Source organism: Strix aluco, chromosome 5 (genome assembly GCF_031877795.1).
Source record: "Strix aluco isolate bStrAlu1 chromosome 5, bStrAlu1.hap1, whole genome shotgun sequence".
In the NCBI taxonomy this organism is placed as follows: Eukaryota; Metazoa; Chordata; class Aves; order Strigiformes; family Strigidae; genus Strix; species Strix aluco.
Window position 1 is genome coordinate 3,360,355 of NC_133935.1, and position 129,010 is coordinate 3,489,364.

At 42.2% G+C, this 129,010-nt stretch overlaps 5 protein-coding genes across 12 annotated transcripts; 2 read left to right on the top strand and 3 right to left on the bottom strand.

The window, feature by feature from the left end:
- The first annotated feature begins 6,811 nt into the window (after nucleotides 1-6,811).
- PPARA (peroxisome proliferator activated receptor alpha) lies at nucleotides 6,812-50,477 on the top strand. Of its 5 annotated transcripts, none has more exons than XM_074825634.1 (9): nucleotides 6,812-6,943; nucleotides 7,171-7,367; nucleotides 9,784-9,910; nucleotides 30,522-30,766; nucleotides 33,377-33,537; nucleotides 34,818-34,956; nucleotides 37,488-37,690; nucleotides 40,584-41,031; nucleotides 42,422-50,477. In XM_074825634.1, exons 4-9 carry the CDS (start codon nucleotides 30,559-30,561, stop codon nucleotides 42,667-42,669), a joined length of 1,407 nt encoding a protein of 468 aa, XP_074681735.1. In that variant the 5' UTR covers nucleotides 6,812-6,943; nucleotides 7,171-7,367; nucleotides 9,784-9,910; nucleotides 30,522-30,558; the 3' UTR covers nucleotides 42,670-50,477. The 5 variants fall into 5 exon arrangements, with proteins under 5 accessions (XP_074681735.1, XP_074681737.1, XP_074681734.1 ...); XM_074825636.1 differs by having other exon boundaries at nucleotides 9,788-9,910; XM_074825633.1 differs by having other exon boundaries at nucleotides 6,866-7,367.
- CDPF1 (cysteine rich DPF motif domain containing 1) lies at nucleotides 49,928-74,661 on the bottom strand. Of its 2 annotated transcripts, none has more exons than XM_074825638.1 (5): nucleotides 74,553-74,661; nucleotides 74,126-74,266; nucleotides 62,405-62,528; nucleotides 60,082-60,193; nucleotides 49,928-54,275 (listed from the first exon to the last, which is right to left on the bottom strand). In XM_074825638.1, exons 3-5 carry the CDS (start codon nucleotides 62,515-62,517, stop codon nucleotides 54,126-54,128), a joined length of 375 nt encoding a protein of 124 aa, XP_074681739.1. In that variant the 5' UTR covers nucleotides 62,518-62,528; nucleotides 74,126-74,266; nucleotides 74,553-74,661; the 3' UTR covers nucleotides 49,928-54,125. The 2 variants fall into 2 exon arrangements, with proteins under 2 accessions (XP_074681739.1, XP_074681740.1); XM_074825639.1 differs by having other exon boundaries at nucleotides 74,533-74,570.
- Nucleotides 74,662-76,417: 1,756 nt separating this feature from the next.
- LOC141923928 (polycystin family receptor for egg jelly-like) lies at nucleotides 76,418-84,374 on the bottom strand. The gene is given in 2 exon segments (XM_074825642.1): nucleotides 76,418-76,479; nucleotides 76,482-84,374. Coding segments are annotated over 2 exon segments (7,938 nt in total). The 5' UTR covers nucleotides 84,358-84,374.
- A 5,374-nt stretch (nucleotides 84,375-89,748) lies between these two features.
- On the top strand, nucleotides 89,749-125,387 carry TTC38 (tetratricopeptide repeat domain 38). Of its 3 annotated transcripts, none has more exons than XM_074825644.1 (14): nucleotides 91,708-91,827; nucleotides 107,091-107,168; nucleotides 107,622-107,703; nucleotides 108,026-108,197; nucleotides 110,011-110,184; nucleotides 112,101-112,176; nucleotides 113,327-113,446; nucleotides 116,367-116,426; nucleotides 117,505-117,543; nucleotides 118,350-118,431; nucleotides 119,329-119,494; nucleotides 122,196-122,355; nucleotides 122,647-122,720; nucleotides 123,519-125,387. In XM_074825644.1, the coding sequence occupies exons 4-14, from the start codon at nucleotides 108,028-108,030 to the stop codon at nucleotides 123,610-123,612; spliced, it is 1,215 nt and encodes a 404-aa protein (XP_074681745.1). In that variant the 5' UTR covers nucleotides 91,708-91,827; nucleotides 107,091-107,168; nucleotides 107,622-107,703; nucleotides 108,026-108,027; the 3' UTR covers nucleotides 123,613-125,387. The 3 variants fall into 3 exon arrangements, with proteins under 3 accessions (XP_074681746.1, XP_074681745.1, XP_074681744.1); XM_074825643.1 differs by lacking the exon at nucleotides 91,708-91,827 and adding an exon at nucleotides 102,143-102,247; XM_074825645.1 differs by lacking the exons at nucleotides 91,708-91,827; nucleotides 107,091-107,168; nucleotides 107,622-107,703; nucleotides 108,026-108,197 and adding exons at nucleotides 89,749-89,826; nucleotides 90,168-90,249; nucleotides 90,576-90,747.
- On the bottom strand, nucleotides 91,460-99,416 carry LOC141923927 (polycystin family receptor for egg jelly-like). Its single transcript, XM_074825641.1, is given in 2 exon segments — nucleotides 91,460-91,530; nucleotides 91,533-99,416. Coding segments are annotated over 2 exon segments (7,938 nt in total). The 5' UTR covers nucleotides 99,400-99,416.
- Nucleotides 125,388-129,010: the final 3,623 nt, after the last annotated feature.

Here is a 129,010-nt window from a genome sequence, read left to right on the forward strand (position 1 = left end):
CTTCTTAATATGTCTTATAGCACAGTAAATCTGCATGTGTTTTCAGCTCTCGTCTGTCCTCCCTCTTCTGTTTACTTTCTTATTTAATGTCTCATTTGCAAATTATTTTATCAAACACTTTAAACAATTTTAGAAGTACAGTCTTGCTTTTAAAAAGTCTTATCTAGGACTTAGTTATGAGCAGTTCCTATTCACACAGCAAAGCTGACCCGTGCAAAGAATAGTGAGAAATACTTGAACGAGAACATGGACAGTTGAAGTGTGAAGGAAAAACTGGTACCTGCAAAGCATCAGCCCAACTACATGTGTGTTGCTTTTGTTTAAAAATCTGACTTGTAGATATGCAATGATTGAGCAAAGAGCCCAGAAATGAAATACATGATTGTTCTACATACAAGGCAGTTCTAGCATATGCTCAGTGTATCAGTTGTGAATGCTGGAAAGGACTGGGTGTAGCACAGTGAGTGTTAGTCATGGCCTGGAAACCAAGTAGGAAAACAATTTAAGCTGAATAGTGACTCAGCTAATTGTTTTGACTAAGTCTCAGATTTACACACCCTAGAACCCAAACTCAGAGTTTTTACTTGACGGTGTAAGACAAATACTTGCCCTTATCCAGGGGAGGTGGAAATCTTAGGGGCTTTGAGAACTGCATTTGCAGTAGTACAAGCAAACAGGAAAAGAAACTGCTTGCATGAAGGATCTTGGAGGACTGCAAAACTGTGATTAGAGGAGCTCTGGAAAACGAGCTGGAGTGGATACAGAGTACCAGTGGCGCCCGGTGCGTATCCTACCTGCTCGCCACGTGCTACCACTCTGAAAGCAGCACGCAACCTGTACTTTCCCTTTAATTGCCTCAGTAAAATAAAACAAAACAGCTTAACTTTACACTCACCTTCAAAAGCCACTGGACTTTGCACCAAAACAAATACATACACACATGATTCACACTGACTCTCCTTGAGTGCTCTGGCAATAACACAACTTTGAAAATCACTGCATCTGCTGGCTAAATAAATGGGTTTACACCTTTGGTGCATGAAGAACTTGGTCTGGAGTGTACATACTTAGTATGGAGCCAAACCTAAGTTCCAACGTCCGTTTTACTTTCTGCACTTGGACTGAATTATTTACAAATAGATGAAATCATGGCAAGCTGACATTTACATGGTAATGCCTTCTTGAAATCTGCATAAAACATGAGCAAAGGCGCAAAAACTACTGAAGGTTAGATTAAGGCTACAACTAAAGCCGGAGAAGGATAAGTATTGATGAAAGTATGCTGGGAGAATTTACCAGTTACAGTGTAAGCTAATCTAGGCATGCAAAGGAATATATACATGCATATAGGAGGACACGTTTAAAAGAAAAGCAAGCAGAAGTTGCTAATAATTACATTAAGAAACACGATCCACCATACGTTCTTTCTTGCCTCTCTGCGTCAGAGCGGGGTACAGAGTTGACGTAAATAGTAAAGAGACTTGAGAGGGACAGTAAAAGATAGCTTTAACTGGAGAGGGGGAAGAATGAAGGCCAAAAGAGATGTTGCAATAGTCAGCTAATGAGTAAGATATGAATCACAGTTATGGCGGTGATGACAGGGAGAGGTTTTAAAGATGTCGCCCAAGAAGAGAATCTCAGTGAAACAGAGAAAACACCAAATGTGAAACTGAGATTGGGGAAAAACGGGCAACAAAGACTTCATTGAGACAGCAGAGCAAAAGTAGGAAGAAGTGAGAAGCCTGGATAAGATAAGAAACTCTTTCTTTGAAATAGGAAACTTTCAAACGGCATTCAGTTCAAAGGACTGGAAATACACGGATCAATAAATTAAAATGCGTTAAGCAATTAAATTAAGAATTGATTAAGTTAAGAGTACATGTATTTCCAAGGATAATAGGGAAAAACTTCCATACTGGAGGAAACTGTTATCCCTTCAGTCACCTGTCATGGCAAGTACCATGTGCATCAAAGGAAGGAAGGAGCAAAAGGCCCCAGTAACAGAATAACAAAACTCCTCCCTAGTTCAAGATACCAAGCAGTGATTTGTTTTCTAAAACCATGTAATTTTATTATACTAAGTCTAACTGATTTTTTAGCAGTTCTCAGAGACCAAAACCCCATAAATAAATCTGCTAAATCCTGCTGAATCTAGTAACGCAGTGTCCAGTACAAAAAGAAGTGTATAGAAAAGGAATCTTACGCTAGAGGAAGAAACAATTCAGATAAGAAGGTAAGGGGTATTTGGGAAAGAAAAGCACAGTTGAGTTTTAAGAGTAATTGCTTGTTCCCATAAACTGTTTTCAAGTTGATAGTTTCCCCTATGGTTCCTCCACATCCCGCGGAAGGCTCAGCTGTGGGCTCCCCCCAGAAAAAACCTGTTTTCTCCCTCACCTTCAGTTCAGCCTTAATGTGTGCATCCTGCATTATCATAAGAAAGGTGCTTTCTCACTGCTAATAGTTTTTCTTTAAAGAGTTTTTTTTATTAGAATGGAGAAGTGAAACAGACTGACAGTAATAATGATGGGGCAGGGCGAGAGAACTGTCACATTAAAAAAAGGTTAGTTCAACAATTCTCAACATTGCTGCCAATCATATAGCTACCCATAGTGATGATGAGGGCACCAGCATAAAAAGAGTATTGGTTATTAGAGAAATTCTAAACATTTTGGGTTAAGAAGGGTTAATTGATAACTTTAAAGCACCATCATCTTACATGCAACTGTTCTTAGTCTTTTTGACACAGGAGGAGACATATGGACATCTGGAATGCTTGATCTTGACACTCTGACAAATAATGAATTATTTCACCTGTAAGTAAAAAGTAATGAGCAAAGTAACTTTCAAATATGGATAGAAATTACCTGAATGACTGAGTCCATACCTTCCATTGATGGAATGGCATGGTAAGTATCTCTAATGAAAATTTAAATATAAGTAACAACTTTAATTGCTTTTTTTGTTGGGGAATGTAATCTCATCTTGATTTTTTTTAAAAAAATACCCAATGTCTAAATAGTTTGTGGAACATTAGACTTGTGAAAACCTGTAACTTGCATCCTGGTTCCATCCAAAACCGGTCATATTAAAATGAGGCAGATGAGCCTCACATGATTTATCTTAATATGTTTTCATTTATTACCTTTAGTCTTAGACCTTTGTTCTAATCCAGGAGAGAGACCTGCATCTAAAAACAACCAACCCTCAAAACCAACCTGCCCTAAACCCAACAACAAAGCAAAGTAGCGCAGACGTTTCCATAACAAAACTGCTCTGCTGGGACAGAGCTTTGTAATGAAAGGTCAGGACAGAGAAATCTCACAGGTCTCCTCTGTTTCACCAGTTTGCTTGGTTGTTGTTGTTTTAAGGGGGTTGATTTGGTGCGATAGAACTACTCTTTTAACGATAATTTGCATACTGTATATGCACATAACCCACATATTAACTTCAGTAAATCAGATGGAACCATCTCCTGTTCATTATCACATGGGACTTTTGGCTTCAACTTCTTTTGACCAGGCACAAATGGGCAGGATTCAGCACGCACAAAATTATACACAATGAGCCTTAAATTACACTCAAATAGTTTTCTATACTTCTGTTAGTGACCTCTGTTCATAAAACTTGCTGTCTTGTGTTGGTCCAGCCACTTCTTTTAAGACGACTTAATTCGGTAATATTAAAATAATTTTCATTTAGTACATGTTAGTTCAGTAAAACTTCAGTAGTCACACAGAGAGAAACAGAACCATACATATGCTATTTCAGCTTATAAAAAGCTGGCTACAATGCTTGAGCTCTGCTGTTCCTATTCAAATAAATACCTAAATGGGAATTTAGGTATTTTACTTATATCAACTTTGTCAGGAAAGTCTTTCATGATGACCCAGCAAAACCGAGGCACGTTGTCTGTTAAAATCTCTATCATCAGATCAGCAAGAGAAACCACAGCAAATATTTGAGCACGGGGTCAGCCCACTTCCTGCATTTCACCCGTAGTTGGAGGAGGTGGCGAAGGCGCTGCCAATTTTTGCCAGTGTAGTCCGTTTCCCAGACTTCTGAATGAGTCTGTGATGACTTGGATCTGCTCGTGTACTTCCACAGAATTGTTACGAGAGACTCCGTATCTGGCCTTTAAATAACTGGAAAGGCATTTTTGTTTTGCAAATGAAAACATTTTGTGACAGAAATACTGCGCATGACCGTAGAGACCTCTGACAAAGCCAGCTGGCTACTGGAAAGATGGAAAATCAACAACTGCACTAGTCTGGCAGCTTGTTTCACAACTGTCGAGCTGTTAGGCAATAGTAATATGGTTATTGCATATTAATAGAATATAACACTAATTAAAGCCTATTCCACCTAAAAGCCTAGTAAATAATCTAATTTCTGATTTCTAAAAGCCTGCACATTTAAATACTAATGGCTGTTTATGATATTTCCTATGTTATTAAGATTTGAACTGCGACACAAATTTACGCAATCCAAGTCAGTAATCTACACTTTAAAAGTGCTTTCAGTACAAAAGGAATCAGTACGATCTCTTGGGTAAATATTTTAAATGCAGGATACATTCTCCTCCCTCACTACAGATGCCTTCTGCAACACCAGCCATTTTTACGGATAAAATGAATGCAACTTCTTTAGAGGAAAATACTTCCAAAATAGCGATTAAGAGAGCTCTTCTCCATGTCTGGGATAAGACAGTGCTTTTTGCTGACCACGCTGGAGGCAGAGGTTGCTACGAGTTTGGTTATCAGCGAGTGTGGGATGGGGAGCCCGCAACTCATTTTAAATTCCAGTAAATATTTTGCTTTTTTACTGCCTTTGGGACAGCGTTAGTGTGTGAGCCAGGTCAAGATGTGTGAAACCTCTATTTGTCCCTCAGAAAAGCTAGCTGAGCTCCACAGTAGGATAGAGCCTATGCAGCCTGGCATGCCTCTCACTGGCAACAGCGAAGCCCTGATGTGGTGAATCCCTCAAAACATGTGAATTCCCAGGGAAAAAGCCTGGAACCATACCAAGATCTTACTTTTGAGAATTGTACTGCAGCGCTTGTACAATGTCACCTCAGGGACCAGCGATACAAGTACGCACGCAAACAGACTTCCTCAATCCAGTCTGGAAGTTCAATATGGAAACTCAAACACAAGAGTCCTCGCTCTCCACAGCTTCCTTGACCAGCAGGAGGGAAACCAGTTTTAAGAGCTGGTCACACACCCAAAGAAAAGCAATATATCTTTGTAGCGGCAGAAAAGCTTGTGCTGTTTGGGTATATTTCAGGGGAAAAAGAAAAGAAAACCAAACTGAATGAAAATCTCGTCTGCTCAGATAACATCTTGTATGGAAATAGTCCCCGATCCTTGTTATCAGCTGAGCTCTGTGGGGAAATATGTAGATGTTAATATTGGGAATTAACTTTCTAAATCAGCTGATTCTTGCAGCACTGGATGTTGGCCTGGCTTGGGACGGACCTCAGAGCTGCACTACGGATTGAGAAGTCGGGCTGCGACCGGAACCGGCTTCAAATAGTCTGAAAAAGCCTTAAATTACGTGAATGTGAGGACTTTTGCTAGCTTGTTTTCTGCTGTTAATACTGCCTTTTATTGGTTCACACTGAGGCATGCTTTCTGGTGTTTTTTCAGCGTCTTCTGTTACTGTTGTTCCTGCGTGGAGTGCGCCGGTGTCCAGGTCCACGCACTTAACCCAAAGGCTGAGAAATACAAAAGGAGTTAAATACAGCGCTCGCTGCCGTAGGGCCCGAGCCTCCAGGCCAGCGCTCTCCTTCCCTCCCTTCTGGGCCTGTGTTTCTGTTTTCTGAACTGCCACAAACTCTGTTTCCATCGAGTAAAAATAAGCAGAAGCTGCACATGTGTTTGTGCTTGGTCCGTGTAAAATAACATCTGAAATAGGTCGTGGTGGTTTCTCTTCCTGGCACCCGTGTTATTGACTACTCAGGTCAGTAATAAAGTGCTTTTTTATGTGTGTGTTTTTTTCTTCCCAAGCTGAATGAGGACATGAAAGTGAAAATGCAATTATATTATTAAAAAAAAGACAGGGTTTTTGTTTTTTTTTTTGTTTTTTTTGTTTTTTTTGTACAGTGATGACCACAATCATGAGGATCATCTAATATACGTGAAGCGGTCAAAGAGCAGAAATCAAGGCGGGGGGGTGGAAGCCGATCCCCTTTTAAAACCACTGTATTTATGCTTCTGGTTACCTTTTTCAAGATTTAAGTGCCTCCGGAAGCCAAAGTCCGTTACAAAGCCCCGTTCCGCGGTTTGCCAGCTTTTTACTCAGGATTTCGAGTTTTGCTTTGGAGACGTGACCCGCAGTAACATTCTGAACACGAGAAAGCCTTCCCTCAGCCGGCCGCACTCAAGCAGACGTCCCTGCCCCACAGCCCTCCTCCTCCTCCTCCTCCACCGCGCCTCCCCTCAGGGCCGCTCGTCCCCCAACACTCGCCGCAGCCCCGTCCGGGCCGGGGGGGAGGCGAACGCAGACTTTGCCCCCCCGCCAGCAGCCCGGCGGAGCTGTGTTCGCCCTTGACGGAAAATCTCGGCGCCTCAGTCTTTCCTCCCCCCCCGCCCCCGCGCCAGGGCTCCCTCCGCGGACTAGGAGACGGGGAGGGGATGGAGGGGGGGGTGATGAGGCCGGGCGCGCGCGCGCCCCCGCACTGCGCCCGGCCCGCGGAGGACTCTCCCCGCCCAGCCAATCACGCGCGGCCGTGGCGGGAGGTGTGTGCCACGACCTCACTTCCGGTACCTGTCACCCTGCCGCCCCGCGTCAGTCAGGCGCAGGACCGGGGTATTTCAACCCTCCTACCTACACCCGCCCTTCCCTCCTCCTCCTCCCCGCTACACCCCGCCGGGCTGACAGCGGCTGTTGCCCGTGGCCGAGGCTGGCGGCGAGAGGGTTGCGAGCGGGCCGGCAGTAATGCACGGTATTGCCTGAGGGGCGCCCCCCCCCCCCCCGCCCCCTGCGCTGCCTGTACCCCGGCTGAGGGGGGGCACGGCGGGGTGACGCCCCGCCTTGCTAACACGGGAGCGGTTTTGCTAATGACCTGTCCTTTTTTTAACCCTCCTTCCCCTCTCTTTTCGTTGTTGTGGTTGTTTTGGGGTTTTTTTTCCTCATTTAATTATTTATTTATCTCGTCGCCGCCTTTTGAAGCCCTCCGCGGAACTCCGGCGGTGGTAAAGGCGAAGAGAAGGAGTTAGCGGGCCCGGGGAGATGCTTTAGCTGTTCCTTCTCCTCCTGCTGCTGCTCTGGGGCTTCTCGCCAGCTGCCCGCCGTGCGGGGACCCGCCCCGGGTCCGAGGGGCTAAAGGACGAGCGAGAGCCGGCTCCGGTGGAGGCCGGTGTTTGTAGGTAAAGAGCGGCCTTGGGAACTTTGTGGGGAGACTTCAGGGTGCTGGGGAGGGGGGTGGTGGGTGGGGAACAGAGGAAAAGACAATATCCTGTCATATAAGGTGGTGGTTTGCAGCTGTCATGCATCTTACTTGCAGCACGTTTGAGTTGTCTGTAACCTGGTTTGAGAAATTAATTCGGGTGCTTGGCAGAAAATATGTGCTTGGAGGTTACCTTTACTGGTTTGGCTCGGGCAGGCAGGTTGTGCTTTTACCAGTCGGTTGGTCAGAGAAGAGTCCTGTATCCTTGGAGTGAGGAGTTGGGTCAGTGAAACACACACACACCCCCGCCCTGTATTTGTGGTTGTGATTTCATGAGAAAAACATGGTCTTGATTATCCCCATGGGGCTGTCCATTTGCTTTCTGAAAAGTGAGTGAAGAAGATAGCATTCAAAAAGTAATGGAAAGGAGCACTAAAAGGTATTGCCTTGTATTCATATTAAGATTAGCCCAGCCTCACTGACATGAGTAGCTGTTCTTAAGCTCTCTTGATAGAAGGAGTATGAGTACAGGATTCGTCAGACAGGATTATCTGGAATAATGATGTTTGGCACTTTGGTGGCATTTGGATGGCTTAGTAGTGCTGCACAAGTAAAGTCACGTAAGTTTTGTTGAGAAGGAAGGTTTTACTCAGACTGTGTGTGTATTATGAAACGTGCAGACTTACTGGCATCTAATACTGATTATGGGGTTGAAAATTAACGCCGTCTTTGCAGGTAGCAAAACTGATAAGCTAATAAAAGTGTTTCCTATATAAATTCTGAATCACTGACTTGATGTTGAGTATACCTGGTCTCATGCTGAAACTGATGGCAGTTGTGGTTCATGTGATGTGGTCACAAGTCTGCTCCAGGCTAAACCACTATCATAACCTTTGTTATTTGGCAAGAGCTAAGCAGACATGGGGTCTTAGTTACTTTTAGTGGCAACTTTGGGGATTCAAGTAGTGCAATGTCGCGCTTCAGAAGGATGAGAGCGTGCGCAGACCTTATCAGAGGATTGTAGAACTGTGTAGCCAGCATGCTCCCTTTCTTTTCCCATGTTTGGAAGGAATACTTGCCATAGTCCAAAAAAGAGTTCTTATCAGTCTGCTGATGCCTTGTATTGACTGTCATCCTCTACGGTCAGGTGGCATAGGGAGTTTTGACTACCTATTACAAACTCGTATGTCCTGAAAACCTTGTGGTTTTCTCACTTGCTCTTCAGTGGTTCTTTAATGTCTTCATTTTCTATCCATATCCCTCAATAATGTAGTTTTCTTAAAGGGCATTATGAATTTTAGACCATGGAGAAGGGGTTGTGATTTTGTATCATTATGCTTTTAATATTTTATGTGTTGAGTGTTATAAAAATAGTAGAGAAGATAATGTCCTACAGGAGAGTGGGATACATGGCCTAGGTTATTCATCTTGTTCTAGAAAATAGATTACAGTGCTCACTGTTGACCCAAAGTGCTCAAAGAAGGCAATGTAAAATTTCTTAGTGTTTTTTCAGAAGAAGCTCTTACTTCAAAATTGCAAATAGTGCCATTTTTCTCTTTGCTTTAGCTTACCTACTGAGATTTGAATTCTGAGTTCTGTTTCTCTTGCACATGGCATATTTGTTGCAAGGGGAAAAAAGAACACCATGCTTGTCTCGGAAAATAAATGAAGTTGAATTCATATTTAATAAAAGTACAAACATATTTTCTTACAGCATTTTGGAATTTTAACATTTTTAATTTAATCTGACTGTTTTTGCAAAATCTCTCTGAATCTTTGTTTGGTTTTTAGTTGAGTGGACGGAGGAGTCAATCAAACCATTGTTTATTTTCATAGCTATGTAGGCTTTTTTTTTTTAACAGGGCTTATAAAGTATATGAAAGTAAAATCTCTACCTTTGGGGCGTGCGTGGTACTTAAAAGGCCAATTGCAAAGACATCGTGCAGGGGGTGTGTGTGTGTGCACCTTGGAACCCATAACTACTCTAACAGTTTGTCCACATAAAGACCTGAATGTCTGTGAGAATGCTCTTTATGATTAAGAGTATTTTGCTTTATAACAGATAATTAAAATAGCACAAGGCTTTCACCGTAGTGGTCTTAGTTGAGTGCTTTAGAATTTTTCTAGTACAAAGAAGAAAAAGCAGAATGATACTGGGATATGCTGGTCATATACCTTAGTTAACTAGATGTCAGTGTAGTCCTGCTGTAAAAATAGGTGTTGTATTAAAAGCCTCAGTCATTTAAAAAACAATTTTAGCCCAAGCGAAATGGTAGTATTTTTCTTCTGAAGAAGCGTAAAGAAGTGTAAAACTCCATTATATTACATGCTATCAATATAAAGCTAGAATAGTAAGCTTTGGGAATTTTTGTTGACTTTTTTTTCCTTTTTTTAAGAAAGAATGTCAGCAGCTTTTTATTAATGGAGAGCCACTTGTTACCACCAAGGTGCACATGAAATGGAAAGGAAACAGATTCCAGAAAACAAGTTCTGTTTCAGCCTTGCAAGATGCTGCATGAAGTGGTGAGTACATAACGTGGACTGGGAGCTCTCTTGGCATTGTTTTTGAACAGCTAGAAAAGAAAAAATATTTGAGGTAGAATTTCTGTAAAGAGTGATTAATGTATAGTCAGCTGACAAGGAAAGAAATCTGAGCAAGCGATGCCAACAAATAGTTGATAAATGGAAAGTAGTAGAACAATCAGGAGAACAGAGTAAGTAAAATTTCCTCATGTTGTGGTATCTATTGCTGTGTTAGACTTCTGTGTAAAAGTTGTATAAAGGTATTATTCAGCAGAATTCTGAATTCTTAATATTTTAGAAGCGGAGCACTCAGTATCTCTAAATATTGAACAACTTTTTAGGAAGTAGAATGTTGAATATTCACTGAATGAAAAAGTACTTAACCAGTAAGGTTAGGCTCTAAATCATCACTGTCCTCAAAATAAAACTAAAATCTCTCAATCTTAAAGAGTGTGATATTTGGCATGTTTTACAAACATTAAGTTGATATGAGGAGATTGTTGTATGACCAGATTGCATGTGGCATTGAGATGCTGCCAAATCTGATTCCACTTCCTCATACCAGTTGTCGTAGTTTCTGCTTATGAAACAATATTTATTTATAAGTACATTGCATGTGTCTTTATCTAGGAAGTACAGTTTCTGTGTCCACTGAAGGGCTTCTCGTGCACAGATTAATACAAATTATAAAATAGAATCCATTGGTATTCTAATCCTGATTGAGCCTTGAGTTGTTACATGACTGGTTTGCGTGGTTGTTTGCTGTGTTTTAAAGTACTGTGTAAGCATAAACTGTAGAATTTTTTTTTTTACTTTGGAGATTGAAAGATGAGAACTACTAAACAGCATAGTTTGTTCTGTGGTACTATATTTATCTAAATGTATTGTTTTAAATTCAAGTTGTCTCATAGCTGTGGAAATGCTAATAGTATGAGATAGGTAATTTGCCAAATGCTTGCAAATCTACCCATTTCTAGAAATGCTGATATACTATCATTTTTTTAAAATGTATAAACTAAGAAATTATTCACTTAATCTTTCTAAATAGTAAAATAAACTTGTTCAGAGATGTGTCTGCCTTGAGGAACTCAGAGTAGTTAGCAGCTACTGAAGTTGTAAGATTCTTTGGCATTAGTTTCCAGGCAGCTGAAATACATGTGAAAGTGAGTTAGTCCAATATTTTTGTATTTCATATTTTCGTATCTCATTAGTCTGTTTTCAGTTTGTTGATAAGTATGTAAAAGGAAACCAGAGCTGCTGTTTGGTGTGCAAATTAACTGCTGGTTGAGTAACCTCTTACTCATAGATGAGTGTATAATATCCTGGAGCTGAGAGCATTTATTGTTGTGAATAGTTTAGAGTTTGTATTTTGCATGGAAAAATGATACCGCAATCTGTCCTAGTGTTATTTAGATTGAACAAAAGAATGGATCATTTGAAACTATTTTACAGCCTATGATGAAGGTTTGGAGGCAGGGCTTAGTGTCTTCTTGTGTGTATCCATGCATCCAGCACAGTGATGCTGAGTAAATTCTATTATCTGCGTATAGGCTTGTATTGCCATTAATTTTTGTTACACAAATACGAGTGCTATGTGCCTGTTTTGTTTTTAAATAATTATTTACTGGAAATGGTTAATACAACAATTCACAGAAGAAAACACTGAATTCAAACCAGAATGTGAATGTTCAGATGGTAAGAAGAACTTCTGTGTATTTGCAAAAATCTACTTGAAAGTGAAGACTTGAATTACTGTTGACGTTTCCGAGCGTCCTGTTAGTGTTACTGCTTCAGCAGGAATGTTATAAAGTACATGGCACTGGAGTCATGGTGCAGGCTCAGATTAAACAAAACAAAACCTTCAAGCGTCTTTATCCAACTTGGATGGAAAATGTTCCCCGGAGTAGTAAGGCTGAAAAGTAGAATATGGAACAATTTGGATTTGAGGGGGAGGAAGAGGGAGGTGGTGGGTGTTGTGTCAAGAGACTCCTGGATTTATTAGCAGGCAGTGCTTCATGGCATTCTTTACAATAGGGCTGATGAATGCTCCATTACAATGGCTGATGAATTCACTCACTCTAATGTTAAAATAAAACAAAATTAATTTCAGCTCCCAGGTCGTAGTGAGTATTGTTGGCCTGTAGACAATTTTCGGGGGAAGATTACAAGAACTATGCATTGCTAGCATAAAAATTATGTTTCTGTTGGAGGCTAGAACTAGATTCTAGATGAAGGTTAGGAGTCCTAAGAATAATTTTAAAAACTAGCCAATGCAGGTACGCATGGAATATTGGACACTGAAGTGTACTCAGTGAAGCTGAAAATGGTTAAGTGTGGTTTTTCAAATCTTTTTTTCTTAGTCTGTAGGTAAACATTCAGTTTGGAGTGATTTTGAGTGTTTTTTTTGTCAGTGTAAGATGCTAGATGGATGCAGTTTCACTGTAAGAGAGCTGTGTAAACAGGAGGATGTTCTATCTGTGGTCATTTATGACCATTTGGTTGTTGGAAATTTTGCTCTGTGAGCATAAGTTAGACTTACGTTGTTACGCTGTATATATGTGGAATTTAAAAATGATGTAATGTGTTTATTCGTATCCCACAGGGCTCCCCACAGAGAAGAGCACATAAGAAATTTCAACTGTTTTTTTAACTCTGAATTTAATTCTTTATATATATATATTTATATAAATTTTATTTATTCTTATCCACCTCAGGACAAAAGACTGTTGTGTGCAGTTAAGTAGGCCAGTCTGATTAGAAGCAAATCAGGTAGCAGCTTTAGTATATGTGTAACAGGCAAGCAGCACAGGATATGGCTTTTGTAAAAAGCAGCAGCTGTACATCTTGTGTACTGTGTTTCCATAGAGATGTAACTGTACATAAATAGGCTAATATTTTCAAACAGCTGTCAAACGTTCAACTTAAATGTATGTTTTGGGCACCTGATTTTCAGCGTATTGAGATGCCATAATTCTAACCAAATTTACAAGGAGTTGCATTTTCTCAAGATTATAAATCCCGTGGAAGTGTAATAGTGATTATCCTTTAAGAATATAGAATTTTTCAGTTTGCAGCTGTCATTTGTTTTATTCCTCTTCTATGTGTGTGGGGGGTGTGTATACGAATGAACATGTAAATATGAAAAAAAAAATAGAATTGGACATCCCCTCTCTCTGTTGTTCCTGACAGCTCTGCAAATATGAGGCTTACAGTGGTTTACACAGCATGGCCTGAGTTAGCAACTGTCGTTAAAGATCAGTCAGGCTTCCCCTTCATGCTTTTTTCTTTTGCTACCACCCATGTGTTTCTGTCCTTCCTTTTTGCTGCCCCTTAGTGAGTCTGTTCAGCTATCTCTAGCTCTTTTTCCTGTGTTACATTTCTCCCGGCTACATGAGCTGAATCGTTTGTCTATACTAGGGAATAAAACACACCAGGGACTGCTTTCTGGACCCAGAACAAAGTGGCAAGCTTGCACACACCTAACAGTCTTCCTCCTGAAACAGCGTGGTTGCATCCAGCCTGCTGGCGGAGAGCAGTTAGCTCTGCATTTGCTGTCCCCTTAACCCTGCCTGCGCGTTTGTCTGGGAGAGTGCCAAGTTGGTACCGGCCAAAATGGTGTCAGAGAGGAGGCTAACAGCATGGCTTCAGCCTGTGCTCTGGCCCTGGTTTATTTACTATCACAGATGTGGCCAGAGAGGTCAGGCAAGGGCGAGAGCACAGGCAGGATGGAGCTGTGTGGCTGGAAATGAAGAAGAGAGAGAGAGAAGGTGCAGGGCTGACAATGTCAGGGAGCTACGGAAGGGATACCCTTTTGATGTCAGGGAGCTATTCCATTACTTAAGCTGGCTTGTCTAACTGTACCGTTAACGTAACTTTATTTTGCAACCAGCAACTTCAGTTTGGCTCTGCAAGGGGCTGTGAGGGCTGTGTCCTCGTAACTGCTTTTTCAAAGGCTGATTCAGTCAGCTGAAATGCCTTCCAAAGTAAATTAAAACTAGTAGATGAAATTACCTATATGATTTTTTTAACCAGGTTTTCTTATCCTGGCTCTTTCATTGAACTGTCACTTTTCTTCTACCTTTCTGTCATTGAGGTGCTTCTTTAGTTAAAAGAAGTGAGGAAGAGGAACGGGGTGGCAGGCAGGCAGCAACGGTGATACTGCTGTTAACATAGGGCTGTTAAACTGCTAAGTAGCCACCCTTCATGTCATAAGAAGGATGAGCAGAGAGCTTAGATGCCAGGAAAATAATTGGTTCTATTTTGACATTTTTGGATCGTGCAGGACTGTGAGGCTTGTGATCTCTATAGTGCAGCAAGTGACCTGATTTAGAACTGTGAAGTCATGTGTCCCAAGTATATCCTCTATCTGACGTGTCAGTAGCTTGGAAGTACAAGTACTTGATGTCCGTTTGCCAAAAAATGTAGATTCATGGCATTCATACCTGTTGCCAGGACTCCTGTCAGCAATGCTAATTCAGTGTAAACTTTGTTTTTGTGTGATACGTTGATCACAAAGAAAAGCTTTTTAAGGTAGGAATTCCTAAATTACCAGGGCAAAACTGCAAGCCTTTTTCTTAACAAAAAGCCCAACAACAGCAAAAAGGGAAAGAATTCTGTTTCACATTCCACTCTGGGTACACTGAGTTGTGGCATGTCATTAAATCAAAGTTAGTTTATTTTTAGATTTATTTATTTAAATGTAATAGCTGAGTGTCCTGGTTTCAGCTGGGATAGAGCTAATTGTTGGGGTTTTTTTTCCTTCCTTCTTAGTAGCTACAATAGTGCTGTGTTTTGGATTCAGGATGGGATTTGATACGAGAAGAATGTTGATAACGTACCGATGTTTGCAGTGGTTGCTAAGAAAGACTTTTCAGCTTCTCGTGCCCTGCTAGCGCGCAGGTATGCAAGAAGCTGGGGGGGAGCAGAGCCAAAACAACGGACCCAAGTTGGCCAATGGAATATTCCATATCATCTAACGTCACACTCAGTATATAGATAAAGGTTGTTCAGGAAGTTCCGTTCGGGTTTTTGGGATGGTGGTTTCAGGATTCTCTCTTTGGGATCACTAGCTGGGAATGGGCTGGGCATCGCTCAGCGGGTGGTGAGCAATCACACTGTGCATTACCTGTTTGTATTTTCTATTGTTACTATTATTATTATTATTTTAATTTTATTTTATTTCCACTATTAAATTTTTTATCTCAACCTACGACTCTCCTTATCCCTCCAATGCTCTCCCTATTCCCCAGGGGTGGGAGAGGCTGGGCGAGCGGCTGCGTGGTGTTTGGCTGCTGGCCAGGTTTAAACCACAACGCTGAGCAACAAGAGCCTGTAAAAGTACTTTGAAGTAATGAGTAAAATTGTAGTACACTGAAGAATAAGTAAATTATGCAACTCCATGTGCTGTTTATAGAAGACATTAGATTTTTGTCTCCTGGTAGAAGAGTATGAAAATTAGCCCATTGGGATTACTCAACTGATTTTCAAAAAGACACTTGCAAGCAGAAGGGGCCTAAATCTGTAACACCTTGTCTGAGGGTCATTCTCTTTTATAGGATATAAATCCTGTTAAGCTGAATTTAGGTTATCAAATATGTCTTGTTATTATGTCTGCACAGGGGAATAAAGTTTATCAGTGAAATAAACCCACCGAAAATACACAGTGGTGGTGTTCTCTGCAAAGAAGGCGAATTCAGGCTTCTTGAATCTCTTCCAGAAACAGATGTAAATTCCACTGTAGCTTTTCAAATAGTGAATAATCATGGTCTGTTATGTTTGGTGATGAATCATGTGAGGGGTTGCAGATGGTGAGAAGAGTGCAGCTGTGCAGATACTAGAGGAGCGGAGATAGAAGACTAGAGGACCCGAGGGGATGAAGGAGGTGATTTGAGGGTGGGTTGACATGGCTTATGAAAGAGGGGGGTAAGACAGCTGAAAGAGTATTGAAGCTGAGTGTGCCAGGGTAAAGCCAAAGCTGAAACCTGAGATTTAGGGATGGGGAGAATGCTGGAGACTGAAAAGGAGGTATACGTGAAGCAGAAAGATGTTTTTTGTTGTTGATCTTCGAAGCAAAAGTTGCAGCATCAGATAGCAAAGTAACTGGACTTTTGTCCCAAGCCAAAACAAGGAGACCAAACTTAAATGTGGAAGTTTAAGCTGTAAAGGAAAAGAGAAAACTAAGAAGCTTCATGTTCCTTTTAAAGGAATGCTGAGCATAAGGAGGGGAGCTATTGTAGTAACAGATCCAGATGAAAATTTGTGGGGTTTTTTAATTCTGATTGTTTTGAGAAGGGCCTGTGTAATGAGATCGGGGTGGCAAAATCTGGGAGTTTGCCAGGTGGGGAAGTTGTGTCTGACTAGGCGTTCTAACAAAGGGGGATTGCAAGGCCGAGGTTATGGTTGCAGGGCAGGTAAGATTCAAGTGAAGCTTTTCCCAATCTTAAATCAATATGCTAAAAAGTCCAAACCATCCTTCAACTTCTTGCATTAAGTCATTTTAATTTAAGACTTCTTTTCTTTTGTCTCTTTTTAGATTAAAAGTATTGTTCCAAAACAATAGCTCTTTATTCAGGAAGACTGTTGCCATTAAGATGTCTGTAAGAACTAGTATTTTTTTGCCCACAGGTCAGAAATCCTCAGCCAAAGTGAATATTTAACCATTATTTCAAGGACAGCCAATTATCTTTTTCTTAATAAAGTATGCAATTAGGAGGCAAAGTGAGGGACCCTGGAAAATTGTGGAATACTCAAAGTGCTGACATAACTTCGGGTACCCATTGTACTGTTTGTGTGTTCTACAAACCTTAGTAAATACAAAGCAAATCCTGAAACGGGGGCAAAAGTCCAGATCTATCTTGGAAGAGAGTTATACTCCAAAACTGCTATACTGAAAACTGTTTTCAAGATTGTTTTCTCATCTCTTTTTTTTTTTTTTTTTTAGTCTAGTTACCTAAGAAAGTCAGGTATATGCAGTGTGGTCTGCTGTTCTCTCTCCACCCAATAACTTGGAACCTGCAAGTCTTGTCAAATTTGACAGAGGAGTAGTGGTTGCAAAGTCATTAAAGTTCTGTAATTTTTATGAAAGTTGGTAACTGGAAAGAAGAAAGGAAAACACACTATTGACCGTACTGAGGGAGTGATGCAATATGAATTCAACAATTATCTGTTCTGTTTGGCCTGTTGATTGCCAATCAGCAGAGGAGCACTAGCAAGCCGGTTGCAACATGTAGCTCTGAACCAGCTACAGCATGTTTGCTGTTTGCATAGTCAGTAGTTCAGGGACGCTGTGTGGGGAGGGGGAACTGTAGTGAGAAGGGGAAAGAGCAGGGAGACGTGGTAGGGTAATGTGGGGTGACAACAGTACGGAAAATTTACGTCTTTGGGAGCAAATCAATAGAAGTTAAAGCTTTTTTATTTCTTCTCCCCAAAGTTGCCCTTTTCCCAGTGTTTTAATGCTGATAATAGTAAAAACCAATACGGATTCTACGTTTCAAATTTGTGTAGTGCCACAACTTGATGCTCTCAAGTTTGTATCACGTTGTTTAAACTCACAAAATTATGTACAACTTCAAAAATTTCATTACCAGTCAACAAACTCAAAACTACTTGGTATCCATAAAATATTAGATTATATAGCAGAGTAATAATATATTATTATATATAACATGTGGCTTTGAATTAGGTTGTATTCAGTTGAAGTATTTATGTCACAGGAACATTCCTTTCCCCTTCTGTCAAAGAGTAAGCAAGGCTGAAATCATACAGCAATAATAAATACAGAACAAAAGATTAGTAGTTAACTATTTCTTATCCTTCATTTTACTATAAATGTAAACTTATGGCAGGTATTTTTATTTATAACACAGCAAGGATTGTAAGTTCTAAAGAGTATGTTACTACCAGTCCTGCCAATAAGGAATTACTGATAATATATAGCAATTGCTATCACACATAAATGTCTGTGGATATAAAACAAAAGGGATTTTTATATTCTAGTTTATAAGAACACATTTTAAGGTATCCATGCACATGCATGATCCCTAAAGATATATTGGAATATTATCAGAGTTTTAGAAAGTACAGCACCAAAGTCTTTGCTTGAGTCTGTAAGTTACTGGCAATAGGGTTTGGGGTTTTTTTCATAAATACAGTATGTTTAAAATCTCACATTTGTTAGTAAGAGTTACTAGACAGCTTTGCTTGTAAAAGTTATAATGTCTCTCTGGATAAAACAGTCATGTATATTGTGCTGGGGTCATTTTTGGGGTTTTTTTGTTTTTAACAAGCACGTGAGCAGGTAAAACTTCTGAGTTATAGAGGCTTATGTAATAGCACAGTCAATATGTTTAATGGAAAATGGCCAAAAATTTTGCCTGGCACTCCCTCTGTATATATTAGATTATAATTTTAATTGACAATATTAGTTGCACAGATGTCTCTAATTGTTACCCTCTGAAACTTAGTTTTACCACGTGTAGTGAAAATGTACTCTGCAGGAGACTTAGCAAGGGGTTTACATTTTATTTACTTCAAGAATTGATTATATTGGAGATAATCACTTAGTCATCACACTAAAATGCAATTTGTATTTGCCTTTTACCCTCAGATACCTTTATCCTTCAACAAATGAAGTCCCTGGAGAATATCAGGGTCTAGTTGGAAAATTGTTGAGAAGTCACTTTGCATAATCTGAGATGCTGTGGTCACATGTGTAAGGAAACAATTGCAACATTCCAATTTAGTCTTGAGGATCTAGTTTCCAGTGAGTAGCATGTTAGGACAGATGTGTAGGCTGTTTGTAAATGCTGTACACATTGGAATCAACTTTGACTTCACCACTCAAACTTATTGTTACATATTATATTTTGGGGAAAAAAAAAAAGAATAATGGTTTAGGACATCTCATATGTGCATGCAGTTCATAAAACATAGTTTTTGTGGGATTTTTGGTTTGTTCCTTTTTTGAAATGCTCTTAATTCTGGGCATACCATGCAACCAGATTTAGCCTTAATCTGAGCACCAATTTCTGAAGTCAAGATATCCCTAAACTATCTGTTAATCAATTCAAAATCTTGGCTTATGTAATTAACTTGTCAGACATTTGTAGAGTGTTGCAGAACTTTAAAAAAAATTAAAAAAAAAAAAAACACAACAAAAAACCCCCCCAAAAACAACTTCTAAATAACTGGGTAAGGAGTTTTGGGACACATGGGGAAAGTAAGAGAGCTTTGAGTTCATTAACATGGTAATAAAAATATAGCAAATACTCAGATGACACATTTGTGTGAACGTGACCTTGGGTCTTGGATCAAATAGCAAATACATAAATGTCATGTTTGTCCGAATGTGACCTTGCATTGGTTCAAATGTCAATCATAAATCAACTCCTAGCTTTTAATGTACATGCAAAGACAACAGCCTCTTAACTGATGCATCAAAGCTTTGTTTCTCAGTAGTTGAGGTCTTCACATGTAAAGGTTTGGCAAACACACAAAGCATCTGTGTGCTAAACACTATATTCTTTTAGCTTCATTACCTACAAGGTGTTGTTATGACGTAGAATCTGTGAAGTTTGAAGCACAAATTTCTATGCCATGATTAACATGTGTAGTCATTTGAATCCTGCTCAAGTATGGAATAATTTGAGTGGAATAACAGTGACTTGAAGAGATATTGACATTGAGACGCATTGGGTAAAGAGTAAAACCTGGAGTTTTTTTGGAGAGAGGGAAAGAAAAAGGGAGAGGGTGTTGCAAACATAAAGGTATATATAACAGTGAAGTGGGGTTATTGGAAACTGTGGTGAGCTGTAAGTAGTGCTTGTGGAACTGTATTTGAACTTGAAAGAGAGCACATACCAGAGAACACAGAGTACTCTATAACATAGTGGTTACTAAGATGTTGCCATGGCGTAGTTTCTTGCAGGAAAAGAAAATTCCTATTATTCTTTTGAATCTCTTGTTAATAAAACATACTTGCTTCATTGGTCATGCCTCAAAAATACTGGATATTATTAACTCCAGTCTGAATATTTGCTTTACATGCATTAATAACTAATGTAATAAATTGAATAAACCTTACTCATACTGTTGTTGAGGCTGACTTTTTGATTGTCATGTTAATAAAAGTATGCTTATTCTATAGATTAAGCTTGTAGTCAATTCTGAACCATGTGTCAGAGCTCATTATTCACTATAAAAGTGGAAGCAGAGTCAGGATAAATAGAGAAAGAAAAAAAAATGACAAGTTGCCAGTTTTGGGGGATTTCTAGGCATCTTGACAAATAAAAGTTGAAGCAAGACTAAAGACTTTAACACAAAGTTTTCCATTTAAGTCTTTGAGAGTGCTTGCTTGGTTTAGAGTCAGGAATCATCTAGACATCAGACTGGATTATAGTGTAGTTTAAAAAAAAACCAAACAAAACCCAAACCAAACAACCCAAAACCTCCAAAAAAACCCAACAGAGAAAAGAACCCACCCAAAAAAGAAAATAGTAAAGTGAAAGAGAACATTATAGGTTACCAATAATCCTATTTTGTAGTTTGTTAACTAATATTACTATTGACTGATACTGAAGTCCTGATTGGTCAACTCTTACAAGAATTTAAAGGATTCAGCAGACATAGATTTAAAAGAGAGATCGGAAAGCTTTACTTTGACACATAGGTACTTCTGACTTCAGCTTCAGTTCAGCTTGCACTAGAAAGAAATGCAGGTCTTGCTATTCCCAATTACAGAAACCACAGAAGTGTTCACTTTTTGGATAGGAAAACTCACATTTAGAGGAGAAAAAAGCAAACCAAAAAATCCCAATGTCATATTGGTATTCTGTGCACACTTGAATCTATTTGAGCTTGACGTTAGTTCAAGCAACAACCCAATCTCCACTCTTTACAGAAGTGAGGTAGGAAAAATAGATTTTTGTTTTATCATCAGGATGTTGCTGCGCATTTGAGTAATGTCACATTTGATGCTTCTGATGTCCATTTCTGAGGAAGAAAACAAGCATTCTTCAGATAGATGTAAACTTGAGGTGATAGACCTGTGAGTCTTGTCTCTGGAGCCTGAAGGCAAAGGTTGCAAAACCTTTATGTCCCATTGCTGATGAAGTCAATTCTGGCTCCTGTTGTTAGAGGGGTTAGTGGTGGCTAATTTAAAGATGGGCTTCAGATCTCATTGCACTGATAACCTAAACCGTGGTAATTCTTTACATCTTAAGTTGAGCTTTGTCTGCTAGAGGTTAACTAGCCTAATGTTGTGGATCAAATATCATGAAATATATTTTCTGGTCTAATGTAAAGTCAGTGTAAAAGTCATGTGTGTAAATGTAAAGTGTTCTCAACGGAGTTCCTAGTTACCAAGTTCTTGAGAAGCTTGTTGAATTTCACATTTCCCATTAGAAAGCCATTTGATGTTAGGATTCTTTCCAAGCAGCTGAAGTCTTTCTTTGAGCTAGATTCTACGCTCAATTTGAGTTTCCAGCACTGGAATGATTATTTTATTTATTGGAGTATATTGTTTCAACTCAGAGTGAATGTCTGTATCTTCCATTTACTGGATTTCTGTGGGAGTTTTACTGCTGGAAGAATGATGAATAACAGTGGGATGTGCATGATCTCCCAGGCCTATATGACAGTTCCATGGCCCTGTCAAAAGATGATACCACTTAATTTAAGAGAGATGCTGTCTGATCTGTAGAGCGGTTTTCAGCTCTCATCAGAGATTTAGGAGACGTGGCTGCTTTACTTCAGGCAATGCAAGGGCCTGGTTTACAGGTCCAGCCTGTAAAATCATTGGATTTTTCAGAGGGGATTCAGGCTGCACATACACATGTATTTGTTGGTCCTGTCCTACATGTATCCCTCTCCTCAATCGCTTATTTCTGCTCCCTCCATTGAACCAGCACAAATATTTGTAAAACTTTCCAGTGAACTGGATCAGGGAAGTGATCTGATCAAAAACTACTGCTTTTTAATTTGTAATCATGGCCTCAAAGATCAGTCATGGCTCTGGAAAGTCTGCTGAGTCCTGCTCAACCCAGACATATAAGCTTGACATTAGGTGAGATGAATACCCCTGTTATGTCTGCTTGCTGAAAATTAATTTCTGCTTTGTAACTTATTTCTCCATTAGTAATAGCATCTGTTGTGTGAGAGGGTATGATATTTGGAATAAATAGTTTAATTACCTCCTGAATAGTTTTGTTGCTGTCTTGAACAGCAATCTTGGCAAAACAAACAGTTTTTTTAGAACTAGTTAAGAGTCTAATAAATGTGTTACACAATTGAAAGCAAACATTGGAGGAAATAGTGGATATATAATCACGAAGGTATAGAAAGCAGCTGAATGGTTTTAAAGCAGAAATGTTGCATTTAAAAGGGGGATGAGTGGCCCTGCTCAGAGACATTTATCTTTCTTCTATATATTCTAGGCAATGAGACTCCAGAGAGGCAGGACCCATGAAGTAGCTTCTACCCTGTGCCACTAAATCTTGGAAAGAAGCTACAGGGAGATGCCAACAGGGATTGAAGCTGGCTTAGTAACTGCAAAGTAGTTGAATAGTGACTGTTAGTGATTATGTCATTGTTCTCTGTATTTTTTCAGTCTGTGCTTCCCCCCCCCCCCTTTCCTTGGCTGATTAGTTGCTTTTTTTTGCTGTCTTTTTCTGTGTAGGGTTTGCCCAAACTTTCATAGCTGAGCAGCCATTTCAATAAGTATTTTGTGCTTTTTGGTCTCTGTAGGTGGTGATATTGGTGCAAATGCTCAATTTTTAACTGTGGTTTTGTATATACTGCAGTTATAAGCAAGTCAAAGTTCCCTTTCATAAGGAGATATGGTAGCATTTTGTCTAGCAATCCAAGATGACTTTGTATGTCTTGCCTTTAACTGAGTGTTTTTACAGATTGAGGTTTTAGATTTTTGCTTGGGAGGGACATAAATGTTAAACCTAGAGCCTTAAATTTCTATTAATGCAGATTCTGCATTATGGCTGTTTTGCACTTTAGCAATATGTAAGGAATCTTTCATGTTTAGTATGGCTACCTCCTCTTGACAACCCATGTTTTCTCTTCAGAATTTGTACCCTGATGTTATGTTTTACTGTTGGTAAATACTCTTCTTGCCACATGACAGGTGTTGCTTATGTTAGTATCTCCTCACATATGTTCTTACTTTGAAAGTGGTTTGCACCAGGAGAAGTGTGGATTTGTAACACTGGCTTGTAAGTGATATTTTATAACTTTATTAAGTACTGTCCTTATTTTTTTCAAAGTAAAAATAACAACTAACAAAACAGTGACATTCTAAGAACTGAGATTTTTGTTGAACTAGTGGGAACCTGCATGCCAAATTCTATATATATTGCATGATACAAGAGTTTCTGACAACATCATTATACCTTTCTACGTAGCTGGAAAACATCTGTTTTGCATCCGCCACAAAATAAGCTTAACTTTAAAATCTCAACACTTTGCCTAAATAAGCGACGTTGGCCTTATCGTTACATTTTCTTTGACTCGTGGTGGGCTAATAGGAGCTGGTGCTGCAGGACAGAGGAATCATATGTGCTCCTGATGGTCTGACAAGAGTACATCTAGTTGAGGAATATGTCTGCTTGGTGTAACGTACATAGTTGCTCACACGGTTCTGTTTGTGCCTGACCTGCTCTTGTGCACATCATCTGACTTCTGACTTCTGTGTACAGCATGGTATTCATCTGGTTTAGTCCCATCTTTAAAAGTACTTGCTTATGGTGTTGGTTAATTACTTGTATGGAAAAGTTGATAAAAATTGTTTCTTTTCCATAAGAAAATCTTGGCTTTCCTCTCTCTTTTTGGATCATGTCTTTTAAAATCCAATGGGACGGAAAATCCTGGGACCAAAGGAATGCTGCTGCCTGGCTCAGTAAGTTCTGCTTGGGTTTGGCTGAATAATAAAAAAAAAAATCCCATATTGTTTTTGCCACTTTTAATATCTATCAGCAAAATATTTGCAGGGTTTCAGAGCTTTATCAACGCTTTTCTTGTGAGATGTAGAAGTGTGTTATCACTGCATCTTCTGATGCAATTAGAGAAGCGTGTTCAGGTGAGGAAAGCTAAAACCATCATGGTCCCCACTTTCTGAAGCCAACAGACTTGCCTCTGTGGCTGTATTCTTTCTTTAAGAAACTCTGTAGTGTTCCTCCAGCTCTGCAAGTACTTACAGCTCAGAGAATGAGGATTGTCTTTTCTCTCTTTTTGCTTAGGCAAAGAATGTTCTTCCTTTTTGGTCAACCAATAAATTAACAGCTCTTTTCCTGCTGCAGACTAATACAGACCAGGTTGTTTTACAGGCTGTGTAGTTCCACTTCGGTTTAATGCACTGCCCAATTATAAAGGGAGTGATCTGGGGAAAGAAGAACATTGTGCAGTATATATGTAAATTCTACCATAGTGGATAAAAAAATAAGATAGCATAATCAAGGTTGCATAGAATTTTTCATTATCTAACTTTTAAGAGCTTAACTTTGCAATTTTCATATCATTTTTCAAAATTAGGGTATGTGAATTTTGATTTGTTTTAAAGGCAAGGATGCTTATAAGTTGCATAAGGTCTTGGAGTATAACTGTGTAGATGGAGAAAAATACAAAGTTTTTCTGGGTTTTTTTTTGTGGGGGTGTAGCTGGCAATCTTGGTGAAGAGATGGCTCATGAAAATTTTTCATCTCATGCATAGCAAATTCTTTGCCTTAAATTCTTAATACTTTGTAAAATATAAAATAAGATTACAAAGTATGAAAACTGAATCAAATGTGACAGGATGCATCCTTTCCCAGATAAGAAACTGGATTTCATATTTTAGGTGCCAAATCTTATTTTCGATTATTTTTATTCTCAGTTGGTTTTTGTGTGTTGAACTGGGATATTGGAAATATCCTGTAGATTAAATATTTCAGGCTTTTCCTGTTCACCTAACTTTTAGAAAAGTATCTGCACTCAGTAGTTTTAAATGTGCTGTGTTCAGCCACAACATTCTCAGAGTGACCTGGAGGTAATGATTGTTTCAACTTTAACCTTGGTATTTGCAAGCAAGCCCTTTACACGATCAATTTGTTTATACAGTAAATCCAGACTTTGGTACTGCTTCTCAGAGACCTTTGTATCTCACAGACCTGTTTCCTTACAGGGATTATCCCTACTGTGGCAAGTATTAAGTGTGGAAGGGCCAGGGGTTTAGTCTCCCACCATCCCTTTTCAAAAATGAAGCAAATAACTGACTGCTGCATGATTAGGTTTTTTTCTTTGATATTCTGACTGCGATTTCTTTAGAACTTGTTTCAGGTTTGTAGGTAAGTTACTCATTGGGTATTTGCAGTGTGGTGGTGGGAAAAGAGGACTAATTTCAGAGATAACAGGCTGTGAGAGAGCACGAGTAAAACCTGTTTATCCTTAAAACTATAATTACATGAAACTGTGTTTTATTTTTCTATGTCATACTCTCGTGTTTTCAGTGTACTTTGTGTGTGTTTGTGAGTGTAGGAAAGGGGGTACGGAGACTAAAATATCGTACAGGAAACTGTGAAAATCCTCTGCCAATGTCTTTGTGGCACAAAATTTTTCTGAAGTCTTAAGAGTAAGAAGAAATGTTGACATACGCAGCTGCTTGAGTGGAATCATCATGCTGCAGCTACCACATCTACTGTTGTAACATGCACAGCTTTTTTGTAAAGCAAAATACTCTCTGTGAATATTACTTAAATGAACTTCATACTCATTACCCTTTTTATTTTAGAAGCTTTATTTTCATACAAGCAAGGATCAATGCATATTAAGTAAAACCTGCCAATGAAAGCATATGCATGTGTAAACATGCACAAAAGGCAGAGAAGACAGAAGGCAAACAGTTTATTACATGAATACTAGACGTTTTTCTGTGCTTATAAAAAATTAATTATAACTTTTTCAGTAATGAAAATATTAGTATATTTTGACAGCATGCAGAAAGGGTTATGTAATGGCTATGCTCGTTAAGGTAGCTAGTTAATCAATGACAAGAGCCATAATGATTAAGCAGCTGTAATTTGCTAGGAGCGTTTGAAAGTACAAAAGGGTATGTAATTTAATAGTTAAAACAATAAGCACTTCATTTATGTTTCACTAGCTGTTAGGTTGTTCTCAAATAAATTCAGCTAAAAAGACTGATGAATTTTAAATACTGTAAATGTGGAAAAGCGTGGTGCAATTCGGGCAGTAGCAGGCACGCTGCCGAAAGAGCTGTTGCCACGTTCAGAGTTCAGCTATCAAGCCTTTCCTTTGCTTTCCTGTCGAATGATGCCTATTTTATTTCAAGGTAGACTTCAGTGTTCACTTAATCTTTTAAAGATACTTGTGCTGGATGAAGAAGTTGTACTTGGAGAGTTGTACGTGATTCAGTAGGGAACTTGAAGTAACGTTGGGTACAAGGAGTCTAGTACCTCCTGGGACCTCCCCGGCTATCCTGGGGCAGAGTGCTCGTGCAACATATCTGCAGGGGAATATAATGTTTCTGTGCCATGAACAACTCTTTTACCTTGGGACAACTTCATGAAGAGCACGCTGGAGGAGCAGTGCCAATCATAGGCTCTGCCTTTGCTTTCCTTTTTTTTTTTTTGTTGATGGCTCCTTAGGGAGGCAAATTTGGAAGTCTCCTTTGGATTGCTGGAGAACAGTTGTTGTTATTGTCAAATATCATTACAAAAGCAATGTACGTCAAGATTTCTTTACTCTTTTTCCCTCACCACAAAATAGCCATGTCACAGGGATATTTCAGAAATAAAATACATAAAAGGGATTTCTCATTTCTCAACTGGAGCATATTATCTTCCAGTTGTATCAGGGATATCAGGTGCACAATGTAACATTTTGGACTCTCTTAGATAACTGACAGCAAATAGCAGTGAGTTCCAAGTGTTACTGAGCTGCTTCATGCTGCCTCAACAGAGAAATTGTACAAAGGTGTTCAAGATTGAAAGTATTGGCAGAGAATAACAGATGATGTTAACCAGAAATGTTTGCAGTTGATTCTTTGTCTTTCCTACTTTGTGAAAGTACTGTTTTGTAAGGCACTCTGCATCTGCAAAATTCCTCTGCATCCTGAGTCTTCATGGTATTGGAAGCGTTCTCCTGAATACATGCAGATGGTTTAGCAACAAAATCTTTGTCAGATGATCTACAATAATCTGTTCTGTTTTCCTTTGGTGTGTGACCATACATTCCTAAAGCATTGGGGTAATTATTTTTTTTAGTAGTCTTTTATTTAGGGTATTCATTCATATAATTTCTGATTATTTCTTTTCTTCAGTAACTATGGTCATGTATGTTACAATCTTTTTAATTTCTATTTTGTGTCTGCTGACAGGCTTCTGAGTATCAAATGTAGATATATCTTAATATTTTGTCAGAATCCAAGCAGGTAGGATTTATAAGAGAAATGAAGGTGGTTCTTGGAGACAGGACAACTGTTGAGCTTTAAAAGGAAGTGACAACTGGAATTTATTTTACTAAATAGTGTCAGATTATGGAACTTTTGTAGGGACTATAATTGATAGCAATTATGCTTCAATCCTCTATGGGAAAGAAGTTACTCAGTTTCAGTTTTCCAATATAATGTTCTGTTACACTGTAAAATAATTAAGCATCATAATCAGTATTGCTTGGATGCTCTTAAAAGCTGCACCAGCCTTCCAACTGATCCCTTCAGAAAGAAGTTGAGATGTACATGAAAACTCTTATATTGCTTGGCAATCTGGCACAATGTGCTAATGAGTATTTAATGTATTAAATTGGATAACTTAATTTGACAGTTATTTTTAAATACAGCCAAGCTGTGCATAGCGATAGATTAGCAATGTGACACGTCCAAGTAAAATCAACAGTAACGTACCTGTTGTCTGTAACTGGTGTTAGAAATTGTGGATAAATTCACATTCTTAGTCTCCTAGATACTCCTATTTGCTCTATACCATGTGATGTAAAACATATTTTCCTTTTCTAGTTAAAATTATCCTGTTCCAAAGAAATTGGGCAGATGATCTTTACTAAGGGTCCTTGTAGTAGGATGGCAAATTTGTAATAGTGACAGCATCTGGGTTTTTTTCCTGCTGAAGAAGGGACAGTGGAATTCTATCTCATTTGGTTTATAACATCAGCTGTTTAGAGATAGAATTCTTATAATTTGTGATTCCTTTCAGTCTTCAGCATTCAGAACTGACTGTTATATTTGGCATGGTTTTAATAGCCAAAATACAATGAACCTTCTGAAAACTTTACCATCTCAGTTATGCTGGACAGATCCTGAAATCTTCAGTGTTTACTTTCATATAAAGAACCCCATTTTAGCCTGTGAACTAAGTAAAATGAGTAAAAGCTCTGGATTTTGCTGTGTGTTTGTGTCTGCTACTCCTTTGGTTCTATTCTTCCAGGTATATGGTAGGCTGGGGGGGGGCGGGGGGAAATCTGTATCTTTGCTCCACAGTGGTATCTGGGTTGGAAAAAATTGTGTCACAAGCTAAATACTGGAACTATTATTTTCATGAATTGCAGGAAAGAGAATCTAACTAGACACTGTTCGAGTAAACTTTTTTTTTAGCCTCAACATAGTTTCTTTCAAAAACTGGCACAACAATACACAAAGCAGTAATAAATTGCCCAGGGATATATAAAACATACTGGTTTGTTCTAATCATCAGAGTTTGATTTCACTACAATTTCAATCTTCCCCTGTACCCGAGGGGTTAACACTTTTACATCTGTTCACTTGTCTAAAAATGAATAATGGGTATGTGGGATGTACCACTAGAGCCATTTGGTATCACAGTTTGGGTACTCTGAAAATCAAAGGCAAGTTTTGCCAAGTCTAATGTATATACTTTAAATGACATTGATTGGCTGGAAGGATGCAAATTGTGGAATAGAAAGCCTTATGTAATACAGATGTATTTTTTTAAACTGTTTGTTTTGCCTTACAGTCATGTAATGAAAACATTGGAAAACGCTGTAGGAGTGATATATATGGTTTTTCATGAAAGAGCAGGAAGTAAACCTGAAAAACAAATAATTTAGAAAGTGTATATGCACTGAAGGTTGTTACAAGCATAACTTGTAGGCTTCTTTAGAGTAGCTCATTCTGCCTTCAGTTACATCTGTGTAATACCTTGTAAAGTTATGCAAATATTAGTGAAGGCAGGCTTGCTATCAGCCTGGGTATAAGAGGCTTGATTGTGGATAACTTGCTTGAAAACATTTTGAAGTGTTTTTAATATAACTCAATACAAGTGATGGCTGTCTTTTGTCATTAGGATGTAAAGCAGTAGTCAGAACTTTGTATTACTTTTAACTGTACTCTTTTGGTCAATTACATAGACAAAAAAAATTTTTTTTTTTTTCCTACAGAATAAATGCCTGATTTTCATGGGATGAATCTGTCACACATTATCAAAGAAAAGGATTGATTTATTAATACAAAATATTTAGTGTCATAGGAATCAAACTAGTTGGTATTTGAAACTTGAAATAACATCAAGGAAGAGTTTGGGTTTTTTTTTTATCATAACATAGCACTTTTATTGTAAAATCAGCATTTGTATATCCCCATATAGCCGGTTATTGGCAGTTTCAAGCTTCACAATAAACTGCAGTGAACACGTGTTCTTTGCAAAAGCCGGCGTTGAGCAGTAACCACAGTAACAGTCAGAGCTTCTCTAACTCTGCCCCTGCGTATTCATTGCGTGGACGGGACTCTGCAGCAGTAGGTGTTTGTACGCATACAGAGCATAACACAAGTATCAGTTACTTGGTGTAAAAGATGAGTTTCTTTTAGCAGAAGTATATTTATGCAGCAGTAGTAACGTTAGGCAGTACGTTTACTAATTCCTTACCCAACAAGTCAATAGAAGAATTAAAATTTGCGACGTTTTCTTAGGAAGCTGTGGTGTTACTCAAAGTTGATGACCCTGGTGGCTAGTTTTGAAGGCAACTTAAACTTCATTGTAGGACATAAGACTAATTCTAGGAATTATATTAGATTGTATATGCTGTAGCAGTCATGCTGAAGGTGTTCTTTGACCAAAGTAGGTCAAAAAGTATTAGTTTGGCCCATTTCTACAACAATTTAGTATGAGACAGTATTTTGTTCTCTGCAGTGTCATGACCTATTGAAAAAATTTTTAAAAGATGAGAACTGAGGACCAAATCAACATATCTAAAAGCTGTTAGATAAGGTGAGCCAAGACTGCTCAAACGTAATATGTATGGATATCGATATTTGTTATTTTTCTATAAATTCTGGTGGGAATTGCATAATGCCTGCTATAGAAACACAATATGTAAATTTTATCAGCAAAGGAGAGAAAACAATAATCTACATATTGATCTTGTCATAACTTTAATTCATATTGAAGTATTTTGGAGATGGTTTTTATTCTCTCTTCTGTTGATGATTCATGTTGCATAAAGCTTCTGGAGCAAAAAAATGGTGTATGATATTTCACTATTGGATTAGAATTCATGTATTCAGTATGCTGTAACTGATTCAAATATTTTTAAAAAATTCTGATATTGTAAACACAGGATTTCTTAAAAATTATTCTTTCACCAGTGTAAAGAAGTTTAAGTGACTGCTCTACTCGATCAAAATGGTGGACACTGAAAACCAGCTCTATCCCCTTACTCCCTTGGAGGAGGATGATATAGGCAGCCCGTTATCTGGAGAGTTCCTACAAGATATGGAGAACATTCAAGACATCTCTCAGTCTCTAGGTGATGATAGCTCTGGAGCTTTAAGTTTAACAGAGTTCCAGTCACTGGGAAATGGTCCGGGATCTGATGGATCAGTTATAACAGGTAAGAGAGTTTTGGTTGCCCATAAAACTTTATTTTATAAATATGTAGTGATAGAAATCAAAAACTATTTTAATGCAATAATTGTTGTTTATGACTAAGTGACACTTAGAAATATATAAGCTGATTATAGTATGGTCTTAAAATAGGGCAAAAGTTAAATAATTAGATAAATGTCACTTAAAAATTACTGTAACGCTGGTTTAAATTATTAGTATCAAGACCTTTTTCAAAATAACTCTTAAAAATCACTATTACTAGCAAAGGAGTTACTATGTATTGTAGCATATAGGAAGTCACAATATTGCACTAAAGGAATTCCCCATTTTTTAAAAGATTTTTCAAATCACATATATTTGAAAAGTATTGTGAAGTGTTTGCCAAGAACTTATAATCGAACCCTTAAAAGCTCACCTAGAATCCCAGTATATTTTAGTGTACTGATGTTTTGAACATGCTGTTTTCTCCTCCTCTCAAGAGCAACTTCTACACTGGTTAAAGTAACAGGCTCAGAGTGCTAATACGTTACATAAGGTCTTTGTGAGAGGCTTGCTTTGAGAGATCAAAATGGAAATCATTGGAGTGGTATGGGACACTGCAATAATGTCTGTAAGGTATTCCTTTTGAAACGGTGGTTTTACAAATCTTTTAGCAGTAGAACAATTTTAAGGAGTTTATGATTAGCTTTCTGGTTGGTTTACATTATGTTTTGTTTTGGGAGTTTCTCACTTTAAATTGATTCCCAGGCTGTGATCACTATATTTCTTTACAAAAACTGCACTAATACAACTGAGGTGTGCCTCTGGGCTAAAGTGGTTGAAATGAATAGTGTGACTTTTGAAGGGAGAAGGGAGACCTGCCTCTTGGCACTATTTTCCAAAGGAATGTTTGTAGAAGTATGATCTGGGTCCCTTTTGGTTGCTGACCTTCACATGAGAGAGATGCCTTCTACAGAAGTTATTATATGCTAGGTTTATAACATAGCACTCTGAGACGTGATTTTTTTTTTTAATTATTTGTGTGTATATGTGTACAAGTCCTACAATAGCTTCTACTGTCACCTTCTAATTTGAGTATTCAGTGTTCATTGCACAACGTTCTAGTTTTGCTGTTTAGAGAAGATGGAAAATAAATTTTTAAGGCTCAAATTCCACAAGGCAAGTAAAAAGAAATGAGAATCACACTTTAAAAAAAAAAAAAAAAAATCCTGGGTTTTAGGCAGCTCTTGATGACTTCGATGCCTGTGGGCTTGGCAGTGCTGGCAGTGCAGACTGAGCTTGATGCCAAGGTTTTTTCTAACATACTTGCTGACCTACATTCATGAGCGTTTCTTAATCTTTCTGTTAAAATAACACGCCCATTAATTTGCTAAAGTCTTGTGGTGCGAGTTGCAAGATGGAAGATAAAAGAAATTCTGGCCTCAGAAAGTATTTTCCTCAAATAAGGTGGAAATATTAATTGAAATAATTACGGTTGGAATATGTTAGTTTTGTAACATGTTCATCTAGTAGTAAAAGGTCTGGAGAGTTTATTTCATTGTACAACAATTCAGAAATGCTTTTCCCATTATAATCAAAAGGTAAAATATCTGAGCAAGGCTTCTGTTGCTGGATTATTTTAGAAGCAGACTTCTTACCTTCCTTCTAGTAGCTGTTTTGCCTTTCTACTGATGTGCAGGAGCATGCTTTCACTGGAGAAAATTCCTTAGAGAAGTTGTGTAACTGCTTTGTAGGCCTCATCATTTAAAACTACGAGTAGCTCTTCAAAAGTCAAGGGCACTTTAAGTGTATCTTAAGTGTAACTCAGCATGAGCTGGGAATATGTCTCTTGTCATAGCATAGCAATAGATCTGATGCTCAACCCTATGGCACAAGAGATGGAAGATGTAAGAGCAAGATGAGCCGTTAGTAACCTTTCTGGAAAGAGCAAGTGACAGGCTGAACAGATATTGTGATACAAACTTGAAGTCATGAGGGATTCTATTCCATTGTGTTGGGTTTTTTTATTTTTATATTTTCTACTATTTGTCTTGAGCAGTAAGTACATGTTGAATACTGCTTTTCAGTTTCAAAATTGTTATTTGTGAAGGTGGTATATGTGGGGTTTTATGGTTAAGAAAACTTCCTTGATTTAAAAGAAGTATTAATTCAGTACTTTGTAGTTACTTATTTTAAGTTGTGGGATAAAAAACCTTCATGTTTACATCAAATTGAGAAACATTGAAAAAAATCAAGGTAAAAAATGAAACTTGGGAAAACCTGGAAAAGCTTGGTTTTTCTCTTATTTTGTGGTGCATATTTATTGAATCCTCAAGAGCCATTATCACCCTTCTGTTCTTGTTATCAGGGTTACTTTGGTAAGGCTTTTTGTTTGTTGACATTGTATGTTTCATCAAAATTAGCGGGGTACACCCTGTGTGTTGTGTGTGTTTGTACTGTTGTTATAAATATTAATTATTTTTCAAACACTTATGGCCAAATTATTACTTCACTTAATGACTATTATTAACTCATGATTATTTTTTAGAATAAGCTCATTTTTGTGTGGATTTAGTATAGAAATGGTATCAATCTTGATAGTATAGTATTTATGAAGTGTTCCTTTTTCTTTTAGACACCCTTTCACCAGCATCCAGTCCTTCATCCATTAATTTTGCCACAGCTCCAGGTAGCATAGATGAATCACCCAGTGGAGCATTAAACATTGAATGTAGAATTTGTGGGGATAAAGCCTCAGGCTACCATTACGGAGTACATGCTTGTGAAGGTTGTAAGGTACAGTTGTAATTTTCTTTTTAAGAACCTAAATCATGTTGCTTTATTTACAGGGTTATATGAAGATAAACATTTGTTACATAAATGTTTAATTAATATAATTCTAGCCATTACAATTATTTAAATAATAAACATATCTGTGATCTTTTTTCTGAAAGAAATTTTTCAGATACCGTAACCAGATACTATAACTCAATACCAGACCTTCATCAAGCAGGGGCAATTCACAATGATAATTTGAATGCTGCTTTTCTGGATATAGTTAGTTAAACACTAAAACAACTTAAAACACTAAACTGTGACTAAAAGTCAAAGCCTACTTGCTCCACTAGTGTTTTATTTGTGTTAGGAGAATGGCTGTGAGAAGCATGTGAGTCTGCCACATTTCCATTATAACAGTAACAAATCCTGAATTTCTCATCTCCACCACATTCTGCCTGAATCACTTAGTTTTGTACCTCTTGTAGTTCTGGGAGCCAGTGCATGTCTCTGGGGCAAATTAGTGTTAACATTGATGTATAATTTTTGGGATGATATGGCTTATGAATTATAAGATTCTTTTCTTCTTTCTAATGCTTTAGTTTTCCATAGTTTTTTCTAAATTATAATATAAGGTAAGAGGAATAATTGTATATGTGTACATTTTTTTCATGCACAATGTCAGAATATGTAATTCAAATATAAATTTTACAGAATAATGATAGAATATCTATTAAGAGATGGGGAGCCAGTTCACTGTCAGTTGTGTCCCACAGTCTAAACGACATGTTGTTATGTCATGTGAAGCAAAACGTTGCAATGTCTCTAAATTTGCTAACTCTGTGATTTTGTAGTATGAGACTAAACTTACGTTGCATTATCAAGACGTCACGGTGAGATCTGTTAAGTTATAGGTTTTTCTTTGTTTGTGTGACTTGCACATATGAAAGATGAAGGTTATTTCTGACAGGGGATGCTGAGAGACTGCGTACCAAAGCAGTATGTGAGCTGGTTTTTGTTTAACCCTCAAGGGCAAGTCTGCTCAGGTACTCTGGGCTCTTGATCTTCTCCCAGGGAAGAGGGCTGAGAGCTACTCCCTCCTTTCCTGTCTGCCATTCTATACATGCCTTCATACACACCATTTCACTGCACAGATTCTAACCTCTGGACAGGTTATACTTTGCATATTGTTTTGCTAGTGACATCAATAAACAATAAAAGAAAAAAATTTACCTGTATGATTGAAGTTTAGTACTCAACATTCTTTAACATTACATATTCTTCTCTCAAACTTTTTATAGGGTTTTTTTAGAAGAACAATTCGTTTAAAACTCATCTATGATAAATGTGATCGCAACTGCAAAATTCAGAAAAAAAACCGTAATAAGTGCCAATACTGTCGTTTTCAAAAGTGCCTTTCAGTTGGAATGTCACATAATGGTAGGTAAGAGTGCCCTTAATTTGTTTGTTCCTACCCAGAGTCTGCTTCTGGAAGCAGGCACTTGGATAGCATTTTTACTTACACATAGGAGTTGAACCTCAGATTTTTACAGTATAGATCATGGCAGGGGACACCAGTTTCCCTAATGAGTAGTTAATGTAATTGATATCCAGCTGCCAAATGTACTGTTGTGAGCTTTACGCAATTTGCCGGATGTCTGTTTGTCCATATGAATGTTCATTTAGTTGCTTTCTTCACCCAGAACTTTGGCACCATTACTCCCATTGAAACAAATTTCAATACTGGAAGATTTCTGATCGAGGGCGTTGTAGAGGAGCAGGAGAGGAACAACTAGCTCATTGTAGGAGGGAGTGACGTAGGATAGAAATCTGTAGAAAATCAGACTTCATTACTTTTCAGGTTACAGTGCAACAGCTCTTGGGCAGATGGTTCAGGGAGTGTGGGGAGAGGGTGAGGATCTGTGCTGACTATGGAACAGGAATCTGGTGGATTTTGTTAAATGGAATGGTAAAAATTCAGAGCGTTTAGATACCCAGTTTAAAAATTGTTATTGTTTGTGTTAATGATTTAAGATAAGGCTGGTAAACCTGTGGTTTACAGGCCAATTTCAACCCACAAGGCAGTTTTATGCACAGTGTGTAGCTTGCTAAGCAACTTTGGTAAAGAGGGAGAGGCCAAGCCATGAGAAAACACGTTTTGGTTGGCCAGATGACAGTAGCTTCCTTTTCCTACGTAGGTCTGAAGTGTCAAGGCTGAACTTGGGATTGGGTGCAGTTTAGGAGTAGGTGAAAATGTTGGGCTAGGTGAAAAGCTGTGGGTTAGGAGATGAACTTCCTAAGGAAACTATGCAGTCAAGATAGCTGGGGTGGGGACGTGGTTGGGGAAGCTGTCTGTGGCATTGTAGTCTAGAGTCCTAGCAAGAGACGTTGGGAGAGTTGACTTTCTGGTTCTGGGGAAGTCTGGCTCTCTTGTGGTGAGCCTTGACTGAGATTAAGGCCCTTTGGGAGAGGGTTGGTAGTCTCTGCAGGACTGATGATAACCTACCTGAAGCAGCAGACTTTGGAGGAGTGTGCCAGCCAACAAAGTAACATCCCAGGGGCAGGAGTTGAGCAGGGAGCTGTGCTGGTTGGCAGGAATGAACATTCAGTTGAAGCCATTTCGTCCTTCTAAAACGCTGTGGGTACCTGTGCTCCAGATAAAGGGAGTAGTAGGACTTTTACTGCAGCAAACCCATGGGAGGCAGTGGGGGGAAGGATATGGCTGCTAACTTGCAGGCAGTACTTCTCAGGAAAAGAGTTAGAACTAGATTTACAGCCATGACCTTAAAACTGCAAGTTCTGGTTTAGAACAGATCTTCCACTTTTCCAGTAGACCCATGGCCAGATTCTGAACAGGGCTTCCATATCAGGCTTCCATTTAAGTCAAAAACTGTATTTCAGATCATGCCTAGAGTCACCTCTTTGCCATAAGACACCTTCTTATGACATGAGAAAATTCCTGGGGTGTGTTGAAGGGCTAATTCTGCACATGCTCTGAATTGCTCAGTCTAAGCAGTGAGGTTCTGTCCTCTCGGTGGTTAGACGCTGAAATGGAGTAAGAGCTATCTTAGCCATCTCAAAATCTTGCACGCCATCAGCCCCTCTTAAAATGGAGCTGGTTTAGTTTGAAAATAAGAAGGATGTGGACACACCTGTTTTGTTGCTAAATGGCAAGACCACTTGCCTAAAAATTGGGAGACCTCTGTACCCAGTGGTGTTTCAAACTCACATCTCCTGCCTCTCAAAAGAATATCCCAATGTCTAGATCGGATGCTCAAACTCTTTTCTCATCCTCTCTGGTCTCGAAAGGCTAATCCCTTGAAAAAAGAAGTGTAAAATGCTGGGTCTAGGAGGAGCTTTTGTTGACTGTAGCCTTTGAGCATAAATCTGGGTCTCTGGTGTGGTTTGTTCTCACTAGATAGTACAAATATGTTGAACTGAACATTCAGTGCATAAAGAACGAAACGCCCCAGCAGGTTCAGAATCGGCAACGGGATTCAGGCCCAACTCCGTTGCAGCATTCCCGGTGCAGTAACTCCCCAGGCAGCTCTTCAGCTGGCGTGCGTGCTCTCTGCCAAGCTCCTGACATAAGTTTACTCAGTTTTTTTAGAATTCCCAAGGTGGATTTTGAGTTTTATGTTGGGACTTGTAGAACACAATAAGAAGAAAACAAAATACAACTGCTTAGGTAATGTAGACGGAAAAAGGCATGCGTTCTGGCTCATTGCAGATGCCAGCTTGTGTTTTGAAACATCTGATTACCTTCAGTTTAGCATATTGTCTTGATAATTAATCACTGACTGTGTTGGAAAGGATGAGATTTTTTTTCCCTCGTGAATTTATCATAATAAAGATACTAGATCTACCTCAGTTCTTCTAGACAGAAAGTCTTACTGCTCTAATCAGCAACAGGCAAAGGCACAGAATTTTATATAACTTACGTTTGTTTTACAATTATGTCTTCCCATCAGCAATACGTTTTGGACGAATGCCAAGGTCTGAGAAGGCCAAGTTGAAAGCAGAAATTCTAACAGGTGAAAATTATGTAGAAGATTCAGAAATGGCAGATCTTAAATCACTTGCCAAAAGAATTCATGATGCTTACCTGAAAAACTTCAATATGAACAAGGTTAAAGCCAGAATCATCCTTGCAGGGAAAACTAATAACAATCCAGTAAGTACTTTTGCTGTAACTTGAAAGTAAAGCCGGCAAGTACATAAGGTGTTTATAATAATTTGTTAAACTCTTAAGCAAGTCTTTTAGAAAATAAATATCATGCTAATACAGACGTGAAATACGCAAAAAGAATACCTGGAGTAAATATGGTTGCTTTTAGCCACTGTAAGAATAATAAGAAGACTTAGGAAAATCAGGTGATTAATTTGTAAATGGGAGCCCATAACTTTAAATTATAGTAGCTGCATAAAGGGAAAGAAAATTAGTTCTTAATAAAAAAAAAGTGACATCTGAATGTGAATACCTCTTGGTATGGGTGGGGGAAATGGATCAAAATGAATTTCCTGTTATGACAGTGGAAAAAAAAAAAAAATGCTGTTTTTGTGCCACAAATGCCAGGATAAATACCATTATTTTTTAGGGTGTACAGGAGCTGTATGACTTCTGTTTTAATCACAACAATACCAATGGCAGGAGGGGAAAGAAAACTTGAGTTTGTAATTCTTTCTTTACAGTTCTGGCCATTTCCTCACCCGGCCTTCCTGATCTTTACTGTATGGTTGCTTTGAAAGGGAGAAGCTAGCAAGGTTGTGAAGACAATATGCTGCAGAGGTTATTTTTCTTTCAGGATAATTTAGCCAAGGTCTACCTAATGCTATCAACTGCTTTTTGTTTTGTAGCATATGAGATTGTATAACCATTGTAAGGGCTGACTTGTTTCACTTTATGTATATTTCTTAAAATTTTGGTGTGATTTATGTTAGTTATATGTAGAAGATAAGTATCTTATTTTACCAAGAATTTTAATTTAAAAATTTGCAGGGAAGAGGTTTTACATATGCCATAATAAAAACCATGTAACTGTGGGGATGAGTGCTACAAAAATTGTAAGCAAGCTGTCTTTTAAATTATGGAATTTGGCATATTATAGTCTAGTCTAGCCAAGCACACAGGCTTCTGCATTAAAAGAGAGACATAGGAATAATCCCAGTCTTTTTCATTGGATTAAAGTGATGCTCAAAATTAAGCAGAGGCTTAAACTCTTTTGGGAGTACAAGCTGACATAAGCTTACAGTAAATACCATGCTTTAACACCTTACCAAGCAGGTATCTGCATAAAGTCCTTTTCCAGCTTCTTACCACACATCAGAATCATAAATTACAATATATATCATACATGCAGGGATTCTAGATGACTGCATCTTAATTTTTGTATTAGCGTTTATGCGATCAAGGCTCTCTGATTATAGTCATCCAATTGACTAGCTAATAGTGACTAGACCAGTAAAAGTGGCTTTACAAGAAAAAATTAATGAGGAATCAGACCCAGTATATTATAAACAGGCTGCTTTGCTCATTCTTCAATATGCAGGGTAGAGGAGGGGTTTTAAGCTATTTCACCATTCCATGGGAAAACAAACATTTTCATTTTCTTTTGACTTTTTAACAGAAAAATAAACTTTTAAAAAGAGGGGTTTTTTGTTGGTAATTAACCCACCTGTTTCTGAACAGTGCATTAACAGTTGATTTTAGTGAATCCTAATTCTTGGCACCGCTATCATTTATTTCAGAATAAACTAACATTTTTCATGATGACAAGGTATCACTTTTAAATTCAGCTCCCAAGTCCTTGGCCATACCTATTTTCTGCATAGTGAATTGATGATAAATTCCCAAAAGATTTACTAGATAGTCTACATCTTTTAAAGGGTTCAGAAATGTGGTGGGTTTATTGCTTTACCACTTTCTGCTCATGTCCACATGCATATAGAAAGTTCTGTTCTGTGTAAGTCTAAGTACTGAAGGGAGATGGAATGTGTAGTTGCCATAAGCATTTAAAAAATGGAAAATTGGGGGAAAACAACACGTTTGACAGTTTTCCAAGTGAAATGAGTTTCTAACAACACCAAGTATTCCTCATGATATTTAATCTGAGATGAGCAAAACAACACAGGAAGGTGCTTATGGAACTAGATTTATGTTCAAGGTCAATTGCCATGACTTTGGTAGGCTGGGAAGTATTGGATTTCGTTGTTTTTCTTTAGGAAATTGTCCTGTTTTGATTACTGCTCTTCAGATATGTATCAAAATATTTTTGAACTCTGTTTGTTCTTAAAGTCTGAATGCCTTATTTTTTTAGTTTTAAGAGACTGGCTCATCAGTTTATGTACCTTTTTAAATTAAGGGGGCTATAGAACAGACCACAATCAAGACTGAAATTTTGTGTTTTCTGAAATTCTGGTGGGATTCTGGGTTTAGAGATGACTTCGCACTAACTGTAGCTAGAAAGATGAGCTGAATTGCTGTGGCAGATCAGCTGGGACATATTCTATGAAAATCTGATGATAAAACACAAGAGTAGTACAGGGTTCACGTTCTTGTGCAAATATTCTGTCCTATATTTAAATGACTGTCTGTATTCCCCCTAGGATACTTCAGGAAAGCATCATGATGTGCATCAAGTGTAGTTAGTTTAGGAATCGATAGGAGTGTAGGCAGAATAACCTGGACTTCTGGAGAAGGTAATACGAGTTTTTTGTGAACCTTCTGGGACTTGCTCTGAGCTGGATATATGCATACTAAGCACAGTACTTCTGGATCTTCACTATAACTACTACATAAAGCTAGATTAAAGATATGTCATATATGTTTACATTTTACTACTTGCATTGTCGTTTGCAGAGCCGACTGGTTCTTCAATATTGCAGCTTGTAGTTCTGCAATATGTGGTTTCTCTTTATGCAGAAATATGAAAGAACTCGTGGTTTATTGATAGTTGAAGACTGATTAGCATAAAAGTTAAATATCAGAATTCCTATTCTTTAGGAAACCAATGGTTAATAACCATGATTTTGTAACTGAATTAGTCTTTTCTTTTTTTTCTCTGTAGCCATTTGTTATACATGATATGGATACCTTGTGTATGGCAGAGAAGACCCTGGTGGCAAAATTGGTAGCCAATGGAATTCAGAACAAGGAAGCAGAAGTTCGAATCTTCCACTGCTGCCAGTGTACGTCTGTAGAGACCGTCACAGAACTTACTGAATTTGCCAAATCTATCCCTGGCTTCTCCAATCTCGACTTGAATGATCAAGTGACACTGTTAAAATACGGAGTTTATGAAGCCATATTTGCCATGTTAGCATCTGTGATGAACAAGGACGGGATGCTGGTAGCCTATGGAAACGGTTTTATAACCCGGGAGTTCCTGAAAAGCCTGAGAAAGCCATTCTGTGATATAATGGAGCCAAAATTTGATTTTGCAATGAAATTCAATGCACTAGAATTGGATGATAGCGATATATCCCTTTTTGTTGCTGCCATCATTTGCTGTGGAGGTAAGCGTTGCATATTTGTTCTTTAAGGTTGTACATCTTAAAATTTTCTTCATGTGACATAATAATTTAAATGGAAAAGCTTAGATATTTCTTGAAGATTCAATTCTAGCTCTAAAAATGTCATTTTTTCCTTTTAGCATTTTTCATGGAAGATACTGTGTAACTTAACAGTCTCAATCCCGTGTTTTGCATTGCAGAATTGTAGACATGCTAGGAATTACTGTTCATCCTCACTCAGAGGGGTCTAATTACTGTCTGTTCTTAAAAGTAGGATGTGAGGAGTGTTGGTATTGTTTTGTTTGGAGGATTTTTTTAATCACAGAATCATTCAGGTTGGAAAAGACCCTTGGGATCATTGAGTCCAACCATCAGCCCTACTCTACAAAGTTCTTAAAGTATGTTTAAGGCTGGGTTGGAAACAGTATTTCTATCCACCAAATGGGCAGAAAAATGGTATGTAATGAGACTGGAGGCAGGTGCAGATGATAGCTTTGCTTATCTTTGACACTTGCTGATTACATCATGTAATGAGTTCTGCACAGATGCACAGCTCTGCACTTCCTGCGTTCTGATTTCAATATCACAGGCTGTTTTTTAAAAAGTTTAGCTAATTTTAAAAAAATCAGTTGATAGTATTTTTTTTAATTATTTCATAATACATAAGGATATGGGGTTTGGGTTTTGTGGTTTGGTTTTTTTCTTTGTCTGTTGCTTGAACTCTGAGTAAAGGAACACAAATTTAATAATAATTTACTTCCTGGAGGAAAGAAAGGATTATAAGGGCACTTGTATTTAAGGTTAAATTTAAAACTATCCATAAGCATTTTGAGAAAGGGAAATAAATATCATATAGAAAGAGTGAAACATCCTTAATAGGTGCTTCTCTACGTCCTGTCAATAACTTGTGCTGTGGCAGTATACATATGGCAACCAAGAGTGAAAGTCTGTTATTTATGCTTTGCTGTATTGCTACCAAACTGAAGAACTCTAGAAATAGCCATGTACTTTTTTTTTTTCATCCTTACTGCTTGAATTCTGTTATCAGGACATTCAGAATATAAACTGGATTTCTAGGCTGCATACTTCTGCTGGTTTTTAGGGTGAGAGGGTGCTGTGGGTTTTCTTCTTTTGTAGCATAGGTTGTATTTAGTAGTATGAAATCTCTCCTCAAAAACTGTGGGCATTGACAAAACTTTGGCCAAAGGGATAAGGAAGACTACTCTTTTTTTTTTCTTTTTTTTTTTAAAAAGATTCATTTTGAACCTCATTGCCCTTAGTGTATGATGTAAATATACGCTGTAGCCTACAACACAGAATATATAAAGTAGCCTACTTTTAAAGAATAATTACAAAATTATGACATGTATTCTTTTGTTTGTTTTGAGAACAGATCGTCCTGGTCTTGTAAACGTAGGACACATTGAAAAAATGCAGGAGAGCATTGTGCATGTACTGAAACTTCACTTGCAAACCAACCATCCTGATGACATCTTCCTCTTCCCAAAACTTCTCCAGAAAATGGCTGACCTCCGACAACTTGTCACAGAGCATGCTCAACTTGTTCAGATAATTAAGAAGACTGAATCTGATGCACATTTACACCCTTTACTACAGGAAATCTACAGGGATATGTATTAAGGATTTTTAGTATTTTTTTCCACAATATTTAAAGACAAGAGCAATACTAATAACAGATGGGAGCAAAACTACTTGCAGTTATCTGCTGTTCACTCAGCTCAGAGCATGAAAAATCTAAAAGCTGGGTAACTGGTGTGTTACACTGCTTTTAGTTTGGGATCTTTTGTTCTTCATTTGAAAGAGGTCTGCAGAAAAATACTGATCATAGCGCTCATGAAGTGTCTTACAATGGTTCTTTTATTTGGAAATTTGAAGATTGGTAAGGAATACATATTTGTATAATAAATCAGAATGTTAAGTAACAGAAATGAACAAAATTGTATTTCCTCTTGGCTTAGTCATTTTAGGATTAATATAACAAATTCAGCAAATTCTCTCCAGGTATATGCACAATCATAAAGATTATGCACTTTTGGCTAATGGTAATCACTGAGAACCAACTAACACTTTTCCTTACAGCAGTCAGTCTAGGTGTGTATCAAATGGTTGGATATTACTGTACATACACTTCTAAAAAATTTGAAAGACCTTTGATCCGCTGCTGCTTTAATTCCATGAAATGCAGTACAGCTTCATATAGTATTGCATTGGTATACCTTAGGATTAGCACGTTTAAAAGACAGTTCTCTTATGAAATGAAATAAAATTGCAAGTGTTATCTAAAATATAGCAGAGATGCTCCATTCGGGTGTTTCTTGAAGAGTAAATGTGATAAAAATAATGGATCCTTTTTTCAAAAGTGTTTTGAGGAAATACAAAAATGTCCCTGAGGAAAACCATATCGTATTCAGTAACAGTTTTAAACTGAAAGAGGGTAGGTTTAGACTGGATCTAAGGAAGAAATTCTTCCCTGTGAGGGTGGTGAGACACTGGCACAGGTTGCCCAGAGAAGCTGTGGCTGCCCCCTCCCTGGAAGGGTTCAAGGCCAGGTTGGACGGGGCTTTGGGCAACCTGGGCTAGTGGAAGGTGTCCCTGCCCAGAGCAGGGGGGTAGAACTAGATGATCTTTAAGGTCTTTTCCAACCCAAACCAGTCTATGATTCTATACCATGCATATTTTGGAGAACTTTTAATAGCTCAAGATGTAGTTTTGACTTAAAAGTACCATTTGGAATTAGCAAGAGCTTTGGAGAGACTGAAGAAGCTGATGCTAGCCCAGAAAAAGAATTTCAACTGCCCAGCATTCTAGTGGAGTGATAGCTTACTCTGAAGAAATGATGGCATAGGAATGGCACCTTCTTTCTTGACAAGTATCTTGGCAGTATGGAGTTGTCTGGACCTGTTTACTTTTCTCATGAATATACTGTTTTATTTTTTTCCAGTTACCCACTTGGATATGTTTCTTTCTACTCCTCCTTAGGCCTTCTTGACAGAAGTATTAGCTAGATTATTTCACCAAATTTTGTCCTTGTCCATACCGCCATAGTGGATAAGGTGACAACATTACCAAGAGCAGCATTTGTAGGTGTCAATTGTGTAATATTAAAGAGAGCACAGTTGAGAGTAGGATTATCACGTTCCTGAGAGCAAACTCTGATTTTACAACAGTACTTACTCCTGATGCAAAATAAGCCATAGGGAAACTGCTTGACTTTGCCATTTTACGGGATCTTTTATCAAAGAGTACTACACGTAAGTGCTAGTTGCGTGCGAGACACTGTGCTATTTCTTTTTCTTTTTGTGGTTGTTTTTTTAATACAGTAACTTCACATTATTATTTCCTTATTTTACTATTTGTTTCGTAACACAAAGATCTCAGGAGCCAATCTTAGCATTTTCACAATAGTTAAGCTTTCAGTGGCACAGGAGGACGCCTTGTACTTGTTTTATTGTAGGACGCTTGAAGACTTCAGAATCTTAAACCTTCACTGCAAGAATTTAGTAAGATTGATAAAGTGTGAACATCACACTGATTCTTATTTTAGTCACAACGTTTGTTTCTTTAGAGGCCTGCTAGCATGGCTAGACACTGGGTAAATTACAGCTTTAGAAGCAATTTGGTGTTTACCCAGGCGATGGTCGTTAGCAGGGGTTTTAGTGTCAGATATATTTAGTGTAAAATATTGAAGCATGGGCCTCGAATTTGGTGACCAGCTGGGGCAGGATAAATGCACGTGCACAAAACTCTCTCCCCTTCCCTGTCACCTGTTGGTAACAGGAAGAATAAGAGTTAAGGTTACAGCTCCTTCTAATGCTTCGTTAAGAGAACATTGTTGGTCTTGCCAGGAAACAGCAGATGAGAAGTGGGTTGTCTTTTGTGTCTTACAGCAGCACATAGTATGTCCCCAGAAATAACAAGAGGATTTTAGCAACAATGCTGCTTTATTCCTGTCAGCCATGTTTCACTAAGGGGTTTAGGCATAAGACATCGAGCACTGAAATAATTGATACGCAGTACTGCTTACTCAAAAAATTGTCAAACCATTCTGGGATGGCATACTGAAACTCTAATAGCCAACTATTTTATCTTCTAAAAAAAAAGTATAAGTTGAATTTTTTTCCTTCAAAGTGCAGATTTTTGCAAAGGGTAAATCTCAAAGTTGTGTTCTGTAGTTCGGGTGTACTGAATTTTCTCAGGAAAATCTGACACAGTCAGTGTGGACAAAAACTATTTTTCCTGCTCCTGTTCTCAAAAGTGGCTAAAACACTTTACCGAAACTTTTAAAAAACTTGGAGAATGTAATAATAAATACTTAAATTCTCAGCAAAACTACAAAGACTCGAAAACAGCATAATTCAGTAGAAGGCATAATGTTTAGCTATATTAGCAGCTGCTTGTAACAGGTTCCTATTATCACCATTAGGAAAGTGCATAATTTGCATTTTTCCTGTTCCAGATCCATTTTGTTTTGTTATTTGAAAACCAGCAAGCATTTTTTTTTTGTCTAGTTCCTTGGACGCTGAAGTTGGATTTCTGTTTTAAATTAAATTGCAGACCTTTAATGAAAAAAAAAAATGGAAAGAACGCATCTCTGAATTACAGAAATATGAACAAGATGTTAACAGAGGCTAAAATTCTGGAGGGATTCCACTGCCCACACTGCTACACTGTGCACATACCCACAGTCTCATCAAAGAATGACACAGGGCAGACAATTCACTTCCCGAATATTAATGAGCAAAAGAAATTCTTAATTTCTACATTACACTTTTAATGAAGTACATTTCACTACTTCAGTAGGTGACTGCAGCAGGCTTTTGCCAATTAGATTTCAAAATGATTCAATTTGTGTTTGTCTCTCCGAAGTTTGGAATCTGAACTAGTTTGAGATCTATTACTGAGGAGCCTTCAGCATCTCCACCTTGTACAGATCATCTAATATTTTAAAATACCCATTCTATGGAGGAAAATAAAGTGCTCAGATTTTAGGATTAAAAAATTTATTAAAGATTTTCTGGCTTGTTAGGTACAGTTTTGATCTGATTCTTATCAACATAACTTATAATTTTACTATCACAGCACCGAAGAATTCTGGTTAGCAACCAGGTGCCCACAAACAACTTAAGACAACAGACAACAGATGGATAGAGGAAAATCCTAGGAAACAATAGTATGACTTAAGTTTTCAACAAACCTACAGCTAACTCATTTTTGAGGGTTGTCTGGGGTTTTCTTATTTATTTATTGGGATGCCCTAGGTGCTTGGACAAACGGGAAGAGGAAAAAAAAAAAGAGGAAGGTTTTGTGTCAGGTGTTAGGGAAATCTGATGTTCATTTTTATCTCCTTAAATATTTCCTTTAAAGGTGTACTAACAGCACACAACTGCCATTTCAAAAAAATCAATTACTTTGTACCTTTTTAAATTTCAGAATCCCACTTTTATTTTAAACACAAATTGACAGACAATAGATAGGAATGTTTTCCACTTACAGAAATTGAATCTTTCTTCGCATTTAAAGAAATGGTTTTTTTACTTAATTGCCACTTCCGTGTGCCTTTGTGCTTTGGTTCTAGCCAGCTGCTAGAAAGCTGAAGTTTTGCCAAAGAGCATATTTTTTGCATTATTTCTGGCCCGCACAGATTTAGGAAATACCAGCAGTTGCACTAAATCCGTTCTCATGAGAGAGCTAGCAGAAGTTTGCAAATCAAAGAGCTTATAATAAGCATCTAAACATTTGTTTGTTTATTCAAACTGCTAAAACTTGGGGAGATTTATTCATCACGAGAGCTGGGTCACATACTATTACATTTGAATTTCCTCCTTATTTCTAATGGAAAGCCCGGACAACTTAAGGCACCCTCTCAGACAAAGCAGTTGGAGAAGATTACACTGTAGCTGCCTATACTGTGAAGAGGAACAATTTCAGCTCTGTCTCTCCTTAAAAGCATCCCTGTTACTTAGTTGAAAATCTGCAATTACATTTAACAAATGCATTTGCAGCTGTTGTAACACTGCTTAAGCATAAGGTCTTACAAATACTGGCCCTTCCCTGAAAACCCTAATCCTTTAATAAGTGTTGAAATGTAAGGTGTAGCGTGATATCTGGTGCTTGCTTATATCTCAAGTGCTGATAATCAGTTGCATATATTTTTTTTATCTAGGTTTAATCAGCTTTATTATCCTTCTTTTACTAGAGATTTAAATTATATGTGGGTTTGATCTAAGATTATTGATATTATGTATTGTGGGATTTTTTTTAATTTAATACCATTTCTTCATGTTTCAATTTGTAAAATACAAGAATATAATTGCAAGGTATAAACTTTCACTAAATTATATTACAGAGGTGCTTTAAGAAAAATATGTAAATTATTTAATTTAAATATTTGTTTCGTACTTTATCGTGTGAACCCTTTTGTACAGCGAGGAAAGATTTACTTTTATGGGGTAAGGATGATGGGCCTGAAGTCAAAGACAACCTGCTATTTATTCCTGTCTGGTCTTTATTACTGTATCATTTGTGAAGAAGTATCACAAATTCTGCAACTTATCAGTGTTTGGTATTGAGAACTGTAACAAAATTTTGAAATATATTTTCACATAGAACATAGACTTCCTTTTTATTTAATTTTAATGAAAGTAAGTCTAGGTGAGGAAGAGCTGTAATCCCCAAACTGAGTTAATATTTTTAACATTTTAACTCAAGTTCACCAATATGAAAGACAGCTTATAGAACTAAGTTCATCTTTGCTTTACAGGACAGTAGTTTGTTTTCCTTAAAAGTCTGAAAGAGAGCTAAAAAGAGCTATGTTCTGTCAGTACTCCATCACTGATATTTTCTGAGGAGCTGACTTGTGGCTTACTAGAAATAATGTGTATTCAGGATTATTTCCTGCTACCTGCACTGAGGTCGATCTGCAGTTTTTATAGATGTATTTTAAAATACGTCATTTGATAGTGCAAAACAGCGTTGAAATGCCACTATTGGCTTTTGTGTCGGAGTGTTCCCTTTGTGATTTTACGTAGAGATGAATTCAGAATCTGTTTGTCGGGGTTGCGTGTCCTGTGATTGAGGTGTGACAGTCTGTGCCTACAGCATTCCTGCTAATGAATCCTGATGTAGGAACAAAGTTACCTTTTAAAGGTATACCTCTTATTTTGCTGTAGTCAAAACAGAGCAACAGTATATTACAAATGTGCCAGCAATGATTTACACTTAGTGCATTTTATTTGTAATAGATAAAATTTTTATTTCCCCAAATTGCTGCAACTTGAAATTTTCACTTGATCAGTGTCACCATGCAGGTGTATTACCTACTAAGTTTGTGTCATGTTTGTAAAAGCTCTTTTCTTTTAAAAGACCTTCCTGTGGTAACCTACAGCTACTTCTTTTCTTAATTTCACAGGCAGCAAAGAAAAAAAACCTGTAAAAGGTACTAACAGATATGTCACTTCACACTGTAAATACATGATACAAACTCATTGTTCACTAAACCCATCCTAGGGCGAGGGTGTTTCCTCTTTTTGTTTTTTTTCTAATGTGCTTACAGGTTTTTTAAATCTCTTTTGGCTTCTGAAGCTGTTTGGGGTTTTTCTTGAACCCCTTTATTGTGTTAGTCGCTATTCTGTTGTCAGATTCCTTTGCAAGGATGTTTCAAAACAGAATTCCTATTGCAAGGACCTCAATTTCAGATGAGTTGCCTCTGCCCAGGGGATAGGCTGCATGCACAGAAGAGATTAATCTGATTACAGGCTGAGCCTTAAATAAGAACTGCAAGATCAAGCATAAGGTACTTAAAATTGGTTTTAAGGATTCTGGTGTATTTTCTCAGGTTGGACATGCAGGTACAGTAATCCCTACTATGGAAAAGACACCTTGTGCTCAATGCAAGAAGTTTCATGGCATTCTTTACACTTGATAGGAAAAAAAATTGGTGGTATGGGAAAATACCAGCTGAAATACTGGCAACATGCAAGTACTGCGTTCTGCTGCGTAGGAGTGCAGTCTAATCATTCAAAATCTGTTTGTGATGCGCAACAGGAACTGTAAGAAGGTTAGCAAATCTTCTGGTGGATGATTCATATGCAGATAACCCCGCCGAGCGCCGTTCCACTCCACGCTTCGTCACCTCTGGCCCGTTCTAGGTCTGTTCCGCCAGGCAGTAGCGCGGGGTTGCCTGGATGGAGAGGCCGTGCTTTGCTCTCCCGTCGGCACCAGAGGTTGGAGATGGCCTGGGCGTGTTGGGGCCGGGATCTCCAGGCCCTTGTCAGCGGCACCGTTGCGGCAGGCGCTTCCCTGCCATTTTTTTTTGTTTTTGTTTTTGCAGACAGCGGGAGGGAGCTGCCTCTGATCCAACCCTTCAGCCCTCTCCCCTGGGAAATGAATCCTATGGGATAAGGTGAAGCCATGGCTCCATCTCAGGAGCCACAAATACTTCCCTCTTTCAGAAGTTTCAGAAGTGGAAGAGCATCGATGGCTTCAGTTATTCCATTAGCAACAACAAATCTAACCAACATTTTAATATTACAGATTTTAACAAGAACACCACCCCCCCCCCCCCCTGAACTGTCTTGACAAAAGAGTCTGTTTTATCAGCTTCTCGGATGAGCTGCATTTCATATTGCTCCTGCTATTTCACAGCTTTTACAAACAATTGCTCTGAATTTTCTTTAGGGATGTAACACAACAGTATTATTACATCGCGATGTTAAAACCCTTTATCGCATCTCAGATTGTCTTGTTATCTGATATGACACAAAAAAGCACGTTTTTGTTAACGTTGCCAAACCCTAATCACTAGAGTTAACAAGTGTTTAATTAAATCAAGATATCAATATTAAAGAGAAAAAAAAAAATGGTAATTGTTTCCAGTCACCTATGTTTTTAGGAGGTTTTGGGTACTTTTTATTACAGTAAGTACAGAACTTACAAAGAGCAGACATTTCTTGCAGGGAGTAGTCAAACCTAATTCTCATGGAATGCTTGTTTCCCAGTAAAATACCACTAATTCAAGCCAAGTTCCCAGTTTCTTTCTGTCAGAACAGTGCAAATGACATTTTCAAGAAAGAATGGAAGTCTGGTCTCACAGGGGTTTATAGGAAAGACAAAGTCTCTTGCATTTGTGAATGTCAAAATTACATATATCGAAATATGATGATGCATTCTCAAATGTTACCAGCCTACTGATCTAGGATGAAAAAACTTGAACTAAACATTTTTCTTCTTTTTTTACGTTCTGATTTTTTTCCGTTTCCTTTAAAAATAAGAGGTTGAATTCATAGTGTTTGTAGAGAGACTGGTAGGAACGTATGTGCTTTAAAAAAAAAAACAGTCATCCTTTAAGATTGAATGTAAACACAGTTAATTTGAAATATGGCTTTGCCTTAATGGTTTTAAAAAAAAAATAAAGTATTTTTAAAAGTGAATTTAATGACTTGTGCTGATCTCTTATTTCCAGGAAAGACTGTAATATCATGGTTCTGAGACAAACATACTTCTTCCCCTCTGCTGGCTGCCTCTTGTACATTATCCAAAGCAGCTGCGAAGTCCTAACCGAGTCCCTCATTCAGTGACTGTGCACGCACGAGTAACTTTTATGTACACGCAAGTAGTTCTGTTCTGTGCTCTTGTACAACCACTTACAATCTCAACTGATAGCTTGTGTCAATGTTTGCAGAAGCAGGGCCCGGGGACCGCGGGGTGGTGGTGTGCTTGGGAACGGTGACGCCTCTCGCTCCTTCCGCGATAGTACCAGTGCCCTGAACGTGTGTTTTGTGCTGCTCTAGTGTAATTAAGAACTCAAATGATTTTGCCTTAACCTGATTTGCCTTAATTTGGTATACAAAGCCCTGCTTCAGAAAACACTTAGCTGCTTAACTTTATACCAGGGAGTAATCATGCTGATTTTTAGTAGTGAACAAGAGTGGATTAAGCAACCTTTGGTGGGATTGGTGCCCAGATTTTTTTGGGTTAGCATCAAGTATCTGTTAACAAATTGTATTAAGTATGTTTACTACATAATAAGATGTGCATATTACAAGGATATTTTAAAGGCAGAACAATATTTGAAGCATCTTTAAAGTGACGATGCTTATCAATTTACTGTTAGACACACCTTTTAAATTAGGAATGTGTAACGTGTATGTATACGTTGCACATATAATAGATATTTATATTTCATCAGTTTGTCTGCTGACCCACCATCCTCCTGTGTCCTTCCATCCCCGTTGACTGTATGACCAGCTTGAGACATTTGTTGAACTCAACAAGCACTGAATTCACTTCTACATGACGTGGAGCATACTGACTAACTTGATGAGCATGGCTTCAATTCAATCAGTTGGGAGGATATGTCACAGATAATTGCTTTCCTTCAAGAATCTAGGGATTTATTAAGCTGGTAAAAGAGTGGTAAAGCAAAAATTACAGCAGAGGATAATCATGGTTCTTCATCGGCTCTGCTCAGGAGCACTGAAGGCCTGATTGTGAGCAGCAGAAAGTGCTCGGAGAACCTGATGAAACCAAACTGTAAAGGCTGTGCATATCTTGAGGTGTAGTCCTCATGGCTATTAAGTTTGGGCATGATGGCATTTGGTCTGTGAAATCAGAGACACCAAAACATTATGATACAGAGACCATCATGCTCATGTTCAGTGGGAATATGAGAATGTGGCATACACAAGTTTTAACAGCTGGGCACAGATAATAATCCTTTGTCATTCCAGGAAATATCCAACTGCATGTAGGTCAGCCTTCTTCTAAAGCATGGACCAGAGGTGACAGAACATACCTGATGGCCCTGGGCTACTGAACCACTTAGTGGTACTTGCCAGAAGTATGGTTTTCATCACCAAAAATGTACGTGTAACCAGGTGACTGTGAAGCAGAGAGCCATCCTTAACTTGGCTTTTTCTGTTGTACTCCAGATAAATAAATGAGCTGTGCTAGGCCAAATTAAAAATTCTGTAGTGACAGATTCTGCTCCCTTTTAATACTGAGTCTATGCCCCCTCCGGTTCAATTGAACAAGTACTTAAAGGTAGGGTCATTGCTGAGGGCTTTAAATGGTTCTTCTAGCATATGATGGCAAAGATAATGATTATGAATAAATGAGTTAACTGCATTTTTCTTAAAGGGGCCAGAAGAGGTTGAAAAGGAGGAAAACAGCTCAGAGACACTAGATCTTTCCCATCCCCTTAGCAGGTGCACATCCCAGTCCCAAGACAGACTTGCACGTCATAAAACCAAAAGGCACGTTCTCATTTAGATGGGAACTGCACTAGCCAGGCTTCTGAGACCTGCTTTCAAGCTAAGAGTTAAGATACAACCTCTTGCAAACATTGTGAAATACAGGAAATAAAAAAGTTTTAGAAAGACATTTGCTGGTATAAACATAGTATGTGATCTCACACAACTATGATGCTTTTTGTCAGCTTGATTGTAAGACTAGTTTTAAGATGGAAAAGTACTGTGATTCTCTTCTGTTCTCTTTACAGTTGTGCTTTTAGCATAGGGTATGCCTCTGTTATTTGTACAGAGCAGACAGATACACTACAGCTTTTAAAGCTGGTGTGTCTAATATGAAACTGAAATTTAATACCACCCATTTTAAATAAGTTTAATATCACTTTCTTTGAAAATATACTCTCATTACCACAAAAAGGTATCTGAAATGTTGACTTCTAACATGTATCTTTTTTTCCACAATTAAAGATGTCCACATACTCTGTCTTAAAAGCACCTAGAGCTTGAAAAGGGTACTAATAGGTCCATTATTGCTCCTCTAGTAACTGCAAGAAATTCCAGTCCTCAACAGAGGACACCAATATCCTAGGTGCAGAAGAAAAAAAAAAATAAAATTTAGGACACTCAAACATCCTAAAGAACTAAAACTCATTGAAATAATGTTGATTTCTTTTAACAGACACACGGTTCATTCTACTAAAATGATCAAGTTTAGATGTTGACATAGGACAAATGATATGGATGGAAGAGTTGAGAAAACAGGAGATAGTACCCAAGGCATTAACAGCTTCTGAACCAATGACCAAAAAAACCTTGAGTAAATAATGTGATGTGGTGATTAGGAGCACTCTAGACATATCCTTAAGGTGTGTGACTAAGTCGTTTTACATAAATGCCATCTAAATCTTCCTTGTAATTAAGACAAAGTCAACACAGATAACTGAGAGCTAATTTTTGAGCTGAAACTGCTGTTGCCCTAACAATTCTTTTACCCTTTTTTGACTAAAACTATGTTTCTGAAATCCCTATTCTAGCTGCAGTTTAATTGCCCAGTTCGGGAAAGAATTGAGCTTATTAACTGATGTGAAAGTGAAAAGGAAGTCATCTGTACTTGTAAAGCATAAACTAGGTGTGTTAACGGTCCTCTCCTGTGGCTGTATTGACATGGACTGGAAGACTGAGTGGAAAGTGACTGCAAGTGAATTGTAAGTATCTTTTCTTTATTATTATTATATGGATATTAGAAGAGCACCTACCTTCAGAGGTCTTAATACTGTCATAGTGTTGAGATTATAATCTTGAAGAATCTAGGTATTTCTATGGGTATCTGTGACTTATAACAGACTTCAAAATAAAACTTTGAATTCCTTGCCTACTGTAATCTTACCAGGACAGCACTGGCAGGTTAACAATTGGTTTATACTGACTTTCTTGGATGCATATGGAACTAAGCCAGATAAATCTGTCTCAGGTTTTCCTAACACTGTAGGAGTGTCAAGAACAACACAAAACATGAAAATAACAAACGTGAAAACCTGGATGTTCCTATGCTATAGGCTGTTTAGTTTTTTCCTCCATGCGTTTTCCATGGTGACAACAGGCCTGTCTGTCTGTCTTTCTGGCTCTTCCACACCCCGTGGCTGTACCGCTGGCACCGCAGTCGCTGCGTGGTGATGCCTGAAGCCAAGCCTGTTGTAAGGAAATGCGTTGCTGTGTTCTGTAGTAGTGAGCTGAGGGAGGTCGCTCCTTTAAAAGGAGCAACGTGATGGTCTCCAAAAGGAGAGCGGAGAAACCCCAGCCAAAGAACTGTCTCTCTTGCTCCTTCAGTATTTATGTTCTTCTATCCATTTTTTTACAGGGGAAGGATTTTTGTTGGGGCTTTCTTTTAGCCATATCTTCTTGTATTTCCAAAGGAAAGGCCTTTAGGTTTTCATTCACACAGGGGAGGCAGAACCTTTTGGAGTAGAACAGACTACATTCCTGTAAAGAAAATAATATTATTAGCAGGATACACAAAATGGAATTGCTTAAGTTCCAGCCTCATTAAACCACATTTATATTTAGAATTCTCCTAAATTAAATTCTTCTTCTAGGTTGAAATATTCCAGCAATTTTGCTTCTTCCTATTCAATAATTCTAACATCTGGTTAGATGGGTGAAACTGGGTGAAAAATAAAAACTGGTTCTGTAACAATCACTAACCAAATCAACTATCACGTTGCTCCTTTTAAAGAAGTGACCTTCATCAGCTCACTGCTACAGAGAACAGTAACACATTTCCTTGCAACTGGCTTGTCCTTCAAGCATCGTTTATGGTTCTCCTGGCATGATCACTAAATTCCAAACAGGATTTAATGGGTAAGCTGGAGCTGGTGTTGCTGATGGATTATTCTTGGAGAGTTAAACATGAATAAAACCATCAGTATGGATGGATCAGGACATCTTTTTTGGGAGTAATGGATTCCATGGGGTTTACCTAAACAGTGAAGTTTTCCTCTAAAGCTAACTCTTAGATTATGAAGATTTCTCCCTCCTGGGAGGATTTTCCAAGTTCCTGCACTGGTATGTGAGACCTGAAATCTCAGAATGCTCTTCCTCACCTATCTCCACAAAAATGGCCTAAAGGCCAACACAAGTACAAAGAACGATGGCCTCACAGACTTTAGCTGCTTCTTTTTCTGTAACTCCCCCCAAAACTACTCTTCTTTCTATAAATCTGTGTGCTTGTATTGCTCTAGGAGAATATTAAATATCACAGAGGTGTCCAAAAACGAGAACAGTTAAATGAATTTAATTTGGCTGGGACAATTCAACTGAGATTTCAGCCATTACCCACCTTTACCTTGAATTATAGTATCAGTTACTTGCTGATTAAAAACATACATGGCACTAAAGCTTGAACTGATGTCTGTTCTCTGACTTCTTGAGATATAAAAGCTGTTGTGCACAAAGAAGGTGTTTTCCCTGCTCTTGAAGTGGAATGACACTATGATCTGACATGTTTCATTCACAGTTGGTTTGCTTAGCAAGTGCTACAGACCCAATATTTATTTTTCAACCAGTTAGCTCTAATCAGATGTTAGTTATTGAATAGGAAGAGGCAAAACTGATGGAATATTTTAATCTATTTGCAGTGCAGAGTTTGGACAACTGGAAGAGAAGCTTATTAATGTATTATTCCTTTGCCCCGCGGTGAGACTGAAGTCCGTGGTTCTCCTGGCGTGCTGATCACTAAATTCCAAATAGGATTTAATGGGTAAGCTGGAGCTGGTGTTGCTGATGGATTATTCTTGGGGATTTAAGCATGAATAAAGACATCAGTTTAGATGGATCAGGACATCTTTTGGGGAGTAACAGATTCCATGCGTTTTACTGAAATAGCAGTTTTCCTCCTGCCATGGTCATTTGTGGCTGGCCTTTCTCTGGGGGCTTGACTTGGAGATTTCTGTGTTTCTGTTCTTGCTTTTGTTTCCCATGTCACTACCTGAACTTCTAGCAGTAGATTCAGCAGATGATTATATCAAAATCTGTGTGTGACTTTGAAGCCTGAGGAACAACTTCTCTTCCTCTACTGTCCTTTTCTGAGCTGCCTGGCACCTTCATACTCAGAGCTACTGTGAGGCCTTGGTGTCTGCAAAGCCCTGAAACTGGATTTCAGTTGCACAACCTCCAGAGCCTATTGTTTGTTGTCTCTTGGTATCCTTAATACTTTAAGCTGCCAATTAAAAAGGGAAGATTAGAGTTTAAGTTGGGCCTCTATTCTCGTTTGTACTGCAGAATGGCACACTGCTCCCCCCGCTCTGAGGTTAAGTTCATGGCTCCACCGTGATGGACGCTGCACCCCTGGGCAATGGCAAAGGAGAGGAGAGGCTTTTCTGCAGAGGGGGAACTCTGATGCTAAGATGCAGCTCCTCACAGACATACAGGTGCTCAAATTGCATTCTTTTAGCTGAAATGAGTTGCCAACTTCTGCTGATTTTGGCCAACGGAACTTACACAAATCATGAATCTGAACCATTGCACATCTGGGCACTGGGTTCATGCACCCTTTAGTGCTCTCTGTCGTGGGATTATTCAGCCTAGCTGTTGTTTTAAAGCCCTATGAATTACACTTATTATGTATAGTCAAGCCCTTCTCTGATCGTTATCCTGATAGAGTTCTGTGTTTAATCGGATAATTCTTTAACATGTTTCACCCCTTCCATGACCAAGGCAAGAGGGAGCTGTTTCAATTTCAAACTTAACAGTCCAATTCAGGCAAAACTGAGCTCCCCAGGTATGCTGCCAGAGTTTATTTCTGTTTTGACATGGATCACGTCTGAAAGTAATATACACAGGGATAGTATCTTTACCACACTTGTAAAGGAAACTCTATGTAAAGGAAAGGTTCTGCCTAACTGTGTCCAGGACTGACCCCATATGACTGGAAGCTGAGTGGAAAGTAGCTGTAGTATTATGTTTATCACTTAATACCTACAATCATGTCCAAGGTCAGCTTCTGCTGAGGTAAACCATAAGGGATGAAATTTGCTCCCTTTCCTCCTTTCTTCTCCAAAAGCCATTTATTTTCTTCTCCTATGTTTAGTAAGCGTTGCAATAAAAGAAATAACTGTTTTAAATGACTAATGTGGTCAGATTATATCATTTCCTCTGCCCTTTTCTGAAAGGAAAACAGGAAGAAGGGCACTCGACCTTCCTAAGGACTTTTAACAGCGTTTTTATTCTCTTCCTTTTTGTGGGGTTTTGACATGTTTTAAGACATTACAGATCAGAATTATTTCCGGTTGGACCAGAAATAATGGCACTTACCAATGCACTATGCTAAAGATTAGTTCAGTAGGGTGATGTACACTGCGAGGTGACTGGAGTAAATTAAATGAGTGAGACTTAAGAGAGTATTTGAAGTGAGTTTATGAGCATTATACAGACCAGTTGCTAAGTCTTGGCTTTCACTGGCACAGCAACTGTAAGGAAAGACACTTCAGCTAGCATGGATTGTCTCAGGAAAATCTGATCTAAGCCTCCTTAGACACCAAAGCTAGCAAATTAAAGCTAATCCCTTTGCCAAATCTAAGGTCAGAAAAGTCTTAACTTTGCCACAGGTTAGTCTAATACTATTTTGAATTAACATAAAAATGAAAGCAACCTGTCACTGAAAACTTTCCATCAAATTGGTCCAGCTGCTTTGCCAAAGAGGCCCAAGAAAGCATGATTTTTCTCCAGCTTCAAGTCTTATGTTGTAACATTATGGAAACACTCAGCACAGGGCTGAGTTGGTTTACCTGGGTCAAGCACAAGCAGGAACCAAAACCAATCCACAGAGATATTATCCTAACGTTGGCTCTCTCTACTGCCTTGGATAAGTTTTTACTTCTCTGGACTTTTAATTTTCCCTACATGAAAGAGGACTAGTATGTGTTTACCTGCTTTGTGGTGTGGGTGTTTAAAGCACTAATTATAATTTCTGCAGATCTTTTTCAATGTTACCTAAGGAGTATTGCTAAATACATTTTGAAACCATAGTCATATGTGTGATTCACTATCTGGCCTGGCCAGTTTGGTAAGAAATTTATTCTCAATTATTTACAATCAAGGTTTTGCTTTGACTGATACCATCAGGGGAATCTTGAAGACTCAGATAACAAGAAGTCAATGATTGACATATTTTCACAATGAGGCAGGAATGTCAAAAAGATTAGAAGAGGCTTCTATTAGCTCACTGCTAATATCCTCTATACATTGCCATGCCCTAGATTAACTGAAACAATTAATAAATCTTTTAAAAGAAAAAACTCCACCTTCATTCAGAAATGCACACTGCGTGGAACGATACCGAGAGGCTGAAACGCTGTGTTTCTGTCAGATTTAACTGCCAGACTTGGAATATCTGTTGAATCCTTCATAAATTCAAAACACTTCATTTGGGAATGAAAATAACTAAATGTACTGAAGTTTGCCCAAAATGTGTCTAAGTTGCTAATCCTCTGCTGTGAAAAAGGAGGGATAAACCTGACGTGTCAGGGCAGGAAGCAAGCTTGTAAACCCAAACTGTCTGACTAGCTGCACTTGCCTCTTCCTCTGGCTGCGCGTGGGAGCGACTCAGCTACCAGCCAAGACAGGGACATTGTCACTAGGAAGATCTTGCTCACCTACGAGCTTTGTCTCCACTTTGTCTTGAGCTACTTGGCTCTGGAAACTTGAGCCTAGCGATCAAAGACATAACCAGAGAGCACTGACTTCCAGGTAGTCCTCAGGTAGTTGCAGAAAGAAAAAAGAAATCTCAGTTGCAATCTCTAGTCTGACCTTTTGGTGATTTTCATTCATTTAAGGGACAGAAGAGACTTCAGAAATAGAAAACAAACCTAATCAGGAGAAAGGTGCTATTGCACGCTCCTCTTAGGACAGTGGACCAAATCCATCCTTGGTGCTAACTCCCTGTAAGTCAGAATAGCAGCTAAACTTGTCCAAGTGTGCCAGTTTCCTTTTGACTGTGTCTGTCCAACCCTCTAAATTTTGTCAGTGTAATCTGACCCTTTGTTTTGCTCAAGAGAATTTCCTCAAGTCCTCACACAGAAACTGCCTGGCATTGGCATATGAGCTGCCTCAGCTGCCCAGATTACTTCACCTCATGCCCTGAGGAGGCTGAAGATGTTACTTTGTCCCACCAGAACTGTAACTGGCCACCAAACATGAAGAAAAAAAAAAGTCTACATCTTCATAAAGTCTTTAGTTTTAAAACTCCCACTACTAGCTACCTGCAGTAAGGATCACGTCACTGGAGCTGGCCCCTAAGCACTGCGATTACAGAATGGGCTGAAAAGGTGGAATTTGAAAACCGCTAAAGCTGACACTTAAGACCAAGGTGTGCTCTTGCTAATAGCTCATGCTATTAGCTGCATTCTAGATTTAAGCACTTGGAAAGAGCAGGCCAGGATCTGGCTGCTTTTAGGTCAGTGGTGTCTGGTGTAACGAATACATGCCGTTGACGTGTAAATAACCAGGTGGCACCTCCATGGGTTGAGTCGTGCACGAGTCCTGAGTCTCTTTCAACCACAGAACTGGCTTGCCGAGGGAAAGGAGTGGAGCCTAAGTCTTCTCAATTCATTGTACTGCCTCAAAGAAGCACAGTACTGCCTCTGGATGCTGGTAATTGTGTAATAACTTGTCTTCATTTTTGCTTTGAACTCACAGCAAACAAAGGGGCCAGTTCTGCACCAACGAGAAGGAAATAAGACAACTATAATTTTAAACCACCTTTCTGGACCGCACTCAGACTTCATAGTTTTAAGGTTGCCCACCAGCTGCTACTCAAATTTATTCTTCTTCAGAGAGCTATGGTGGCATTGCACAACTCTCCTCCCTGCTCACTTTCTACAGTAGCTTTTGGAAACAAGATGGCAGCTGCGGATGCGAACCGACAATGCATGGACGTTTATATTCCCTTTAAGGAAAAAAAATCTACTATTAGTTCAGTATGATCTACTGAACCTTAAAGGTCTTGAAGTGATACGTGATCTCCCTTGCATCTCCTTGTGCTAGGAAAGTGGAAAAAAGCACTCATGTTTGTGAGGCTGGATTGTGCTCATCTGCAAATAGAACACTTAAAGTTGCTGATCATTTTCATTTAATACAACGAGCTTTATCTGGCCAAATCCACAAGAACATACAATTAGCTTGCCTTTAAAATAGGCTATTTGGGTTTCTGCTGTTTGGTCCTTCTCTAACAGGTCACCCGGAGTGGAACAAAAAGAAATTACTGAAGAAGCTTGTTTTGCTTGTTACTCACCGTACCAACGCACACTGATCTGCTACACAAACTGCAGTGAGACCCGAGGATGAGGAATTTGTCTTTGTCAGGGGTGAAAGGATCCTTCATGACATAGCTTTCTTCCAAAAGCCTGTAAGAGAGTAATTTCAGGCTTTTAAGAGTCGATTTCACAGTAGGGGAGAGCTGAAATGGGGAAATCGTGGAGGCTGAAAAGGTATCAGCCCTTTCTACTCGATTTGCTCGGCCTGGTGCTGTACATGAGGCAATGTAGCAGCTATGCAGCTCCCTTTCTCTTCAAAACCAACATCGTGGCTGCCCTCAGTCCTAGCCTGCACTTTCTATCCGTCTTCCAAAATTAGGGCAATTGGTGATCCTCTCAACATTATCTTACTAGGTTTTTCTCAGTGCTCTACCTTAAAGTATTTTTTTATCTTCCATTTTTATAACAGGCACTCCTTAGCACAGCCAACTTCAGCACCTTGTCAAGTTATCATTTCAATTGCACAGCTTTTAATTAGAAGTTCTCTTCCAAAGCTGTGTGCGTGTGAGTGTAAAATAAAAAAGTTTTACTGCTCTTAGTTATGTGACTGCTGTAAAGCTAAGGTTCCCACCTCTTGAAAGTGGGAGCTACTGGCACAGAGCATTGCAATGACCTGAAATATGCTTACTTTATATCACAGATTGTACTGTTTGCTCCAGGGTATTAAGGGAGTGCATTTATTAATAATTTGGCAACCTGCTTGGGAAAGACTAAGGCCTTATTCCTCCTGGATGCTCCAGGCAAAATATTACAGAAGTCAGCTGGGTGTCTGTCTGCACAGGGCACCCTGCAAGGCTGGCTTATTCTTGGACTTAAATCAAACTTGGATTCTGAAGTACTGTGGAGTACAGTATGTATTTAAAGGGTATTCTGTTAACCCATACTGCCTTCTCCTTGTCTACATACACACACACGTGTGCATCTGTGAGCATATTCCTTTTTCCTTTTCGTCTCCACTCAAAAAATGATACAGCTCAAGCCTTCCACTGTTAGGAAAGATCAGGCATCTTAATGTTGCAGATCACCTTGTCAACAAGTCTCCTAGTGTACAAAGACTGGATTACCCTGGCAAGATTCACAGCCTTAACGCAGTCATCACCAGTGCAGAGACTTGGCCATCGCAAAGCCTTCATGACTGGCATACGTTCCCTGCAGCGTTGCATTTAGGACGTGTGAGTAGGCCAGAAAGCAAGTCAATAAATATAGTGTGTAAAGCTATTTCTTATATGCACGTCCAGAAGTGTTATGTTTCAGCATTATTCTTTTGCTTTTTGAATCTTGCGATCCAAATAAAGCGGAGATGTTAAGACTGAGCTTGGATAATCTAAAGTTAAGATTCATGTTCAGCTTTGATTCAGACTCCTTAAGAATGGTCTGGAGCAAAGGTGGGCCATTGCTTTGCTGAGTAGAAGAGGGAAAACCAGTAGCATTGTGGGATTTGAAATGGTAAAAATACAGCTGCCCAGGGAAAACAGCCTAAGCAGGTGATGACCAGCAGCTATTTCTATTTTATAAGAAACTGAGCAGTCTTAGTGGTGTGAAATGCTGAGTACATGCCTGACTTCCAGTTCCAGTGAGTTCCTAACCATGTTTGCCTGATGGGTTCACTGACCAGGGTGGCCTAACAGAGCTACTCATACATTTACAGCTAAGTGCTTTGTTTTATGGGGAGTTTAATGTCTGCAGACAAAGTCGTAACTGCATAGTTTCTGGTCAAACTATGCCTACTTAGCAGAGATGGAAAAGGCTTCAGTCTCCTAAACTGTAAATATGTACTAAATTTCCACACACTTTAACGTCAGATGATCTGCCAAAGAATTGTCTAATTCGTGCAAAAAAAGCATTGCTGTTCAAAACTCCACGTCATGTCAAACAGCTCTTAAAAAGTGTTTTTACCATATGTACTTAACTGATGCTGTGTTTACATGTTGCCCAGCTGACACAGCTGTGAGGAAAGGGCTATTCCCAGAAATGCTAAGCTGACAGGCAACAGTGTCCTAGTAAAAAAATAATGGTATAGGTAAACAGTAGGGTGGTCAGTGGGGTTAGGAAATAGGTTAAATAACAAATCTTTGCGTGGTATCGAAGCAGGGCAGGAAAGTTGATTTTTGTCTTTGCTATCAATGCTGACAACATTGAACGCTTCTTCCCTCTGGAAAAAGGTCACTTTTAAGTATTGAGCCTCCTATTCAGGGCCAATATGGCATGTTATTGGGTTCATAGAGTGCACATCGTTCCACAGTAGAAGGCTTCTAATGCTCACAGCATAGATGAAGCCTGTAATATAAAAGACATACTTACACAATAGAGCGAGTGTTTGGTGGCTTCTGCCCGTAGTACGTGTACGGAGCTGTTAAGCCACAGAGCTGACATGTGAACTCTCCTGTAGGCTGAACTTCTTTGGGAGCATCCATCTTTAAGCTGCCTACAAGAAACGCAGAAATCTTTTAGCTCCAAAATGCAATACGGAGAACATGCCTGCAAGAAGATTAAACTGCTGTGAGACATCTGGCTATGCAAATTAAAATCTAATGGAAAACTGACTATTGCAAACCTCAATTAGGAAATCTTTTCTCCCAAATCTAGTTGGTTTCCCATGTGCCAGTTAGATTTCCAAATTTCTTAGATAGGTTTAGAAATTGCAGCCTGGGAGCCTAAGTATAAAGTTCACCTATTAATTTGGAACTTGATCCATAGAAGAATTTAGGTAATGATAGTACATGGCTGTGAGCTGGAAAACCCTTTGCTCAACCGAGGCCTACGCTCCCTAAACGCTTCCCAGGAAACGACTCCCCACCTGCTGTGCAAAACCCTAATCCAGTTCTGCAATGCCTGTCTCCTCCCACAAACTGCAAATGGAGCCCTGAAAGGGTTTGGGACCCCGCTCGGTTGGCAGGTACCAGAAAGGTAGGTGTTGCAATGACTTACTACATCTTTTTCTTTGCTTCTGGTTCACCTTCAAATAGAGTTTTGGAAGCTTAACCCTGGCTCCCTGTCCTTATCTGGCTTCTTATGGAAATGAAGCTGATGCAACCACCCTGTGCCTAGATAGTGTTGGCCCATTCAAGCCACACAGGACAGAGGAGGAGGCACCTTTAAAAAATTTAGGTCCTATTGTTACTGACTGTTACTGATTTGTTATTAATTTGAGTTGATGATTTTTGGTGATTTTGATAAGAAATGATTAGGATGAATCAATTAAATGGAATCTCACAGACATACCATTTTTTATAAAAGATAGTGGTGTCATGTTTTAAGTAGTCATAGGGATGTTGTGTTTAAAGTAACCATACAACCAGTTATGCTGCCAGATGAGGTACTGCTGTTAGACTGTTTGGTGAGGATGACTTATTGCCTTGTAGACCAGGTGTTCTAAAAGTTGTATGGTGAAAGGGCCTTGAAGCATGTTAAAATTGCAATGTGAGCCAAAGTCTTTGAGTCAAGGGCATTGGAGAGTCTTTCTTTCAGATCAGTAGTCTGTGGTGGTCACAAAAGCAGCCCCCCAACTCATTTCAGGACTCAAGTGCATATGACAGGAAAGAGGTGGGAATAAGAAAATGAGTTATGGGAATTATCATGTTTATGCGTGAGAACTTGATTAATATGTATGACTGTATCCTATATAATCAGCACACTACACGAGTTAGGTGTGTGTTGTTGGTGAGACGACTCCCCTGCACACCCGGCCGTTAGTTAAGGAGTGTCTGCTTATCTGCATCAAATTGGTGTCGATAAGTTCTTTTATCCCATTTTGGTGACACTATCACTTTTATGAAAATAGGCAGAAGAGGGAGACTCTGCTTCATCCTCATGGAGGATACCCATAAATTTCTATAAATCTGAAAATGTGCACATAAGAAAGCTACAGTCCATCTGTCTGAAAGACTTCAGACCCCCATTACAAAGGTGGATAACCTAAAGTTATATCAGTCACAAGATATAAAATGTAGGAAGCCATGCTTCGTCAGCTTTGGCGCTTACAAGGTGACTTGTTTAAGATCTTGGCCATTGATTTACGTTCAGGAGGTCACCCTTCACTAATACCACTTTAGTTAAGGGTCACACCCTCAGTTTTTCAGAAAGCACGGTGTGGCAATTGTGCTTTTAGGACCGATTTTGGTATGCGTGCACGATCAGCTCAAACACAGCTAACCATGTGCGTGCCCCAAAACTGCACCAAGCCATGAACAAAATGTAATCTCTTGTTTGCAAATTGGGTATCTTTGCTCACCTGCACCATTTTCCTGAACAGACGCGTTTCACCTTGCAGTTAGCAAGAAAACTCAAGCTTTTAGCTAAAAGCCCTCACGCTTTTCATGGCATGCGGTTTTCTGCTGTAAAGCTGTCAGCTTTTTAAAGCAAAGCAGAGCTGGCGTCAAGCTGTGAGGAAGGCGAGCACTAGGAACTCAGATTTGGGCAATCTCTCAGCAGTTAGGTTGTGTGCGCTCACGGCTGAGCAGATGCACAGCCTGCCAAAAGGACAGCAGGTCATTCCCACTCTTCTAGCTTTGCAGCCATAGCCTTCCCCTGCAGAGCTGATTCACAGAATCACAGAATCATCAAGGTTGGAAAAGACCTTGAAGATCCTCCAGTCCAACCATTAACCTCACACTGACCGTTCCCAACTCCACCAGATCCCTCAGTGCCGGGTCAACCCGACTCTTCAACCCCTCCAGGGATGGGGACTCCCCCCCTGCCCTGGGCAGCTCATTCCAACGCCCAACAACCCCTTCTGGAAAGAAATACTTCCTAAGAGCCAGTCTGACCCTGCCCTGGCGCAGCTTGAGGCCATTCCCTCTTGTCCCAGCACTTGTTCCTTGGGTCAAGAGACTCATCCCCCCTCTCTGCACCCTCCTTTCAGGGAGTTGTAGATGGCCATGAGGTCTCCCCTCAGCCTCCTCTTCTCCAGACTAAACCCCCCCAGTTCCCTCAGCCGCTCCCCATCAGACCTGTGCTCCAGACCCTGCACCAGCTCCGTTGCCCTTCTCTGGACACGCTCGAGTCATTCAGTGGCCTTTTTGGAGTGAGGGGCCCAAAACTGAACCCACTCATCGAGGTGCGGCCTCACCAGTGCCGAGTACAGGGGTAAGATCCCTTCCCTGTCCCTGCTGGCCACGCTAGTGCTGATACAAGCCAGGATGCCATTGGCCTTCTTGGCCACCTGGGCACACTGCTGGCTCCTGTTCAGCCGGCTTCAGTTCACTAAGGCCATGTCTCTATTTATGTTTTAGCTCAGCTCAGGGGTTTTCTTTGGGAACAAATTCCCTGATTGTCCCCGCTTACTGCACTTGGTTTGCACTGCGGAGCAGTCTGAAAGCACACAAACGGGACAGTTTCAGATGAAACTAAACTGAAAGATGTGCTCCCGAAAAAAAGCACACCTAATGCACTCCAACCTGAATGCCCAACTAAAGGCCATGCAGTCTACAGGCTAGGACCAGAGGTAACCTGAAACATGCCGAAACATAGAGAAGTGGGCAGCTGGTATCCAACATCAAACACCTTGGTCTGTGGTTTCACTCTTCCTGCATCATGCTGGTTACTAATGTAGAAAAAAAACACCCTTTTTTTTTTTTTTTAATCTTCCAATGTCTTTTTTTCTCTTGTTTTAGGGAACTAAATTGGCTTGCAGAGGAATCCAACAACTGCTAACAGTAGTACAAGGTAAGAGGCGAAACTGCACAGCGAGGAGAAAGGGAGGGTTGAGATGAGGGACCTGTATTTCCCTTTCAATGACAGTAAGCTGCTATTTCTGCACACCCTATGTGGTGAAACTGAATCCTTAGAGACATATGCTGCTAAGGTGAATTAGGGGCAAGGTGAAGCAGAGTTGTGACTACTTGTCATCTAATGTTCCAGAAGAACAGGGAGCCCCAAGATCCTCAGAGGTTTCAGAGGCTTCAGAACAGACACGCAGTTCAGAAAGCCCTAGCCTGCTAAATCCTGAAACTTAATTTTGGGAACAATCCCCCTTAGCCCATCATTCCTTCACCACCAGCCTTTCCACTCATTCCTGGCATTTCAGTAGTACAGGGAGTTCTTCAAATGTAACACAAATGGGGCTGGATACTGGTTTAATAAATAAATCCAACTCGTGAATACCTTAGGCAGCTACATTTTTTCCAAAGCGATGTAACCCTTGGGATATCATGTATTTTCCCTACCTCACAGAGATGCTTGAGAGAATTTAATTAACTAAAATGCTTTCAGATTTTTCCGTTAAATATAAGGCATGCACATTGGTAGCTATTTCTCCCTCTATATTAAAACTGGGGTTCTTCAAACTATACACAAACTCAACTAAGAAGTCTGCTTTTTGAACCCTGCATTTTAGGATTACCAGATAAATCCCCCAGACATACCTAAATTTACCTTTTCTGTAGGTAGTCAGTAGCAATACCAAGACTCCCACCCGTCTGCAGGAGATTCAGTCCAGAACACTATGTGCAATTTTTTGCAATCAATCTTTTTTAAAAAGGGGAAATAATTAACCCCGCAAAGGTAGAGTACAGAAAGTCACTTGAATCAAATAGAGAAGACTATCATGGTGTTATTTTCTTAAAAATAATGCAAAACACAAAGAACGACAACAACCAAAAAAAAGAGTATTTATGGCAGTGAGGCTCATAGACTTTGGAATGAATGTGTCCTGATTCCAAGTCAAAATAACAGCCCTGGGTTCAGAGCTGAAGTACGTTAGATATAGAAACACCTGCTCTCTTATAGACCACTGGCATGTAGAACAGAATCTGTTCAGTGACTACCACTGGGAAGGAATGACATCTATGTACAAACAGATTTTTGGCTATGGCAGTTGAAAAGCATATGATCCTGCCTGCAAGGCACAGATGAATTTATGATGCTTTCCATTTTACTCCCAGCTTACAAGTCACTGGTATCAGCTGTACCAAGTCTTGTCTCACTGGGAACATCATCTGTCCTGAGAGTTTGTCCACACAGCAGCACTTGGCAGAGTTAAGGTCACTAACTCAAGGTGTGAAGTTAATGAACAGATTTCAGAGTGAATGCTCCCATTCAGAAGTTTGCTATATAACAAAGTAAAGCTGTTTTCCTTCTGAAGAAAGAAGTTCAATGGCAAATGTAACAAGCTTTTAGTTTATGCATGTGCTTCACACCTTTAGTCTAAAGCACAAGCAGACAAGTCCTAAGATGCCCCTCTCTCACAAAGCTTCTAGTACTTCCACAAAGCTCATATGCAATTAAAAGAACTGTATCTTTGTCAGATAGCAAATGCACAGAAGCGATTCTGGGGTAAAAGCACAGTCAAGACAGACACTGGTTTATGGCACAGTGAGCTCATTGGTTTGGGCCCATACGCCACCTTAGCAAGATGCCTGCTATGACAACTGTGACACGGTGTCTGCCTCCCCTCCAAGCAGGCATACGAAGCACAAGTGAGAACTTGTTTCTCTCTAACATACCAACAACAGGATGAAGGATCTCTTGAGGAGATAAAAGTCTAGGGCACTAATCCCTTCATAATAATGACAGGCAAATTTGTGACCTCAGGTGACTCCAAACATCACCAGCGCTACCACTGCCTTTTTCTCTTTTCCTTGAAAATTTTTGAAGCAGCACCATGTCCCTGTAACATGTCAGCTATCTGGCTGGCTGGCAGGTACTGAAGAAGTCTTTTAGAACTGAATTCTGCCCAAGCGTTTGCCATTTTGGCTGGAAGCCGCAAGGTACTTAAACACATACTTACTTAAAACACATGCATAGCTCTTCTGAAAAGAACACGGCTACCCACACATGCTTGATTGCGAAGCAAACGCTCAACTAGCACGCTCAGCAGAAACCTGCCAAGTCAAGCCCAGAATGCTGCAGGACGTGTGTGAGGTTGGCCCACGCGTCACAGCGAAAGGTAACGCACGCGGATTTGAATGCCATACCAAGGAAATAATTGCAGTAAAAGAAAGGTGCGGGTTAGATAGTGCTGTAAGAGTGTTTCTCCATGCTGCCTGTGACTGATACATGATACGGATGTGGGGAAATGGCTCTCAGTGCAGTTCTCTGGGGACTCATAAAAACTTCAGGGCAGTTCTGCTCGGAGCATTCTGCTAACGCGCCTGGAAGGCATGCCAGAAATAATAAATCACCATTAAATTGTCAGGGTCAGTGGCAAAGTAGTGGCACAGATAAGTAATCTGATTTTCTTTGCTTCAAACCTCATTAGCACAAGTCTTTACAATGCATAGGTTAAGCCCCTCTTAAAACTCCACAGGAGACTCATGTATTTCTGAGTCACTGATAAACTAGAGAAACGATGCAAGAAACAATCTGCTACAAACAGACGTGGGCTTTGATTTGAAAGGATGTCAGATAAAACCAACATTGGCACACCTTTAATCCTCTCCAATTAAAGCCTTGTTTCTTTTACCTGCCAAGATTTTCCTGCAGCATCCACTGTTGATGACGATGACCTATTAAAATATTCACAGCTTGATTCTCGAGGGGAAGGAGCTCTCTCTAATAGGAAGGTAGGAGCCGCTGAGCTCATAGCCTGGTAAATGCCAAGTTATTTTGCAGTGTTTGGTGTGATGTAAATTTAAATAGGCTTCGGCACCAGGAATGCACTCACCTCCTTCAGAAAAATGATCTGTTGCCTAACTGCTCAGGTAATAGATGAAACAGCAGAACTTTCTTACTTTCTAGTTAATCCCCAAGTGAACAACTGTCTCCCTCCAGTTACTTCATGTTACAGCCCTGAAGGCACATTTAGGTCACCTGTTGGCTGCCTCCCTGCTCTTCAGTTGAGGTGACTTACCTTGGCTCAGCGTAACAAATTAGCCCAGGAATGCAATTTCACCAAGCGTGGTCATTTGGAACTTTTACCTTTATTACCTCTCCCAAAGATCACTTGATTGAATTAAACCTTGACTTGTTGCAGCAACGTCTCCCTTCAGGCCTGGGGGATTGTGCTGGTATTGCTCTGCTCTCCCTGCTCTGAAGGAACTCGGATCACTGCAGCACACAAGCTGCCCTCTAGGTATGGGTCACACAGCAGGCCCCAAGCCCTGCTTTTTAACCACAGCTTCTGCGGATTCCCCCTGGCAGCAGGATAAACAGGTCATAGAAGTGAAAGCGAGCATGTTTTCTGAACAGTTGTAGGGAATGTTTGAACAGGGTGTGTCAGAAGAAAGAGCGGAGTAAACTAACAAGCAAATTAAAACCCTTCCTTAGGTAAAAAGGCTTTACGAACACAAGATGAATCTCAAAAAGGCACCTATTGATAAAATGCATGATTTATCAAAGCGGAGAAACCAACACTTAAAACAATCTAGCCCAAGTACTCCTTACTTGAACGTGGCAGGCAGCCAGCTCTGAATCAGACAGCATTTCATAAGGAAGAACCTCAAATTAGGTGAGAATTTAACAGCTTCACACAGGAATGCTGCAGCAAAGGCATTACCCGGTATATACCACTGTCCTCTAGTGGAGACACGGGCCCTGTACAGCCCCGCTCTCACCAGCTGTGGGGAATCCTCGTTTCAGCACCTCAGGTCGTCAGAGGGATTCAGCTGTAAAAGCCCAGCGAAGTGGATCGCACGGTAAGAGTGAACGACAGAAGAAAATAAAAGCCAGCTGGGCCAAGCGTGCATGGTGGAGGCCATCTCCACGTCTGGTTGCAGAGGCACAGCAAAGGGTGGAACACTTTGCCATGTAACAGAACAAACAATCCTGGCAGAGGAAGGAGAATGATAGTGTCATTAGTTCTTCCTTTCCTTCCCTCCCAAATTAATCTGTGTTCATGTCTGGTTTTCTGCTCGATCCTCCTCATTCCTCTTTCTTCTCTTCCAACAAGCCTTCCTAAGCAGAGTACAAAGCCTATCCATGATGCCATTCTACCGTTCTATACATAAAACAGCCTAGAAATTAAAGGAAAGCAATGCAAGCTTGTTGCTCTTCTCACAGAACAGTTATAGGGACTTACCAGACAGGAGGGAACACGGGAGATCCAAACACTGAAGCGTTCACTGAAGTGAACATCAGTTCTGGATTACAGTTATTTCTTGCCAAAATGCAGAAACCAGACCTGAGGTCTGATTTCATTAAATCTCCCTTCTGGTACAGCCACAACGAATGAGGATGCTATGGGCATAGAGGCTACTGCCTGCCCTGAATTAATTTTGTCTTTCTTCCAAATGTAGCTCCCTAGTATAGCTTTGTTGGATTAATATCCACAGTGGGGAAGAATAAATCAGTAAGGCTCTATTAATATTTAAGGGATGATGATTCCTTTTAACTTGTCCTTTAAGTTAAGGAGGGCCACACATGTACCACTGAAGGTATCAGCTTGGCTAAGCACAATCTAAACTTAGTGCAATGCTTTCCAACAGAGTCTAAAAATAGGAACACCAATATTTTGTGGAAATACACGAGGAGAGGGTAACATGGTGTTTCAGGAAATAAGACACTGCAACTTGACATAATCCTGAAAGAAATAAATATAGCTTCAGTGATTTATCTCCCTGCAGAAAGCAAAGTTGGTACTGTAAGGAAATACTCAGCCCCCGCTACGTGGGGTCGCATGTTACACTGTCCTTGCTGTGACAGCTAATGCCCACTTTCCCCTGTGACCAGCGAGATGTTCAGAGTTAACGCACTTGGGGAAGAGAATTCTTTCCAGTAAAATGTGACTGAGTTAGGACTAAGCTTAAGATGAGGACTGCATCATGATGTAAAGCAAAACCTTCAAAAAGAAAACATAAAACTACTGGAGGGGTGGGGGGTATGGGGTAAAGAGCGTCAGCTTCAAGAAAGCCTGAGAAGAAAGAAAGATCTGTACTACTATACATGTAACTTTCTCATGCACAAAGCCCCACACACCTTCTTCCAGTCTTATCCCTTTCCTCTGAAAGACATGTTCCTCAACTTCTGTTATCCCAGCTATTGTGAACAGTGAGCACAAGAAAACACCAAACAGAGGTATTTCCAGCACGTCCGGTAAAGCAAAATCGTCCACTGTCACTCAATCCTTAGAAAGTTTTCTTTTCCAGGGCATCTGTGGGAATTCTGTCACAAGATTTACGAATAGGTGCCTTGTTTCACACCTTCAAACAGATGTCATTTTGGTTTTGCCTCAGATTACAGTGGAAATTGGTCTTTCAGTCAGGGGCTAGTGACTTCAAGACTTCCTGACTTACACATATGTTGAGAATTCCTGTTTTCTAGCCATGCAGCAATATGAAATAACATGAATTCAGACAGGCACAAACACTGTGAATTTTTAGCATGTTTTCAGGTTAGTCTGTTTGCTCCTCTCGGAAAGACTTTGCCTCCCAACCACGACTTGGATTACTCTGCCTAAAAAGTATGCATGTACTAAGGCTGTACCTACTTCTTTCAAAACCTGATACTCTCAGGAAATAGGCACAAGAACCACTTCCATAATCTTCTGTAGGACACAGAGAAATGATACTTGTTCTTAGACAGCTGGAAACATTTTACCATATACAGCCAGGCCATTTCTTTTGTGCATGCTCTGTAGTCTGCACAGCCTGTTCTCCAGAACATGCGTGCTTATGCTCTTTCCTTCCAGAAGTTCTTCTGGACAAATTTAATGCTCTGTTCATCGCAGGTAAAACAGAAAGAAGGCAGGTTTTCCACATGACAAATTTAATCATGGATGGAGATGTGTGGATCCTAGAATTCAGTATAACAAGAGTGGACTGCTCCTACCCGGGTCATATGCAAGGAGGGCTGACATGCAAAATCTTTGCAGTTCTGTCTTTTTGCCCAAGAAGCTCAAAATCCAGTAAGAATTAGCAGAATCCTCAATGTATCACAGATATTTAAGTAACTTTCGTTTGGCTTCAGTTGTCCATCTGTTCAGCAAGCATAGGTGGGTCTAAGATGTCACTGAGGTCCAAGAGGAGTTAATTAAGCAGCAGAGTTGGTGGGGTCTTGATAGAAGTTTTACATGCTGTATGTTTATGTTAAGCGTTTTTAAAAGTACTGGCTATAGCTATAGATGGATAAGGTTTAAGAATGCTGTGATGTTTGTTACAGATTAAAATGCATGTTCCCTTTTTGCACATATACGTATCTCTAAGTGGTTAATTAGTAATAACTTTACTCAGTGTTAGGAAAGTTATAATAAAATTAATGAAGAGATGGGGAAGAAAGCTTAATGGAAAATTATTATTGCATGTAGTTAGAAGGAGACTTTATAGGAGGCAGCATGGTTCGTGTGTTAGCTGGCCAGTAAAAAAGAAATCAGAGCAAGTGAAAAAAAGCTTTCACCAGACACTGAGAAAAGGAACATAAAATGCTCACTGACCCTCTCTGGCTTTATCTTGACCCAAAAAGCAAAAAACAAAGAATCCCAAACCATTGCAATCGCATAAGTAACTGATTCTTAATCCAAATCTCAGGCTTGTGCTTATCTGTTGGGAGTTTTGGGGCTCCTCACAGCTTTTTTGGTTTATTGATTTTTGTGCCAGTAAAAGCACTGCTTTAGCAAACAGGCTAATGCAAAGCTAATGTACAGACTAGAAAGTTTAGCATTTCAACAAGCCTGGGGATTAAATCTCCTTTTCAACTCAGGTTAGCAGCAGAATCCAAATCTTTTCCTACCATTATCATCGAATAAAAACCCTTTTTGGTCAGAACACCTCTAGGCAACCCCAGATTGCTGTGTCTGTGCAGAGTAAAACTTTCAGGGGATCCTCCACTGTTCTTGATGTAACCTTGTCATATTTGTAGAGATCACAAATGTGTATCTTTACTGGAGCCAAGACATGAAGTGAGACAAGATATAAAGCTCTTGTTATAACAGCTACTTTGCTTGGCAAATTTCTCCCTTTACGTGGGAAAATAAGGCATGAGGAAAACATGTTTGGCATGGGATCCAGAAGCATGAAGGCCTTAAATTTTATACAAAACATACCATTTCAATTGTAAGGATATAGTTAGCATAATGTCTTCATGTTATAATTAGTTTTGCTGACAAAAAGGGGTTCACATTAATACAACTTATAAACTATACCAATTAAGGGAAATTAATCAGCATATGGTATCTTTGCACTGATATACTTCTAGTGGTCCCTCCACAGTGGTATATTGGTAACATTATAGAGGGGAAAAACCCTAATGGAAAAAAAAGGTAACCAATGTACAGACTGGTGAGTACTGGTACAACTACTAGTACATAAATCCAGTTCTTTGACTCACAGATGCCTAGAGATGGATGAGAGCTCAAGAGATTATTTATCATGCCCAAGGCACAACTGGCTTTATTCTGATGGCATTTTGTATAGAGACTCCTACCAGCCCAAGTGCCTTAGAGACAAGTAATAGGTCAGCAGGCAAATCTGGATTAAGTGTGAAGGAAAGCCACATGATTAACCTCCCTCCCTAAGCAGAAAGACTATTTCTAGCATCACTCAGATACAGAGATATTTATTCGGGTTCTCAGAACATATTCTGTGAGAAACTGTGGTATTCCATCTCTCATACATCTTGCAAACTTCCTACCTCCCCTCATTTTTCAAGAGGAGTACCTGATTGTTTTCATGGCTCTACGGTCCTTTAAGCCCAAAGCTGTGACTCCAACCCCACCTTGCTCAAGTGCAACCTCGTACTGGAAATGCCTACATATGACAGGAAACAAGAGTTTCTCCTAAGTTCCCTGGATTCGTTAAAGCTCCTTTTTTGGCTATGTCCAAAGGCAGTAGCCCCACAAAGCTCTGAACTTCCCTGGACTCCTCTCTCCAGTCCCCTTTGAGGCTGCGTGCTGTAGCTCCAACCTTAAAGTCACCAAGTTCCTCAGAAAAAGCAATCTGTGGCCACTACATTCTATCAAACAAAGAATATACTTTACATTAAAACCCTTGCGTAGCAAAAAAAGCAGAAGCTTTGGCTCTGCAGTTTGAAGGGGAGGGTGTCCCCCACTCTTTAATTTACGCTCTAGTGAGCCAGGCACTCTGGAGGCGGGATGTGCAGATTTTAAACCTTTCCCACTCCCAGCAAAGCAGGGTTTGGACTCTGCTTTCCCACCTCTGCAGCAAAGCTTCGTCTATTCGCTGTCTTCTGCGGTGGAGAAGCCTTGTGCTCTGCCTCTGCGGCCACAGCCGAGCCGGGCTGGCTCCTGCCCTCAGGAGGTCTATGGCCACCCGTCTTTCACAGAAGGCTTCCCGGCTGGTAAGGAGAAAATAAAAACCTTTTTCAGATCGCAGGCACGCAGGCTGCTGAAGAGAGACATTAAAGATTCATCCCTTTTCTTTTTAATAACATTATTAGCAGCAGCCGTCCCCGCGCACTCGGGTTTCCCGCGCAGGCCGCACACCGCAGTCTGGCAGCCAAAAAAGGCTTAACACACACACAAGCACACAGACACTCCCCTCCCCGCCCCTTTCCCCCGGGGGGAGGCAAGGCCGCAGCTTGAACCCCCGGCTCCTGCCCACCCGAAGCGCTCAGCACCCACCAGCGACCGGCACCCACGGGTGGCGGCAGGCGGAGGGGCCGCTTCCGGGTTTCCCGCGCTGACGCGGATGCCTCAGCGCCCGGCCCCGCCCTCCCTTATTTCCCTCAGGCCGCTCGGCTCCTTCCCGCCGAGGGGAGGGACTGCGGGGCGGGGCCTTCCCGGGCAGTTGCCGGTTACCGGCCTCCACGGGCCCGGGCCGGCTCCGGAAGTCGCTGGAGTTCGAGGTAGGAAGGTGGGTTTTGGCTTCGTGCCAGGCCGCGCCTGAGGGCCGATGGGTGACACCATCCCATCGGCTGTAACGCCCCCCCCATAAACTCATTGTGGGGACATGTCCCCATATTATCTCCATAATGTCCCCATAATGTCCCCATAATATCCCCATAATGTCCCCATATTGTCCCTATAAATGCATTGTGAAGAGCATGAGGTTTAAAAAAGAAACCATAATCGGTGTTCTGTTTGTATTCAAAGTGAACTGCCTGGAGGATGCCCCCAGTTTTATGAATAAAAAATAGGGGTTTTGACCCAGTTGACCAGTCTTCCCAGGCGTCTTGGACAGTCTTCCCTTCCAGGAGGTCACCTGGTGACGAGTGTGCAGGTACAGTTTTACAATACAGAAGTCTTCTAATCCCACCCCTCCCTCCAGGGTATAAAACAGGATTTTATAGTTGACGGTTAATGTCTGCCAAAGGGACACTATAACAAAGTCTTCTGCATACAAATGCAATGCAGTGTTGTGAAGGATTATTTTTAATTGCTGGGCTGCACCCTGCTAACTCATTCTATCTATTTTTTATTCCTTATGCTCTGAGTAGGAAGGATTTCATGGCTTGGATGGGCACATGCTTCGCTGTGTAAAGAACTGGTTGGATGGCCGGGCCCAAAGAGTTGTGGTGAATGGAATTAAATCCAGCTGGCGGCCGGTCACGAGTGGTGTCCCCCAGGGCTCGGGTTTTGGGGCCACTCCTGTTTAACATCTTTATTGATGATCTAGACAAGAGGATCAAGTGCACCCTCAGTAAGTTTGCAGATAAGAATAAGTTGGGTGGGAGTGTTGATCTGCTCGAGGGTAGGGAGGCTCTACAGAGAGACCTGGACAGGCTGGAGCGATGGGCTGAGGCCTACTGCAGGGGTTTCAGTAAGGCCAAATGCTGGGTTCTGCCCCTGGGCCACAACAACCCCCAGCAGCGCTACAGTCTTGGGGAGGAGTGGCTGGAGAGCTGCCAGTCAGAGAGGGACCTGGGGGGGTTGACTGACAGCCGGCTGAGCATGAGCCAGCAGTGTGCCCAGGTGGTCAAGAAGGCCAATGGCATCCTGGCTTGTATCAGCACTAGCGTGGCCAGCAGGGACAGGGAAGGGATCTTACCCCTGTGCTCGGCACTGGTGAGGCCGCACCTCGATGACTGGGTCCAGTTTTGGGCCCCTCACTCCAAAAAGGCCATTGAATGACTCGAGCGTGTCCAGAGAAGGGCAACGGAGCTGGTGCAGGGTCTGGAGCACAGGTGTGATGGGGAGCGGCTGAGGGAACTGGGGGGGTTTAGTCTGGAGAAGAGGAGGCTGAGGGGAGACCTCATGGCCCTCTCCAACTCCCTGGAAGGAGGGTGCAGAGAGGGGGGATTAGTCTCTTGAGCCAAGGAACCAGCGCCAGGACAAGAGGGAATGGCCTCAAGCTGCGCCAGGGCAGGCTTAGACTGGAGAATAGTCTGGAGAAAATCTGAGCACAATCGCTACTAAGGGGTTGAATGTTAAAAAAGTCTTAGAGGTAAATAATTTATTTATGAACAATTTATTTGAAATTTATTTGAAATTTATTTGAAAAGTATTACAGAGTAAAGGTGGTCTTGAACACAAAAATCTTTCCTTGCTCATATGACAAGATAAACCTTTTTTCTTCCATCTATTTTGCTGGTTTGGAGCCCTAAATGTGCTGATGTCTTTTCTCAGGCTGCCCGTAAAGTACACTGTAAAATAGATCAGTCTCACTGGGTTTGGTTGTTTTACAGATCAGAAGGTAAAATATCCTTCTGAGCCTTTGCAATACAAAAGTAGCCACTTGTGCTTCTTCAGATGGTTCTTCATATACGGGTTGTTTCACCTCTCCATAGGTAGATATAATAACAGCTTGGAAGAGCCTGATCAAGACACAGATCATCACAAACATGAAAGAAGCCAGGAACAGGCCACCCAACAACCTGTCGGATGGAAATGCAGTATCTCTGAACGCTGAGACACAGTAAGAAAATATGGTCTGAGCTGAGTGAATCATGTTATTGTAATTCCATTCATGCTGCCCGAACACGAGGTAGCCAAAAGCTGTAAATGCAAAAAAGTACACCGCCGCCACGAGGGCCATTGAGGAGAGTCTGGGAAGGGCTGCCAGGATGGATCTGTGTGCCAGGCGCACATCATAAAAGAACTGAGCGTATTTCAGAGTTTTCAAAACTACAAGAAATGCTAAAAAGCCTGTCGTATTCCTTAAAATCTGATCTAAATGAGAAATTGCATGAAAACTGATGAAAGTATTTGGGTGAAGTAAGTAAAACTTCACTATATCGTCTCCCACCTTAAACTTTATGATCTGTAAAAAAACAGAAAGGAGGAATGCTGATTTTAAGCCAAAGTTGATTATGTTGGAAAATTTTTTGATGTAATCTTTTTTTTCTCGGCCTATGATGAGAAGCTCATCTGCAATGTAAACGAACAGGAAGGCAAGAACAATTCCAGCCACAAACATTTGAGCTTTAGTTTGCTGATGAAAGATGGGGAGTGCAAAGGAGTGCACAGACAAACTTGGCTTTATCATCCCAAAAGGAGACATTTCAAATATGACTGAGAGGGTGCAAAAGAGGCCTGCATCTGAGTTAAATGTAGTCAGTTCAATGATCACAGCCCACGTGTTCTCATCAAGCCAGTTGCTCTGTTGGAGAGTGTCCAGCCTTGTCGTAGAATTAGGTCTTCCTTCTTCAGGGAAGAAGTAAAACACGTATCCTTCTGGGCCATACGTGTGCAAATCTCCATGTAAATAATATGTCCACGGAGTTCTGTTTTGGTGGTAGGTGAACCCTCCGTAACTGCTGGCCTCCTTGGAAAGAGACTGGTTGGTAACCTTTGTCCAGGTGCCAGCATAGTCACCTTTCTCTGGGATGTCACTGCCGTATTTGTGAAGACAGTGGCTTTTACTGATCACAAAGTTATTGATGAAGCTGTGAGGATGGAAACATTTTTTCTCAGTGTTTTTAGCCCGCACTTGCCTCATCCTAGGCAAACCAATGATTTTGGAGCGGCTCTCGGGAAGGAAGGCTGGCTGCATTTCGTTGTGGACCAAAGGCAAGAACAAGTCTTTCACCCACACGTAGATATGTTCCAGCTTAAGTACCCCGGAGAGTCGTGGAGAGAATTGGTTATGGATGAATCGGTTGTAGTGGAAACTGTTGGCGTTCTCAGTGGAATAGGCAAAATTTAATAGCAGTATCAAAAAGACAAGGTGGCTGATGAAACCTTTTGTGAAAGTAAATGCCTGGGCTTTAATTTTTGCCCTTTTCAAGATGTTTGCAATTTCATCAGCTTCTAAAGGCTTATACTGCTTGCTGCCCCTGACTTCAGCAAGTTTTGAGCGCACCTGTCTTATTTCATCTTCGCTCATCATTTCTTTATCCAACTTAGTCTCAGAATACTCTTCCAGAGTTAACCATGGGATGTTTTCACAGGTTTTTGGATGAATTGTACGCATAGCTGAGAACAAAATGGCTTTTAGAATTGAAAAGAGAAACACTTTCTCAATAAAGGAGGTTGCAGATGCTAAAAGCCACTCTCTTGAAGTCTGATAGCCGTAAGACAAACCATATGACACAATGAAAAATGATGATAGCCCCGTGACAGCTACAACTAGTGCCCATGCGATATAGAAGCACCACCTCCAAAAAACTACGTGCAGTCTCTTGGGAAAGGGCGCGGAGCCAATGCTTAGTGGTTTCCTTTTTTTCTGAAAGTTGCCCCCTTCTTCTGCGTCATTATTGGCATTTGATTGCAGCCTTCTCTGGCAGGCCTTAGCCACTGGAGGGGAATTCACGGTTGTCGTCTGCGCCTCTGTTCCTATTACATTCGCATCGCTTTCAGAAATGGCGCAATTACTCCAGTTTTGGGGAGCTCCCTTGCTTGTTGTCTTTCTGGAACATGGCGGGCTCTGTGAGCTGCTGGGACCAGGAAGGTTCTCCAAGGGAGTAATATTCCTCGGTTGCGCTGAAGTTTCTGAAAGGTACAATTTTTGCAGACGTTCCTTCAAGTTCTTAAGATTTCCAGCCTGGAGAGGTGCATTTACCTTTGGGTCTGTCTGAGCCACGTCACGAGGAGAAGGCTTCCTCTGGGAGTACTTAAATAAGGCAGTTAGAATTATTTCCACAGGCATGGTAATCAAAGCACATTCAATTCCTAGTGCTATTGATCTCAGATACCTCAAGTGTACTGGAGATTCTTCATCCTTGTCAGTGTTAAAGAACATAATGTTAACAAGCAAGTCTATTAATAATACTGCTAAATACAAAGACAACCTTTGGAGCCTGCTGGAAGTGCCAGTGAGAACGTGAGCATAAATTGAGAACCACGGATGGCTCTCTGTCAGGCTGTTGGCAAGTTTAATCAAAAAACAGTCGATTGTGGGCACAGGTGTCTTGGGGTTTGTGACGGAAAATGTCCTTTCTAGTAGGTGATCGCCCTTGTCGAGAGAAAGCCATTTCCTGCAGATGAAGAACCAGGTCGTCCTGGTGGTCACGTTCTCAACTTTGGCTCTGCTTAAGAACCAGCTTGGAGATGGGCCCTTGTTATTGTGCCAGACCCTGAAGGAACAAATGTCTCCCAAGTCCTTCTTAGTAGTTAACAGAAAGCAATTGACGCTTCCTTGCTGGAAAGGTGAAAAATGCGGGTGCCGTAAACAATGGACGTCACTCGTGCCGTTCTGGCCGATGAGCTGAAGAAAGACATCTGCTTTGGTCCCAGCTCCCCAGCGACTGCCTGTGTGTAAAGTGACCAAAAAGCTCACTTTATCAAAGGGGTCGTTGTCTGGCAGAACTATAATGTTTTTCCTGTTTCTGTCAGCCCTGTCTTTTCTCACGGCCCAGAAGGACAGAAGAAAGTAGGCGGCAAAAATAAAGAGCACTGTTAAGAGGGTCACTGGGTTTCTAGGTATTTCTGCTATCAGGGTTTCTCCCAGGTCTAATGTGTTGGGGGGAACTAGTACTTTGGCTGCCAGGAACTTGATGTTGAACGCGGACGCACTTGACGCGGCGTGGACGGACAGACGCCTGCGACTCCGCTTCATATTGCAGACACAGTGGACCCTCTGCCAGTTGGTCAAGGAGCCAAGCCTGCACGTGTCTTCTCTCCACAGGCTTCGAATCCCATCCAGAAATAAGCACTGATCGCTAAAAATGTGTATTCTCACGAGTCTCTGGGTTTGGTACCTTACGACGTAGGGTGTCAGCAAGACAACGGAGATGTTGTGAGTGTCTGTGCCACTTCCTTGAGCTGTGGCTGTCAGCAGTGACTCTGGGAGACAGATAATATAGGGGCCCTCAATGTTACAGTCAGCGCTAGCTGTCTCATTTTTGCTTGCAGCTGTTGGCGTGTTGTGAAAAGCAGAAAATGAGGCTATGGGAGGAGCATGCGTGACATTGGCGCCTGTAAATACTAGCACCTTGAAAGTAGCTTTTAATTTTGTCAGGATCTGGATGTATATGCTCCTGCTGTTTCTGTTGACTTCAAAACTAAATCCTCCAGTTGTGTAAGCTTGCGTTTTATCGGGTCCCATTGCTAGCTGAAAAGTTGAAGATTCCTTATCTTTCCTAGCAACAGTAATTTCTGCTCCTTCAGGCACGATCCCTAGTAGATCCCCGTTAGCCTTGGTCTCTGCCATTTTGAACCCCAAGACCGTTGTTGCAATTTCTGATGCGTAACCTAACCAAGGGAAGGGGTTCTCCTCAAACTCAAAAACGGCAGTGGAAATCACAGCATCATGGGGCAATCCAGGATAATTTCGTTTTTTCAGTGAGGGATAAAAGCAATTTCTGCAGGTGTTTCTGGTAGAGAAAGCATTTGCAATGTTCCAGGCTTCATCTTTCGTCAGAGTGATATTCCAGTGTTTCGTTTCCATTAGAGTTTCTGTTTCGCCAGGGACTTTGCCCTGGAAAACGATCTCCATTAAGTTTTCCATGATGGAGAAGACTTGTTGAACTCCGTTGATGTTGACATTCCTGTGACGCAGAAGAGCAGCTCTCAGGATGTTGGACAAGCCTCTTAGTATTCCACTGCTTTGAATTTCTGCTTCCTCAGACCAGTGGCTCTCATTCCTCTGTACCTTCAGCGTTCCCGTTACTTCTGACAGTTTCCTAATGGCGAGGTCTTGCGATCTGACGGTCACTTCGTCAGCTTCCTCTGTGACTTGAGAAAGAGAAGCGACTACTTGGTTGATGTCCATTGTGCTCTCAACTGAAATATTCAGGACTGTTTCAATGAGGCTTTCCCGAAACTGAGCCTTCGGGAGCTGGAGAGTTGGTGTGACTTTAATATAGTTTAAGACTGAGGCCGCCACATAAGCCAAATAACCCGCGCTAAAATAATTTCCGGTCTGGAGATAAGATGTCATCGGCGCGCTTAAGCCGCTCACTGAGGCCAGCAGTTCGTGAAACACAACAGCTGGTGGCCGGCTGTTAACTGGGTTCTGCACGCGGGCGTATAAATTCACTTGGGTAAACGCCCCAAGGGAATTATGGACTTGGACGTAAAGCTTCAAGGTGTACTTCTGAGAGGGCACTCCGACTGGGAGTAAAGACGGAGGAGTTCTGGGCTCATAACCAAAGTACAGAATCGTGCCAAATGTGTTTTCCTCCACAGAAGTTATTTTGGTCGTTTGGGGTACGTTGGAAGCTACGATCACTTTATACGTCAGAGGTAAATTGCTGTCAGAAAATCCACTGCAGTGAACAACAAATTTTGTCAGAAAGGCTGTACCCCAGCGTGGGTTGATGGCACACTTGCCAGCCCTAGGAGGAGAATTCACCTTAAACGCGTGTCTGTAGACCGAGGACCTCCCATCCCAGGTAGTTACTTTTAACAGGAGAACGTAGGATCGATGTTCAGTCTTTGTAAATGTCAGAGCATTTATAGACAGGTAAGCCCCAGACCTCCCCGTTGAGGTTCTGGAAGACCAGTCAAAGCTAACTTCTGTAGAGTTTTCTGAAAAAAGAGACCAGTAGTAGACTGGCTGGCTGGTTGTTCTACAGTTTAGGCACTTTCCAGACAAGATAAATCTCTCTGTTGGAATTAGAGTGCTACCACAGTTTTCAAGGCATACCACGTTCAGGAGGAGTGGGGAGCCAGGCCGCACATCTACAGTTTGGTCAGCGTAGCTCCTCCTTGTATCCTTTTGAATCTCTAGACGAAAGTAGTATACGCTGTTTCCTGGGAGGGATTCTGGTGGCATTGCTTGAACTGGACCGGAGGGTGTTAGCCATTTCAAATCCCTCTGGGCCGGATGGCATCTCTTTCCCGGGCTGACTTGCATGTTTTCATAGTCTGACACCTCTTTAGTACAGTACCAAGTAAATGTGATTCCCTTTAGTCCTTCCTGTGAGTCAGGATCGTAGGACGCGGAGCCATCAAGAGTCCAATTATCAGAAAAACCCACTGTGCGGAACGTGCCTCCCACAATATTTGCCACTAGGTCGTTTCTCTCGATCTGAACGTAAATTTTATCTGTGCCCCTGAGGACTATTGAGGTCCTAATCGGGGTTATCGCAACAGTGAAATTAAACAGATACAGCCCGTAATCTAAAGTAAAACTGGGAACGGTTAAGTGTATCATATCTACACCATACATCCCAGAAGAGTTGATTGGGTTTGTCCAGTCCGGAATAGTTTCTGTGTCCTTAACAGAATAGATTCGCCACAAGGGTTTGATAGATATACCAACGTTGCAGCATTGTCGCACGTCGGCAAAGAGGAAAAAAGATGCCCCCTTTTTCCGGCGCAGGACGGAGGTATGAAGAGCAGGCCTCCGAATGCGCACACTGTGTATGTAACAGGCTTCCTTCCGGCAAGCCACCTGTGCTTCTATGTTTTTTGCGGTGTAGTTGTTAACTGTGACTCTTAAAAGAGCCGGTGTACGTGCACTTCTGCTACAGTTCACTTTTGCCACAAAGCCCGTGTATTTCTCTGGATCAAAGGGTAAAGCAGAGCGACGGACAAAACGCGTGGCGTTTCTTACGTGGTCGTTGTATGTGTACGTGCTGTTCTGGAGAAGGCGGTCTTTTTGCGGTCCAAAAAGCTGCAGGTGGAAGGTCCACGCGCACTGTAGCATCGGATGTTGTGCAGGGATAAACCACACTAAGTAGGTGAAGCCTTGCAGAAAGGAAGGACGGCTGCCGGTGAAGACGTGGACTTCAAGGTCTCTTTTTGCTGGAGTCCTCTTCTGATTGATGTAAAGGTACATATTGAACTTGTACCACTGGAAGGCCACAAACTCTACGGAGAGTAAGTAGGAGAGCTCCTTGTGTCGGTAGAACACAGTGCGCGTGTGAGGGCCATCTGTGGAAATGGAGGTTTCGTTTTCTTCGGTTGTGTAAAGCGTTCCGTGGTTGTACTTGAAAGTGTAAGTGCTGCTGTTGGTGTTCCCTGGGTGAAGGTTGACGTGGATGGGAGGTTCTCTGCCTGCCGTTAGGCTCAGGGTACCGTTGAGTAGATGTAGTTCTCCCGTCGATTCCTTGACCCTCTTTCCATCAACGTGGAAGTAGATGCTGGCCACCACCATCTCACCCAGGCTCTGAGGCGTGAGAACGGCACAGAAGTTGCTCTGCAGCGTAAAGGAACCGTAGGAACGGAGCCAACCTCCTATGGCCTGCGTGTCCACCAGTCTGTAGGCCAGTGTCCTCGGGGAGAGGGGCTGAAGCCTCCAGGAGAGGCCGAGGGGCTGCTGAGGAACACTAAGGAGCTTGGAGCCGATGCTGAGGACATGCAGCAAGTCACGCTCTACCTCGAGAGAGAGGTTGAGGCTGATCTGAGGCATCTGCTCGATGCTGACCGAGGCAACGTGGAGCCCGTGGCGCCTGTAGCGCACGGTCAAGCGGTAGCTGTAGTAGGTGGCGCAGGCCTGTCGCAGCTCGGCTGTTGGGTAGACGGTCGGTGGCAGCGGGTCTTGGTGCTCGCTGCTGGGAAGGAGAAGGGTAGAGGGGCTGCCTCCCTGGCTGCTGAAGCGGTACTTCCAGCTGGCACTCTTGAGGCGCGCACACCAGCCCAGCTCCACCGGCTGCCGCGCAGGGATCAGGCGCGTCTGCGGCCAAAGCACGAACAGCCTCATCTCCTGCCCGCACATCTCCACGGTGACGTCGTGGTGGAAGCACTCGGGTGCAGCGCAGGAAGCTGACGAGCATCGTACGGTGAGGAGGATGGAGGCCCCGGGTGGAGGAGCGCTTCCTGGCAGGAGGCCTGTCTGCAGCGTCACCTGGCCCGACCAGCGCGAGGTGTTTGTCACCCGAGTCGAGTTCAAGGACCAGAAGCAGCGAGGTGGGGGTGGCAGCCGACCGTCTTTCCCCTCTGGCTCTGCTCTCATGCCCGGGGCGGGCTGGTAACGCAGGTTCATGGTGCTGTTCCACAGGCACGAGACCCAGCGCTCGCTGTCCCGCTGTTGAGAGACTTGCCCGTGAGGGCCCGAGCAGGTGACTAGCAGGGGTGGTGGCCAGAGACGGGGCAAGGGGGCCGCCGAGCCCCAGGACCAGATGCCCAGCAGCAGAAGGACGAGAAGACGGAGCGGTGTCATTGCGGTATGAGGTGAAGGAGGGAGAGCAGCTACCGGGGTGCAGCCTGTTGGTGGTGTAAAAGGAACAAGCTTTAGAAAACTCTTTTCTCTTAGGATAGTATTATTAGCAGGAATAATTAATAAATAGATACTGGTTTATAGGTTTAATTAATAGAGCACAGGTGCTCTAGGAACAATATTGACAGTTTAAGCAACTTAGAAAAGCTAGGTAATGCAAAGCTAGGCAAGATATTGATTATTGGTATATTTGGTATAATAGAGGTCAACAAAGTAAGAAAACCTCTTTGATAAAAGCTAAAGGGAGTTTACTTCCTTCAGCTCCTGAAGCTGAAGAAACTGAATTCCCTTTTAGAAGTACTGGCATGTATCCAATGCGTTTGGATTCCAGCCCAAACCCTAGAGCGGGCCCTGGTGCAGGCGCCGACGTCTCTCCGGTAACAGGAGTGATGGGACATGAACCTTGGAAGCAAGGTGATTTAGTAGCTTGGCAGGCAAAAACGCCTCGCTGACGAGCTGATGCTGCAAAATGCGCTCAGCTGTTGTCGGGAATTGTCACTGTTTACACCCCTGATTGGAATGATATGAAAACTTTATTAGGAGAACTATTTCAGGCAGAGACAAGGGAAAAGATTTTCCAAAAAGGTAAGAGAGTAACTAATTGCACAAAAGCTTTGGAATGCAGAGAAAGATCCGACGAGCACGTGGGTGATTACTAGGGCCGACTGAAGGCCACTTTAATGATGGGGGTATGACCCGTGACAATTTCCAAGAGCCACTAGCTATTAGTGTTTTTGTAGAAACTCATGCCACGCTGGCAAGGTAAAACATTAGGTAAAGTCTTGAGCATTGCTGCTTTTGCTTTTGACGGGAGAGATGAAAGCAAAAGCAGCAAGAAGAAAAGTTAAAACTTGAGAAAAAGCGAGAGCAAAAAGAGAGAGAAAGAGAAATGGGGTTGTTGGCTGTAGCAATTACCCAAACCTAACCCGCGAGGGAGGGGTCAGGGATTTCCCCGAGGTAGAATCAGGGGAAGGGGTGCGCGAGGCAGAATGCCTCCTATCTCTCAATATGCTAATTCTTTGGAGTGCTTCTCCTGTGGAAATTTGGAACACATGCAGAGAGAGTGCCCGCTGAGAGCCGTGTCTGCACAAGGAGGATCTCCACCTGCCAGACCTCCTCGGCCTCACTCCCAGTGAAAGAAGTGATACTCGTCTTCTCTGGGAACTGAAAGAACAACGGGACCCGTTGGACTCCAGGTAGAGGAGCACGCTCAGATTTCTGCAAAGGTGAACGGTATCATTTTGGATAAGAAATTGGTTTGGGGTCAATTTGTGATCTCTCCCAATTCCCCTACTTGCCTTTTGGGCCTGTACTGAATTTTGAAGTTCCCCAGATTTCGAATGATAGTACGGGCAGTAGTAGGGGAAGAGAGAAGATATTTCTCTACCCCTTTGACGAGACCTTTTGCAGGAATTTGGTACGTTTATCTCCTTGGCTCCAACGGGGATTCAGTTGATTTTAATGGGCTCAAAAAGAATTGAATTGGGAGGTCAAAACCAAAATGATTTGAATGATACACAGTTTGAATTGGCTGCAATTCCCAGAGAGCTTTGAAGCACATCGGGAGATGAAGTGGGATGGTTAAAATCGGCTGAGCCAAGTGTGATAAAAACAAAAGGAGGGACTCCTCCTCCAATTTGGCAATATCCAATTATAAATGAGGCCATTCCCAGTATAAAAAAACAAATTGTACATTTTTTAGGAAAAAGAATTTTGCAGGAATGTCGTAGTCCTTATAATCCTCCAATTTTACCGGTTAGTAAACATAAAGTAGATAAAGATGGAGATCCTGAATGTAGATCTGTGCAAGATTCAGGAGCTGTAAATGAACATGTAATTGCTTCACATCCTGTGGTCCCAGATCCTGGTCTGATTTTAGCACAGTTTGCAGTCTGGGCACAGTATTTCACGGTGCTTGATGTTACAGGAGCTTTCTTTAGCATTCCAGTTGTGGAAGAAAGCCAATCAATGTTTGCCTTCACGTGGCAAGGGAGGCAGTTAACTTGGACCAGGGGACCACAAGGATTCACTAGTTCTCCAACAATATTTTCTCAAATGTTGAAAAATTATTTACAAGATTTGTTTTTTCCAAAGAAGTCTGTTTTGATACACTATGTTGCTATATATCCTCTATAGAGAGGGCGCTTTTTGTCAGCTGTGGCCACTCACAGAGGTGGTGGCCCAACTCGGAGCTGCTAGTAAAGCGAGCCTAGAGATACCCAGTGTGGTGAACTCCTGTAAGAGGCGGGCGGCAGCTGGGGTGTCTCCCAGCCAAGGACTTGTCATCCTCCGCCCCATCACAGGTGGTAGCAAGGCACTTACCCTCAGAAACAGGGCAGGTGGGGATGTACCTGAAGACACAAGAAACAACGTCTTTGGAGCCGATAATGTGCGTAAAACGTGTCTGCGTCGGGGCTGCGCTCGCCTCGGTGGCGGAGTGATGTGGAGTAACGCGGGGTAACGCGGGGCAACGTGAGGTAACAGTGGTAACGCGGGGCAACGCGGGGTAACAGGGTATCGCGGGGCAACGCGTGGGTGAGCTCGGGGCCCTGCCGGCCCCGCCCACTGCCGCCCTGACCACGCCCACAGCCAATCTGACCACGCCCACCGTCACTCTGGCCCCGCCAACTCCCCCCGCCCATCGTCTCCCCGGCCACGCCCACTCCTCGTTCGTCTCCGCCCACCGCGGGAGGGGGCGTGTCCCCGCCCCCGGCTCCTCCCCCTGCAGCAGTGGTCGGTGTGGAGCGGGGCGCCTGTGGGAGATCATGGCGCCGCTGAGGGACTGCAAGGTGAGGGCCAGTCTGAGATGGAGCAGACGGGGAGGGTGAGGCGCCCCGCTTCTGCCCGGTGCCCAGAGAGCCCTGCATCGTCCTTCTCAGCGCTGGGGCTCAAGGCAGCGGGGGGTGAGCACCATCTTTGCTTATTTTCCCCTTCTCAGCGCTGCGGGGAAAGGGGAGTGAGCGGTGCATGGTGCTCAGTTGCCCTCTAAGCTCAAACCACGACTCCCCCCAGTAGCCTTACACTGGGTGTGGGTTTCAGGTGGGCTGAGGATCTGAAAATGGGGATGAGTCGCTGCACCCTTCCCTGCAACTGGGGCAGAAAACCCGTCTCTGAACGTTGCTGTGTCTCAGTCATAGCGCAGGCTGGTCCCACAGCCCCTCGCTTACCCTTGCTGTGGGCCTCAAAAGCAGGTCAGGCCTTCTTTTAACTCTAAACCAGCCCCAAGTCCAAGGGCTCAAAATCTGTCTGCAGCAGCTAGTTACTGATTAGTCATTTGCCTGCTTTCTTCCCGATGAAGTTCATTCTCTCTGACACTCGTTTTGTTGCTGTTTTTTGATTAATTAGGCAGGGAGAGGTAAAAAAAGAAGTCTTGAAGGTTTTCTGAAAGTGTCATAAGCACCAGAGCTCTGGAGAGCTGCCACTCGACTAAGAAGAGGATGTGCTAATAGCAACCCGAAAAGAGCAGATTTCTCAGAGCCAGCTGGGATTCTAGCAGGGAAAAAAAAAAAATACAAGTAAACGGTCACCAGATTCCATGAGTAAACCATGAGTAAATGGAGTTAGAGAGGAAGGTTGTGGGAAATTGGTGCAACTCAAAGGCAGTTTCTCTGAGAAGGGGAGGGGATAACTGTTTTACAAACTCCCCAGGCTGGTTTTTACCCACTCACCCTCCCTCTCTCATGGCTTTCTTTAGTCACAGTCTGATAACCTGAGCACAGACAAGCCGTGAGACATGAGCATCCCAAGATGTCTGGGCAGGACCACTTGTGTGTGACCCAGGGGATGAGAGGTGCTGGCTTTTCTGTGCTCCCAGCAGCTCTTTGTTTCTTGGGCCCCCCAAGCCACTCGCTGGCGGGTGCTGTGAGGAGCAGCAAAGGCCTTGGCATCCCCGTGTTACCAACGCTGTTCCCAGCACAAATCCAAAATATAGTCCCATAAAATCTAATATGGAAAAAATTTAACTGTATCCCAGTCAAAAGCAGCAGAACTTGAGAAGCTGTATTACAGTCTTAGAGTCTGTGATGGGTGCGGTATCAGAACACTGAATGGAGAGTGATTAGGAGAAATTAACCCAAATGTTATTAAAAAGATCTGAATAGGTTGCCAAGGGAAGCACCTCAGCTTGTGAGAGGACAGTCTTTGTGGCCATCCTGGGGGCGAGGAGAAGCCTGCAAGCAACTAGTGGTGCCGTGCCCTTTTGCTGTAGATGCCCACATGAATAAATTAAGCATTTTGAAATAGGCATTGTTTTTTTCATTTTGTTGCCCGAGTTATTTAAGAGAGCAGTCACAAAGGCAACCATGAGCCAGGGTGCTGTAGCTGCTGCAGCTTAACTCCACCATTAAGTAAACTGCACATCTGCCTCATGAACTCTCCTCAGTCTCCAGCAGTTAGGCAGGAGGTGGAGTTTCAGGGAGGGCAGGTGGTCTGCCAGCAACTTGATTGGAGAAGAGCTCGACCTTGACAAGATTCCGGTGTGCCCTTGAGAAGCCGAGACAGACAGATGAAAGAATGTTGCAAACAAGTCTGAGGCAGTAAGGGGAACACAGGTGTTGGCAACTAACCACCAATCACATTTGTGAAAAACAACTGTATAGCCAATAAGCTTTTGCCATGGTAGCATGGAGATATTATGAAAAGGCAGATAGTAATGGGTGTGGGGTGTTTTTGGCCTTGCATGCTAACTTCAACCAAATTGGTCTCTTGTCATTTTTTCTCAGTTACTACAATGACAATGTAGGACCTCAGTGTTACATAGCTTCTTAAGAAACCAGGGCAGCCTGATTGTGGTTTGCATTTCAGCTTTATCAAATGCCCATGTTCTTCCTTTTTGTAAGGCTTGTGTACAAGCCTGTGGTCCAAATTCTTTGTTGGCTTAACTCCAGCAACTTGGTGGATTTGCTCTGCCAGGCTGATTGGCCTGCAAGTTACTTAAGGTATTGATTTCACTTATAAAAAACCCAGGGTTTTATTTTACCATGTCTCTCATGTGGTGTGTCTGCAGCAGAGGGACTAAGCCCAAAGTTGAGTTGTAATGAATTAAGAATGGGTCTCTCATTATGAGACGCGTAACCCATCAGGATCTTCTGTATACGCTTTATAAGTTTTGCTTCTTTATTCCCACTGTTAACCCCAACTAATCGAGTCTTCAGAGGTACCTACAACTGCACAAAGGGTTTGTGTGTCTGCTGACATTGTCCTTCCAGCCTTTTTTTTTTTTAAAAAAAAATCACAGTTGATGAAAATATCAGAACACCATCAGTTTGAAAATCTGTTGGCACAGTTTGGAAAGCGAGTGTAAAATGAACGGGTTTGGATTTGTTTGTCTTGCAGGCCTGGCGGGATGCTGGACTTGTCCTGTCCACGACTAGCAATGAAGCCTGTAAACTATTTGACGCTGTGCTGACCCAGGTATGAGCGAAAAGCGTAAGAAAACGTGATTTGAAGGAACTCACGCATGAAACAGTCTTTGCTGTAGTTGGTGTTTAAATTTCTTACCAGCTGGGAGAGCCTCACAATCAGGGGTTCAGCCGTTAGCGGCAGCAGAAAACCCTGGTAGCAGAGGGTGATGCCGGATGTTGCAGCGGTGGGGAAAACCTCAGGCAGTGTGCTCATCCTACTTGACACTGGAAAATCAACCAAATGACATAAACTGCATAGAAATCCATGGTTTTTTTGAGTTTTAGACATCTGGGAGCATGAAGAGATGCCCAGTGTCATCAGGGATTCTCAATCCTCTGTCTCTCTTACAGTATGAAACCTAGGCCAATGATGAGTGCCTTGGAGGCATTGAGGGATGTCTCTCCAAGTTAAAAGCAGCGGATCCAAATTTTAGTGAGTATAACCTTTAATTCTTAGCATGGAAAGTGCTGGACAGTACCTGGTGTTTAACTCACTTAAGGGGAAGGTGGTGGCTTACACAATTCTGTAGAACTTCTCCAGAATCTAGAGCAGGCTGCGATGGTTTTGTGGGGGGTTATTCTTTTCGTTTATTTTAAATGGCTGTCGTGAAAAGCCTCTAAGCACTTTTGGCTTATGAGAGTCCTGGACCACTGTGACTACAAGTTGGTCTTGTTTAAAATAAACAACCCCTCCTCGTGTTTATGTAGAGAGGAATGTCGTGCTGTACAGCTGGGCTTGTAACGTGCTGTTTTCCGTAGCAATGGGACACATCACTGCTAATGGTTTGGAGCTGATTGGCACTGGAAGTTCAGTGCGGCTCAACAAGGAGCTGGATGGTGCGATGAGGACGATGATGACGCTTTCAAAAGCTCAGCCACTGACTGAGCGGGAGAAGCTTCATGTAGCAGCGTTGGACATGTTCGCCAGGGGGTAAGTCCACTGTCATCCCATTTAAAGGAGCGTGAAGAGCTTTAGCTACCACAGATGGAAGCGACAGTTGGCAGTAGTGTTGGCTGACATTGCAAAATCACAGAATCATCTCGGTTGGAAAAGACCTTGAAGATCACCCAGTCCAACCATTAACCAGCATCCTGGCTTGTATCAGCACTAGCATGGCCAGCAGGGACAGGGAAGGGATCTTACCCCTGTGCTCGGCACTGGTGAGGCCGCCCCTCGATGACTGGGTTCAGTTTTGGGCCCCTCACTCCAAAAAGGCCATTGAATGACTCGAGCGTGTCCAGAGAAGGGCAACGGAGCTGGTGCAGGGTCTGGAGCACAGGTCTGATGGGGAGCGGCTGAGGGAACTGGGGGGGTTTAGTCTGGAGAAGAGGAGGCTGAGGGGAGACCTCATGGCCCTCTCCAACTCCCTGGAAGGAGGGTGCAGAGAGGGGGGATGAGTCTCTTGAGCCAAGGAACCAGCGCCAGGACAAGAGGGAATGGCCTCAAGCTGCGCCAGGGCAGGCTTAGACTGGAGAATAGTCTGGAGAAAATCTGAGCACAATCGCTACTAAGGGGTTGAATGTTAAAAAAGTCTTAGAGGTAAATAATTTATTTATGAACAATTTATTTGAAATTTATTTGAAATTTATTTGAAAAGTATTACAGAGTAAAGGTGGTCTTGAACACAAAAATCTTTCCTTGCTCATATGACAAGATAAACCTTTTTTCTTCCATTTATTTTGCTGGTTTGGAGCCCTAAATGTGCTGATGTCTTTTCTCAGGCTGCCCGTAAAGTACACTGTAAAATAGATCAGTCTCACTGGGTTTGGTTGTTTTACAGATCAGAAGGTAAAATATCCTTCTGAGCCTTTGCAATACAAAAGTAGCCACTTGTGCTTCTTCAGATGGTTCTTCATATACGGGTTGTTTCACCTCTCCATAGGTAGACATAATAACAGCTTGGAAGAGATTGATCAAGACACAGATCATCACAAACATGAAAGAAGCCAGGAACAGGCCACCCAACAACCTGTCGGATGGAAATGCAGTATCTCTGAACGCTGAGACACAGTAAGAAAATATGGTCTGAGCTGAGTGAATCATGTTATTGTAATTCCATTCATGCTGCCCGAACACGAGGTAGCCAAAAGCTGTAAATGCAAAAAAGTACACCGCCGCCACGAGGGCCATTGAGGAGAGTCTGGGAAGGGCTGCCAGGATGGATCTGTGTGCCAGGCGCACATCATAAAAGAACTGAGCGTATTTCAGAGTTTTCAAAACTACAAGAAATGCTAAAAAGCCTGTCGTATTCCTTAAAATCTGATCTAAATGAGAAATTGCATGAAAATTGATGAAAGTATTTGGGTGAAGTAAGTAAAACTTCACTATATCGTCTCCCACCTTAAACTTTATGATCTGTAAAAAAACAGAAAGGAGGAATGCTGATTTTAAGCCAAAGTTGATTATGTTGGAAAATTTTTTGATGTAATCTTTTTTTTCTCGGCCTATGATGAGAAGCTCATCTGCAATGTAAACGAACAGGAAGGCAAGAACAATTCCAGCCACAAACATTTGAGCTTTAGTTTGCTGATGAAAGTTGGGGAGTGCAAAGGAGTGCACAGACAAACTTGGCTTTATCATCCCAAAAGGAGACATTTCAAATATGACTGAGAGGGTGCAAAAGAGGCCTGCATCTGAGTTAAATGTAGTCAGTTCAATGATCACAGCCCACGTGTTCTCATCAAGCCAGTTGCTCTGTTGGAGAGTGTCCAGCCTTGTCGTAGAATTAGGTCTTCCTTCTTCAGGGAAGAAGTAAAACACGTATCCTTCTGGGCCATACGTGTGCAAATCTCCATGTAAATAATATGTCCACGGAGTTCTGTTTTGGTGGTAGGTGAACCCTCCGTAACTGCTGGCCTCCTTGGAAAGAGACTGGTTGGCAACCTTTGTCCAGGTGCCAGCATAGTCACCTTTCTCTGGGATGTCACTGCCGTATTTGTGAAGACAGTGGCTTTTACTGATCACAAAGTTATTGATGAAGCTGTGAGGATGGAAACATTTTTTCTCAGTGTTTTTAGCCCGCACTTGCCTCATCCTAGGCAAACCAATGATTTTGGAGCGGCTCTCGGGAAGGAAGGCTGGCTGCATTTCGTTGTGGACCAAAGGCAAGAACAAGTCTTTCACCCACACGTAGATATGTTCCAGCTTAAGTACCCCGGAGAGTCGTGGAGAGAATTGGTTATGGATGAATCGGTTGTAGTGGAAACTGTTGGCGTTCTCAGTGGAATAGGCAAAATTTAATAGCAGTATCAAAAAGACAAGGTGGCTGATGAAACCTTTTGTGAAAGTAAATGCCTGGGCTTTAATTTTTGCCCTTTTCAAGATGTTTGCAATTTCATCAGCTTCTAAAGGCTTATACTGCTTGCTGCCCCTGACTTCAGCAAGTTTTGAGCGCACCTGTCTTATTTCATCTTCGCTCATCATTTCTTTATCCAACTTAGTCTCAGAATACTCTTCCAGAGTTAACCATGGGATGTTTTCACAGGTTTTTGGATGAATTGTACGCATAGCTGAGAACAAAATGGCTTTTAGAATTGAAAAGAGAAACACTTTCTCAATAAAGGAGGTTGCAGATGCTAAAAGCCACTCTCTTGAAGTCTGATAGCCGTAAGACAAACCATATGACACAATGAAAAATGATGATAGCCCCGTGACAGCTACAACTAGTGCCCATGCGATATAGAAGCACCACCTCCAAAAAACTACGTGCAGTCTCTTGGGAAAGGGCGCGGAGCCAATGCTTAGTGGTTTCCTTTTTTTCTGAAAGTTGCCCCCTTCTTCTGCGTCATTATTGGCATTTGATTGCAGCCTTCTCTGGCAGGCCTTAGCCACTGGAGGGGAATTCACGGTTGTCGTCTGCGCCTCTGTTCCTATTACATTCGCATCGCTTTCAGAAATGGCGCAATTACTCCAGTTTTGGGGAGCTCCCTTGCTTGTTGTCTTTCTGGAACATGGCGGGCTCTGTGAGCTGCTGGGACCAGGAAGGTTCTCCAAGGGAGTAATATTCCTCGGTTGCGCTGAAGTTTCTGAAAGGTACAATTTTTGCAGACGTTCCTTCAAGTTCTTAAGATTTCCAGCCTGGAGAGGTGCATTTACCTTTGGGTCTGTCTGAGCCACGTCACGAGGAGAAGGCTTCCTCTGGGAGTACTTAAATAAGGCAGTTAGAATTATTTCCACAGGCATGGTAATCAAAGCACATTCAATTCCTAGTGCTATTGATCTCAGATACCTCAAGTGTACTGGAGATTCTTCATCCTTGTCAGTGTTAAAGAACATAATGTTAACAAGCAAGTCTATTAATAATACTGCTAAATACAAAGACAACCTTTGGAGCCTGCTGGAAGTGCCAGTGAGAACGTGAGCATAAATTGAGAACCACGGATGGCTCTCTGTCAGGCTGTTGGCAAGTTTAATCAAAAAACAGTCGATTGTGGGCACAGGTGTCTTGGGGTTTGTGACGGAAAATGTCCTTTCTAGTAGGTGATCGCCCTTGTCGAGAGAAAGCCATTTCCTGCAGATGAAGAACCAGGTCGTCCTGGTGGTCACGTTCTCAACTTTGGCTCTGCTTAAGAACCAGCTTGGAGATGGGCCCTTGTTATTGTGCCAGACCCTGAAGGAACAAATGTCTCCCAAGTCCTTCTTAGTAGTTAACAGAAAGCAATTGACGCTTCCTTGCTGGAAAGGTGAAAAATGCGGGTGCCGTAAACAATGGACGTCACTCGTGCCGTTCTGGCCGATGAGCTGAAGAAAGACATCTGCTTTGGTCCCAGCTCCCCAGCGACTGCCTGTGTGTAAAGTGACCAAAAAGCTCACTTTATCAAAGGGGTCGTTGTCTGGCAGAACTATAATGTTTTTCCTGTTTCTGTCAGCCCTGTCTTTTCTCACGGCCCAGAAGGACAGAAGAAAGTAGGCGGCAAAAATAAAGAGCACTGTTAAGAGGGTCACTGGGTTTCTAGGTATTTCTGCTATCAGGGTTTCTCCCAGGTCTAATGTGTTGGGGGGAACTAGTACTTTGGCTGCCAGGAACTTGATGTTGAACGCGGACGCACTTGACGCGGCGTGGACGGACAGACGCCTGCGACTCCGCTTCATATTGCAGACACAGTGGACCCTCTGCCAGTTGGTCAAGGAGCCAAGCCTGCACGTGTCTTCTCTCCACAGGCTTCGAATCCCATCCAGAAATAAGCACTGATCGCTAAAAATGTGTATTCTCACGAGTCTCTGGGTTTGGTACCTTACGACGTAGGGTGTCAGCAAGACAACGGAGATGTTGTGAGTGTCTGTGCCACTTCCTTGAGCTGTGGCTGTCAGCAGTGACTCTGGGAGACAGATAATATAGGGGCCCTCAATGTTACAGTCAGCGCTAGCTGTCTCATTTTTGCTTGCAGCTGTTGGCGTGTTGTGAAAAGCAGAAAATGAGGCTATGGGAGGAGCATGCGTGACATTGGCGCCTGTAAATACTAGCACCTTGAAAGTAGCTTTTAATTTTGTCAGGATCTGGATGTATATGCTCCTGCTGTTTCTGTTGACTTCAAAACTAAATCCTCCAGTTGTGTAAGCTTGCGTTTTATCGGGTCCCATTGCTAGCTGAAAAGTTGAAGATTCCTTATCTTTCCTAGCAACAGTAATTTCTGCTCCTTCAGGCACGATCCCTAGTAGATCCCCGTTAGCCTTGGTCTCTGCCATTTTGAACCCCAAGACCGTTGTTGCAATTTCTGATGCGTAACCTAACCAAGGGAAGGGGTTCTCCTCAAACTCAAAAACGGCAGTGGAAATCACAGCATCATGGGGCAATCCAGGATAATTTCGTTTTTTCAGTGAGGGATAAAAGCAATTTCTGCAGGTGTTTCTGGTAGAGAAAGCATTTGCAATGTTCCAGGCTTCATCTTTCGTCAGAGTGATATTCCAGTGTTTCGTTTCCATTAGAGTTTCTGTTTCGCCAGGGACTTTGCCCTGGAAAACGATCTCCATTAAGTTTTCCATGATGGAGAAGACTTGTTGAACTCCGTTGACGTTGACATTCCTGTGACGCAGAAGAGCAGCTCTCAGGATGTTGGACAAGCCTCTTAGTATTCCACTGCTTTGAATTTCTGCTTCCTCAGACCAGTGGCTCTCATTCCTCTGTACCTTCAGCGTTCCCGTTACTTCTGACAGTTTCCTAATGGCGAGGTCTTGCGATCTGACGGTCACTTCGTCAGCTTCCTCTGTGACTTGAGAAAGAGAAGCGACTACTTGGTTGATGTCCATTGTGCTCTCAACTGAAATATTCAGGACTGTTTCAATGAGGCTTTCCCGAAACTGAGCCTTCGGGAGCTGGAGAGTTGGTGTGACTTTAATATAGTTTAAGACTGAGGCCGCCACATAAGCCAAATAACCCGCGCTAAAATAATTTCCGGTCTGGAGATAAGATGTCATCGGCGCGCTTAAGCCGCTCACTGAGGCCAGCAGTTCGTGAAACACAACAGCTGGTGGCCGGCTGTTAACTGGGTTCTGCACGCGGGCGTATAAATTCACTTGGGTAAACGCCCCAAGGGAATTATGGACTTGGACGTAAAGCTTCAAGGTGTACTTCTGAGAGGGCACTCCGACTGGGAGTAAAGACGGAGGAGTTCTGGGCTCATAACCAAAGTACAGAATCGTGCCAAATGTGTTTTCCTCCACAGAAGTTATTTTGGTCGTTTGGGGTACGTTGGAAGCTACGATCACTTTATACGTCAGAGGTAAATTGCTGTCAGAAAATCCACTGCAGTGAACAACAAATTTTGTCAGAAAGGCTGTACCCCAGCGTGGGTTGATGGCACACTTGCCAGCCCTAGGAGGAGAATTCACCTTAAACGCGTGTCTGTAGACCGAGGACCTCCCATCCCAGGTAGTTACTTTTAACAGGAGAACGTAGGATCGATGTTCAGTCTTTGTAAATGTCAGAGCATTTATAGACAGGTAAGCCCCAGACCTCCCCGTTGAGGTTCTGGAAGACCAGTCAAAGCTAACTTCTGTAGAGTTTTCTGAAAAAAGAGACCAGTAGTAGACTGGCTGGCTGGTTGTTCTACAGTTTAGGCACTTTCCAGACAAGATAAATCTCTCTGTTGGAATTAGAGTGCTACCACAGTTTTCAAGGCATACCACGTTCAGGAGGAGTGGGGAGCCAGGCCGCACATCTACAGTTTGGTCAGCGTAGCTCCTCCTTGTATCCTTTTGAATCTCTAGACGAAAGTAGTATACGCTGTTTCCTGGGAGGGATTCTGGTGGCATTGCTTGAACTGGACCGGAGGGTGTTAGCCATTTCAAATCCCTCTGGGCCGGATGGCATCTCTTTCCCGGGCTGACTTGCATGTTTTCATAGTCTGACACCTCTTTAGTACAGTACCAAGTAAATGTGATTCCCTTTAGTCCTTCCTGTGAGTCAGGATCGTAGGACGCGGAGCCATCAAGAGTCCAATTATCAGAAAAACCCACTGTGCGGAACGTGCCTCCCACAATATTTGCCACTAGGTCGTTTCTCTCGATCTGAACGTAAATTTTATCTGTGCCCCTGAGGACTATTGAGGTCCTAATCGGGGTTATCGCAACAGTGAAATTAAACAGATACAGCCCGTAATCTAAAGTAAAACTGGGAACGGTTAAGTGTATCATATCTACACCATACATCCCAGAAGAGTTGATTGGGTTTGTCCAGTCCGGAATAGTTTCTGTGTCCTTAACAGAATAGATTCGCCACAAGGGTTTGATAGATATACCAACGTTGCAGCATTGTCGCACGTCGGCAAAGAGGAAAAAAGATGCCCCCTTTTTCCGGCGCAGGACGGAGGTATGAAGAGCAGGCCTCCGAATGCGCACACTGTGTATGTAACAGGCTTCCTTCCGGCAAGCCACCTGTGCTTCTATGTTTTTTGCGGTGTAGTTGTTAACTGTGACTCTTAAAAGAGCCGGTGTACGTGCACTTCTGCTACAGTTCACTTTTGCCACAAAGCCCGTGTATTTCTCTGGATCAAAGGGTAAAGCAGAGCGACGGACAAAACGCGTGGCGTTTCTTACGTGGTCGTTGTATGTGTACGTGCTGTTCTGGAGAAGGCGGTCTTTTTGCGGTCCAAAAAGCTGCAGGTGGAAGGTCCACGCGCACTGTAGCATCGGATGTTGTGCAGGGATAAACCACACTAAGTAGGTGAAGCCTTGCAGAAAGGAAGGACGGCTGCCGGTGAAGACGTGGACTTCAAGGTCTCTTTTTGCTGGAGTCCTCTTCTGATTGATGTAAAGGTACATATTGAACTTGTACCACTGGAAGGCCACAAACTCTACGGAGAGTAAGTAGGAGAGCTCCTTGTGTCGGTAGAACACAGTGCGCGTGTGAGGGCCATCTGTGGAAATGGAGGTTTCGTTTTCTTCGGTTGTGTAAAGCGTTCCGTGGTTGTACTTGAAAGTGTAAGTGCTGCTGTTGGTGTTCCCTGGGTGAAGGTTGACGTGGATGGGAGGTTCTCTGCCTGCCGTTAGGCTCAGGGTACCGTTGAGTAGATGTAGTTCTCCCGTCGATTCCTTGACCCTCTTTCCATCAACGTGGAAGTAGATGCTGGCCACCACCATCTCACCCAGGCTCTGAGGCGTGAGAACGGCACAGAAGTTGCTCTGCAGCGTAAAGGAACCGTAGGAACGGAGCCAACCTCCTATGGCCTGCGTGTCCACCAGTCTGTAGGCCAGTGTCCTCGGGGAGAGGGGCTGAAGCCTCCAGGAGAGGCCGAGGGGCTGCTGAGGAACACTAAGGAGCTTGGAGCCGATGCTGAGGACATGCAGCAAGTCACGCTCTACCTCGAGAGAGAGGTTGAGGCTGATCTGAGGCATCTGCTCGATGCTGACCGAGGCAACGTGGAGCCCGTGGCGCCTGTAGCGCACGGTCAAGCGGTAGCTGTAGTAGGTGGCGCAGGCCTGTCGCAGCTCGGCTGTTGGGTAGACGGTCGGTGGCAGCGGGTCTTGGTGCTCGCTGCTGGGAAGGAGAAGGGTAGAGGGGCTGCCTCCCTGGCTGCTGAAGCGGTACTTCCAGCTGGCACTCTTGAGGCGCGCACACCAGCCCAGCTCCACCGGCTGCCGCGCAGGGATCAGGCGCGTCTGCGGCCAAAGCACGAACAGCCTCATCTCCTGCCCGCACATCTCCACGGTGACGTCGTGGTGGAAGCACTCGGGTGCAGCGCAGGAAGCTGACGAGCATCGTACGGTGAGGAGGATGGAGGCCCCGGGTGGAGGAGCGCTTCCTGGCAGGAGGCCTGTCTGCAGCGTCACCTGGCCCGACCAGCGCGAGGTGTTTGTCACCCGAGTCGAGTTCAAGGACCAGAAGCAGCGAGGTGGGGGTGGCAGCCGACCGTCTTTCCCCTCTGGCTCTGCTCTCATGCCCGGGGCGGGCTGGTAACGCAGGTTCATGGTGCTGTTCCACAGGCACGAGACCCAGCGCTCGCTGTCCCGCTGTTGAGAGACTTGCCCGTGAGGGCCCGAGCAGGTGACTAGCAGGGGTGGTGGCCAGAGACGGGGCAAGGGGGCCGCCGAGCCCCAGGACCAGATGCCCAGCAGCAGAAGGACGAGAAGACGGAGCGGTGTCATTGCGGTATGAGGTGAAGGAGGGAGAGCAGCTACCGGGGTGCAGCCTGTTGGTGGTGTAAAAGGAACAAGCTTTAGAAAACTCTTTTCTCTTAGGATAGTATTATTAGCAGGAACAATTACTAAATAGATACTGTTTTATAGGTTTAATTAATAGAGCACAGGTGCTCTAGGAACAATATTGACAGTTTAAGCAACTTAGAAAAGCTAGGTAATGCAAAGCTAGGCAAGATATTGATTATTGGTATATTTGGTATAATAGAGGTCAACAAAGAAAGAAAACCTCTTTGATAAAAGCTAAAGGGAGTTTACTTCCTTCAGCTCCTGAAGCTGAAGAAACTGAATTCCCTTTTAGAAGTACTGGCATGTATCCAATGCGTTTGGATTCCAGCCCAAACCCTAGAGCGGGCCCTGGTGCAGGCGCCGACGTCTCTCCGGTAACAGGAGTGATGGGACATGAACCTTGGAAGCAAGGGGATTTAGTAGCTTGGCAGGCAAAAACGCCTCGCTGACGAGCTGATGCTGCAAAATGCGCTCAGCTGTTGTCGGGAATTGTCACTGTTTACACCCCTGATTGGAATGATATGAAAACTTTATTAGGAGAACTATTTCAGGCAGAGACAAGGGAAAAGATTTTCCAAAAAGGTAAGAGAGTAACTAATTGGACAAAAGCTTTGGAATGCAGACAAAGATCCGACGAGCACGCGGGTGATTACTAGGGCCGACTGAAGGCTACTTTAATGATGGGGGTATGACCCGTGACAATTTCCAAGAGCCACTAGCTATTAGTGTTTTTGTAGAAACTCATGCCAGGCTGGCAAGGTAAAACATTAAGTAAAGTCTTGAGCATTGCTGCTTTTGCTTTTGACGGGAGAGATGAAAGCAAAAGCAGCAAGAAGAAAAGTTGAAACTTGAGAAAAAGCGAGAGCAAAAAGAGATAGAAAGAGAAATGGGGTTGTTGGCTGTAGCAATTACCCAAACCTATAACCCGCGAGGGAGAGGTCGGGGATTTCCCCGAGGCAGAATCAGGGGAAGGGGTGCGCGAGGCAGAATTCCTCCCATCTCTCAATATGCTAATTCTTTGGTGTTCTTCTCCTGTGGAAATTTGGAACACATGCAGAGAGAGTGCCCACTGAGAGCCGTGTCTGCACAAGGAGGATCTCCACCTGCCAGACCTCCTCGGCCTCACTCCCAGTGAAAGAAATGATACTCGTCTTCTCTGGGAACTGAAAGAACAACGGGACCCGTTGGACTCCAGGTAGAGGAGCACGCTCAGATTTCTGCAAAGGTGAACGGTATCATTTTGGATAAGAAATTGGTTTGGGGTCAATTTGTGATCTCTCCCAATTCCCCTACTTGCCTTTTGGGCCTGTACTGAATTTTGAAGTTCCCCAGATTTCGAATGATAGTACGGGCAGTAGTAGGGGAAGAGAGAAGATATTTATCTACCCCTTTGACGAGACCTTTTGCAGGAATTTGGTACGTTTATCTCCTTGGCTCCAACGGGGATTCAGTTGATTTTAATGGGCTCAAAAAGAATTGAATTGGGAGGTCAAAACCAAAATGATTTGAATGATACACAGTTTGAATTGGCTGCAATTCCCAGAGAGCTTTGAAGCACATCGGGAGATGAAGTGGGATGGTTAAAATCGGCTGAGCCAAGTGTGATAAAAACAAAAGGAGGGACTCCTCCTCCAATTTGGCAATATCCAATTATAAATGAGGCCATTCCCAGTATAAAAAACCAAATTGTACATTTTTTAGGAAAAAGAACTTTGCAGGAATGTCATAGTCCTTATAATCCTCCAATTTTACCGGTTAGTAAACATAAAGTAGATAAAGATGGAGATCCTGAATATAGATCTGTGCAAGATTCAGGAGCTGTAAATGAACATGTAATTGCTTCACATCCTGTGGTCCCAGATCCTGGTCTGATTTTAGCACAGTTTGCAGTCTGGGCACAGTATTTCACGGTGCTTGATGTTACAGGAGCTTTCTTTAGCATTCCAGTTGTGGAAGAAAGCCGATCAATGTTTGCCTTCACGTGGCAAGGGAGGCAGTTAACTTGGACCAGGTTACCACAAGGATTCACTAGTCCTCCAACAATATTTTCTCAAACGTTGAAAAATTATTTACAAGATTTGTTTTTTCCAAAGAAGTCTGTTTTGATACACTATATTGCTATATATCCTCTATAGAGAGGGCGCTTTTTGTCAGCTGTGGCCACTCACAGAGGTGGTGGCCCAACTCGGAGCTGCTAGTAAAGCGAGCCTAGAGATACCCAGTGTGGTGAACTCCTGTAAGAGGCGGGCGGCAGCTGGGGTGTCTCCCAGCCAAGGACTTGTCATCCTCCGCCCCATCACAGGTGGTAGCAAGGCACTTACCCTCAGAAACAGGGCAGGTGGGGATGTACCTGAAGACACAAGAAACAACGTCTTTGGAGCCGATAATGTGCGTAAAACGTGTCTGCGTCGGGGCTGCGCTCGCCTCGGTGGCGGAGTGATGTGGAGTAACGCGGGGTAACGCGGGGCAACGTGAGGTAACAGTGGTAACGCGGGGCAACGCGGGGTAACAGGGTATCGCGGGGCAACGCGTGGGTGAGCTCGGGGCCCTGCCGGCCCCGCCCACTGCCGCCCTGACCACGCCCACAGCCACTCTGACCACGCCCACCGTCACTCTGGCCCCGCCAACTCCCCCCGCCCATCGTCTCCCCGGCCACGCCCACTCCTCGTTCGTCTCCGCCCACCGCGGGAGGGGGCGTGTCCCCGCCCCCGGCTCCTCCCCCTGCAGCAGTGGTCGGTGTGGAGCGGGGCGCCTGTGGGGGATCATGGCGCCGCTGAGGGACTGCAAGGTGAGGGCCGGTCTGAGGCGGAGCGGACGGGGAGGGTGAGGCGCCCCGCTTCTGCCCGGCGCCCAGGGAGCCCCGGGGCCGCCCGAAAGCCGGGCTGGGAGGGGGCTGCTGAGGGGAGCCGAGCCGGGGCGGGGCGGGGCGGGGCGGGGCGGGTGAAGCTGCCGGAAGGGCGCGGAGAGCCGGTCCCGGTGTGGTGAGGAGTTTGTTGGGGCTCATCCCCCTTTGCCCCCTGTCCCGGGGTGAGCGAGTGGCGGGGCTTTTTGGTAGCAGGGGAGGGCGCTACAGCGGTGCCCCCCTGTGAAGAGCTTCTCGAAGCTCCCCTGGCTCCAGGTCGAGCCCGCCTTTGCACCAAGGCCGGGCCGATTATCTGCGCCTCTGCTGTAATTTATTTAAGGGGAAGCTGAGAGGGGAGGTGGGAGCTGTGGGGAGGAGTTGTGAGGAGAACGTCTGTGTGAACACCGAGGTCAGTGGAAGGAAGGAGGAGAAGGGGGGTGGAGGTTCATCGAAGCAGAGACTCCCCTGTACCCTGTGGAGAGACAGTAAGGCCATCCCCCCCTACCACCCATGGGGGTCTGTGGAGGCAGGGACCGATTTGTGGCCCACACTGAGACAGGTGACTGTGGCTGAAGAAGGCCGGGACCCCGTGGGAAGAAGCCCCCGCTGTTGTAGTGCAGTGCTGGGAGGACTGCAACGCATGGGGGGTGACCCAGATGCCCGTGGGAGGGACCCGTGTTGGAGTTGGCTTGTGGGGGACTGTCTCCTGTGAGAGGGGCCCCGCGCTGGGACAGGGGAGGGACTCCAGAAGTTTCCCCCTCCCTGAGGTGGAAGAAGCGATGGGGCCGACCGCATCCCCCATTCTCTGCCCCTGCACCCCTGCAGGAGGAGGTCACAATATCAGGAGCAAAGCTGAGCCCGGGAAGAAGGGAGGGGTGGGGGGGAAGTGTTTTCAAGGTGTGGTAATGCTTCTCATGGCCCTACTCTGTCTGTTAACTGTTGTTGCTAGTTTCTGTATTAAGTTTCTGCTTTTTTTTTCTTCCCCTAACAAGTCTGGGTTTTGCCTGCGCCTTCAAGGATGACATCATCCCTCCCTGTCCTTATCTCAAATTCCGGGGTCTTTTGCTTCCCCCCTTCTCAGCGCTGGGGCTCAAGGCAGCGGGGGGTGAGCACCATCTTTGCTTATTTTCCCCTTCTCAGCGCTGCGGGGAAGGGGGAGTGAGCGGTGCATGGTGCTCAGTTGCCCTCTGAGCTCAAACCACGACTCCCCCCAGTAGCCTTACACTGGGGGTGGGTTTCAGGTGGGCTGAGGATCTGAAAATGGGGATGAGTCGCTGCACCCTTCCCTGCAACTGGGGCAGAAAACCCGTCTCTGAACGTTGCTGTGTCTCAGTCATAGCGCAGGCTGGTCCCACAGCCCCTCGCTTACCCTTGCTGTGGGCCTCAAAAGCAGGTCAGGCCTTCTTTTAACTCTAAACCAGCCCCAAGTCCAAGGGCTCAAAATCTGTCTGCAGCAGCTAGTTACTGATTAGTCATTTGCCTGCTTTCTTCCCGATGAAGTTCATTCTCTCTGACACTCGTTTTGTTGCTGTTTTTTGATTAATTAGGCAGGGAGAGGTAAAAAAAGAAGTCTTGAAGGTTTTCTGAAAGTGTCATAAGGACCAGAGCTCTGGAGAGCTGCCACTCGACTAAGAAGAGGATGTGCTAATAGCAACCCGAAAAGAGCAGATTTCTCAGAGCCAGCTGGGATTCTAGCAGGGAAAAAAAAAAAATACAAGTAAGCAGTCACCAGATCCCATGACTAACGCTTATCATAAAGCGGGAGAAAGGTCAAGGCTTTGGTCTTGCCAGGAAGCAGTAAGAGGAAGCAAGGCCATGGTGCTCTCCTCCAGGAGGCATCGCAGAGAAGTCTTCTGGAGTTAGAGAGGAAGGTTGTGGGAAATTGGTGCAACTCAAAGGCAGTTTCTCTGAGAAGGGGAGGGGATAACTGTTTTACAAACTCCCCAGGCTGGTTTTTACCCACTCACCCTCCCTCTCTCATGGCTTTCTTTAGTCACAGTCTGATAACCTGAGCACAGACAAGCCGTGAGACATGAGCATCCCAAGAAGTCTGGGCAGGACCACTTGTGTGTGACCCAGGGGATGAGAGGTGCTGGCTTTTCTGTGCTCCCAGCAGCTCTTTGGTTCTTGGCTGACAACAACAGACTAGGTTTGGAGCAGATCTTTTAGGTCTCTTAGGAGTCAGCAGCTATTACGGTGTGGTTCTTCCCTGCAGCCGCTTGTCGTGCTGCGCTAACAGGAAGAGTAGCGGCGTACGTGATGTGATGCAGCCTTGCTGCCATCCTCTTGTTGCTGGAGGGGGAGTTTTCCACTGAGTGGTGAGTTAAGTGGGCTGTAGCCGTAGCAGAGCAGAGGCTTTCTAGAGTGGATGGAAATAGCGTGGACCTCAACTGGATCAGCAGTGTCCTTAGGGATGGATGCAGGCCTCTTTTTTTTTTTTTTTTTTTTACTGACCCTAGTTCTGCTGTTTTTTTCTGATGTTTATGCACAGATGTTCTCATTCCTATGAATCTTAGCATTAACAAATCTCCTCAGAATGGGATGACATTTTCTACTTGGCAAGTACCTCGAGCCGTTTTGCAAAACGGGCGGCGGCAAAGAGAGCTGCTTCAAACGGAGCTTGTTTTTGCTGACTGGTAATGAAAGTGGTTCCTGGCCTGTGTACAGGGCAGCTTGAAAGGTAACCTGTAAGCAGCAGGCTTAACCTTGCCACCCTCTAGACTTTTCTCTTTACCCTGTTTCTGGATATGGTATGAATTGTAAAGAAAATTTGTAATTTTATATTCAGGTCTAGCCTTTCAGGCTTGTAATTTGAACACTCAAGTGCTTGAGCTGCTGGAATGTGAGCCTTTAATCCAATCACAGTGGGAAAGCTTTAGGATATATTAACAAAGATGTCTTTCCCTGGTTACTTAAAATTTTTGACAGTTGGGTCATTAGAACCAGGAAATATATTAAAGTGTAAAGTAAGACGAGCTGAATTCTTGCAGCACCCGTGTGACTAATCCTCCATTAGGAGGGGTCTGAATTGCCTTGCCCCAGGTCATTTTTTATGTCTATCCTGTAGGTTCTGTGTACTGGAATAAAAATTATGCTGAATTGATTGGGGCAGCTCCTCGACTGTGTGTGTGCTTAAACAGGAATGTATTTGGTGTGCTGAATGTAAGCTGTGCTTGGGTCGTGGTTTAACCCCAGCCAGCAGCTAAGCAGCGCACAGCTGCTTGCACACCCCTCCTCTGGTGGGATGGGGGAGAGAATCAGAAGGGTAAAAGTGAGAAAACTTGTGGTTTCAGATAAAGACAGTCTAATCAGGAAAGCAAAAGCCGCACGCACAAGCAAAGCAAAATCAGGAATTCATCCACCACTCCCCCTCGCAGGCAGGTGCTCGGCCATCCCCAGGACAGCAGGGCTCCGTCACATGTAACAGTGACTTGGGAGGACAAACGCCATCGCTCCCAACATCGCCCCCTTCGTCCTCCTTCCCCCAGCTTTACGTGCTGAGCACAATGTCCTGTGGTCTGGGATGTCCCTGGGGTCAGTTGGGGTCAGCTGTCCCGGCTGTGTCCCCTCCCAGCTCCTTGTGCCCCCCCAGCCACTCGCTGGCGGGTGCTGTGAGGAGCAGCAAAGGCCTTGGCTCTGTGTAAGTGCTGCCCAGCGATAACCAAAACATCCCCGTGTTACCAATGCTGTTCCCAGCACAAACCCAAACTATAGTCCCATACAATCTAATATGGAAAAAAATTAACTGTATTCCAGTCAAAACCAGCAGAACTTGAGAAGCTGTTTTACAGTCTTAGAGGTTATGATGGGTGCGGTATCAGAACGCTGAATGGAGAGTGATTAGGAGAAATAAACCCAAATGTTATTAAAAAGATCTGAATAGGTTGCCAAGGGAAGCACCTCAGCTTGTGAGAGGACAGTCTTTGTGGCCATCCTGGGGGCGAGGAGAAGCCTGCAAGCAACTAGTGGTGCCGTGCCCTTTTGCTGTAGATGCCCATATGAATAAATTAAGCATTTTGAAATAGGCATTGTTTTTTTCATTTTGTTGCCCGAGTTATTTAAGAGAGCAGTCACAAAGGCAACCATGAGCCAGGGTGCTGTAGCTGCTGCAGCTTAACTCCACCATTAAGTAAACTGCACATCTGCCTCATGAACTCTCCTCAGTCTCCAGCAGCTAGCCAGGAGATGTAGCATCTCAGTCAGTGTTACGTAGCTTCTTAAGAAACCACGGCAGCCTGATTGTGGTTTGCATTTCAGCTTTATCAAATGCCCATGTTCTTCCTTTTTGTAAGGCTTGTGTACAAGCCTGTGGTCCAAATTCTTTGTTGGCTTAACTCCAGCGACTTGGTGGATTTGCTCTGCCAGGCTGTTTGGCCTGCAAGTTACTTAAGGTATTGATTTCACTTATAAAAAACTCAGGGTTTTATTTTACCATGTCTCTCATGTGGTGTGTCTGCAGCAGAGGGACTAAGCCCAAAGTTGAGTTGTAATGAATTAAGAATGGGTCTCTCATTATGAGACGCGTAACCCATCAGGATCTTCTGTATACGCTTTGTAAGTTTTGCTTCTTTATTCCCACTGCTAACCCCAACTAATCGAGTCTTCAGAGGTACCTACAACTGCACAAAGGGTTTGTGTGTCTGCTGACATTGTCCTTCTGGCCTTTTTTTTTTTTTTTAAAAAAATCACAGTTGATGAAAATATCAGAACACCATCAGTTTGAAAATCTGTTGGCACAGTTTGGAAAGCGAGTGTAAAATGAACGGGTTTGGATTTGTTTGGCTTGCAGGCCTGGCGGGATGCTGGACTTGTCCTGTCCACGACTAGCAATGAAGCCTGTAAACTATTTGACGCTGTGCTGACCCAGGTATGAGCGAAAAGCGTAAGAAAACGTGATGTGAAGGAACTCACGCGTGAAACAGTCTTTGCTGTAGTTGGTGTTTAAATTTCTTACCAGCTGGGAGAGCCTCACAATCAGGGGTTCAGCCGTTAGCGGCAGCAGAAAACCCTGGTAGCAGAGGGTGATGCCGGATGTTGCAGCGGTGGGGAAAACCTCAGGCAGTGTGCTCATCCTACTTGACACTGGAAAATCAACCAATTGACATAAACCGCATAGAAATCCATGGTTATTAGTTCTGCTGGTGGCCAAACTACCTTAAAGAAAACAGTTTTTCTGTTTTCCTACTACGCTAACGCTCTCTGCTTGTAAAGTTTGTGTTTTAGCCGTTTGCCTTGCTTACTTTTTGAGTTTTAGACATCTGGGAGCATGAAGAGATGCCCAGTGTCATCAGGGATTCTCAATCCTCTGTCTCTCTTACAGTATGCAACCTGGGCCAATGATGAGAGCCTTGGAGGCATTGAGGGATGTCTCTCCAAGTTAAAAGCAGCGGATCCAAATTTTAGTGAGTATAACCTTTAATTCTTAGCATGGAAAGTGCTGGACAGTACCTGGTGTTTAACTCACTTAAGGGGAAGGTGGTGGCTTACACAATTCTGTAGAACTTCTCCAGAATCTAGAGCAGGCTGCGATGGTTTTGTGGGGGGTTTTTCATTTCTTTTTAAATGGCTGTCGTGAAAAGCCTCTAAGCACTTTTGGCTTATGAGAGTCCTGGACCACTGTGACTACAAGTTGGTCTTGTTTAAAATAAACAACCCCTCCTCGTGTTTATGTAGAGAGGGATGTCGTGCTGTACAGCTGGGCTTGTAACGTGCTGTTTTCCGTAGCAATGGGACACGTCATTGCTAATGGTTTGGAGCTGATTGGCACTGGAAGTTCAGTGCGGCTCAACAAGGAGCTGGATGGTGCGATGAGGACGATGATGACGCTTTCAAAAGCTCAGCCACTGACTGAGCGGGAGAAGCTTCACGTAGCAGCGTTGGACATGTTCGCCAGGGGGTAAGTCCACTGTCATCCCATTTAAAGGAGCATGAAGAGGTTTAGCTACCACAGGTGGAAGCGACAGTTGGCAGTAGCGTTGCCTGACATCACAGAATCACAGAATCATCTCGGTTGGAAAAGACCATGAAGATCCTCCAGTCCAACCATGAACCTCACACTGACCGTTCCCAACTCCACCAGATCCCTCAGCGCTGGGTCAACCCGACTCTTCAACCCCTCCAGGGATGGGGACTCCCCCCGTGCCCTGGGCAGCCCATTCCAATGCCCAACAACCCCTTCTGCAAAGAAATACTTCCTAAGAGCCAGTCTGACCCTGCCCTGGCACAGCTTGAGGCCATTCCCTCTTATCCCAGCACTTGTTCCTTGGCTCAAGAGACTCATCCCCCCTCTCTGCACCCTCCTTTCAGGGAGTTGGAGAGGGCCATGAGGTCTCCCCTCAGCCTCCTCTTCTCCAGACTCCCCCCAGTTCCCTCAGCCGCTCCCCATCAGACCTGTGCTCCAGACCCTGCACCAGCTCCGTTGCCCTTCTCTGGACACGCTCAAGTCATTCAATGGCCTTTTTGGAGTGAGGGGCCCAAAACTGAACCCAGTCATTGAGGTGTGGCCTCACCAGTGCCGAGCACAGGGGTAAGATCCCTTCCCTGCCCCTGCTGGCCATGCTATTGCTGATACAAGCCAGGATGCCATTGGCCTTCTTGGCCACCTGGGCACACTGCTGGCTCATGTTCAGCCGGCTGTCAATCAACCCCCCCAGGTCCCTCTCTGACTGGCAGCTCTCCAGCCACTCCTCCCCAAGCCTGTAGCGCTGCTGGGGGTTGTTGTGGCCAAAGTGCAGAACCCGGCATTTGGCCTCATTGAAACTCCTCCAGTTGCCCTTAGCCCAGTGATCCGGCCTGTCCAGATTTCTCTGCAGAGCCTCCCGCTAGCTGACATCTAGAAAAGGATCAGGGTGAGATGTCAGTGGTTGTTCTTGAATTTTTCTCTCCAAACTGTAAGTGCCATGACTAGTTAGCGAGCAGCACCATAGGAGGGGAAGTGCTCTATTGCCACACCTACATATCATTAAGCTCTCCTTGTTTTAAATCCATCCTAGATCCATCAGTTGAATATATGGTTTAGAGCCAGGAAACTCAAATTATTTGACTACAGTAAGGTCTAATATTGTGTAGCACAGACTTAGATCCACAGAAAGAAAGCTACAAACACTTTTCTTCTCTCTGTTGTCTCCCTGTGTCAAAAACTCTTTCCCCTGTAGGACGGGGAGATAGCAGTGTCAGAAGTGCTGTAGAGGCTCACTGTTCCATTCAATATGAATTTATGTGCACTGCAGAAAGGATGAGCTAATGATTCACTTTCATTATTTGTCAAACAAACAGGTGAGCATGGATTTACCTCACCTACTTCTTAGCAAAGGTAAAGAGGAAGCTACTGAATCGCTGAGTCCCATTAGAGGAGCAGGAAGGTGTCTTTGTGCATGTGAAGTTAGATGAATTATGTTAGGTCCCTGTAAAAACTGTTCAACCCTGTAGAAAATACCTAGTTTTATGTTTTAGGCTTGTTTCATTTCCTTGTGTGTTAGAGTGACTTCTTGCAACCCCACGACATTTCTTTCAAAAGATTTCCCAAAAGGTGCTCGGTGAAGATAATGCCATTCTTACTTTAAAAAAGACTAAGAACTTCCTTCAAGGAAAGAAAAAAAGTAATTTGCTGTTGAATCTTCTGTTTCTCAGAATAGCATGAGTTTAGAACTAACAGTAGAGGCAGGTATGTGTGCCTTCTCTGAGCAATCAAAATATTTTTTTATTTTTAGCCAGCTTCCAAAAGCTTGTGATTTATGGGAACAGATTCTGCAGAGCCACCCAACTGACCTGCTAGCCCTCAAATTTTCCCAGGACACTTATTTCTACCTGGGACATCATATACAGATGCGAGATTCTGTTGCCCGGGTTTATCCTTTCTGGACACCTGATATGCCACTAAGCAGGTGGGTCATACTTCATTTTGAAAATTGCTCTTTATCTGGTGTTCATGTACTTTGTGGTTTTTAAGTTCAGACACATCAGAGTAACAGAATCTGTTGGAAACAGACGTGTAGACCAAATCAAGGGCTTAGAAGTGACTCAAACCTGACCACAGATAGAACATCTCTCCTGTCTCCCTGTTGACACTGTTGTTGAGGGTTTTTTCTTAAGTGAGCTGTGGCTCAGTTAGTAAATTTTGCTGTCAAATATAGCACATGGCATGTAACACACAGGACAAAACCACCCAGGATAAAATCATGTCCTCACTGAGGGCAGTGGCCAAACTCCTTCGCGCTTTTATGTGTCCAGTTTTTCACTTGGGGCTCAGCCTGTGGGTGATAGAGCACGTCAGTGGAAGGAAGAAAGGAGTTGTAACTTGGAATACCAAGGTGTAGTTCTGGAATAAAACTTTGGGGCATACTGTAACAGCTGGTGCTGCAAAGACTGACAGGAAGGCAGAATTTTAAAATATTTCTTTAGTTCAGTCCTGAAAGTTTCAGTTTCCCAAAGTTAGTTCAGGGTAATCAGAATCTATTGACAAGTGAATAGTTAATAAAAACTAACTTGGGCTGATTTTTAGAATTATTTTTAAGACCTGTTAAATTATTTGAAAGCTTTTAACTTTATGTAAAAATTAACATTAAATTCTAAGTCAAGCCATACATTTTGAGATAGATGAATCCACAGGTGACCATAACTTCCTGAATATTTTCTGGATTTTGCTGTACACCAATGCACTGTGTACCTCCATAGCCAGCACGATCTTGTCTCCTTTTTTCCTTCCACAAACAGTGCAGAGAGTACAGACTGAATGCTAACATAATAATGAAGATAACTGAGGGACCCCACAATCTCACGGGTCTCATTTTTCCATCTGTGTTACCTCAGCTCAGAGAAATCTAAACCCCTTAGTTCTTTTTAACTACAATATGCTGGTTTCATTTGTTGGGGACAACTTAGCAGTCTTGACTGCATTCTTCTAAACTTTTCTAGACACAATGCTACAAAAGTGCAGGTGGTTGTCCACTTAACTGTAAAGCAGCAGGGAACACCTGTATGCCAAGTGTTTCTTGAAGTATAAAAACCTGGCAAGTACCCCTTGTCCCCAAACTTACAGTCATGTAGAGTTACACGTGAATAGATACGTTGGCAAAACCCCCCCAATTTTTATTCATCTTGATCCATGAAATAAATCAGGTGCAACAGACCCCACATGTTTTAGTAGTTCCTTTCCCTTAGGAGTTTAAAACCAAAACCTCGACAGGTATTTTGAGAAGCAGAAACGTATCCTGTGGTATTTTGCAATCTGTGAACCTGTAAATACAACAGCAGTTAAATATTTCTTAAAATCACTGCATCAGGTGTGTTTGTAAGAGCTTATAACATCCCTAATTCTCCTTTACGTTGGGCCTTTATGGCTTAATGGCCACTTTAAAGGGCCACTTCACATAAAAGTGCTCTCCTGTAGTTTTGTGGGCACTGGAGGAAGCACAGAAGGCTATGAGACACTCAGATAACTTTGGTGACAGCACTGTCTTGCTTCCAGCCTTCTAATTCTGCATCTTGCAACTGTTACAGAGGTCAGCAGATCGCTCTGGGCAACTCTTAATTCCAGCTTATCCAAAGATGTAAATGGCAGTTCTCAAAACACTGGTGACGTGCATCTTGTTCCTGTTTCCCATGCTGGTGTCTCTGGGCCTCTGGCTTTCTCTGAGAAACTACCTACTTGTTCTGTATCCTGCAAGCTTGAACCCTCATTGTAACTTGCGTTGTAAGGACTCTTTTGAGTTAAATGCTATTTCTAATATGTTTTTCAGTCCTAGATTAAATCTAGGATGATTTAAATGGATGACGTGCTGGTTTTTCCCCTTTTGTTTAGCTATGTGAAGGGCTACTACTCTTTTGGACTCATGGAAACAAACTTTTTCGATCGTGCTGAGGAGCTTGCCCGTGAGGTAAACTGCCTGCTAGCAGTGCTAAAACGTTTTAGAATTCTTAAATGTGGTCCCTGTCTCTGGGTGGTGGTTTGTGCAAATGCTGTGAACTGACTCTCTCCAGCATCCCAGTTGGTAGTAGAAGTAGCAAAGAGATGAGGCTTAACATGGAAATGCTCACAGAGTTTTGTAAGACACTACTGATAATTATTCCTTAGAAAGATTCCCACATTTATGCCATACCATGGCAGTTCCTTGACTGTATTTCCTTCCATTGCTTATGAGCGTGCCTTGTCAGATGGTGTCAGAACACCCCTATAAAATCCATATATTATCCCATCTGCTGTTTTCCCCATGTATAATTGGCTGTTTACTCCTATTAAAGAGTGTTGGATTGGTCTGAAGTAATCTGCTCTTGACAATCCATCCTGTTTGGTTTCCCCCTCCCTTTTTTTCCAGATGCCTGTTCCTGGATTATTGAACAATTAACTCTATAATGTTCCTGGGGATCAATATTAGCTGGTCTGTTTTCTTTTTATGAAGGTAGTAATTATACTTGACTTTCTCCAGTCCTTAGGAGTCCTCCTTAGTCCTTAGGAGTCCTCCTTAGGCCTGTCCTCCAGGAGTCTCAGATACAAATAATCACTAATGGGTGTTTTTACCAAACTTCTGTTACATCAAATTGCTGAAAGTGACAACAAAGACTAAACATTAACATTTACTAGGTTAATGACTAACCTCACAAAGTGCCTAAAACCTAGTGGGAGTTGTTGGAGCAAGAGAGAGGAATTTGCTGGATACTCAGAGCTGGCCATGTTCTTGGAGAAGAAATGATTACCTGCAAGGCACTGTGTCACGGAATATATTGTGCCTGTGCTTGGAGTTCTTTCATGGCTGATACTGATGCATGTCTGTGAAAGAAAATGTTACTCGATAATCTTCATCAAAGCCTGCATTTTAAAGTGTTTTGCAGGTGTTTGTCTCTATGCAGTAGAAGCTGGGAAGTGGAGTCAGCCAGTAAACATTTTCTTTTCTGCCCAGCTGTGGTTAGTTGGAATGATACAGGGAAGTACTTAACATGCAGTAAAAAGTAGTCTCCTGTTTCTATATGAGCAGTGATAAATATTGTCGTTTGTAAGCTTCATCCCATTTTCCCTTTTTTCACTCACAGGCTTTGGCTATAAATCAGACAGATGCATGGTCCGTTCATACTATAGCTCACGTAAATGAAATGAAAGCAGAGGTGAAGAAAGGGTTAGAATTTATGAAGGAAACGGAAAACAACTGGAAGGTAAACATTCTTGTAGCATCTCAGAAAAATCTCCTTCTAGGTCTTCTTGATCTCCTCCAGCCAAGTTTTTGATTCCTCTGCATCCAATTCCTTCCTATCTGCCAACGTGTTACAAGGAATACAAAGTTTACACATCAGGAGAAACCATCACCTGCGGTGCTGTTACTATCCACTCTGCTTTTGAAGCAGGAGGGAGGAAAAAATGGCATATGATGAGGGACACATACTGTGGACCACTTTAAGTTGTCGTTACTACGACTGCTGAGATTACAGAAACAGCAAACATGTCAGCAGGCCAGGATTCACAGAGTCTGTCATCTCACACTGCCTTACTTTACCTAGGAGTATTGTAATTTATACTCCTTTTTAACAAGTGTGTGGTTTGTACCTGCGTGTGCAGCTTCTTTTCCCTGGTGGAGCTGATGAGGTGTTTTACATCTCAGAAAGACATGGCCATTGCAGACAGATGAAACATCAGATGTGAAAATTGTGAGTTATTTATACGTGATTTATGGTCTTTATGAAAGTAAAGTGACCACTGCTATTTTCACAAGCTTTTTGCTTAGGCTGAGATGAGCACTGAGAGTCATTTGAGGAACCTAAGATGAGGTGTGAAATGACACAGTCAAATCAGATGTTTTAGAAGACTCATAAAATATTTGTTTGCTTCTGGATGGGGAAGGATTTTTAAAGGTCAACTGTAAAGAGAAATGATGCTTTTGTCTCTTTTCTAGTGTACTGAAGTTACTTTATATATCCAACGTATTTGAGTATCTCTCAGAATACTGAACAGGTTAATTAGTCTGTCATATGGTCCTTTGCTGTAACTGAAGCTTGATTTTTATTTGTGTTGGACAGCATGTGTTTTCCCAGTGATTATGAGTGTTCTATTCAGAGCAGAAGGCTGCGAGCTTTGAATGTGTTAGAACCCACAAGAGTCTATTTTAGAGTCATCTGAGCTGCCCGTTCCGCCTCACCCAAAGAGCAGGGCTGGATAGTGAGACTAGGACTGTTTATTTTGCACTTGTTTTTTCTAAGTTAAGCATTCAGATGCTGAGCTTGGAAGTGCAGGCAGAAAAACCTTGCTCGAGGTTCATATCTTGTCATTTCCCAGAAAGCATTTTGTCCTTTAATATATTAGTTTTAATGAAACAGTGATGCAGGGGACTGACAGTTTGGGTGACGCCTTAAAAACCCCCAATCGGTGACTTTTGGATCGATTTTTGAACTCTGTTTCTTAAAATAGTTGCACACCTCTGATTTATACCCTTTATCCAAACAAAGTAAAGTGCAAGATCAGGAAGTAGAATTGTCTAATATACCTCCATGCCTGACCCAGTACAGTTAAGATCTGTAACACTGTCGTAATGATAATGTGTATAAACACTTCTTTTGTGCAGTATTTTTCATCTTAAACATCATGAACACAGAGCGTTAAACTGTTAAGCACATGAAAAAAAGCAGGTCTCTCTAAGGGCAGTAATAAAGTTGCTTGTATTTGGCCTGGTGATTTGAAATTTTTATTTATTTTCTTTTCATGACTAAGATCATCTGTCAGTACTGCCACAGTATTCAGGCTCCTCTGTTGCTTTTAATTCATCTTGCTCCTTCCCAATAAGAGGGGCAAAGATTTGTACAGGTTTTCTTTACAGAGCACTTTATTTTATTTGTTCCTCCCAAAAAAATCAGATGCCATTTGTTTTTTATGTATATTTCAGCACAAAATCAAAAAGGGCAAATTATCTTACCAGAGGGGCCCTCTCTGCCACTGGTGTTTATTATTAAATGGCAGTGTTTTTTCTTCTGAGCTGCTGTGGTGAGTTCCTATAGTCTGCTTTTATTTATTTATTTCAGTCACCTACAAGCCCACTTCTCCTTTAGCAATTTAATCTTGTTCAGAACTCAAAATCAGCAGCAGGAAAAAGGTTTGGTTTTATTTAGGGAGCTAATCCCCTGTTCTTGATTGTCTGACATTTGGAACAGTAGTATGATATTAAATGTGATATTATCAGGTTTATGCCAAGCACTTAACTACTTCAGTTGCTGAGGTTTGGTTTGTGATTTAATATTAAACAAGTAAAGGTTACCAGAATGTTTAGTTTAGCGCCATAAAGCTCTTGACATTCACTGGGAACCTTTGTGCTTCCTGAAAGTGGGCGTTAAGAGTCGTCACCATGAAGATGAAGTTGCTTTTTCCACTTGTGAGAACATTAAGTTGAACTACAGCACCGGGGGAGAACGAGAGGGGAGGGACGAACCTTTCTGCTGGTGTAATTTTCACCCATTTTGTCTATTTTTGGTGCACTCACAAAAATGAACTGGCATGACGTTGTCTTCAAGTGCAGGTTAGGGAAGAATATTGGGAATTGTGGTGTCAGTTGGGTTGGTACAGACCAGCAAGGATTCATCTTCTCTGATGAAGTGTGTCTGGTACCTGGCGCAGCTTTTCTAGGCTGTAGTAAAACATACGTCGAAGAGGTGATTCCTCTCTGTCTGAGATGGGTGTCTAGGTGGGTGGGATAAATGGCCCTCACCACTATCTATCCCGCTTACTTTAGGCAAGACACTGAAATCTTGGATGAGACAAATCTTACTCTTGTTGTAAATGTTGGACTTTTTCCTAAAGAAAAAGTGCTGCAGAAGGGTGAATTCCGAGGCACCCAAGTGAAATTCTTCTCTGAAAAATAACATGGGGGAAAACCTTGGTTTTGAGGTGTCTCCCTGAATTAACTGCAAGGACAAAAGTATCGAATGAGAAGGTATCCTGGCCAGCTGGTTTAAAGTTCTTGTCTCTTCTGTCTCATGAAATACGCAGATTTGCTGAAGAAGGAAACAGAAATTTGACTAGATACATTTAAGTGGGAATTTATTTTGTAAATAATATTTTCTCTTCTTTCTTCTTTTTTTTTTTTTTTTCCAGAACAGTGATATGCTTGCTTGCCATAATTACTGGCACTGGGCTTTATACTTTATTGAAAAGGTATGAGATATTTTTATATAGGTGTTTTATGGTCCAGATAGGTCATTCATCTAATGCTATTTAAAAGGCAGACCTAACGTTTACAGGCTTTTTTTTCCAGCTATTTAAAGGGACGTTTTTATAAAACAGCACAATGCCATTTTTACAAGCTAGTCCTTTTTTACAATTCCTTTGAGAAGTTTTATTTACATTGGTCAGAGTTCCAGGATCTTTGTTAGAATGTTGAAAAATTGCTGTGAGATTATTGGCTGTTTGAAGATCAAATTGTCTAATTACACTTGGCAGTCATTTGATAGAAAGATGAACTTGGATCTCTAATCAGACAGAAATTAGACAAAATTCTCTTCAAATTCAATACTAATTTGCTGGCCCCAAAATTTGCTGACTGTAAGAAAGAGGCAGTAAGCTGTAAATTTGGTTGCCAATGTTATTAATTATTAATAGTACTAAATATTATTGAAACCTTCAAAAAATGGTTGCAATTGTACCCAACCTGTCAGGTTGCAAGGCAGAATCTCCTTGGATTTAATAATTCTTAGCACTTGTGGGGTTCAGTTCAATAGGGAGACAAACGTGACATTGCTGAGAAGGCAGAACACACTGTTGGTCAGAACACAGAGTAAGTTGCTAGTGTTCAGTCTTATTAATGTAAAAAAAGCATAATTCTCGATAGTAGTCTTAATAGCTTGTTTATTTTGCCACCTTCTAGCTATACAATGTTTTTGCAGCCTGCTTAAAATGATTTTTCTTCCTACGTCTTTGTATACACCATGGGATGCACTAATTTTTGCAGAAATCCCTGAAAGGAACATTAGAATGAGAGGTGATACTTTATCTTTCTCCTCATGTGTCACTTATACCTATTATTAAATGAAACCTAAACATACTGATAATTTTGCCCAGTAAATCCTGGTTTATCTTAGACTCTATTCTTTTAATACCTCAAGGTTTCTTTGACTCGGTTTGTTGTGAAGTAATATGATATCTATTAATTGTATGTATAGTTTTGGTTACTACCAGTCATTTTTGGTTACTGTATCTCAACATTAATCATGCAGTCTTTGTTTGATTTTTACAGGGTGAATATGAGGCTGCTTTGACAATTTATGACAATCATGTGAGTAGGGGCCTTTTTTTCTTTACTGAGAACATGCTAAGAGCACATGCTGTAGGGGATTGAAACCTATCACAGTGTGATATATATATATATAAAGTTTACATTTATTGTTACAGTTTTTCAGGGAAACCTGTTTCTCAACGGTTTGGGGTAAAATGCTCAAAGACTCACACGTTACATCGTTCAAGTGTTGCTTGTGCTTGAAAGAGCTACAGTGGGCAGTGTTGGTACTGTTTTCCATTCTGCCTGTGTTTCTTATTCATGCTTTTTAAAAGGATGGAAAATAATTTTCCTATAAAGTCAAGTTACCTGTACAAAGAACTGGTTTTGCACCTAACTGTTTTGTACCTAACAAGGTACACAGTCAACAGAAGCATGTCTTTTCATTCCTAGTTAATTTATTATAGTTCTTTACTGTCTGGATTGCAAAACAATCTTTGTAAATAAGCAGTATCAAATTAGATAAGATACCTTTGTAAGGATTCTAAAAGTGATGCAAGCGTTAAGAAAGCTGCTGGGCAGACTCCTATCTACTAACCTTGGCAAAGTGCAGTAATATTTATGGCACTGTTTGGGAAAAAAATAAAATACCTTGGTGACTCCATACTTAACTTCATAACAGGAAAAGCAACACAAACAAAGCAAGGTGTTTGTTATTACAAATGGCTGCATGCAGGAAAGATGTGATTAGTTTTGAATGCATAAAAAGAGAAAATCAATTCTGTACTGAGAAAATAAGTTTGATTATCTGAATAAGTTCCCACTTGCACCTAAGTTGGGCAGCTCACGAATACCTGTGGTTACAGATTGCGCCCCGGTGTCTGTCGAGTGGGAGCATGCTGGATGTAGTCGATAACTGTTCGATGCTGTACAGGCTTCACCTGGAAGGTAGGAAATCCACCTTAACTGTAAGGGGAACAGGTTTCTTTCTACCTCCCCTCTTCCCCTGCCTTGCACGTTGGAGTATTTCAGTATACTTACAGAGCAAGCTTGGTCACTCTGACAGAAAAAATCTGTTACAGAAGAAAATTCTGCTCTTGAAAAAAGCTTCAACATGAAACTCATGATAATGTCCATAACCTTTATTCTTCCCCAAAGCTTTTTTTTGGCATGCTGGCATGGTATTTCATTCAGCTTCTTTTTTGACAAATTCATTTCTGTTGTCCCTGGAGTTTTGAGACTGAACAATGAAGTACATAAGCCTCTAAAAAGCTGTGGAGCTTCCTTGAACTAAATTTCAAGTTAGATATTTAACTTTCTATTTTGATGCTGATTAAAATAGCTAGTACATGTATATTAGCCTCTGGCTTTTGTGTACTCCCCCAACTCGGTGGCATTTCTCCTTAACATTTTTAAACTATGGTTTATAAACTAGATTTCATGAAGGGGGGGCAACAATGGATGGACATTATTTTTACAGTATTCTGCTAAAACACTAATGATGCATTGGGTTTGTTTATGAAATCCATCATCGCTCTGTCTTTTGATTGCTACAGATGGTTAATTGTGAGCATCATCTCCAAGAAGACATGAGCAATCTCATAATAAAGCCAGAACCTCACACAGTGTGATCTAGAATAGGTGATAAATACTGACATTCAGTAAATTCTTTGCCCAAATACTGCAGGCTGCAGCTGAGCATTACTGTATGAATTTTGCAACATCAGGGAATGTTTTCTTGAGTTCAGTAGGAATGCTGTTTATGCTGGGTGACTGCAAGTATATTTCAAAGTCGTGCTTTTGCATGTGGTATTTTTACTGAGGAAAAGATCTTTTTATTCTCAGGTGTAAAGCTTGGAGACAGGTGGAACAATGTTCTCAAGCTTACAAAGAAGCACACCAAAGATCACGTTCTTCTGTTCAATGATGTGCACATCTTGATGTCCTCACTTGGAGCCAAAGACCACAAAGCTACTGAGGAGCTTTTAACAACTCTTCAGGAACTTGCCAAGTAAGCAAGTGAATTAAAGTTCTGTATTCAATAAATATTTTGTGCTCTGAACTTCAGGGTGATAATCTCTCTGGCTTGCTGAAGCACTACAACATGCTCCTCTCTGCTTTAGCATGTCGCTGGGACATGTCTGTTTAAGCAGGCCAATCTCCAGTTAGGAGATCTCTATAATTATTTATTTTTTGAGTTAATGTCTAGAGGCGTTTCTAATCTTCTCAAGCAGAAATCTCTTATGTTTGAGGTCATGGGCACTAACTGAACAGTTGCTGTATATTTCCTTTTAATGGGTTCACACTAAGCCACGCTACGTACGATGAGTGAAGTATTTCACCTGTATATTAGTAAGGGCATTCTACAATATATGGCAGCTCTCTGTGGTGTTTCTTTTTTGCTCTGGTTTAAGAGGTTCTTTAATAACAGAGCATTAGTTGGTAGCGATATTCCAATAGCTACTGTTTGATGTGTTGTGAAGTACCTCTGCAGGAAATTGAATTTCAAGTACTTACGTTAAAGTAATAATAGAGAATGTTTTGCTTTCAGATTAAATTATTTGAAAAATTTGAATATTTAAGTATTTCTTCTAAACAGTATGGGGTTTTTTGTGTTCCCTTATGTATTAAATAACTGTAAATTGCCTTGATTTTTTTGAAGGGGTTGATATATAGATGCTTTAAATGCAATTTCTTCCCCACACACCCCCCCTGTTTTTCCTCTGTTTCAGCATCTATCTGTTGTTTCCCTTGCCTTAAAAAAGGAGGAGGGAGAACCTGAAATTGTCACTATTTATTCCTGACTATAATACCCATCAATCAAAAATATTAAAAAAGAAATGTCAATTTTAAGAATACTTACAAAAACAAATGTCAAATCAAGCCTAAGCATGTCTGACTTGAGTAAATAGGAAATGGCAAATATCTTTTATATAAGTATATAAATATATGTAAGTATAGGTATAAAGTCTATAAAACTGCACATGCACACCACTTCAGGGAACCTTTAATGAACATATGCTGCTTATCCTTTCACCCAGTGCTCCCTTTTGCCTAGATGTTCAGCCTTTTGCAGTACTACAGTTGAAAAAACAGACTGTGAGATGAAGGTGAGATGATGGCTGGATTAATGGATTAATTTATGTATATCAAAAATATGTAATAGCTAAATGATACCTAAGACGTGTTAAAAAAGCAGTCATAAAACTTTGGCACAAACAAGGGTCATTCTTGGCTTTTCACTAATATTTTTCCCCAGCCTTTGCAATTTAAATTTTTTTTCCTAAAGTATTCCATGGCGCTCTCTGGTGGTTGGTATCACATGCTTATTTTCAGGGATGGAAACGTTAATGCAGGGGGTATTGTTGTTGTTGTTGTTCATGAATTAATACTTCAGATCAGTTGCAAGAGAAAGGAAAAAAAAAAAAATCAGTCTTCCATTTCTGTGTGTTTTCTCAGAGAGCTGGAACAAATGTTTAAATGAAGAACTGTTTCATTGTTTTCATCATTAATGTCAAACTACTTACTTAAAATGCACTTCTGTTGTGCACCTCTCACTTTTCAGGAAGCCATATGTTGTTTAAGGAATGAGAAACATGTCGGGCAGCACTGCATGCTGAAAAATCAACACTGACCTAGTGGGAGAAATGGGAAATTTGTAATACTGACTCAGGAAGGGGAGCACAGAGTGTGCTCTGGGTTTAGTAAATTTAAGGTGACTCTCAGCTGTCATTGCAAGCACTCAAAACAGAACCAGTGACTAAGGTTGCTCAGTGTTAAGTTGGAAAATTTACAGAAAAATCTGTTCTAAACAACGGATGGACTTTATAGCATTGAAGTGTGCACTGTATCCTCAGGAATAATTTGTATTGCTTGGGATAGAAAGCCCTCCTCTCCTCGTATTGCCAGCCAACCTTTCAGCACTGAAATGGCACGACCTCCAAGGCCTGATCACTGTCAGCTGCTTCTGTAGCAGTGGGAAAACACAATTCCACATTGTCCCGTGGAGTTATTGCCTACAGACCAAAGAGCTACAGTTTGGTTACTTGTATTTTTACTTTTTTTTTTTAATATCAACAAGGATGCCTGCTAGAATGTACACGTTCTTCTGCAGGCATATTGTCATGCTGTGTGGCTCTTCAACTCTTAGATGGGTTAGGATACAAGCACTAAAAAAAAAAAGAAAAAAAAAAACACCTTAAGAGCTACCTATTCTGTCATGGTTAGAATAAAAGAGCAGACTGAGAGCTGTTGTTGGGAATACAGTTTATCTTATGAAGACGGTGAGGCACTGCGCCGTGTGGCAAGCTGTTTTGCAAGATTATTATTTGGAGCTGTTTGCAAGGGACTGATTGCCACTTTTGGCAGAGATGAGGACAAAGAACTAGCAGTAGGGTGTGCTGGTGAGATTATCAGAAGAGAAACTGTGTAGTTTTCTCACTTTTCTAGCCAAAACTATTGCAAAGGCAGGAGGGGTTGGGCTTGGGCCTTTTGTGGATATTTTCAGAAGAATGAAAACAGAATGATTGATGAGTAACAAAGAGCTGAAAGTAACATAACCACACCAAAAGATGTTATCTAAACTGCCTGAAACATCGGGGTTTGTACAGTTAAAAAAAAAAAAATCTGTCTGCAGGCAGTGTCAGACTGGCACTGAAATATGCATATTTCTAATTTGACTTAGGGGAGGTAACTGCTTTCTCATTCTACAGAGCACCTTGTGACGACCATGAGCTTTCCCTGGCTCCTAGTTTGGGGCTGCCTCTGTGCCAGGCTTTTGTAGAGTTTGAGAATGGAAATTGTGACAAAGCTGTAGACCTGCTGTACCCAATCCGTTACCAACTAATCCAAGTGGGAGGCAGCAATGCTCAGGTAAAGGAGATCAATAAAAGACTTTCTGATGTGATTTAATCCTCTTTCAGGAACCTCTGTTAGGCACTTTCATTATTAACAACACCTCATGCTTAGAAAGTGAAAAGCTAAACTGTGCTGGTGACCAAATCCTGTTTGTAAACACTTATTAGCAGTGTTAGCTATTTAATTTTTCTTGTCGATGTGTTTCCTTCCTCAGTGGTTTTAACAATTTGGTAAGCGAGATATTGTAACCAGCAATACTTTATATGTTACCTATTACTTTGTGTTTTTGCTGACTTCTTTTTTCAGAGGGATGTTTTCAGCCAGTTATTGATTCATGCCGCTTTGAATTCTAAATCACAAGCCAAACAAAACCTGGCAAGGTGAGTTATTTTTCCTGATAAACATTTGTGGAAGTAGTACTGTTACTAAAAGTAAGAAGTAGCGAGTATACTCAAACCAATAAATTAAGGCTAAAAGTATATGCAAGCATTTGTGTTAAATGTATAACATTTAACTGGGATAAAAATTATAATAGCTTCCAGTTCCAGGAGTACACTCTTTCGGTCTGGATGAATGATCTGTCTGTGTTCAAGGGCAGTTGATTTTCAGATAGTTCTGCCTCAAAATGTGGCCTCCTGCCTGTGGATCAGTGCACTTAAAGGGCTGCTAAACTTCTGTGAACTGCTGAAAACTAAATCTGTCCTGCTGATGACATCTGCTTTATTGGGAAATAAGATTTGCAGAGTCTGCTATGTGAACCCACCTTAGTGCAAATCTCTTGTTTGATAGAAATCGTAGATGATGCTTCTTCACCCATGTTGAGTTCTGTTGGAATGTACTGTCTGGGTCTGCCTGTGAGCCTAAAATAACAGATCCTTGGGACAATGTGCAGCCTGGCCTCCTTCCCTCCCAAGGTCTCTTTGAAACATAAAAATTAGATGCAGTATCAAAACAATTCTGTGCACTCTGATCTCTGGGAGCTCAGTTTCAGTCTCTGTCAGTGCTGAAAACCACACTGTTCTGCCTAAATTTGTTTCCAAGGGAAATCTGCATCTCACGAGCAGTTCTTTACATGCTGTTTTCCTGCTCTCACCAGGATACTGCTGGTGATCTTACTGGAAACCTGAGGTTGTACTCACAACCTTCCTGTTTCTCTCCTACCTCTTCTCCTTCCTCAGGTGCCTCCTGAGAGAACGTGATGTGATGAGACCCAATTCTCCAATGACAGAGCGACTTATTAGGAAGGCAGCAGCCGTTCATTCAGTGGTGTAAAAGTCCTTCCTCTGCGCTTCAGCTGAAATAGCAATAAGTTTACCAATCAAAGTCTGGGTGCAGGGAGCAGAGGGGTGCCATGCTGTAAACCTAGAGATTCACCATAGGTAAGAGTACCCTAGGAGTCAGAGATCTGATGACAGTTTCCTTAAAAAAAAAAAAAAAAATCCAGCTGTTGCATTTCAGGAGGTTGTATCTTAGATGATTCCACAAGGAAAAAAGACAATAAGCTGCTGATAAGGCACTGCTCATTATATACAGCACAGTAACAGTGCCTGAATTTCTGTCACTCGTTGGCCCAATTTGTTACTTTGTTAAATGTTAAATAATCAGTAAACCACTCAGGTAATTTTAAATATAGCTAATAAAGTATGGGGCTGGAGCCACTACAGGCATAAACTGAATTCCATATCAAGCTTCCAGTCCCTTCCAACATGAGTCACAGGTCTGTCTGCATTCAAGATCTCTTGCCAGGTGTGTATTTTTAAACTCCCTCTCATAAAATGTTAAACCTTTTCCTTTCAATACAGCACCTCAGAGCTTTCTGAAATTACCATGTGAACAAAACCAGCCCAGAGGGATAATATCTGGCTGTGACTGTTCCAATGCAGGTACTCCCTTGGCACTTTTAAGGCTTTCAGGAAAAAAAAGAAAAAAGCCTGGATTTCAGCTAAAATAGTACCATCTCTGAATGGTAGTTTGGACTGGCGTCTTTGTGCTTACCTGAGCTTTTGGAAAGTCAGACCTTGCTACCCTCTCAATAGGATGGGTCCCTCTAAAGTAGAGTTTAAAACCACTGTTAAAACATGCACTTTGTAGAGCCTGGAAGGGAGGTTTTGCCATAGACAGAGCGCTAAGGGGAGCTGGCACAAAGCGTTGTCCCAGCACAAGTGATGTGATGAGCTTCGGTGCTGCAGATGAGGCACAGGATGAGCCATATACCTCTAAAGTTCTGCTGCGTCTGGATTTCTGCAGCGTAGCAGAGCTAACAGCTTGTCCTGCAACAGCGATCCAGAGATCCCTAATGAAGAGACAGAGGATATTTCAAACCAAAAACTGAATTAATGCTGCCTCTTCTCCCCAAATAGAAATGCCACACTCTTCAACTGCCCAAGCTCTGCCTTTAGTATCACATCTGCAAGCTCTCCTGGACACACATGTGCCAGCCCCTCCTTCCTGGCCAGCTCGGCCTCTTTCCCGTGGCCCACAGCAGCCCCATCCCACCCACAGTTTCCTTTTGACCTCAAAAACCACTTTCATAACTGGTCCTGGAGTTCCTGCATAGAGGAATGTGGAAGTGCCTTGCTGCCACCCTTATTCTCCCAGCCCTCACTTGAGGAAAAAGTAGTTTATTTTTAAATCAATGATAATTTGTGAAACCAGGTAAGGGTATTGCATCCTTGCCTGCAGCCTTTTGAATCCTGCAGCCAGTTGTAGTTCCCTGTTCTTCAGCTTTGTCACTTCATCTGTCCAGCCATGACTAGGATTGGCTTGCTCTGTGCTAAAGTTAGACTAGATCTTTACTATTATTTTTAATCGGTGCATTTCAAGCAATGACTTTAGACAGATACCTTTTTACTCAAGGAATATACCAAATCTTATTAGTGAACAAAAGCCTGAGGACTCTGCTGGCTGTTTTATGAAGAATGTAGTTTATGTGATCCATTGCTACACAAATTCAAGAATTACATTAGTAGTACTTTTGATATAATGTGATTGAGAATTTTGTCTGCTTTACATCAATAAATGCAAAGATGTGCTTAGCTGAGAGCAAATACATGACTTCTTTGTGTAAAGCTTTTAAATGGGTTATTTATATAATTTCATAAACCGGTAACAGTCTCCTCTTTGCTTCCATGAACGTGACTAGAGGCTTTCTCATTCAACTAGTACTACACATCTTGCCCATAAACGTGGGGTTTCTGGTTTTCTGCCTATTCTTCCCCTCATTTTTATCTAAAATACTTTCATTCTGTCTTGCTGCACCATGCTATGCTGCCTTGTTTTCAGTTACCATTATGGAAAATAATGAACAAGCAGGGAGCTCAGTGGGAAGAACAACAGGAGAGGAAGAGCTTGACCAGGGATCATGCTGACTCCTAAAAGCTCACCTTTTTATATCTTAAGAGCAGTTGATACAAATTTTTTTATAAAGATCTGCTGCTTACAAGAGATACTGGTTCTGCAAATACAGAGACGGCCCCATCGTTGCTTTTGTTCTGTCTTTGCCACATGCTGCTGCCAGACCTGCTACTGCAGTTATTTGTAACGCCTCTGGTGGAAGTGTGGGCAAAGCAAAACAGCAAAAAAACCCTGCAAAACACACATTTCCTTAACACACGGTGCCCAGAACAAACACAGGACGGGATGGAGATCCATTGTTGTGTTGCCGTGGCACCAAGGAGGAATGTGAGGTGGAGGCCGCGCCATCCCCTTCTTCCACTTCTCTCAAGGCATATTTGACACGACTATACAGATTTATCTCCTGCTCTTCCCCTTCTCTCAAGGACTCTTTTGCAGAGCCCTGCGGACATTCTCTCTCCTTCTTCCTCTTTTCCCACAAAACCAGTGCACACCTCGCACCGAGGAATGTGCTGTGTCGCTACTCAGGAAACAACGGCTTGACCACAGTCCCACCCACCCACACGTACACACTTCGATAAATACTACCCCAAGTTTGTATCTAACTCGGAGGGACGATAATCCGATACCAAATCGGAGGGACAGATGGATGGGTGTGTGCTCCTCACACCCCCCCCCAAGGGACACCTTTTGGTAAGATTTGGGCCCTCGGCTACGCCAAGTGATTACCTGGGAATTAATTGATGACAATCATTTTTTTGTGTGTAGTGCTATAAAGCCAGCCTGCAGCTTGGGCATTTATCGTAGGCAATCTCAAAGAATCTGTAGATGTTGCGTAAGAATAAACTGTACTATTCGTGAACCTGACTGCTTCTCCTGAATTCAGCCAGACCTACAGCTCGTGGGCTGTTCGTGCATCTGGTGTCAGACCAGCCATGGCAATTATTGGCATAGAGATAAATTAAGAGATTTATTAAGAGATAAGTTCAGCCACCCCGAGCCCCTCTAATCTCCAAGGCCTGGCTAGAACGCAAGGGGATTCATCTCTTACCAAATTAATTCATTACCTTAAACGCCACAGCTTCTCTTAACATCAAGCAAGCTGTACCGAAAGGTTCTTTAGAAAGTCGTTGCTACAGTGGCTTTTAGGACCCATTAAAAGAATTGTTAATGCCCTGTCAGTTTGTACTTAGTAGTTAAGCTGTCCTAGAACAGACAGTGATGCTTGGTGACAGGTAGAGGAGGCTGCTGTGAAGGAGCTAAGGGCTCCCGCCACTCTCCCCCCAGCCCTCCAGCTTCTTGTTTTTTGGGGGGGAAGAAGTGTGCCACCACCTCAGTGCTATCCTGAGGTACATTGGGGTCAAGTCCTTTTTTTTTTTTTTTTGTTTGTTTGCAAATCAAGACCGGATTTATTACGGTCACCCAGGGTGAAGCATGCAAGTTTTCAACCCATCTTTGCCCGATGATCTTTTCAAATACAAAATAAAGGCCTCAGGCCGCTGCAGGAACCTCTGCACATGTGCTTCTCTAGCATCCTGGTATGCCGAGTGACTGACCCGAGAGCTTTCCACAGGATGTTGATCCTACCTGTGCGCAGCCACTGTGCAGTCCCACCGGCCGTGACGACGCTTGGCAGCGGTGAACAGGCTTGTTCTGAGGCCTCGAGGCTTTTTCCCAAAAAATGGCTGTTGAATTTGCCTTGCAAATCTCGTCTGCGAGACGTAAGACCCCGAAGAGCAGCTGTGCCAGAAGGCTGCATGCTCACAGCTTTCGCTTCTTCAGAGCTGTCGCCGACATCATGTGGCTGTAAAAGCCGGTTGGAGGATCGCTGTAAGTCTTAGTTTGAAGTTTTAGAAGGCAGCGCTGGACGCACGGGGGATCACTCCACCTAACATGCACACACTAAAACAAAAGTTCATCCTTTATATACCTTAAATACATGAATATTCATACATTTTCCAAGAAGTCTCCGCCTTTCTACTATATTTACATAACACTGGCATTGCAAAATTACACTACACATGCGTGGGGGTCTCGGGTGGTCATTTGGGCAGTTACCCCCCTACTCCTTTTTCCCTTTTATGGTCATGAGTCTTTGAGGACAATTTCTTCTCCTTGGATGTTTCCCAGCTCTGTTGTCTGGCCAGGCTGTTATTTCTTATCCTCCTTGTTTGAGCAATTCTGCCAGGATGTGTCTATTCTCAAGGTTAGGATATCTTCTCTGTATGTTTTAATCACCCAGGCCTTGTTAAATACAAAGTTAAACATTGTTTGGTAAAAGAATTTCTTAATATTTAAGGTATAACAGATCACTAATTGTTACAGGCACCAACTGCTTGCAGGCATCAGTAGCAGCTTTTTTTTATGGCTTCAAGGTTCCAGGAAGCAAAACAAAACCCCCAGAGCCTCGCAGGGGCTCACAGCGTTCCCTCTCAGATACCTCAGAACACTTTCCTGCTTCATACTTGAAGGGTTTGGGACGGGGTGGAGGGAGGAGACAGGACTAACAGAGCTGCTGACTGACTGACTGCTCAGATTGTGCCAGGCCTACGCTTCGGTGTAAGCAAACGAGATGGTTGGCACCCCGCTCATAGGGGTAGCTGGAAAAAAAAAATTCTATTCAGAAGTAAACTGCAAACTTAAGAAGATTTTTTCTTTTTTTTTAAATCAAAAAAATTTACAGTGGTGCTACTCCTAACACATTCTGTGGTGCAATTCTCTGAACTCGGTGTCATGACACGTGAGTAGTTATTCCCTCAGTTTAGAGACAAGAGCAAAAATAGCAAGGGGAAAAAAAAAAAGTCAAGAGCAGCATTCTGGGCACATGAATAGCCCCTGTAACGCTGTGCCTAAAAGAAGGTGAAGTTACTGGATTCAACACAGACTGTGCCCTTAGTAAATGTATTTTTAACTTTTACCAAACAGGCTTGTTCTGCACCTATAGAATTCCCTGAAAGCCATTAATGAGATTATACTATAAAGGTGGTGAATGAGGCAGGTACAGCAGGGCAGTCGATAACCTGCTTTTAGCCAATCCTGAACCCCAAGAAAAGCATCAGCAGTGACAAATCAAAGTGCTGTTACCAGGCTATTTCAGAGTAGCAGTCTCAATAGACAGCACTAGGATTGCCAGAAAAAAGCAAATATGGTTTCCGCTCAGAGTCACTAGGAATGGGAAAAAATTCCTTTCCAAAATTCTGTTGGTTATCATGGAAACCCACTTTGATTTTGTCTTACCTTGCAGCTGGTCTGCCCTTGCAGCAACAACTGGGACCATAATCCAGCCCCGTGGCTCCACGGGTACCAGATGAGGCCT

What these genes read in the sequence shown, in the direction of transcription:
- PPARA (XM_074825634.1), top strand. Translation starts at nt 30,559, where the DNA reads ATGGTGGACACTGAAAACCAGCTCTATCCCCTTACTCCCTTGGAGGAG. An exon ending in ATGCTTGTGAAGGTTGTAAG is followed by an intron (nt 33,538 to 34,817) that starts GTACAGTTGTAA and finishes AACTTTTTATAG; the next exon opens with GGTTTTTTTAGAAGAACAAT. An exon ending in AGTTGGAATGTCACATAATG is followed by an intron (nt 34,957 to 37,487) that starts GTAGGTAAGAGT and finishes TCTTCCCATCAG; the next exon opens with CAATACGTTTTGGACGAATG.
- CDPF1 (XM_074825638.1), bottom strand. Translation starts at nt 62,517, where the DNA reads ATGGATGCTCCCAAAGAAGTTCAGCCTACAGGAGAGTTCACATGTCAG. An exon ending in CCAAACACTCGCTCTATTGT is followed by an intron (nt 60,194 to 62,404) that starts GTAAGTATGTCT and finishes ACTCTCTTACAG; the next exon opens with GCTTTTGGAAGAAAGCTATG. An exon ending in GATCAGTGTGCGTTGGTACG is followed by an intron (nt 54,276 to 60,081) that starts GTGAGTAACAAG and finishes TTTTCTTTACAG; the next exon opens with GAATGTAGTCTGTTCTACTC.
- TTC38 (XM_074825643.1), top strand. Translation starts at nt 102,224, where the DNA reads ATGGCGCCGCTGAGGGACTGCAAG. An exon ending in ACTCTTCAGGAACTTGCCAA is followed by an intron (nt 119,495 to 122,195) that starts GTAAGCAAGTGA and finishes CTCATTCTACAG; the next exon opens with AGCACCTTGTGACGACCATG. An exon ending in GCCAAACAAAACCTGGCAAG is followed by an intron (nt 122,721 to 123,518) that starts GTGAGTTATTTT and finishes CTCCTTCCTCAG; the next exon opens with GTGCCTCCTGAGAGAACGTG.